Genomic DNA, 127,165 nt, shown 5'->3' with positions numbered 1-127,165 from the left:
CCCAATCAGGAGCACTTGAGGATTGGTGTGTATTCTTGCCCTCTCCACTGTCAGCCAAATGCTAGGAACAGGAGCTGGAAAGCCAGCAGTGGCCAGCGTGTGTTTGTAAACAGATTTCCTAGAAACAAATGACTTTTCTTTTGAACCATCTAAACTGATGAATGTGAAGTGCTTTGGTCTTCTCCCCTTGTGAACTTCAGTGTGTTCTGCCAGAGAGCCAGAGGGCAGGGCAGCAGCTCCTCTTCCTCTGGGAGGGGGGCAGGCAGAGCATACAGGGATGTGAGATTGGAGAGGAATCAGGATTTAAACAGCAAAATGGGGGAACAGTTACTTCCCAAAAGAGAGAGCTGCTGAGTGTGGGGAAAGGAGTGGAGCCTGAGGCTGTGTCCCTGCACCTGCAGCCTGTGCTCTCCTGGGTGGGAGCACTGTGGTTCCTGCTCCAGGAGAGCCAGTTTAAGGACATGCCCATGACATGCTGCCTGGGGGTTTCCACATGGGTTTCCAAGGTGTCCTGTCCCCATGGATGCCCTGGCAGGCACTGGGAGTCCTGCTGGGCTCTGCTCTGTGTTCCCACTGAGTGCTGGCAGCACCAGCTCATGGCTCTCCCCCTGGCCACTCTCCCTGCTGGCTGTTCTGGAACCACCTGCTCAGGCAGCCCTTGCAGCCCCTCATCTGTAGCTCCAGGCTGACTCCTGGATGTGGGAGCCCTTGGGAGCCCTGGGGTGTGTCCTGATGCTGCCAAAGGCAGGTTCTGCCCTCAGCCTCTGCCAGGCTATGTGGGTGTCTCAGGGCAATGCATGGTGATGTGATCCGTCCACAGCTCCTCAAATTCTCTTGGCATCTCTGCCACCAGTGTGGCTTCCCAGGAGCTGTCAGGAACAGTGAACATGCTGTCCATGACTGTGTGGTGACACAAGGAACACACTTGTTCCCCCTTCTGCATCACCCACATCCTTTGTCCAACCCTCCTGCTGCTGAGAAGGTTCTTGTGACTTGTCTGAAGCAGGAAGTTCCTTAAATTGAAAATAGAATCCACACCACTGAAGCCATTCAGTCCTGGAATAATACTTAGAGCAGTTTGTTTCTATATATTTTTTTAATAAGAGTTTAAGGAGTTTAAGCCTTCAGGTTTGGTGGGATATTTAACAGCTGAACCAATACGTATCAGCCAGGGAGCTGCAGGGGAGAAATTTATTGCAGTGTTAAGGACTAGCAACGGGTGAATTTGCTTTATTAAAATAAATGTTTAGTATGATAACCAGGATATTCACCAAAGAGTCAAATTCCTTTATCCCTCTCTGCACATCCAGTGTCAACATTAAGACTTAAATTGTAAGTGGCATGTCCTCTGACAGAAGTCGCCTTCTGGGCAAAGCAAAATTGTTTCTTGACAGCTGGAACAGAGGATCCAGAGCTGGGCTGTTTATTCCTGGCTCTCCACTGAGTTGCTAAATGACCCTGCACCCTTCCTTGCCCCACTTTCCCCCTCTGTGACACCCAGCCAGGTGGACTAAGTGCAATTTTGCCTTTTTATTGTTTCAAGCAAGCAGATCCTGCCAGAGTTTCTGTTTCACCTCCTTCCTTTGGGAGCCTGAGTTGGGGGACAGCAGATTGCCTCTAGCAGTAAACCAAAATATAATATTAATTTGAGTTGTTCTACTATATATAGATGGAGGATGAAGAGAATCGGTTAAACAAGCAGTGAGATTCTAGTCAGTGAAATTATTCAAACAGAAGAGAAATCTTTAATCCTTGGGGCTTCTGAGCCAGCTGGATCAAAGAGGAAAATGTGTACTTGGAGGTTGTTCAGTGACAGCCAGCACAGTGCTTTCAGCAGGGGGGAAGGAGGAACCTTTTAGGGATGGAAGGAGGAGGAATGTGCTTCTTGTGCCTTTTTTTGTAATCTGATAATTGTCTTTGCAGAGCAAGCAAGAATGTGCACACATCTATTACCCACTCCTTTCCCAAATATAGCTGTATTCCAATAAAATCCAGCACTTCACAGGACAAAAAGACTTCCAGTGCCTTCACTGGACACATTTAAAACTCCCTGATATTTGCAAGATAGAAAAAAACTAAATCAGCTCATCTTTTAGCCCCATAACTTAGGAATTCTTCAGTTGCTGGTGCCATTCCATTTATGTCAGGGAGTGTGAGTTGTTCCTGCTGCCTGTCCAAATTCTGCTCTGCCTCTTCCCAGTCTTGCTCCAAGCCTGTGGCATGACCAGGGCTCTGCAGAGGCCTTTGGTTATCTGATGCCTTGTGTGATTTGAAATGTGCACTTTGAAGCAAAAATGTAAAAATTGTGGTTCTGTGGGAAGCAAAACTGGGGAGCTGGTTAATGCCAGCTGGAGTTGGGAGGATTTAGAGTCTGCTGGATGTCAGCAGGAACCAGTTGTTGGCCCAGCTGAACCCAGAAGTCTCTTAGCAATACAGATAGATTCCTTAGAAGCAACTGGGAGCTGTGACAAGTTCCCGTGGGCCAGCAGTGCAATTGGGAATTTCCAGTTCTCAAAATCTTATTCCTGCCTGTGTTTCTTTTCCCTTGCCACTGTTTTTGAAATTCAAAGCAATCAAATTTTTCTCCTTTTCTCTTTTTCTCGTTGGCTGGGAGTCCTGTTCAGTTTTTACTGTGCCATCACCAACAATCATCCCCATAATCCAGCAGCAGCAAATTTCAGCTCTGGGTAATGAATCACATTGAAGTTGGGCAGGAGCATTTGGTGTCGCCGACAGCAAAACTGCGCCGCTGAAGGAAAAGTCTAACATTTGGCCCAGGGATAAGCCAGTTCAGCTGTACAAGATTTCCTGCCCACTACTTTTATGCCCTGCTTAGGGATTTATACCACAGAGAGCTTTAAAGTTTTTGACATCCCCCACATCATGTGATGAGCCAGCTTATTTTGGAGATTCCTGTTACTTGAACTGGAAGGACGAGCAGGGGAAGGGAGCAGAGGCTCAGCTCAGCCTCAGAAATGTCTGCCTGTTTTAAACCAAATACTTTTCAACACTAGCCATGACCTTGCACTCCACCAATGCTTTCCTCTGGAAATGTGAATAAAATTAATGTAAGTTCACACCTGTAAGTTTGTTTCTTCTGTGTGTGGGGCTGACCTCAGCAGTGCTCAGGGAGACGTGGGGCTGGCTGCCCTGGAGGGCTGGCACTGGGAAGGTTTGATCATCATATTGTTGTCCTTCCCCTAAACCTAAACCTGGCAGTCACAGCACAAGGCAGCATCTTCATTTTTCTCTCTTTTGCCTGTACCTGTTATCTCTGTACTTGAGCTCTCCTTGATGTGTTCACAGGACAGCACTGGCTGCTGCAGCTGTGCCTGGTCCCCAATTCCTTGCTCTTCTCTGCTGCTGACACGTTTTAATCATACAATCCTGGGATGGGTTGGGATGGAAGAGACCTTAAAGACCATCCAGAGATGGAGTAGCTACAGCTGCTCTGGGCAATCTGTGCCAGCCCCTCCCCATCCTCACAGGGAACAATTCCTGCCCAAGATCCCAGCCAGCCCTGCCCTCTGGCACTGGGAGCCATTCCCTGGGTCCTGTCCCTCCCTGCCTTGTCCCCAGTCCCTCCTGGTTCTCCCAGAGACACTGCAGGCACTGGAAGGCTCATGGTTTCCTCTTGAATCCCATAATCCCTCGTGGTTTCCTATCACAAACAATCCCAGAACTCTTCATCTTCTTAAAGCAGCTCCCAAAGTTGGGTTTTTAACTAAAACTACCAAGAACTTGTTCTCAGTATAAATCGTGTTAAAACTCTTCCTTTTGGGGGCCTGTTTTCCCTTTCCTTAATGGCCCCCTGAGCTTCTTCACTGTGTGTCCATAACCATAGTAATTAACTAACCTGTTTCTGCTCTAATCATAATTAGCTGATAAATTGCAGACCATTCTCTAATGTGCCCCTAAATGAGGCACTGAACTTTTCCTCCTGCTCCTCCCCAGGGAGGAGCTGCACCTGCAGCCAGTCGCCCGTCCAAGGGCAGGGGGCCAGGGCCACACTGGCAGCTGAGGTTTGCAAATCTTCTGAAACTAAAAATATTGGAGAGTTGGCTCCCAGCCATAATTTCTAAACTATCCCATCTTTGGGGTAAACATTTGCTCTCCTTGGTTTTTCCCTCCCAACGTTTTTGCTTCTATTTAAACCGTGGCTTGTTTGCTTTTGTTGCTGTGATCGGATTCCCGGTCTGGGGAGCTGGGCTGCTTGGAACAGCTCAGGAACATCAAATGCTGCTCTGTACTCTTGTTAGTTCCCTCGGGGCTCTGCTGGGTTGTGTGGCTGTGTCCTTGCACTTAGATGTGAGTTTCTCTGCAGCACTGATTTTTTTTCCCCCTCACAATTTTGATGGAGAAGTTTTAGCAGAGCAGGGAGCATCAATCACCCAAATGGCTGATTGCATTTGCAGATTATTCTGCTCAGGCAAACATGGAAATTTTTTGTCCCAAGTCATATTTCTCCTTGAGCAGGGAAAACTTGTGGTTGATCTTTTTGCCTGCTCAAGTTATTCTTTAAGCCCTGATCATGCTGTGTGGGACTGGTTTGTCCCTTGTGCCAAGACCCATTATATGATGCTCAGTGGGGTTTGCAAACTCACTGGAGGAACTGGAGGTGCCTCTCATTTTATCAGGTAACCTGCTGTTAGCTGGGGGTGTACAAGGAGTGGGGTACAGCTCTCACCTTCTCACGCTGGCTGGATACTGCACCATCCTGGTTTCCACAACAAACCTCATCTGACACCTGAAATTCTCAAATCCTACAGCTTTCTCAGGAGCAGGAGCTGTAAAGACAAACCACTACACTCCCCTGACAGCCCAACCCAGTGGAAGAAGGATGTGGGGATGGATGGAGAGGGAACCTGCTGCCTCCATCCTGCACTTTGCAGCTGATGGGCAAATTCCAGTTTCAGGAGAAAAGGAGAGTGGTGGCATTAGAGAAAAATGGAGTGTTGGAGGGGTTCAAGAGAGCTGCTGTGCTCTGCCCAGCCAGCTGCAGAAGTGCCAGGTCTTTCTCAAGTAACACTCCACTATTTATTGACTTGGCCTGTCACTTCCCCTAGTATTTTTTTTCTCCTTGCCACCACGTACAGCCTCAGCTTATTAATTGCCCCATGACAATTTCTCCTCTCTGCATTATTCACCATCCAGACACTTCTAATGTAAGCAAGATATTTTTTGGAGTCAGATACATTTGCTTCTGGAACATTTCCAAGCTGTTTCTTCATGAAATGTCCTGAAGGCCTTTGCAGAAGGGTATCAGTGCCAGAGCCCCCAGAAGTGCTGGCCTTCCTCCCAGAAACCCCTTCCCACCCACTCCCATGCTGGACCAGGGTGCCTTCAGTTGTGTGTTTTGTCCTCAAAAAAAGTTATGGCTTCACCATCATGCAACTGGTCCCCTCACATGTCATCAGCAGTGGGTCCTTCTGGCTCACAGAGTGGCTTTTTGCAGCAATTGAAGGAGCTTTTTAAACCAGGGCATTGTCTGTGTCCCTTTCAGCACTTGAGTTGACTCAAGTTCCCGGGTGTTCAGAAACCCTTGTTCCAAACTGAGCTGGTTTCATGGTTGGGGTTGTGGCTGTGCTGGAATCCAGCAGCTCTGTGGGTTGGGGCTGCTTTGTGCAGGCTCATAAATCTCCAGAGGATGTTCTGCTCCAGGCTCAGGTGCCCAGAGCCCGTGGCCCCGGGGTTTGTTATCCCTGGCAGGAGCAGAGCAGGGCTGTGCTATGTCTCTGCTGCTCAAAGTGGGACCACACAACTATTCAATGAGTCTCCAGATGGTTTTCACACTGTCTTGAACTCATCTCTCTCATGGGTGGAATTGAAAAAGGCCAGAGAAGAGCTGGGATATAAATTTCCTCATTCCCAAGCATGTCTGTGCTGCTGGTTGATGACTGGGGAAGATCTTGCTCTTCATTTCAGAAGAAACACAACAGGTAAAACATTGATTTTTGTTTCCTTCCCCACAAACTGGTGTTTTTCTCCTCCTTGCACTTTGCCTGCACACAACATGCTGAAGGAATTAATCAGATTAAATCTTCAGAGCTCAGTAGCACATTCTACCTTTTTCTCCCTGAGTTTTTTTCTTTTTGTCTCCCAGGCTGTGCCTGTGGGATTTCTCTTCCCTATGATATTCATTCCCCATCAATCACTTCTTCATGCAATCAGTTAATTCTGCCACTATCCCACCATCCTTTTAATAAATGCTCCACACACATGTGACCCCATGGGCATCCCCTTCTCTTTACCACCATCCCTCCTTCCCAACACCATCCACTCCTCAAATTCCTCTGACCTGTGTCCCTTGGGCCTAGCAGGGTAAAGGCAGATCCATGGATTTCCCTCCAGCTCCTCCAAATCCTGTCATAATACAGCAGGAAGATGATTTTGGGCAGCAGCATCTCAGCCTCCCTTGCTCCCACTGAGCCAGGCTGCAGACCCTTGCCATGGCAGAAAGCCCAGGGTAAAGCAGAGCAAGCAGCACTGGATCCCCCCAGGCCAGCTGGAGGCAGGAGCTCTGTGTGTCCCCAGCACCAGAGGCAGGGCAGCCCAAAGCCAGCAGGATCCCAGAGCCCCCAGAGGGGAGAGGCTGCAGGGATGGATGACACAGGGATCTGCTGGGGTCCAGGGCCCCCAGAGGGGAGAGGCTGCAGGGATGGATGACACAGGGATCTGCTGGATCCCAGGGCACCCACACTGCTCCCCAGGGAGATCAGGCTGGGCTGGGGGCAGAAAGAGCCTCGGAGCTGCAGCTGATGCTGACGGGAGCGATGCTGGTGATGCAGCACGAGCCACGCTGCTCATCTTGTTGCAGCAACAAGTGAGCAGCAAAGGCAGCTCTGGGAATGCTTTCACAAGGCATGGGAGGCCCCCTTCCCACTCGCCATAAATCAGCCAGCAGGGTTTCTGCATCTTCCTTGCTGCCTTCTCTGTTTCCCAGTATTCTGCAAAACTCTGGGCTGAGCAACCTATTTGGAAGGAAACTGCCCTAAACAACCCCTGAAACAGGCAGTTGATAAAGGAACTATTTACATTTCAAATAAATAAAGCCTTTTTGGCTTGGGATCAAAACCAAGTTGTGTTCAGTGTTACCAGTTTCAGTGAGTCATTTCTTTTTATACCCAGGCAGTTTCTTTTATAAAATGTGCATGAGGACTCATTGTAAGCAGGGCAGGAAGCAGACTGTGGGTTTTTTTACTATTGCACAAGGTTTCCCCAGGACAGAGCCACCAAAGCTTTTCTCTTGCCTTGAAGCTGATGCTTGTTTATGTCTGTTTACAAGCAAATTCCATTAAGAACCAAGAGCAATGCTGTGGATGGCTCTACTGTATGTTAGCATTGTATTTCCAGCTGGATGTTGTAAGTCCACTACAAATGGAAAACCTTTATAAACTTGAATTGGAGCTTCTGATCATGGAGCCAAGGAACTTTCTTGCAGGCAGGATAAAAATACAGGGTTTGCCCCTGAAACAAAGGAAAGGACTGGACATGACCACAGACAAAATAGCCCCATCCACTTGGAACCACTAAGAGCTTGTGGTGATAACCAGGAGGAGAATAATATGTTAATGTCCCCAAAAATCAATATCTAGCCCAGCTGGAGACTGGCCATGGCTCAACCATTTGCTTTGGCTCTCACCCACCCTCGAGAGATGCTCAAGTAGCACCAAAGACATCAGGGGTTCACAGTCTTTATAGAGAGGTGATGGAGGTCCTGGTCAGTGCTGCAGCTCAGGCCCTCCTCAGGAACATTCTAGCACCCATATGAAATGGATGTGATATTCCTGCATGAGCTTTGCCAGTGGGAAGAGCTGGGAATATGTTTAAGACCTTCTGCTTGTTAGAAAGCAGGTAATTCATCTTTGAAGAGGAATATGATGTATTAAAGTGAATTTTCCAAGTGCTGTTTGATTTAAATCCTAGAAAGCATCCAAAAGAGGCTACAAGGATGCCGAAGGGTCAGGAGGGGCCCACAAGGAGCAGCTGAGGGTACTTGGAGTGTTCAGCTGGAGCAGAGGAGACTGAGCCCAGAGCTCCCTGGGGGCTGCAGCTCCTCCCGAGGGGCAGCTCTGATCTCTGCTCCCTGGGACAGGGACAGACCCAGGGCAGGGCTGGAGCTGGGCCAGGGCAGCTCAGGCTGAGCTCAGGGAAAGGTTCTTCCCTCCCCCACAGGTGCTGGCACTGCCCAGGCTCCCCAGGGAATGGGCACTGCCAGAGCTCCAGGGATGGGCAGGGGGATTGCTGGGGTGCTGGGCAGGGGACAGGGGCTGGGCTGGATGATTCCTGTGGGTCCCTTCCAGCTCAGGACATTCTGGGATTCCATGACCTTCCAGGGTGCTCAGCCAGAGCAGTAGCATCTACATCCCTTTAAGATGTGTCTGCTCAAGATCACCCACCACTTCCCCTGAAACAAGATTTAAAATAGGAGACCTCCCCTTCCAAGAGTCAGCTTTGTTTTGCAGTAAAATTGATTAATTGCTGGCAGGGATAAAGAAAACAAAGTCTCCTGTTGATCCCACGGGGCCGGGCTCGCTCTGCCAGAGACACCCTGCGAACAGGGGGTGCCTTCACCTTCCCCTGCTCTTGCTTTGGCCCCGAGGGTCCCTCCCGCTGCTGCTTTGGGGGGGAGCATCGCCCAGGCGGCTGCGGGGATGCGGCAGCGGCCACGGGCAGTGTCAGGGCTCGGCACGAGGGCAAGCGAGGACAGCAGCTCCGGCTGCGCTCTCATCCCCCCTCCCTGCACGCGAGGGAGGGCTGGGAATGAGGCGGGACAGCCTGGATGTGATCTCCTGTGCGCCAGAGATGCTCTGGGCACCGTCAAAAGCCTGACTCGTCTCAAGGGGCTTCACCCCTCACAAACTGAAGGTTTTGTCTGAGGTACCTCAGCTCTGGCTCTGGGCACAGGAGGAATCATCATCTGATGAAATGAAGGAATCCCCTTCTCCTTACACAGCTCTTTTGGGATTAGATGTGTGGAAATGCTGACTTTCTCCCTTAACTCTCAGAAGAGCCCAGGGGATGGCTGAGGTCAGGCATGGTGAATTCCCTCAGACAGGATGTATGGAATGCTGTCTGTATTTATTGTGTGTTTTATTATAATAACACAGCGAGATTTTTCTCCTCTCTCCTCTTTCCTCATGGCTGCTTACCCAGGCTCTGAGCATGATTAACCTAGAAGAGCTCCTTGCAATGTTCAGCAAATGCTGGATAACTAAGAAAGCATCAGCTGGGAAGCATCCCCAGCCAAATGGATGCACACATCACTGTGTGTGGTGGAGCTCTGTCCTCACAGGACAGGGTCCCTTAATTCACTGCTGCTCAGGCAGCAGTTAAATTCACAGGTGGAAAAAAATCAGTAGTTATATATGAGACCATGAAATAGTCCCAAAAGAGGGAAAAAACCCACACCCTGATATTCCTATGGGAGCTCAGATTCATCAGGACTCATAAAATCACCACTTCAGCTGTGGCAGAGTGTTAATTATATTCTTGCCTATTACAGCCATGTGTATAATTGCTCCAGTCCCCATTAATAGGGTTAGCAAAGTGCTCTCCCAAATGGCACCTTCTTTTTTTTTCCGTGGATTTCATCTAGACACAGTCACTTGGAGACTGGATCCAATTCTTCTACTTAACATTTTGTCAAAAATCATTGCTCGGCAGACGATCCCCTTCCCCTGGGCCACTGATGCCAAAAGAGCTTGCACTGTTGCCTTGGGAGAACTCCAGGATTTGTGAGGTAATTCGTTTCTCTTTTCTCCAGAAAATCACCCCAAATTTCATATCATCTCTAAGAAGATTAAGCAGCATTCTAACAGCTGAGCTCCCTCTTGGTTCAGGATTCCCAGGAATTGCTTCCTTCTGGGTGAGATCCAAGGCCAGGGCTGTTCTTCAGTTGCTGTTTAATTAGTTTCTAAGTTCTTCTAGTGCCAGTGTAGATCTACATAAATTAGGTTCAATAATCTCTATAAGCACTTCTGTAAGGAACAGAGCTTTGGAAGGCCCCATGGCACTGTTTCTTCCCCTTTTTTACTCTGTTTTTAGCTCCAACTCCTTTTTTCATGCTCTGTCTGGGTCAGGATCTCCATCTAAACACCCCATGGCAAGAGGGCTGGGAATAAATGGGGTGGGTGGCTCAGGCCCCCAGGGGTGACTGGAACCCTGGTGGGTGGCTCAGACCTCTCAGGGTGGCTCTGCCACCACCCATCTGTGCTGAGCTCCACCAAGAGCCTCTGTGGAAAGGAAAATGGCTGCTTTTGTTTCCTCTGCAGCCCCCAGAGAGGCTTTAACTCCTAAGTTTGACTCCCTGACAGTGTTCAGCTGCTAATCACACCCAAAAGTGCCTGCAAATATAACCAGTGGCAAATGCACAGATCTGATCACGCCAGGGAAGGCGAGAGGTGCCATTTAGCAGCTCTAGAAGGAAAGTCAGCTTTCTTCAGACTATCGGTCCTTGGGGAACTATAGCACATGCAATATTCAGTGGGACATGGAAAGCAACACAGAAGGAGTCAGAAATATCCCCAGAAAAAAAATCTCACTGATGGAGATGAAGCTGAAGAAGATCAGAGGGCTGGAAAGCCTCTGCCAGAGCCACCATGTCTTGAGACATTCACTGACTCCCTCCAGCTCATGCTTAGGGAGAAACCCATGGCCTTTCCCCATTACATGATGGTGTTTTGCACATCAGGAGATTCCCACACCCTGGAATCTCTGTGGGGAGCAGAAGAGGATGGAGGGGAGTGGGCACATGGGGTAGCTTGTGCATGTTGCCCCTCTGCTCTCTGGAGGAGCCCAGTGCAGCCCCAATCTCATTAACAGCATTTTCCATAATACTACAACATGGACATAATTATTACAGGATTTTCCATTACCCAGTCTGTAATTGAAAACTTACTGCGACAAACAGTGTCAGGTTACCTAAATGAAAGTTATCCCTTTTGCTCCCAAACCCCCATCCCAGTTTCTTGTTATTTCTACTCATTCTCTCATGGGTCCCTTTGCTGGTGTCTCCTCCCTTGCTCAGTCCTTAGGTGGCCATAAAATGTCTCCATTTCTGCATTCAGTATGGCCTAATCCCCTCCAGAGGGATTATGAAGAGCATTTCTCATGGTTGCTGCTGCCTGTGCAGCTGTGACTATCCCACGACTGGCGCTGCCGGGACTCGCTGCCACTGTGGATGCGGAGTGTGGACCGGGACGGGCTGCGGGAGCTGCTGCTCCCGATGTGAAACTGAGCACAGTGTGGTACTGATGGACTTTCCCCTCCAGAATTCCAGCATCAGCCTCCTCAGCTCTGCCTCGTGCTGCCAGCGAGTCCCTTCCAGAGACCTGTTGGAGAGGAGGGCTGAAAACTCACCCGGTGCCAAGGAACTCCAGCCGAGGACTTCGAAGCTCGCTGAGGTTCAGGGGCGAGAAGCAGTCCTGCTCTGGAAAGGGCTGGGCTGTTTAATTGCAAACAGCATTCCTGGCTTCGCTCGTAAATGCCTGTGCGCTCAGGCACCCCCTCCGAACCTGTGCCGGGCCAGCAGCAGCTCACAGCGCCTGTCCCGGGCTCTGCAGTGGCGGCTTCGGGATGTTTCTGCAGGAGCCGAAGCACAGGACGGGGCAGGCCAAGGCTGAGCCATCCTCTGCCCATCGCGGCTCCTCCGGCACAAACTCACCCGGGCAGCGCTGGGAGCGCTCGGGGCTCGCCCGACTGTGGGGATGGCTGAGCAGCAGGAGGGGCGGGGGCTTCGGGGGAGCTGTGTGAGTGTATGTGTCTGTGTGCGTGTGTCTGTGTGTCTGTGTGTGTCTGTGTGTGTGTGTGTGTGTGTGTCTGTGTGTGTGTGTGTGTGTCTGTGTGTCTGTGTGTGTGTGTGTGTCTGTGTGTGTGTGTGTGTGTCTGTGTCTGTGTGTGTGTGTGTGTCTGTGTGTGTGTCTGTGTGTCTGTGTGTCTGTGTGTCTGTGTGTGTGTCTGTGTGTCTGTGTGTCTGTGTCTGTCTGTGTGTCTGTGTGACTGAGTGTCTGTGTCTGTGGGTCTGTGTGTGTGTGTGTGTGTGTCTGTGTGTCTGTGTGTGTGTGTGTGTCTGTGTGTCTGTGTGTGTCTGTGTCTGTGTGTGTGAGTGTCTGTGTGTCTGTGTGTGTCTGTCTGTGTGTCTGTGTGTCTGTGTGTGTGTGTGTGTCTGTCTGTCTGTCTGTCTGTCTGTGTGTTCACAGTGCTAACAGCTCCCCTTTCCAGCAGTAATCGCTGCCATACAGAGCACGGTGTGTAGGATGCTTGGCTGGCAGCAGGCACAGCCTGCTTCTCACGATCAGTTTGTGCTGCAGAATGTTCTTTGTCAGCCCCTTTTCCCTACAGAGGCGCCCCTGGGGGTCTTCACACAATTGGGGTGTTGCCGGTGGTGGGACATGAAACCTCTTGGTGCCGCTGGTTTTGTGCCCCATCCCCAGTGCCCAGGTGGTGCTGGGGACACCAGGATGTCTCTTGAGCACCTGTGGAGTATTTGCAACACAAGTCTGATGAGGAGTGGCTGAGGGAGCTGGGAAGGGGCTCAGCCTGGAGCAAAGGAGGCTCAGGGGCCCTTGTGGCTCTGCACAACTCCCTGACAGGAGGGGACAGCCGGGGGGGTCGGGCTCTGGGGACAGGGACAGGGACAGGAGCAGAGGGAACAGCTCAGGCTGGGCCAGGGGAGGCTCAGGGTGGATATGAGGAAGTATTTCTTCAGGAAAGGGTGATCCAGCCCTGACATGGGCTCCCCAGGGCAGTGGTGGATTCCCCATCCCAGGAAGGATTTAAGACGTGCAGATGTGTCACTTGGAGACATGGCCAGTGGTGGCCTTGGCAGTGCTGGGGAATGGTTTGGGTTAGGACTCAATGGTCTCAGAATTTTTCCAACCTGAATAATTCTGTGATTCCCCTGATTTAAGCCATCTCCCTAGATCACAGAATCTCAGAATTATTTGTCTTTGAAAAGAGCATAAAAGCTTCTCCCATTCCATCTCTGTGCTATGGGCAGGCTCATTCAACCTGTCCTTGAACCCTTCGAGGGGTGGGACAGCCACAACTTCTCTGGGCAACCTTTGCCAGGGTCTCACTACCCTCAGAGGGAAGGATTCCTTCCCAACGTTCCACCTGTGCCTGCTCTCTGGCAGTAGGAAGTCAGTCTCCCTTGTCTTGTGCCTCCAGGCCCTTGTACAAAGTCTCTCTTCAGCTCTCCTGGAGCCCCTTTCAGCCCTGGAAGGGACTCTCAAATCTCCTGGAGCCTTCCCTTCTCCAGGATGGACACCCTGGCTGGGGATCCTGCCCAGCACCACATGGACACCCCACCTCCCCATCTTGCTCTGTTTCCAAAACCTCTAAATGCCCACACAAGGAAAGACTCACAGTGTCAGCTCCAGAAGTGTCCTGCCTTATCCCCAAGATCATCCCTGTCCCCAGAGCCTCTGCCTCAGGCAGTTTCTCCTGGCTGAGCTCCAGCTGGCAGTTCCATTTATCTGGCTGCATTAAGTGCCTGGCAGGCTGCACTATTCTTTAAGTACGTGAGGCTTTTCCAAAACTCATCTTCTCCCAGTAGTTCCCACAGGCTGGCAGTGGGGAAATCTTGCAGCATCCCAGCCTGTGGTTCCCACTGACCTTCTCCAGCCAGTCACTTCCCCAGTCACTGTTGTGGGATGCTGGAACTACTACATCCTGCTTTTTCCTGATAAGTATGGAAAAGTGGGGCTACAGCTTAACCATTTGGGCTTATTTCTCATTTGCAGTCAGCTGAGGATCTGCTTATTTTCATCTAGAACATAATCCATTGCTATATATATATAAAATATCCATATATGTAACATATACCTGTAGTTATTTCAGTTGAGATCAAAGTACAGCCTCTCATTTCATCTGGGGGATAAGAGTTGCAATTAAAAATTATCTGTTCTGCCAATAGTAATTAAATAAGTCCATTTATTAACCAGGGCAACACACTTTTTGATTAGCATCAGCAGGATCCAGGGATGACAAGTAAGATGCTGCAATATCCTGCATTAGTGGCTCAGTATCCTGCTCTGGCACTTCTAGGATAAAAAACTGATATGTCCCAAAGATGTGTTACAGGCTGAGGGGAGGGAATGGAAACTGGAATATTCATATTCCAGAACACATAGGACATTAACAAAAGGAGCTGTGACCTGCTCCATGTACCCTCTGGGAGCCACAGCCAAATCCAGTCTGCTGTCAGCTCCCAGTGCTTGGAAATGGGGATCCCTGGCCCCAAGTTCATTGTTGTCCATCCCCTCGGCTCTGTCCCCTGTCCATCCCACTCCTGGTTCCAGCGCTCAGCATCCAGCTCACAGCCCAAGTGGGACCTTCCCCAGGGCAGGGGAGATGCCTCCAACTTTTCTGCATGGCAGGAGAAGACACTGAAGGCACCAAAACGCTGCCTCATCCGTGCCCTGCCTCAGCATCTCTCCCCCCTCCCAGTTTGCATCATGGAAAATGATGTCCATGGGCTGCTGGCTCAGCTCCACATGCCTGGGGCCAGCTGAGACACAAACACGAGCTCCTCTTCTGTCCTGGGAGGGGGCATTGGTTCTGTCCCTTCCTCCCCAGTCCTGCATCCCTTCCCCTATTCTAGAATAGTTACAGCTGCTCAGGAAACACCAGGCAAAGCCAGCAGAAGAAACTGCTGTGTTTCTCTCCTTTCTTCTTATCCACCACCCAGAACCAATTAAATTCATAGGAGCTCAGCTCTTCCCTCCTTCCCTTTTAATTTCAGACCCTCTGGTAAGAGGAGAATGATAAAATGTAAGATTAAATGTCTAATGCCTGGGATTTGGGATTACGGGAGCCAGGCTGGATGGCTGGAGGTAGAAGCATGTCTCTGGTTAGGGTGATATTCAGCTTGTGGTGCTTCTCCACATCTTGTCTCTCATCTAAGACATCAAAAGGGCAAGGAAGTATGAAAGCCCTGCACAGATGCAGCCCAGAGCTATTCCAAAGGGAAAGGCTTCTCTCCATGATGCTCAGGAGTGGCTTTGGGAGGGGATTTCTATTCAGGGCTGGGGGATGAGGTCCAAAATCCCCCCATGGCAGCAGGGTGAGGATCTGTGGGGCCAAGTCTCTTGGGTTGGTTTGTAAGAACATTGGATAACCCCTGTCATAAACCAAACATGCATCACCCTGTCTCCCACCTGCTCTTTGCTCCATACAGGAGAGTTTCAGGCTTTGATGGCTGGAAAGATGCTGCTGATTTATTCATGGCCACTTCCCACCCATTAGAGTTAATAGCTCTTCTTGCTCCCTGTCTATGGAGCCTCTCAGTGACCTGGGAAGGTCAAGCACACGGAGGTGCTGGAGCCCAAATAATTTCCTGGAAATAACTGGTGTGGTGAGTGCCCATCCTCATCATCCATCTTCCCAGCAGGGAAGGAGAAGGATGCCTGCAAATGTCCCCTCTCCGTTTCTTCTTCCTGTTGATCTTTTCACTTTAGAGACGAAATTGCAAAGATTAAATTGTGGAAGTCTCCACAGCCTTCCTCCCAGCTACTCCTGGCTGCACCATATGGCCAACAGGCTCAGCTCCAGCTTGCTTTAGGTAGGAAAGTGCCCTTTGGGTGGAGATGTGTCCTTTGGATGAATCCCAGCCCCATGGCTTTCAATGAGGTCACCACACCTCAATCCAGTGTACAGCCAGGAGGTTTCCAGGGGAGAGAAGACCATTTGTCCAAGATAAACCCCCATGTCTGAGCGGAGCAGAGGGAAATGAGTTCCCCAAAAGTTGCTGTTAAATGCCTGGGTGTTCCTGCCTTTTGGGTCCCACATCTCCAAACTCATCACACTCTCCCCTCTTTGCCCCTGCCCCCACAGGTTAATTTTGCTTAAACATGATCAGGGTGCATCTCCAGCCCTGCATCTGGACTGGGGAACAGGGGGGAAATGATCTGTGGGGGTCATGCTGGGGTTCTGGGGTTCTGGTGTAGGGCTGAGATCCCCCAAAAGTCTTAGGGGCAGCCCTGCTGGGAGGTTTGGGGGAGCATTCTGCATCTTCCCAGGCTCCAGAAAGTGGAATAAGCTCTTGTATGCACTGGCTCCATGTCTGTGAGGTGATGTGAGTGGGGGGAATCCAAATCTGTCAAGGAAAGGGCTGCAGAGGACGAGTTTGTATCCTGGCATGAAATAGAATATTCCAAACAAAAAAGCTTTGTGGCTGAGATTGGGCTGATCTCCCTTTCCAGGGGATCTTGCCCAGGTCCTCCCCCCTCCTGAAGTCTCAGCTCCCTGGATGTTATTTGAAACAGGGACATGGATAAATGCAATAATGTTCCAGAGATGCAGCTGATGGGCCAAAGAGCAGATAAATGTGTTCATGCTGAGGCACTGCACAGGCTCCTCCTGCTTCTGCCTGACCTCAGTAGCCAACTTGAAAGCACAAGAAAAAGCTGTGAATGTTGCACTAAGTGATGATTTTATTCTGATTTGGGTTTGGTTTTTTAAAATTTACTAATCCTTTGGCAGTTTGGTAGCAGAAGCAGAGCCTTCTCTGGCTGCTGGAAGAGCTGGGGCTCAGGCACAGCAGGAGACACCTTTTCAGTGAGGATATTCCCTGTATTTTGGCAACACTGGGCTCAGGTATCTGAATTGCCAATAATGGCCATTTAATGCTCTGATCCAATATGTGTCCTCAGCCTGTGAACTGAGGCAGATGAAGCACACTTTTGTCTTATGGGTGCCCAGGCACCCGAGTCATGCAGTTTTCCTTGTGTGATGGACTCAGCTCCTGCATCACCAAAATGGATACTAAAACATTTTGGGAAGAGCTTTTGTACAGGATGGCTCCGTGTCCCACTGCGGGAATGAGGAGCAGAGACACTGCCAGAACCTGTGGTTTACCTCCCTCAGTCTTGGAGCAGGTGACTGCACCTTTCCCCTGCAAGCTACTAATGAGGGCCTGGTGCTAATGAGGGTGTGATTTTAGGAGGAACAAGGAACAGAAGCCTTTGGGATGTGGATCCTGGCATGGCTCAGGGATGGATGGAGGACAGTGCTTCCCTGGTGTGCTCCATCCCCTCAGAGTGACAATGCCTTGAGGGCTTCTGCAGTGAGATGTCATCCCATCATCCCATCGACCACGTTCGTTAGCTGATGATGCTCTTTCCCCTCAATTGGAGTTTGCCCCTTTCTGAGCTTGCTCCTGAGCAGTGACAAGTTCAGCAATTTGATTAAACAGGGTCTAAAATGCATTTCCCTTGGCGAGTTCAGATTTGGCCCTGATGGGTTCATTGGATTCCCAGAGGATTTCTTGTGTAGGATGAGACATCAGGAGGATCCCTCCACCTCTGCCTCAAGCCACCAGGGTTTCACAGATGCTGCCAGTAAGAGCTCAGCCTGTCTCAAATCTTTCCCTGCCTTCTCTGGCAAGGCAAGAAAGGTTGAAAATCCAAATTACCTCCCCCCCAAGAGGAATGTGGAGCTGGAAATGTTATGGCTCATTTTGAAATGAAAAGGCAATCTCAGAATATTGTATTTCTATAAAATATCTCATCCCCTCAGTACTTTAGCTTTTACTTCTGTTGCTTCAACATTAGCAAGCATTAATGCTTAGTAATTTAGGATATAACTGAAATGACAAACCAAAACACTTTGATGCAAGGAACTCTCTGAAAGCTGGTGAAGAGATAGAAGGATGAGCCTTTTTGGTGCATTTTGGGATAATCCTTCAAGACAGTCCACTCTTCCCATCAGGATTTGTACCTTGATCAAAGGATGTGACCAAGAAGAGCAAGTGATGACCAGATGCAGCTGGTCCAGAGCAAAAGTCCCTCTCCTGAATGTTTCTGGCTGCTAAAAATTCCTGCTGGCTGCACTGACCCCAGCCTGAGCCACCCACTGAGTGCTGGATATTATGAGATTGAGCAGCTTCCCTGTAGCTCTCTGCTCACAGTGTGTGTTACAGACATAGGCTGACATTAAACCCACTTTAGTGCAGATCTCCTGCCTGGCCTGTGCTAACACTGCACTGTCCAAGCTGCAAATGCAATGGCCCAATATTTTCTGGCAAGTGCTGCCCCCAGGTCTGGAGTCTCTTGCTTCCTGCTCCTCCTCCTCCTTTTACTCCTCCTCCTCTTGCTCTTCCTCTCCCCAAGTGGCTGCTGGAGCATCAGGAATGTAAATACAGCAGGCAATGTCATCTTCCCAGATATTTTCAGTCAAGCATGGATGTGTTTCTGTGGACTTTCAGTTGCATAAAACTTCACAGAGCTGTGCTTTGGCTAGATGTGGTCGACTTGATGTTCCCTTCAATTGGGTTTTGTTTGGGTTTTGTTGTTTGGAAAGAAGAATTCGTTCCATGGAGCTCTGCACCCATGAGCCCAGTTAGGCAAAGAGGGATTGCTGTACATGGCAGTGGAGGACAGATCTGTAAATCAGATCCCATCTTATGGCCACTGGCTAGAAAATAAAACACAGCACCACAGGATGTGTCCAATATCAGAAGAGTTTGCAAAACACTTTCATAAATCCCTGGGCAGAGAAGAGGCATTTAACTTACAACTTTAGAACTCACTCATGTACATTCTATTAACTTGCATTAATATGTGAAAATATGCAGCCCTTCTTCTACATGGAGATGGATGACATTTCCAGAACTCAACTCTTTAGGCTTTTCCAAGTTCTTATTGAAAAGCTGGATATAATTACTTTTCCAGGGATGTACAGATAATGACTTCACATTTACAGAGCATGATTAATTACAAGTCTGTTTGTATTTACAGTCGTTTCACTTACCCCTGTAATGGGGCCACCTCTGAAGCAGCCTATGGAGCTTTTAGCCCACAGCACAAAGAATCTGGTGCTGTGGTTATTTCCAGGCATCATACAAAAACCATCTTTCTGAAGGCAATTTTGGGAAGGCACTGGCTCACCCTTCTGCTCCTAATGCCTTGCCCAAATCTCCTTCCCTGCCTGCCCTGGCTCCACTGGATGTGGGTGACTGTTTTTCCCCCTTATCCCTGTGGCAGCCTTGCAAATTCTGGGGAAGCTGATGCAGCATCTTCCACTGGATGGAAGTTGGATGGAAGCTGGATGGAAGCTCTGGTGCCCTACAAGCATCAGCTGCCATCAGGCCAGGAGGGATGACTCCTCAGACAGAAATCACTTCCAGACCCAACCCACCCCTCCCAGCACGAGGAGAGTGTGACCACGGGCCAAGGATCCCACGGGAGCTCTATCTCTGCAAGGAGATGGAGCCCTGTCTCTGCTCCATGCCTGGCTCCCCTGTCACTAGTTAAGGGGGGAATGTCTGCTTCATGCCTTATCCTTCACAGCTGTCCTGTCCAGCCCCATCCCAGCCCCACTGCTCTGACTGTCCTTTCCCAAGGCAGCATCATGGAGAGCAGAGGAGCCCCAAAACTCAGGAAGCACATCCCTCAGCCAGAGCAGCTCTCTCTGCTGAGCCCTCTCTGCTGCCCAAAATACCTCTCCAGGCCATGACCCTGCTTTAGCAGGCAGCATTCTCTGCCCATCACCTCCAGCACAGGTCGGCAGCTGTCTCTGCCAGGTTGGAGCCATCGTGGAGGCTCCTCTTTCCCCTCTCTGGCAATGGGGGAGGCTCCTCAGCCCCTGGAGCCAAATCCTGCTCCAACAGCTGTATGTTCTCCAGCATGAGTCATCCCCACCCCGAGCTTTCAGCCTCTCCACAACAACATTCCTTTTCTCTGATCTCAGATCCTGGCTGTGATCACTCTCTGCCTAGTCCTCCTTCCTTCATCCACATGGTCCCTGCTGCCCAGACTCAGTCCCCAGCCGAAGCAGCAGAGAGCAGAGGAGGCTTTGCCAGGATTACCAGAGCTTCAAACACGGATTCAGGTTCCCTCCCTCCTCTAAAATCAAGAGGAGGTGCCCAGTCACCATGAGATCTATTTTTTTCTCTCTTTAAAGAGAGACAATGATGTTGGTTCTTTCTCATATTGTTTTTTGTTGTTCTTCCCCATCCCAGATGTGTCTGTAAGAGCCACCACTGCCACCCTCTCCCAGAGCATAGGGAAAATGCTGTGAGCTTTTGGTCCTCCATGTCTCCTGCTCTCCCACAGGCTCTTCTCCAAAACATCCTCCCTGAGTCTGCTCTTCTCTCCCTGTGTCACTTTTGTCCCCAGTGGGTTCTTTTCTTCTTTTCACCCTTCTGTTCCTCTGGAGAGAGGTGGTCCCACTGTCTGCAAGGACACAGGAGGAACCCACATCCTCATCCCAGCAGCTTCCATCTCAGGAAGGGTGGAAAATTCAAGTTGAGCTCTTCCTGCCCTGCACAGTTCGACTTTAACCCCAAGGAATCATAGGCAGCTTCCCTCTCCACCAGTCCTGCCTCCCCACATTAACAGCTGACCCCTGGGGGAGACCAGCCCTCTCAGCTCATCACTGGGGACCTGTGACTAGAAAACTGCCATGGAGACAGAGCCTGTGCAGGGAGGGGCACTGTTGGAGCATGGTGGCCTCTGCCAGCCCCTTGCTGCCAGTCCCCTCTCTGTCCATGCTGCCAAACCACCAACCCCTGCTCCAAGACTTGCCAGCACTGAGCTCAGACCTCTTCCCTCTCCTGCTCTTTGGCCAGCACTGCCTGGCACTGGTACAGTCTCTGAATAGAAATCAAATTTTGCTCAAAAGCATTAATTTCATCTAGATCATGCCCAGATGGGTTCCAGTGGTGGCAAAGGGAGACCTTGAATGTGTTGCTTGAACAACATGAAAAGCCAAAGTCAAATACCATTCTTCCCTGTGCAGTGGTGTTCATTGAATGGAAGACTTGGATGAGTGAGGCATCACTCCATCCCAGGAATGCAGCTGGCACTTTGGATCCACAAGTCCCTTCCCTCAATAAACTCCAAAGATTCACGGAAGTTGCTTTAATTAAGCCCAGCAGGAGGCAAAGAACTGACCCTGTGCAGAATTCCCCCAGAACTGGGGATTTATTTCCCTCATCATCAACCCTCTGGATGATGCTCCCTGCCAGAGACAGATGAGAAATGTGGTGTCCTGCACCTCATTTTACATTTTATCCCTAAAAACCCTTCCCACGAAGTGCTCCCTGCTATAGAGACATCCAGCTGGATCCTGAATCTGCTTCTGGATTGTGGGATATCAGTGGCAAAGTCACAAAGAAACTTTCTGAGCTGTTTTGCAGCTTCTTGGAGGGAGCGGGGATCTGGGGCATGTGACCTTGGCACACTTTTAATTAAAGGCTGAGAAAGAGCCTCTGCCTGCAGAACATCTGGGGCTCTGGGTGCAATGGAGTCCTTGCAGCACCTACTGGAGTGTTGGGGTGTGGTGCTGGGGAGGAAATGTGCTGGTGATTGGATTGGCAGTTTCAGTGTGTTGGGATGTGCTCCTGGTTACGGCTGTGGGATTCTGCTCATTGCCCTGTGGGAATGGGGATGTGGGCACAGGGAGGAGGAAATTGGAGCGCGTGGGGATGGAGAAGAGAGATGAGGATGCAGGAATGGGGGTGCCATAATCTCTGGGGCTGATAGAGAGATCTTTGTGTCTTTGTCAAGTTTGTCAGAGGAGGGGAAACAGAGCCCTGCGCTCTGAGCAGCTCCTTGCAGAGGGTCCTTGCTCTGCGCCTGCCTGGAGGAGAAAGTGCCTCTGGAACCTGCGTTAGCACCGTCAGGGGGGCTGCAGCAAACGCCTCCAGCTGCCAGGACTGACGTGCGATAATGCTTCATCCCAACTGCTGAACTCCCTGCGCTGAAAGGGGGGATCCACTGCAGCCCCAGCCCCAGTGCAGGCTAGCCTGGCTTGGAGAATTGGGTTCTGCCGGTGAACTGCAGGCTGGGGGCTGGGGAGGGGCGGGGGGCTTCGCTGGAGGACTGGAGAAGGATCTCTGCGCTCTGAGTATTTCATAGCATCAGAAAATTATGGAATAGTTTGGCTGAGAAGGGTCCTTAAAGACCATTCAATTTCATCCCTCCCCCGGCGTGGGCACGGACACCTTGCACTGGAGCATCCCCCGGCGCGGCTCGGCCCATCCTGCGGGGGGGCCTGGGGTCGCTGCTGGGCGAGGGGACCCGGGAGCGAGGCGGGGGAAGGATCCCAACCCGGTTCCTTCCATCCCCCGCCGCTGCGGCCCCGCTCGGGGCCAGGGAAATCCCAAACCCCATCGATCCCGCACCGCGATCGCAACTTTCCCACGGACGGGCAGCGGCCGCGGGCCCCGCCGGGCTCCGGCCCGGAGCGGCACAGAGGGGTCCCGTCCCGTCCCGTCCCGTCCGCGTCCCCCCCGCCCGACCCCGCCGCGCTCCGCCCCCCGCGGGGCCGGGGCGGGACCCGGGGCCGGGCGGAACCCGCCGCCCCCCCGCCCGCGCCCAGACGTCCCGGCGGCGGCGAGCGGGGAGCGGGAGCGGGGATCCGAGAGCGGGGATCCCAGCGCCCCGCTGCCTCCTGCCGCTCCATGGCCCCGGCCGCGGCGGCGGAGCCCAGCGCCCGGGGCCCCGGCCCCGGCGGGAGGCGCACGGCTCGGCGGCCGCCGGTGAGTGCGGGGACGGGGGGGCGGCGGGGGGGATACGGCACGGGCGCGCGACACCGGCCGTACACATCCACATCCACGTCGGGCACACAGACCCCGGGCGGGATGCGCGCCGGGCACTGAGCACCCCGGGCACCCATGGGCAGACTCCGGGCACCCCCGGGCACCCATGGACATACACTGAGCACTCCCGGACACCCCATGCACAGACACTGAGCACCCCCGAGCAGCCACTGAGCACCCCGGGCACCCATGGGCAGACTCCGGGCACCCACGGGCACCCATGGACATACACTGAGCACTCCCGGACACCCCATGCACAGACACTGAGCACCCCGAGCAGCCACTGAGCACCCCGGGCACCCATGGGCAGACTCCGGGCACCCACGGGCACCCATGGACCCTGGGCACCCACAAGCACTGTGCACTGAGTGGCATCAGGCACGCAAGGACACGGTGTATCCACAGACAAAATCTGTTTCCACAGACAGCGAGCACATGCAGGGGCACCTGGACACACACACGGGCACACAGCACACGTTCACACTCGCATGCACACCCAGCTGTGCACAGATGTGCACACACAAGCCTGTGCAAGCCTGCACAGAGGCACACACATCTCCACACGGCCAAAACCCGGGAGCTGGGCACAACTGCCCAATCCCAGCACTTTTTGCAATTCCCGAGGCTCCTGGCAGAGGACTGGGGCAAGGAGTAGCACCGCAGCTCATCTCTGTGGAGGGCTTGATGTAGACACTCGAGAGACAAGAGGGTGAAAATTATCCTAGTAGATCCTGAAGTTTGGGATCAGGAGGACCTGTGTGCACAAGGGGCTCAGCTTTGTGGCATGGAGGGGTCAGTGACTGCAGCCAGACCCATGGCTCTGTTTCAGCCGTGGGTGGTTTTGGATCCTTGCTCATGAAATCAGTGAGATGTGTCTTGCGGGGTAAGGAGTAGGCAAGATGGGGTTAAAAAGCTGGAGGTAAAAGTGATGCCAGCTGGGAATACAGCTGGGAACTTCCTTGCTTGCAGGCCAAATGGGATGTGGGCCTGTGGAGCAGGAGATGGGATCTGTGTGTCTGTACCCCCTGGATAACTTGGGCCATGCCTGGTAGCAGGGAGGCAGCTCCTGGACTGCATCTCTCCCTCCCCTCCCTCCATGCTGGCAGGGATTTTTCAAAGGAGTAGCAGGGAAGGTGCCAAATTCAGAAAGTGTTTGGTCCTAATTCCCTGGATATCCCAGCCTACGGATTTTTATTTTGCTCCCCTTCCTTTTCTCTTGGCCACAAGGATTTACAAGGTGCTTGGCAGCAGCCTGCATTCTTGGGTGCCCTGCCACCTCACACCACTTCCCAGAGGCAGGAATTCACCCAGGAAATCTCCCTGAGCCCCTCACTCACAAGGGGAGCTCCTTCAAGTGAGCAAAGAGCTGCTGTTTGAGATCTGCTTTCCATTTAAATTTAGATGTCTGCATTATCTTGAATTTGGATTTATTAATTATTTGCATCTGGTTTCTATCAAAAAAGTTGAGCAATGCAGATGTCCTGATTTCGGGATTGGCTTGGGGGTGAAGCACCAAATTTGCGGATTTTCATTGTCTCCTTAAACAATGGCATGTCAGAAGCAGAATTACAATCCCCATCCCATCGCAGGGGTCTGACATGTCAGGGTTAAGCATCATCCAGGTTACGTGAGCTTCTCACCATGGGTGACTGTGGCTCATTTCCCAGCCGTGGAGATTAGTCTAATTAGCAGAGCAAATCTGGGTAAGGCAAGCTCTGATAATTAGTAATCAGTGGGATGTTTCCACACACTTTCTTTTGCCTGAGGGGTAGAGAGGTTTAGAGCATGGCCCCGTTTTTTAGGAGCAGGGAGGGGTTTGGAGAAGTCAAGGTGAATGGAGCTGGAACTACTGGTGGCACTGGTGGCTTTCACTCCTCATGTCCCATTTGCCCATCAGGATCCTCTTGCCTCAAGCACAGGATGGAAAGCACAGGGAGAGACACATGTGTCCCCAAATCACCCCAGCACCATCTTTCCCTGGATCATATTCCAAGTGACAGTAGTGGCCTTGGTGGCTCCTGACTGCTGTCTGGGATGTGTGACCTGATGATGAGAAGCTGGCATGGTGCTTCTCCACACCTGGGCCAGGTGTGGGCGTGATGCCCCTCTTGATAGGACCTTGGTGGAGGTGGTTTTGTGTTAACCCCTTCTCCAGCTGATCCTTCTCCTGCAAAAACCGAGGTGTCTGCTGCTGGGGAGAAGGGAATAAAGGGCACTCCTGAACTTTGGGTTGTCACTCCTGGGGTCTTCTGTGCTGCAGCAAAGGGGAAAATGTGTCACAATCCCAGTGAGACTCCCAGTCCAGGACCTGCTGGGAAGGGAATAATCCTTCCCATGCTGTGGTGATTAGTGTTACTGAGTTTGTGGAAGTTTCTATGAGGGAACTTAATTAATTGTGCTTGATTTATGGGTGTTCCCAGCTGAAGCTGGAGCCATGGATTTTGTCACTGCATTGGGAACATGCTTGTGTCAGTTTCACATAGGGAGGTTTCATTCCTTGGGAATGAGGCTGGGGGAGGACTGGGAGCTGCCAGTCGGTGCTGGGGTGAAGGCAGGGTTTGCTTCATCGGGGAGACCCCTGGAAATGTCTGGCAGATTTTTCTTGTGTTCCCTCTCTCTGGAAACCTTTATGTGTAGCCAAGGAGGGAACTTGAAGTGAATTCAGAAAACCAGGAAAGGAGGAGTGCACAGGTGGGGATATGAGGGCTCAGACCAGCCTGAGTCTCCAGCATGAGGGATGCACCGTGCACTGGGATCACTGCTGTTCCCCTGCTGGCCTTGCCTTCAGTCTCCTGCAGCCAGGGTGGGAGGTGGGATGGGGAAGGAGCTGGTGCCTAGGTACTGCTCCTGTGGTCCCCTCCTGCCCCGTGCTGGGGGCGGCATCGGAGGCTGGGCTGAAAAGGAGCTATTTTTAAGCATCACATCTCAGTGCAGTCTGTCATTCCCATTCTCTGTACCTTCCCGGGGGTGGGAGAGCTGGGGGGGGCTCCAGCATCTCCACACAGCCTCATACCCAGAAGGTCTTGGACGCCTGGGTCCCCTTTCTTTGTAGAGAGGGATTTAGGGTAGCTCAGCTATCACAGGCTTGGATATCACAGGCTCCCCAGGGCTTGGATGAGGCAGAGGGGTCTGGGCTGTACTTGCTGGTTTGGGGTCTCACCCATCTCTATGGCCTTTGGACACACTGCAGACTTTGCTGGCTGATTCAGCAGCAAGTTGCAAAACCAGTTTATTCCCAGAATCAGGAGAGCATCTTTAAAGTCAGAGTACTTTAGGAAAAGAAAAGGAAAACAGAAGTGTATTCTGTTTGTTAGGCATTTCTTGGGTGCTCATGACATCTGGGGCTACTACTGTGCCAGCTCTGGGGGTGATGCCCTGCACAGCAGCCACAAGATGGGATCCTGCATCCAGGTGGGATCCTGGGTACAGAATGGGATCAAGCCCCATGGTTGGGCAGTGCAGCCTGGATGGGACATGGCAGCAATGGCAACACTCTCCCTCGGGAGATGCTGGGTTTTAATTTCCTTCTGTGTAGAGGACTGTCCTGTAGTGAAGCCCTTTCCAGGTGTGAGCCAAGGAAAATTAAAAGCTCCTGGAAGGATAACAGACAAGAGGGTTAAACCTGCAAGGAAAAGGCTCTCAGAGCTGCCTGCACTTGGCCCTTTTCCAGGTGGCGTTTCTGCATCTCCAGCCCATCACTGAGCTGGGTGGCACCTCCTGTGGCACAGGACTGGAGTGGCACTCCCAGACATCAGTACAGCCCCTCATCCAGAGGGAGATTTGGAGGCCATTTCTGCTTTTTGATAGCCTTTGATGCTGCAGATTCAAGCTGGCAGTGTGGTCATGGCAGGGGCAAAGGATTCCAGGGACACCCAGGGGATGTGAGATTCGCAGTTCTGCATTACCTCCACCCAGCTCTGCTGCTGTCAGATGCATTGGGATTTAGTGTCAAATTTTAGGATCATCAGTCTGCGAAGGCGGCAGGAGAGGATTGAGGTGGGAGGGTGGAGCCAGCAATGTGCCTTCGTGATGGGGGGGATTAGAGAAATATTTGGGTTTATTTTAATGTCAAGCTTATTGCGGGGATTGGGAGCTTAACCTGGCAGCAGAGCAGTGCTCATCCCACTCCAGAATGACATTTACAGTTCCTCACTGTCATTCTATACTGTCATTCCTTCCCACCGGAATCGAAACCAGACATGGTCCTGGTGAGCCACAAACACCTCGGAGCTGGCCAGAGGTGGCCAGGAGTGCCAAGCCACTGGCTGTCCCCGTGCCCCAGCAGCACCCCAGGAGCCGTCCATTCCTGCACTGTGTCTGACCCCGCTGCTCTAATGTGGGAATTGATGGAATTGTGGAATGGATTAGTCCATTCGTGGGAGTGTCGGCGGCTGCGGGGTGCAGGAGGGGATGGCAGCGCTGGGTTTTGTATTTTTTTTTTTTATATTTCTTTTTTCTAAAAGGGTTATATAACCTTGGGGATTCTATTAATAAAAATAATGGTTTTGAACTCTGGGAACAACCAGCCCCAGCAATGAGAAGGGAATGCTCCAAATTCAGAACATGGCAGTGGGGAGATATGGGACAGGCGTTCTGGGCAGGAATAGTGGCTGGGGACACAGAGGGGATTCCCTCATCCAGATTGGTGGCATCTGCCTGTCCCTCCTTCCATCACCTCCATCCCTGTGTTTAGGGAAAAAGAAGGGAGGTGGGAAGGGGATTGTTTCAGCCCCAGTGTGGTCTGGACATGGGTGGACACCTTTCACCCTACTGCACCCATTCCCAAGCAGCCTGAGATGACCCCCAGATTGTATCCAGTGTAAAAGTGTGGCAAGAACAGCCTGGTGCAGCCCAGGTGAGCATCACCTGGACACAAAGTGTTGCCCTGGATGGGATCCATGGGATGTGCATGGTCCTCACAGGCAGGACCCCAGCTTGTTGTCCCCCTTCTTTGTCATCAGAGGTGGGACACCAGGGATGCTCCTGGTCCCTGTGGACGCTGGTCTTGATTCAACAGGGTGAGTTAGAGAGGTTAGAGGAACTGGGATTAAAGAGACCTGGCTCCAGAATAAAACAGAGGGTGCTTGGTGTGTGTTCAGAGTGAGTTTGGAGTCATGAGCTGTGGGAGTCATGGGAGTCTGACCAAGAGCTTTATCTTGCAGTGTAGGGGGCCATTTTTAATCCCTAAGTAGCCAGCAAGGCATTTAAAGGGTTTGCTATAAAAATTAAGAGAGCTTGAAGCTAAGATGGCAATTAGAGAAAATTTAGACATAACCTAAATCAGGGCATTTGGAGGCAAAAAACCCGCGGTCTGTGGGATGTGTTCAAGGGTCCAGTTGTTTCCCTTTAATACCAAAATATTTAAAGCCTCATTTTTCAGGATGAACATTACTTTGCGTTAATTATGTTTCTCCCTTTGCCATGTGGGATTATCAACTTATTTTTCAGAAAGCCTTAACACCCCACTTAGTAGTGGCCCGGGCTTTGGTCTGGTTTGTTTGGGACTTTATTTTTTCTTCCCTTTAAATCTCCCTTACTCGAGTTGTCACTTGACAGCCTTGTGCCAGGAACAAGCTGTCATCCTGGAACTCATATCTTTAATTCCTTCCCTCTGATGCTAATAACACCTTAAGATGATTAACTGGGGAAAAAAAAAAAAAAAAAAAAAGTGGTATTTTTCTGCTGTTTGAATGCTGGTCACTGGCTCTCAGCACTTCATTCATCTTGGGGAGTAAAATTGGAGTGTGGCCACTCCTCCTGCAGGGCTCTCCTTGGGTTTAGCTTCTATGATTCTGTGATGTCCAAATGCTTTTCTTGACAGTTTAAGATGTGGTGGGGTGACAAGCCCCCTCCCACTGCATCCCTTGGCTGGGGGCCACCCTGTAGCTCTCGCTGCTCCCATCCCCTTTGGGGTGCTCCTTTGGGAAGGCCTGGGCAGCATTCCCATGCTGGCAGTGCTGGGAGGCACAGAAGGGTGCACGGACACCTAATCCCACCCCAGCCCCACTGCCAGCACCGCGCTGCAGGGACACGGATTCTTGTCAGCATGAGCTTATTCATATTTTTGAAAGATGTTTTTGGTCTGGGACTTGTTCAAGGCCTGTTTTACTTCCCCGGGGTTCCACTTATCCCAGGCACAATGGTGCCAGCCCAGCAGATGCTTCCTGCCAGGCTGGTCACCCGCTGTTTTGGGTAGCTTCCACACCTTTATTGCTCATCTAGGAAATAAAGTTCTGGATAAAATAACATACCATGCACTCTAAATTCCTGTAAATCCCTAGATGTGCAGTTTTATGTTGGTGTGTGTGTGTAGGTAGGATCCTGAGGATGCACTGAGTAGGTCAGAGGAAATAGAAAACAGCAAAAAATTGAGAAAAACACCTATTTTAGCTGAAATTCTCCATGGATTGGTGGGTCCTGCTGTCTGATGAGTAGCTTGATGTTGGTTTAGGTTTTCAGGTCCTGCTTGGATTGTCACTCACAGGGCTCTGAGTGATGCAGCTGTGTCATACCTTTCATTTGGGTTTCCAGGTGCCTCAGTTTCCCCAGCAGATGAATAAATAGCCCCTTCCCTCACTGCTGTTGTGGCAGACCGGGGGTGGCACCTTCTCCCAGTGTCACAGGAGTGCCAGTGATGGCTCTGTGCTGGGTGTGGCACAGCAGGGTCCCATCTGTCCTCACTTCCTGCACAGCTCAGGGGTTTAGAGGGATGAGTCTGGGGCCTTTGGGAGTGTGGTTGGAAGGCACTCGTCTGCCCTTCACTGCCGAGTGGGGAGAGAGAAGTGACTTGAGGAAGGAGGGAGCAGTGGGGCAGAGCAAAGCTGTCCCTGCCTGCTGTAACCTGTGGGCTCGGTGTCCTTGTGCTCCTGGCATCCCCACGCTCCCAGTGTCCCCGCAGTGCCATCTCCAGCATCCCGGGCACAAGGACCCCCAGTGATGCCCTCTCACCTTTCCTTCTCCCATCGTGCAGGAATTGCGGCTGAGCCAGAGACGATGACTGCGGAGAGCGCCGAGCCCAGGGGGCCCATGCGGGAGCCGGAGCAGGGGGGGCCCAAGGCGGCGCCGCCCCCCGTCCCCCCGCGGCGCCGGGGCCGCCGCCTGCGGCGCAGCCCCCCGACGGAGCCCCCGCTGAAAGGGCAGCTCCGCATGCGCTCGCCGGCGGGAGCCTTCGTCGTGGTGGGCATCTCCGTGGTCCTGGTGGGCATGACCATTGCTGTGGTGGGCTACTGGCCTCACCGTGGACATGGGGGCGCCGGGGCCAGCGCGGGGAACGCCAGTGTGGTGGGGGACGTGAGGAGGGAGGTGGCAGCCGGGCACCACGTGCCCCACAGCGAGAAGCTGAAGCTGATCGGCCCTGTCATCATGGGCATTGGGCTCTTCATCTTCATCTGTGCCAACACAATGCTGTACGAGAACAGGGACATGGAGACCCGGCAGCTGATGCAGAAGGGGCTCTACGGCCTGACAGTGGGGCTGCCTGAGGGGACCGGCCCTGAGGACGGGCACTGCCAGCATGGGGACAGCCAGTCCTTCCCCAAGGCCAGTGCCGAGTGCGTGGAGGGGTGTTACCAGGTGGACCTGTCCTGCCAGCCCTGCCCCGGCCCCAGCAGCAAGTGGTCTGACTGCTACGGCCCCAACCGGCTGCAGACCATGGCCGAGTTCCTGCAGCACCCGGCAGCTTCCCCTGCGGCCTCTCTGCACAGCCTCCGCTCCACCGAGGCCAACCTGAGCCTCCCGCGCCGTGCTGGAGCCCAGTCCCTGCTGTCCTCGGCCGTGGGCGCCCTGGCACTGCCCATCATCAAGCTCAACAACTGCTTGCTGGACGGGGCAGCGCGGGGGGCTGCCAGGGGGGCAGGGAGGGCCCCTGCTGAGCATCCCCCTGGAACACCGCGGCTCTCCCGGGCTCCTCTTTCCATTGGTGCCGGCGCCGCGCCCTGCGGCCAGGATGGCGCTGCTGGGGACGGGGATGGCGGCCACGTTGTCATCAGCATGGATGACGTCTGTCCTGGCGCCGAGCTGCTGCTGGAGCTCAGCCCCGATGTGCACCTGCACACCCCGGGACACTCCAAATCCCTGGACCTTGGCCAGCCAGGGGTGCTGCTGCTGGCCCCCATCAAGGACCGTAAGAACCGGAGCTGGCCTCGGCTGGACCATGGCAGCCTTGTGGGCTGCGCCAAACTGGGAAGCGCTGGCGACTCCTCGGACCGGCTGCTGGAGCCCAGCGAGCCCCGACCCAGCTCCTGGGTGGTGGGGGTGGAGCAGGGCACGAGGGTCTGATGTCCCCTACACCTCTGGGGACTGTAACATCCCAGTCCCTCATCCTGGCCCCCACCACACACCAGTGACCCCAAAACCCCACATCCAGACAGGGGTTGGGGCAGCATTTTTTAGCCAATGCCAAGAGGAAGGTCTTGACCCTCCGCTCCCGGGGGACAACTCGTCTAGGTGGGATGTCCTGCCCAGTAGATGCCCTTGGCCTTACAAGCCCTTCTCCTGGTGGCTTTTCCAGAGGAGTTCTCACTTTGAGACCCCACACAAATTGTGGGATGGGGACATGGGGGCAGGTGAAGCCCCACCAGCCCCTATAGCACTTTATTCCGGCAGGGTTGGGGTGGGGAGATGCTTTGGAGGGTGGTGTCCGCTTGTCCAGCCTCAACCCACCAGAAAATTTGCTTGGCCAGAGCACGTAGGCCCAACAGGGCTATTAAATATTATCTGGATGCCATGTGGTCCTGCCTTGCCTCCTCCTATTGCCTGTGGGATGCTTGGGAGGGGCAGCACCTGCTGCACTCAATCCAGAGGGTCTCTGAGACCTTGTGCCCCCACCCAGGCTCCATTGGAGAAGGGGATGCTCCATAACCAGCTGCTCAACATTCACAGGATGAGGTGATAAGCGCAAGGTTTGGGATTTTTATGGAGAGAAGGGATGTAAAAGGTGCCCAGGGAGTTGCAGGCAGCAAGCAAGGTGGTGCTGCCCACCTGGAGTGAAGCAATTGAGAGCCTCTCTGTGGATCTGGGTTTGTTTGTGCTGGTTTTTGGTGAGATGAAGGATGCAGGTGGTGGGAGGAAGGATGTGCAGGGGCAGAGAGGTGAGGGAGCGTTGGTTTTGCGAGGTCCTGTTTGGTGCTGCTCTGGTACTTGGTGCCTGTTGAATGCAGAACCAGAGCTGTGTGGGGTGAGGCTAGAGAAGCAGCCTCAGCACTGGGGTGGATTCCTGGAGAAAAGGGAGCTGGGAGTTCATCCCATCCCTTCTTACTCCCTCCAGCTCTGTCTCAGGCTGGAGGAGCCCTGGGATGCCAGGGGCTGTGAAAGGATGGGTTGGAGCATTAGGATGAAGACAGCTCTGCTCCCCAGCAACTCAGGAGGCTGTGGCAGCCTAGATGGGATCTTTGCCTTTTGCCTTCCCAGGGACTTCTGGAATGGCTGATATCTCTTTTATCTGTATGAAGTGTTTGGGAGGGGGATTTATTCCTGTTTCTGCTTCTCCCTCTCTGGTCTGAAGTGTCAGTGTGTCAGACCTTGCAAACTTCGGTAACAACATCCTTCTCCAGATTAAAACATCCCAGCAAAATCATTGGAAAATTGCCTTTTCTACCCCTGCCCCCTCTTCTCCTAAAATGCAATCCCCCACATTGTTTTGGGGGGAGGGGGAGGTTCTGCTCTACAGAGAAAAGCTGTGTCTGTTTGCAATGCCAGTCCTCCCAGAGGGCTTGGGTACAGCTTCCCCCAGTGGAGGGAACAGAGGTGGGACTGACAGCTGTAGTTGGGGGCCAGTTGCATCCCAGAGGGTTCTCTGGGAGTGATACCAGCCCAAGCTCAGCTATTTATTTGGCTGCTTAATCTCAACATTATTTAGGCACTGATTCAATGCAAAAACAGCAACAAGAAAAAGTCACCATCGGGGTCTGCCCGGGAGCAGCATCCCAGGGGAAGTGCCAGAAGGTTGTTTATGTCCAAAAATAACTTTTTACTTGGGCTTGACCAGCTGCAGCCAGAGCTGATGCCAGGCCCTGGGCGTGCTTTGGGAACTGACAGCAAGAAATTGGAGTCCAAAATGCCACAAGGAGATGCACAAGAAGCTACTGGGGGAGATTGTTTTAATTTTTCCCCTTCATTTTCTGGCTGAGGCTCCATCTAACCGTGGGAAATGGCTGTATCACAGGGGAACCTGCCTGGACCATATGCCTGCCACCAGCATTGTCCTCCTGCCCCATCCTCCTTCCCAGCTCAGCAGCATCCTCCAGGAGAGGCATTTCTGAGTCACACAGGGATTATTTCAAAATGCAAAGCAGCTTGATTAATTAATTTGGCAGGGTATGAAACCCTGTGCCTTCTCCAGGGACAGCAGCATCCCTCATGTTCAGTTCCACCTGTGGACACTGTTCTCACCCTGTCTGTGGGATTTTAGCAGTGCTGGTTTCAGTGCATGGATGCCATGTATCCTGTCCTCAAGTGTCTGGGAATGAACTGGGCAGGGATGAGGCTGGGTTAGAAACAGAAACTAGAATGTAAATATATACACCCTGGATGGATTCCTCCATTGTCTGCTTGACTGTGAAGTAGAACAATCCTGGAAGCTCTGGAGAGCTCACACAGCACATCCTGTGGAGTGCAGTGTTTGGTACTTTCTGTCCTGCTCAGGAACAGTCTGGACTAAATATCCAGCTGTTGCCACCCTCCAGGGTATCCCTCCCCAGGAGGTGACCACTGAAAGGAGATTCCTACACAACAGAAGGGAGATTTCATCAAAAACACCAGCAAAGAAAATGGGGGGATTGTCCCCAATACCAGCATGTCCAGGCTGACAAGGATCCCTGGGGTCCCTTGGACCAAAGGATGGAGAGACCAGGGCCAATTGCAGTTACCCCCACCACCAAGTGACCTCCCACTCAGCTGGTGCATGGCTACAGGACAGCTCAGTTTGGGGCAAAAATGGATAAAATGGATAAAAAATCCAAAAATGGATTGAGGGAACCACTACCATAGGCTGTGTGCTAGGGATGTGCCCTGAGGAGGAGCAAACCCTGCCGGTGGCTGTAAGAGGGTCTCTCATGCCCGGGGACATCCCAGTAGTGCCAGCCAGTCTCCAGATTTGCTGCCGGGACACCTCTGTCTCCAGAGAGCACAACATCAGAGCTGGGGACAGTCTCTCCCGATGCTGCTCGGCCCTTGGCGGGTTTGCAGCTCTTGCTCCTGTTCTTGCTGTCCCCGCAGTGGGGCGGTCACTGTGCACTCTGCCAGTGCAGGTGTGTGGGAGGGCGGGGGCTCCGCACCCGCAGCCAGCCAGGAGCGGGGTCCCTGTCGCGGGGGTCCTGCCGGGGTGTGACCTGAGCGCGGCTTTTGCCTTCCAGGGCCGAGCAGGAGCGCTGTGAGGGCTGCGGGTGCTCCGTGGGTCTGAAACACCCTGCACGCTTCTGGCACAGGCTCATTTCTGTTGCTTTATGTAAAAAAAAAAAAAAAAAAAAAAAAAAAAAAAAAAAGCAAAGAGTGTGCTATAAAATAGCTCTTGCATTAATGGGCCAGCTAGAGCCAAAGGCACCCATCCTAGTGCTTCCCGGTAGCCAGGGGAGCTGGAATGGGGCTGGAGCTGGGGTGCCTTCGGGAGTAGTTGCTTAATTTTTTTTTTTTTCCTATGGTTTTGGGAGTGTCCTGTTCCCTGGCACCCAAGGCTCTGCACATTAATTCTACTATAGAAATGGGCTGAGCAGTGTGGGATGGATCCCCCTGGGGCTGGTCCTGGGTCAAAAGCCTGAGTTCTTTCAGTGTTGTCAGCATCCCGGAATGTGTCCTGATAGCCGAGTGCTGCATGGGGCTGGAGCCCAAATCTCTAAGGCTTTGGTGTGGGAGCCCATCAGGAACCACTGCCCGTGGTGGGGGCAAAAAGCAAAAGATGTCCATGGATCTGCAGCAGTCTGCAGTGGAGCTTCCCTGGGTGGTTGGGGATGGAGGAGGGATGAATCCAGGGCCGTTGACTGAGCTGCTACAGGACCTGAGGCGATTCCCCACCTGGTTCTGGCTTTTCTTTTGTGCCTCAGTTTTCTCAGTGATGGATCTCAGAACTGAGCTCAGTGTGTCCAATCTGGCCCATTGCCAACATAATTCCTCCCTTTCGACCCTGTTTATCTCAGACTCTGGGTTGAACAACCCTGGGCTCTCCCAGCTGGAAATGATGGAGTTGCACCACTACTGCCCAGCTGCCACAGCAATTCTCCCTGGAGCCCTGAGACCAGCCCTGATACTCCAGCAACTCTCTGCAGAGCCCCAAAAACGGGAGGAACAGCCTAAAAATAGCCCGGGCTGGAACGAGCTGGAGACTGAATGGGAACTTGCTCCTCCTGATGTGATGCCTGCTCCTCCAGTTCTGGGGTTGAGTTCTGGGATGGAGACATGGGGAAGCAACAGGGATGGGTGATGAAGGGAAGACACTTTAGTGGCTTCTTCCCAAAGGATGGGACCTCCAAGACAGAGTCATTGCCTTTGGTGTGGGATCTGGGGGCTGGGGTGGGTACAGGACCACCCAGGAGCACAGACTCAGCCTGCCAGGAGCTGCTGCCTCTTGTGCAGCTGGGACAAGGGGTTGGGGTTTTATTGATTTGCATCTGGATTGCCATCATGTTTGTTTGCCTAATATTTTCCCTTGCTTGTAGCCATGCAAAATACAACATTACCACACACCCTCCTGCTCTGGCTTTGAGGTGTATAAAGGCATCCAGAGGGGCTGGAATGGGGGAATTTTTAAGGAAAAGCCTTTCCAGACTCTTGGGATGGCCCCAGACAGTGCTGAGCATTAAGGTGGGTATTTCCTGTTCCTGCCCTTGTACCCTGGGGCAATGAGCTGAGGACTTCTCCCCTGGGCATTTTGGATGGGGTTCCAGTGTCCCCTTTGCTGGGGTGTTGTTTGAGTAGCAATGGCAGCACTCCTGCCCAGGAACACACCATGGTTTTGGTGGATGGGCAATGTGGGACCATATTCCTGGTGCCACTGATGTCCCTGCAGTGAGTCCAGGACAGGGACGTGCCAGAAGCCCCTTGAGAACCATTAGCCCCGTGTCTCCTCCCTGTGGCAGTCCCAAGGCTGATGATGGTGTTTCTGCCAGGACACAGTGGTGCAGTCCAGCATAATCCCCTACTGTTGGAGGTGGCAGCTGTGGGACAGACTGGGACCCACAGGAGCCTGGCAGAGCTTGGAGCTGCTCCCCAGGTAATGTTCAAGAGGGCCAAGAGTGGGAGCAGGTGATGATGTTTTGGCTGCTGAGCAGGGGACTGACACCTCGAAGTGCAGCAGAGCAATGGCCATTCCTTGGGTGGTTGTCCCCAGCTGTGATGTTTCTGGGGCTGTGGTTCATGCCCAGCCATGACCCCTCATACCAGTGCATTGTCCAAAGGTGTTGGGACCTCCCCCAGCCCCAGCCCCCAGAACAGGGCTGTTTGTGGCTTGGGGAGGGTAGGAGCCTGGCAGGTAACAGGACACAGCTCTGCTGCAGAGCTGAGCATGAGTCACACTGCTGGGACACTTACGGGAAAGCAGCTCCAGTGGTGGCAGTTTCCCAACTCTCCAGGGTCAGTTTCTGAGGCTCCTTGGTAATTTTGGCTTTACAGGACAGAGATTTAGTACTTGGAAGCAAACTGTCCAGTGGAAGAGGTGAGGGCTGTGTCTGGAGCAATTTTTAGCAGTACATGCCACATGCCACCCTTCTCTTTCTGCCTATTAGGGGAAACTGAGGCACAGGGAGGTACCACAGTCAGCCCCTGGTCTGCCCCTGCCCCCAGGGAAGCTCTTTCCAGCCAATTTCCAGTCTTCAGCTGCCCTAACTGGGCCATCTGGCTCTTGTTCTCTGTCAGGCCTGCAGCCAAGATGCCCTGTCAGCTTTTTGTGCCTTATTTCTGTCCTGCCTAAAGCTGCTGCAGCCAGAAAAAAAATGAGATAGGACCAAAGTATCAGTGTATTTGACATTTCCCCCAACTTGAGTCACACTCATTTAGGGAGCACCTGCCAAGCACAGACCTCACCATAAATTCTGCAGGTAAAAGGAAGGTTTAATACCAAGTGATGTTTCTTTGGGGCAAACTTGAACTCTGGGAATTGCTTCTGGCCCTTTTGGGGGCTTTGGTCCCACCTATCACCACACTAGGAACTGTTCAAAGAGTCTAAAGGCAGCAAGAGCCCAGGAAAATGCACCCAAGGCACAAGACTGGGAGAGCTTTGGCACCATCATAGCTACATTTGGGGGCTCTGGTTTAGTCTGATAAAACCAAGTCACCACAAAGCCAGGCTAAGTAGAGAGACCTGGAGGAAGGTGAGAAGAAGGAAGAGAATTCAGCACCAGGGAGAGAGTTTTGTTTGAAAATTTATTGAAAAATGCAATACAAGAAGCAGTACTGAACACTTAGGTGTGCCTAATCGCTATGGCAACTTTCCCTTTGATTCACTATGAAAATCCAAAATAACAGCTCCCATCACTAGTTGATCTAGAAAGTTTTGCGTACTTTAAAAGTTCCTATTTTTATAAAGTGTAAACGCCTAACCTAGACAATTCACAATCACCTTAAAAAAATTTTACAAAGTCCTTCATCTTCTCAACTAGATTATTTTTTTAGTTTTTTACAAGTTTCATCTCTAAGGCTGGGACACTACCACCTCTTACGGTAATTGTACAATTAGGAAAATCAGCAAACCACAGTTTATTAAAACCAGAAATCAGTCAGTCCTCTGCTAACACATCTCTTGGTCAGGGATTGCTACTGGGCAACCAGAGCAGCCATTCCAGTTTAATGGAGGAGAACAGGAGCTCCTTGCTTTCCTTTCTATAAAAACATTCATATATAAATAGCTTCCATATAATGTGTATTATACAATCAAGACAGTCTCTGGGTGAATCTGTGGAGTGGGAAGAGCTGGGAACATTCATATAAATAGACCTTACTTAGCTGGCTTGTCCCTTGAGCTGACACAGCATGGTCAGAAGCAAGGATTTTAAATCCCACCAGAGGTGGAAGGGGAGTGAGTAGCCCCACCACGGTCTTGGCTGAGGGTGAGAGAAGCTTCTTCTGCTTTTAACTTGTATCTTCTTCCCAGGCTCCTGTCCAGCTCCTGACTCGAGCACTGTGCTGGCAGGAGCAGGGCTGGGAACCCCTGAGGTCAGACAGGTGATAGCAAAGGGCACATGAAGCCAAGACTTGTATAAATTACTCCAGGAGAAGCAAGAACTCAGCAGGGGGAAGTGTGAAAATGGACAACCTGCCACCCAAAATGTAGGGAAAAAAGAAAAACAGGGTTAGACTAGTCTATGGGGACATCTGCAGCCAAAGTGAGCAAATCTTTTGGAAAGGAGACACCCCTCCTGACAGCAGGTTTCTCACCCCAGAAATGCCCTGCTTGGTGTGCTTTGTCCCACTCATCATGCTCAGGGCATGGGACACCCCAAGGGAACACCCAGGGACCACATTCCCCTAAATTCTCCTGATAGCCAAGTGCCTTTAAGTCCTACGGACAAACTTAATTTATGACAGTGGCTCTGCCTAGTAAATCCCAGAAATCCTCTCAGCCACTGCTCCACATGCCCCTTCCCTCCTCAGGGGGCTGTTGCAAGTGAGAAGAAAGGACTGAGTGGCAAAGATCTCAATTCCCAGAGAAAGGACATTGCCAGAGGGTGCTCAGCACGTTGGGTGTTTAAGGCAAGCATTGCCCAACTGAGGACAGCAGAGACACAGACCCAGGGCCTGTGTGGCAGAGTCAGGAAGGACAGCAATTTTCAGACATGGATAGGGAGACTTAATCTCTGCACTACAGCCCAGGACTCCCTAAATCCCCAGAGCATGATGCCCTGAGGAAGGTGAGAGCCCCAGGAGGGGACCCTGCACCAGAGCAGCCCAGAGGCAGCTGCCAGCAGAGGAAGGCTGAGCAGGACTCAGGGCCAGCAAGGCTCAAAGAGAGCCAAAATCCAGCAGCTCCAGCAGAGTCTCCAATCAATACTGACAGCTTAATTAAAATTGCACCTGAGGCTGAGAAGCTGCACCAGCCCCAGTGTAGTTCCAGAGCTGTTTGCAGCTAAACAGTGGAGTCATTGCAGCCTGAGCTAAATCCAGTGACTTCTGAAATACATTATTCAAATTGAAAACTGGAGAGTTTTTATCTTTATTGCCATTTTCTTCCCATCCTCACTTGAGGAGCAGAGCACTCCCTGCCCTCAGCTACCACTGTGCCACATTATACATATATGTATATGTATACATAAAAAAAACCCAAAATCACAACCTCAAGTGGACTGAAGTGTTCACAAATGTCTGGGCAGACTCTTTACAGAGCTTGGTTAATTTTCTGCTTCTTGAATCTTGAATTTAAATGGTGGAAAGACAAACCAACCAGTCAGGAACATTCCCATGAAGCTGAGAGAGCAGTGGGAGCACATCCAACCCCTGAAATAATGTTTTTTGCATCACCCCCTCTGTGCTGGAGATGGCCCTGGGGGTCTGTAAGTTCAGCCTCAAGATTCAGACAAGCATCCTGATATTTCATTCCAGCAAAGGGGTCATGAAGCCAAATCCAGACTCTCAGGCCAGCATGGAAGAGTCAATGTCAACACTTCCCATGTGGTTGGCTCTATCACAACCAGCAACACCTGACACCTCCTGAAATTCCTTGTTCAGCCTCTGCAAATACAGCTTGCAGGCCTAGGAAGGATTGTTTAAAGGATAGTGGGATACATGCTCTGGAAATGGGTAACATATTCACCTTTAAATAGCAGTGTAAGGGGAGGAAAAACACCCAACCCATGACTTAGCAAAAAAAAAAAAAAAAAACCAAAAAAACAAAACCCTCCCTAATTTAAAAATCATGAACACAAACAAGTGAAAAACTATGACACCAAAAAGCTCAGTTCCTGTGAATGCTGCACAAGCCTACCTTAATAGCATCCCGAGTCCAAACACCTTAAATACACACTTCTAAGGGCTTTTTAATTTAATGGCATCTAGGAAACACAAACAGGTGGGGAGCACTCGGTAGAGACACACGGGAAGAAGGTGAGATGCTATCACAGTCCTCTTAAAGCTCTAAAATTCACAGTATAAGATATTTGAAGCGACTTCCAGTATTCCTTAAATCTAGTCAACTATTCAGATGTGTGCATAGGTAACACCACAAAACCCTACTGTGATCACACCTCAGGGCTGGAGCCCAGAGGGAAGGGAGCTCGGAGCAGCCCAGGGGGTGCAGTGGGACTGGAGCTCCCCAGAGCTACAGAAATCATCAGGAAGCAATTGGAAATGCTGCACAAAGTCCAACTCTTGAAACTGACTCTCCTGGAAGAAGGACCCATGGCTTTGTGAAGGCACATTCCTGCATGGAATATGCACGGGTCCAGCTCCATTATCCCTGATGAGGCAGAGGGAATACAAGTTAAAACAGGGAGCCCTGGAGCCCTGCAAGGTGGGATTCTGTGTCTGAAGAGGCTTTGCGTGAGAAGGAATGCAAAATTGAAAACCTGTAAAAAATATTCAGTACAGTTAGAAATATGGCATATTTCTGTCACAATAGATATATATATATTAAAAAAAAAAAATAACCCAACCAAAAAAACAACAACAAAAACAAAACCCTATGTCCAATAGGATCCAGTGGAAAAATCCCAAGTAAAATGTCAAAGCGCAACTCTTAATAAATGATATGAATGTCTCTGAGTGTCAAGTTCGAAATCTGAGGTCTTTGTGCTCCAGGTGGTTTCATGGTACTTTTGCTGGGTTTCTTTTTCCTGGTGGTGTCACGGGCACGAATGTTTCCTAGCAAGAAAGGAAGAGGATAAGTTACAGCTACCAACAGCAGCACACTGGAAGAGACAGGAATCTGCCTCTCTGAAGTGATGGGAACTGAATTCAGCAGAGCTCCCACCAGTGGCAGGTCAGAAGTGCCTAAAGAGGCTCCAGGAGAACTGGGGAGGGACTTTGCAGAAGAGCCTGGAGCAATAGGACAAGGATGCCAGAGAGCAGGGTTAGATGGGATATTGGGTAGGAATTGTTCCCTCTTGAAGGTGGTGAGACCAGGCACAGGGTGATCAGAGGAGCTGTGGCTGCCCCTGGACCCCTGGAAATGTCCAAGGCCAGGCTGGATAGGGCTTGGAGCAACCTGGGTCAGTGGAAGGTGTCCCTGCTCATAGCAGGGATGGGACTGGATAAGCTTTATGGTCCCGTCCAACCCAAACCATTCCAGGATTCTGTGATCAGTGCCATGGGGCAGGATGGGCTTTAAAGCACTGAGGCACAGACAGCTCCTGGATTCCTTTAGCAGATTCTTCCCAAACTAATAAAAAATGCAGAAAATGGGATTTCCAGGCAGCCTTGGGGTCCAGCTCAGGGGTTACTAGGCACTGATCTGGGCAGGGCACCTACAGCAGCATCGTGTGCTCCCAGCACATCATGGATGTTTGGGAAGGCAAAATAGCCTCATGGAAGGAGCTGTGTAGCTTTTAACCCATTTGGGCTTATTTCCACAGGATTAGTCTGTCTAATTAGTGACTGCCTCATCAGCCTCCATGGATCTGACAGGAACAGCCTGAGCAGAACTCAGCAGAGAACAATGATCATTTTACTTCAACTCCGACCCTGTTTACCCAAATCTGCTGCGCACAAAGATCAGTCAGCCCCCACTCCCACCCAAGGAGGTCTCTACTCACACAGCCCAGCTATTCCTCTGCAATCTCTGTCTCCTGGTGCACAACCACTTTGGTCACCGACATGTCTGGGTGCTGCTCCTTGGCAGCCTTGATTGCCTGTGCCAGGACCTGTGGGACAGCACAGGAGAGCAGGGGTTAGAGCAAGTCACAGTGTGTCAGAGCATGGCACCCACCATACCCAAGGGCACAAGGAACTCCAGAAAAGTAGATGCACTTGATAAAATTACAGAAGATCCCAAATTGGAGGAGACCCACATGGATGATCCAGTCCAGTCCAGCTCCTGTCCCTGCCCTGCCCCCAGCAATCCCCCTGCCCATCCCTGGAGCTCTGGCAGTGCCCATTCCCTGGGGAGCCTGGGCAGTGCCAGCACCTCTGGGGGAGGGAAGAACCTTTCCCTGAGCTCCAGCCTAAACTTCCTCTATCACAGCAAGCAGAGATTGGAGCTGTCCCTCAGGAGGAGCTGCAGCCCCTGCTGAGCTCTGCCCTCAGTTTCCTCTGCTTCAGCTGAACACACTGAGTGCCCTCAGCCCCCCCCGTATGGCCCCTCTTGACCCTTCACTGTGTCCCCAGCCTCCTTTGGAATCTCTCTAATTGTTTTAGGTCTTAAACTATGGTGCCCAACATTGCCTCCAGGACTTCAGCCACACACTTTGGTGACTTCTGGTACTATTATATTATCTCTGAAAGGAAAAGCACTATTTGAGGAATAACCCCTATCTCACCATGCCCCATGGCAGAAGATGGATGAGAGCAATTAAGCTTAACCTGCTTATTCTTCCAGCAAGTGTGATAGGCACATTTCAAACATCTCAGACATCTTCTGTTGGAGTTAACAAACTAGATCTTGTCATAAGAGTATTTTCCACCCCCACAATACTTGTGACTAAATTTAAATTAAAAGTATAATTCTCTGATGACAAAATCATCACTTCCAACACATGCAAGAGGCCAATGAGGCTGAGTCATGAGAAAGGTTTCATATAAAGCTAAAGAGATGTAACACAGGTGCTGAGCACTCTGAAATGACTTCTGGCACTACAGAGTAGCAATAGTGCTTCAGAGTTATGGGAAAATGAATGCAGATCAGCCAGATGTCAAGGAAAACTTTTATTTCACCTTTTTATGGATTTTTTTTTTAAAGCCTACAACCATCCAAAACAATTCTGGAATCAAAACTTTGCTGCCAACATCAGTTTCAGAATACAATTCAGCTTTTCTCGCTCAGATGCATAATGCCAAAAAGGAATTTATTACTGATATAGAATCATGGAATTGCTTGGTTGGAAATGGACCTAAAACCTTATCCCATTCCACCCCCTGCCATAGGCAGGGACACCTGCTACTAGACCAGGTTGCTTTAAGTCCTGTCAAACCTGGCCTAGAACATTTACAGAGATGGAGAAACCACAGCTTATAAAAATATTAAGTTTTATTTCTACCCCAGTAAAATTTATCCAGGTCATTTTTTGGTGACACTGAACAAACAGCCTGACTGATTTTTGCCAGCTCTGGGAAACTCTTTTGGATCATATCCACACTCCTACCTGGTCATGGTCTACATCTGCATCTCCTGTGATGACAATCCTCTTCTCAATCCGTGTCTCTGAAATGCCACCTTTCACAGTCTAGAACAGAAGGAAAAACTGCTGTTAGTGTAGAAGTACAGAGGAGTTTGAGCTCACTGGGGCTGCCTATCTAAAGATGGCACCCAAAAATAGTGTCACCAACTAGTGCTGTTATACTCAGCATTAGTCACATGGAAAACTGCTGCTGCTCAAGAAAAAACTGTCAAAGAGTTATTTTTTATAGCTGAGCCAGGGAGGAGCTTTTTTCTCAGAGTGCAGTTCTTCCTGCTGTCAGCCAGAGTCAGTATCCAGACTGTGCTGCAATTAATGCATAATCCACAGATTTGACACAGGCAAAACTGAACACCTCGTGCTTTGTTCCAGGTACTAATCATCTATTTTAAAGGACCTTCCAAAAACTTTGTTTCCCTCTCATTCATCCCTGCCCATCTCTCTGTCAGGCTGTTGTTTGAACCAGTGTTTTGTGGTGCTCCCTGGTGTTACCTTGGTGATCTGGGTGGTGGTGGTGCTGCTGGTGGTTTCTGAAGTGATGGTCTGGGCAGTCAGCAGGATGCCAGGGTCTAAATCCCCATTGCCACCATCTGTCTGTGGGATACAAGAACAGGCCATCAGTCCCTGACAGTGGGGACAGAAGCAGGGGCTCCACACCACCAGAGCCAGACAGAGGACTCTGAGGACAGAAGCTCCATCATGGACCACAAGACACAAGTCAACCTGTGCCCAGGTGCACATGAGCTGGGCAGGTCTCTGAAAGCTCAAAGTCCCTGAGCTTTAAGGCTGGAAAAGCACAGAGCCTTCAGGGAGGACCTGTGACACCCCTCAGACTGGGAGAGCTGGGATGTACCCAAATCTGAGCATGCTGCTGGCCCTGCAGTGCTGGTCATACCATCCACACCTGAACCACGACTGGAGACCAACAAAGATACCAATCCCAAATTGCACCTGCCTGCACCCATGGAGATCAACAAAGCCAAGAGCACAATCTGATTCAGAAGGTACTTGTCACCCTTCCTCCCTCCTGACAACCCTGCATATTCCTTACTTTATGCTCTGCAGGAGCAAAGAACATGCACACATTCGCTGAAACAGTAGTAACTTTTAGAGCTGGTTCTTGGATCTCATCGTGTCTGACTTGACCACTCAAGATCTGTCAAAAATCCCAAACTAAGTCATCCTGGCCAGCTCATCCTGGCTGTGCTGTCCATGGGCAGCATCCTCACTCAGCACTGGGACAGTATCTGGAATTACCACAAGGTGGGACCATTTTCCACAGTCTGGAAGAGATCTCATGGCACATCACACCGTGTGCACACATGGCCACCCTGGAGATCCCTTTTCCTTCTCATTTACCAGTTAAGAGCAAAACTCTTCCATTCACCTACACACCTGCTGAAAGCCAGGGCAATGCTCACCACCATGATTGCCCTGATGCTGCAGCTGGGAGGCTGCTGAGCAGCCACAGCATTCCTTAGGAATCATGAGACTCCTGCACCCATAACAACATCCTACAGTCACTTCACTGCTACAGCAGAGGACGTGCTGCTGCTGACAGCCACAGTGATGGCAAAGCCAAGCTGACACAGGCTCCACAACCTCAAATACATAAAGAGAGGCTGGGAGGGATGGGGATGTTCAGCCTGGAGAAGAGAAGGCTCTGGGAGACCGCAGAGCTCTTTCAGGGCTTAAAGGGGCTTCAGGAGAGCTGCAGAGGGACTGGGGACAAGGGATGGAGAGACAGGACACAGGGAATGGCTTCCCACTGCCAGAGGGCAGGAATAGGTGGGATATTGGGAAGGAATTGTTCCCTGTCAGGGTGGGGATGCCCTGGCACAGAGTGCTCAGAAAAGCTGTGGCTGCCCCTGGATCCCTGCCTGGCAGTGTCCAAGGCTGAACTGGGCTTGGAGCAGTCTGGGATAGTGGAAGGTGTCCCTGCCCATGGCAGGGGACTAGAACTGGGTGAGCCATAGGTTCCTTCCATCCCAAACCATCCTGTGATTGTGTGATTAAAACCTGTTTTAGACTGAGGATTAATTTTAACCTCAGCAATGAACCCATAGCTGCAATATTCTCTGCTTCATAACATTAGTCCACTAAGATTTTTACTTTCCAGTCGCTACATACCCACTGAGGTTACATTTTATATAAAACATTTGGTGTTTAACAACCATTTCAGTCTTGAAACCTAGGGATGGCCAAGTAATTTATAGACCAAGTTCTGAAGAGGCATAAACAGCCTCTTTGGGGGAGCTGGGAAAACAAGACAAAGCATCTATTGCAGAAAATGGTCAACTCAGGTTAACTTTCTACAGAGAGATCCACACCCTGAAGCCACCAGTGGCTGAAGATAAATTCTGTTTGCAAGCACATATTGAAAAAGTAATTACTCTTCAAGGACAGCAAAACCACTGCTCCTCTACAAATACCAGATGCAGCTGGAAATAGTGTCCACAGCATCAGTTAATGCCTGTGCTGCATTCAGATGTGCAGAGACAGGCAGGTGCTGCTGTTTCATCCTGAGGATTTGAAACAATACATTTACTTGTGTTTAATTAAGCCCCTAGGAAAGTTATCAGAACACACCTTACCTGTGCAGCTTCGTAGGTGATGGTCTTTGTCTCTGTGTGGACAATAGGGACTTCTTTTGTGGGTATTTCACTTTTGATGGCGCTGGACACATCAGAGATGGTGACAGTCTGTGTCTTCACTAGTGGGGGCTGTGAGACAGGGTTAAAAACACCTTGTAAACACCCAGTTCCCATCTCCACATCCTGACCGGGCTGCTGTTCTGCTGGGAAAGTGTTCTGACACTGATCTGATAAAAGCACTGTGGGAACCAAGGTCAGCCTGGAAATCTTTGGGTTTAAGTCTCTGGAACAACACACTGCTCCCAAGGGCAGAGATCAGGCATGAGGATTAGATAGGCAGAAAAATCCTCCAGGCCCTCCCCACACCATGGCCTCTGGTCAGCCCAAACCAGGCATTAAGGGTTTAATGGGTGTGCCACAACAGCCCACATGCTGTCTCCACTGATTCTTAACTTTCTAATTACCAGCAGCTCATTGCCAGCTGCCAGGAGAAGACCCTCATCTGCTAATGCCAGTGTCAGGATTAATGCCAACCCTGGGCAAAGACTTGATCACAGTTGAGCACCTTTATCCTGACCTCAAGAGCAACACTGTGTTATTAAAAATCCTCATCAGATCTTTAACTTTTATTAAATCAATGTCAGATAAAACAGAAAGAAAAGTAATGGTGGAGAGAAATCAGTTGTTCCACCACCTGATGATCATCCAGAAGAAGACAGAGTGAGTTCAGCACCAGCACTTTCCCAGAGGGCTGTTTCTGCCACCATCCCCAATCCTGCTAGATGTCACCATGATCATTAGGGGGGGAGAGGCATCTATTGAACCAAAAGCAACATCAACACTGGAGCAGGCAAAAATCCCTCCCACTGTCTGGAGCACAAAGGCACACACTGGACAGCACCTCAAATTTGCTGTGCTGTGCTGAGGGTCAGCCACCAGTGCAGCCAGAGCCAGCAAAATTTTTAGGGAGCTAAAATTACATGGTTTTTGAGCCTAAATATTGCTTTTTTGTGGGAACATCACAGGATGCTTCAATCCAAGAAGAGCAAAAGGCATTGCACTGTGGTGATTGTATTTCATACAAAGATAAATTGAGAGGGACTCACATTTAAGGCACAGACAAATTGACAGTGGCTCATATTTAATTCAAAGATAAATTGAGAGGGGCTTATAGCACTGACTGAGAGAGATGCAGCAGCTCCAAGCACGGGTCCAAGCCAAGCAAACCCACGTCCTCTGCAGCTCTGTGGTGCCTGCTTGCTGCAGTGTTTGTGTTCCCACTCCACAGGCAGCCAGGGCACGGGGAGCAGGAGCTGGGCTCACACCTGGGAACAGCGAATGAGCTCCGGCAGCCTGGGAGGAGCCTCTGCCTCGGGACACTCGCCATGTGGCTTTCTAAAGGCAAAGCTGTCTTCAGCATCCTCTGCCACCTCCTCCTCCTCTCCTGCCCCGGGCTGCCAGGGAAGTGTGGCAGGGCTGGGGCAGGGCTCCAGCTCGCAGAGCTCCCAGGCGTCCTCCACATGCACACAAACCCCCTTTCCACACGTTAGGTCCTCCTCGCTGGGAACCGCCTCCTCCTGCTCCTCCTCCTCTTTCTCCTCCTCCTCGCTGCTTAGGGAGGAAGCACCAAAGTGCCAGCTGGGAGAAGGCTGTGACGAGGGTGCCACTGGAGTCTCACTAAAAACTACCGACTGCTTTGAGCCCTCCCACGCAAAGCCAGAGTTAAAACTGTTCCACTCTGCCACAGCAGCCACATCCTCTTGGGAGATAAAGTCACTCATTTTCTAAAAAGAAATGGATACACAAAAAAGGCCAGGGAGAGAGAGAGAAAAAGAGAGCAGGGAGTTAAGGAGAACAGGAGGTCAGAAGGCATCAAGGCAAACATCAGGTTATCATATATCACATCTCCAGTAACACATGCAACAGTGGGGCTGGACAATGGAAGACCTCTGTGCTGAACACAGTGCATTTACTGACACAGCCTTCCTGGTAATTGATAATCCACTCTCCCAAAATTTTAAGGAATTCATATGAAAACAACTCTCTGCACCTAGAGCAACAGACACCACTAAGTACTTTTTGATCAGTTTAGAATAATTTCAGTGTATCCAGTGGGGACTTGTGCACATCCAGAACTTCCACGGGCAATAAAATCCACCCACTACTTGAAAACCATCTCCTGATTCTGCTTTTAACTCCTTGAAACTGCTGCCTCACTTCCTGACAAGATTCTTTGGGTAATCAAAAAAACTATAATTTGCACTTAAAATGTGAGACCTGAACCCTGTGGGTTATTTGGTATGATCCATTTTTTATACCCCAGAAGCCTTCACTTTAACTGACCTCCTCTCATGGCACAGCTCAATGGTAGGATAACAGCAGGAGCTGCTTTATGTAGGAACATATATATGCCTTTTTTAGCTTAATTTCAAATTACTCTTCCCCCATTTTTTATGGGCATTTTTCTCAGTTCTCTGCTTCTTCATGTTGCAGACAGGTTAGGTGTAAGATTTCTATTTATTAGAATTTCTAGCCTCTTGTGCTTCTCTTAAGTTGTTGGGATATTGCTTAGCAAAATGCATTTAATAGAAGTGGAGGGAGAGCAAGCAGCACTGAGATGGGCACAGACTTTGCTCACAGAGAAAGGTTATTTCTGATCCAAACCCACTTCCACATGTTTCTCCAAAGGCATATTTAAGGGGAGACCTCAATGCAATTTGCAGCTTCCTCCTGAGGGGCAGCTCCAATCTCTGCTCCCAGGGACAGGGACAGACCCAGGGCAGGGCTGGAGCTGGGCTAGGGCAGCTCAGGCTGAGCTCAGGGAAAGGTTCTTCCCTCCCCCAGAGGTGCTGGCACTGCCCAGGCTCCCCAGGGAATGGGCACTGCCAGAGCTCCAGGGATGGGCAGGGGGATTGCTGGGGGCAGGGCAGGGACAGAGCTGGACTGGATGATCCCTGTGGGTCCCTCCCCCATCAGGATATTCTATGATAACATATCCAGATTCCACTCTCATTTCCTAACACAAGGCTCTACACCACAATATTCCACAAAACAGAACATGAATGGGGTTATCAGCTGTGTACAGCCAAGTATTCTTGATATAAAACCTGAATTTATATACTGCCAACATCCTGACCTTCCCTTAATTATAAATGCTAAACCTTGCAAATTAGTCATGGGACCTTGAGAAGACACAATTCATCTTCTGGGGTTTAATGGAACATGCCTTAGGAGTGAGATTTCCTTATGTAAGAGCTGGAACACTACTCAGCCAAGAGAAGAATCACAGATAAAACAAAGAAGATTAAGCAATTACACAAACACTGATGTATTTAAGAGGCAAAAATCTGTATACAGTCAAAACAACCTCCCAGTTCCCTTTCACAGACAGATAGAATAATTTGCATTTTGGAAGCATCTCATATGACAGATGCATAAAGGAAGGGAGAGCTGGAATGGAGCCTGTGCCGTGCGTATTCTGGTCACCAGCTGAGCAAGGGCAGCAGCAAACATGAAAGCTGGAAAGACAGAATGAAATCCCGATAAGATCAACTGATCAGAAGCACTTCTTGCCTTGCCTTCCTATTCCACTCAAAGATAAACTAATGGGAAGATATTTGTTTCTAGACAAAGTTATCTATGTCAAACTCCCCTTTAGGAATTTCAGCATCTGTTACAAATTCTGATCTTATCAAGATCTGTTTTAAATTGCAAATGCCAAAGCATCCCTATGTTTAGGGCTCAGATTTGCAGAGTTCCAAGCTCACCTTGAGACCCAGGAAACCTGAGAGGTGCCTGGATTGCCAAACCACTCATTTCCAGGGACATGCCCCAAACCACTGAGGCCTGAATCAAGCATGAAGCAGTCAAACACAGAGTAAATTAAATACAAGACAGGATGCAATGTCCCAGAACAAACAAACTGACCCAGACATGAACGCAACTAAAGCACCACCCCTGAAATACAAATCTTTGTGTCCCTGAAGACACAGCTGAAGCATTGCAATGAAGTGACACACAATAATTCAGACTGGGGATAAATTAATAACAGGCTTAATTTCATGTTTGATAGCAGTGGCCAAAAGGATTTATTTTTCTCAGAAAGTGGTTTTGTATAAATTGGTTTGCCTGCAATTTTTCAAGATGCTGCTGTTTTGGATCAGGATCTATTTGTATAACCCAACTGCCCTGTGCTGTCAGAGTAGATGTTTTTTTAATGCTGCTGCCTCTGTTGAATATTCCATTATTCCCACCCCAAATCAGACTACTATCCTGCAGAAAACTTAAGGAGTTCTAAAATTATGTCAACTGCCAGTTACTATTTAATAAAATTACTAAAACCATGAAGTTATAGCACACAGTAACTCCCTACAACCACCACAGCAAACGCTGGGAATCCCAGCTGGCTAATACTTCCCAGTCCTGTTCTTTCCCAGCATGGCAATAGAATTGGTAACTGTTATTAGGTTATCCCCAAACAAGGATCCACAGAAGCTCACAGGCTCAGAGTGAATGTCTAGGGATGCACAAGGAGATGATGTTGCTTTGCAGCAAACCACACTCACCAGAGAGCGCTCCCAGATCAACTGATGCTCAACCTCACAGCTGGCAAAGCACTTGGGTAAAAAGTATTATAAAGCAGAAAACAAGAGATCCTTATTTTACAGTACCCACCACTGCTTTACAGAACTGCTTTGCCTTAAGGTAAAAATTAAAAATGTTTAGAAACTGTTCAAAGCACCCTGACATTGAAAAGCATGGACATTACCTATGCATTTGTGGTTTTCAGTGCATTTTTTTCACTGCCATTGATCTGATCACAACCTCCTGACCAGTCTACTCAGACAACAGATGGATAAAAGAGATTTTGACCAAAATTAAAAGTAATGCTGGAAAACACAATGTGTCCAAACCTTTGAAAGACTAAATTCTGTCATGAACAAGGATCCAATGTATTATATAACACACAGCAACCACCTCCTATCATTGCATCGATGACTTGGCAACACAAATCAACCACAAGATCAATACTTCAATTATCAAAACAAGGTTGTTGGACAATAAGATTCCTCTGCTCACTCCCACTGGTCTCCTTCCTATCCCTTTTGAGAGACAGGTACTCTTGCATGAAGGGCTTTTTATTCCAAAATGCCTCGGCAGAGAACAAAGTAGTGGCATTGCAAGAGCTGCCTTAGTGCAGCAGCAGCAGGTGAAAAGGGAATAAAATCAGGGTTTATAAATGCCATCAATTTTGTGCTGCTCATTCCACTTCCTTCACTCCATAAATGAAGTTACAGCTCTGCCTTGATTCCAGGCTCATCTCGGGAACCAGCACTATGAGCAGCCAGATCTGCCTTCCTGTAATCTCACAAAACCAGGGATTTAAAACTGACTCTTGTCATAGCCATAAAACACAACCTGAGCTTCAACCAGAAAAAAATCCACCAGAAGCTCATGTTGTATCACTGAGCTGAGGAACAGTGGTTCATTAGGAATGTGGTTTCTTCACATACAAAACCCAAAAGGGGCATTTTTGTCCCACCAGGTGGGAAAGAGTCTCTTGTAGCTGAGCTGTGCAGGAGCTGCCTCACTTTTGCTCTCAGAACAGCTTTCTGCAATTCATTTTCCCTACCATACAGTCTACAAAGTGAAGAGGGAGAAGGTGTTAAGAGTGACATTAAACATTTGGTAGAGGACTCCTGTAAACAAAGCCTGTCTTAAACCAAGCTGCATTTAATCCTCAGCCTGAACTATTCTGGTCAGTTTGACAACTTAGTGCTGCAGCCTTGTGTACTCCCTCTCCCCAGGAGCACCCAACCCACACTCAAGAGTGTCCAGCAGACCCTACACTGTGAATGCCATCAGCAATGATTGAGGGTCTGATAACTCCTGCTTTGAGAAAGAAAGGGTTAGTCCAAGAAAGTCATTAACACAGATCATATATAGCTTTTTTGGTTAATAAGCAGTGAAAAGAAAGATGTGATTTGCAATAACATTTATTAATGGATAAATATACATATTTACAAAGAAAAAATCTGAGAAAAAATACAAAACCAAAGAAGTGTTCCAAAAGAGAGCATTTTAGGTAAAAAAGAAAGTGTTTCTAGTCCCCACAGACTGATCCAACAAGAATGTCTACCATTGCTAAAAGATCCCAAACGGGCCCAAACCAAGGCCAGTCCTTCCCTCCAACCACACAAACCACAACAGATGCAAACAGAGACATAACAAGAACCACCTCTGTCAGGTTCTCCAGTGTCATCCACTATTAAGTACAGACCAAGGAGTTTCTGCATTAATCTTTTTTTGAATTTATCCAGAAAGCTTCCTCCCTCATCCTGTAAGTCAGAACAGGTACCATCAACTCATGACAAGGAAAAAAGAAAATCCAATAAACCAGTGGAACAATTCTTGGAGGGACAAATTACTGACACTGATGTGAAGTGAAAGACTTTGCCCATAACCATTAGGATCTGTATTTGATGATCCTTCTGGGTCTCTTCCAACACAGGGATTTCATGATTCTATAACAGCCTTCCTAGGAGCTGTTGGTACAGCCAAGTCTCATCCCTCCAAACACAAACTACTTCCCTTGGTGCTGAGGAAATCCACCTCCCCTGATTATTTCAGGATAGGAGGGAGATATGGAATGGCTACTCTTTAGGGTCTTCACTAGTTACTCAACACACCACAAGAGAGGGGAGCCAGTCTTGGCTGAATACTGGACTGAGCTGCCCATGGAGAGCCCTCAAGCTCACTTTCCATCACTCCCTGAGTGAGGCAGGGTGTGGGAGGAGATGCAGCCAATACCCTCATTTATCAACTCCCTTTTAGCAGTTGAAAAAGAAAAAGGGATGTTGTTTTACTGCAATGAAGACCTCAAGTATCACAGACTCAGAGCTGAATTGGAGTTCCAAGCTATTGGCTCTGGCACATCTGCTGCTTCAAAATACCAATGTCCATCTCTTCCTAAAGCAAGAAAGCACAAGAAACTCCTGTGTGTCTTAGGTGATGTTCAGAAGAGCTGGAATCCAGGTAAGGAGATTCAGGAAGTGAGTGTGGATCCAACCGTCCCAATCATGCTGGGAAGCACTGAACCCTCAACAGCTCCCAATGGGATCCTACACATGAGCATCAAAGAGTGAGTGACCACACCACAGCATACCAGGCAGAACTGTTGGCAGACTACTCCTGCCTATGTCACCAGAGTGCCAGTCACCAAAATGCCATTTCCTGCAGCAGGTCACACTGAAAAAACAGGATTTCTCAAGCCAACCTGGATGAGGTTACATGCTGCAGAAATTCCCAGCTTCCCTGCAGGAGGGATAACTCAGGTCTTGATCACTCACAGCCTGGCACTGCACCAGCCAGTCTGAACAGGGTGTGTGAATCTCCGTGTCAACGGGTGCTGGTGTCGGGGCAGGCAGTCAGGAGCTGCTGGTGCTCCCAGCAAATTTGTTCCTGAGGAAAATAGGAGCAAAATACTTGTATTGGTTCCTTTACAGATCCCCTGAGACCTCAGCCCTTAAAAAGCACTAGAGCAAACCAGTTCTCCCTGTGCACAGGGATGACAGCAGGACTCAAAAATTCTCCTCTCGGTGCTACAACCTGTGCTGACATCACAGGAAAAGGGGGAAACCACAGCACCAAGGTATAAAAGATATGGAATGTGCACAAACAGGATACAGAATGTGCAGGAATGAGACCTTATTTGGATTGCCATGGACTGTCACTCCCTTTGCACCACAAGCAAACAGGGAAAAAAGCAGAGGAGCGACTGGGAAAGGGGCTGTAGTCCAGCAGGAACATCCCTAGGGTGCTGGACAGATGAGGTTTCTGTTCCTGGTACATTACAGTTTCCTCTGTCAGGAGGGATCATATTTTCCTGGATGAATATGGATAACTCTCCTATAAACTGCCAGAGAAATATAAAGCATTTGTTCATCTTCTTTATACTCTGTAGTGATAATTGGTATATAAATCCCAAAAATGTTCCTGAGCATTGTCAGAGTGTAAAGTTTCCAAGGTTTTTTGCTGATGACAACCAGCCTTACCTCAAGATTAAAAAAGAGAGAAAGAGACCATTTGAATTAAAGAGTTACAGAAATTGAGCAGAGGTGACAGAACCCATCTCTTATCCCACTGGGATGAGACATCCTGAGCACTCCCATAGATCTAAGGTGGCTCTGGGCAAAAGACTTCAGGTACTTTGTAAATGGGTGACAGATTTACAGAAACCACAGCTTTCCCAAAGCCACCAGTGTGGTTTCCAGGTTCTTGTCACTGGATTAGAAATGGAGTCAACTCAGCAGTGCTCACTGCAGCATCCCAAGCAGTGATCCCGAGGAATGGCTTTGGGAAGGAAACATCTATGAGTTCAACCTCCAGGAAATATGGACAGAAAACTGACAAAGAGATCCAAACAACCCCTGTTTCTTCCCTCTCCATGCCAGGTTGGGGAGAACAATCCCTGCTCTTCATCACAACTGTTAACAACATTTTGGGAAGGAGATGCAGGCAGGGAATTCCAGCCACAAGTATCTCCTGATTCTCCCATCCTGCATTTTCTGCACAGCACATGGCACCCCAGCATCCTGAACCACTTCTGCTCTCCAGGGCCTGCCTCTGTCTTCCTAAACTCCACACCAAATCTGCTGGAGTCCAAGTGCATTCCAAAGGATGCTCCCAAGGATTCAGGGCCACAGCCTGCCAAGACCCTCCTTCACACCAGACTATGTCTGGATAACAACCCTCAGACTTCTACACTTCCTAGTGCCAAAGGAGGAAGACTGTGTATTAAAGGCAGTGTATTAAAAAGGGAAGAATATGAAAAATCAGCATCCTCACAAAACAAAGTCCTAAAGGCACAAACTGGTGAACTAATTGGAGCAGGTTACAAGAGGAACTGGAAAGATTCCTGTGGGATTAAAACAAAGGGTTTCACTAGCAACCTAAGTTTCTGAGACAGCATTTAGAACCTCAACCTGCACTTGAGGTGACTTGAGTGGTCCATGATACCCCACAGACCCTCAGATCAGACAGCACATGCCATGTTTGCCTTATTCCTTCAAGCTTATCTGCTAGTTTCCTAAATAACAGTGTTCACACAGACAGAGATCTAGAAAGGGTTATAAATACAGGTATTTATATATATTCACACATTTTCATCCACATAATAAAGGCCTGCTCCCTTCTCCTTCATGCTGCTGGAGCAGCTGCCACCACTGGTGACAGTGGGGAGTGTTCTCAGAGTGACTGTGTCCAGCCCAGTCCTCCAGTGGACACAGGAGAACACGGATTAGTGCTGAAAGGAGAAATGGGGAGCTCAGCTCAGCCCTGTCATTTACTATTTACAGAAAAGAAACCCCTTAGACACAAAGTCCCACCTTCCCTCCAGCTTACAAACCAGCTCTGCTCAATCCAGCTGGGCTGGAGCCTACACACTTCAGCCAGGATAACTTGGCTAAATGGGAGCATCATCCAAACACTTACATTGTGGGCAATAAACAACGACCAGCATGCAATGGTTTGGTTAAAGAAGTCAAAAACAATCGAGGGGTCTAACATTAGAAGTGTGTCCTGATATGGCCAAGCCAACATGCCAACAGAGGGAAAGGTCAAAGAGCAGGTAACTCCATCCCTATGATCTGAGCAAACATGCATGAGTTAGTTCCACACAAATTAAACACATCCCAAGTGCACCAAGACCATCAGATTAAAAAAAAATATTAATCTATGTTTACAATAAATATCTCCTTGCAATGGGTTTTCTCCTACAACACTATGTATTTTCTTGGATGTGAGAACAGGGGTGGAGAGAGAAGCTGGGATACTTTGTCAAAGGTGAAAAGCTGACCTTGTCCCTAAATTATTACCAAGAGCAGCAGTAAGAACCAGCACTTTTAATTTAAATGCCAAACTGAGTTTCCTAGAAATTGAGTGGTTATGGATTAGATTCCATTGTTCTTCCTAGAGAGTCAACCATTGCTGCCCACAAAGGCTGTGGACTCCCATGCCTGGAAGTGTCCAAGGCCAGGTTGGATGGGACCTGCAATAACCTGGTCCAGGGGAAGGTTCCCTGACCATAGCAGAGGTCAGGCAATGACCTGAATGATCAAGATGATCTTTATGGGCCCTTCCAATCCCCAAACCATTCCAGGATTCTGTGATTCAGCAGATTCCTGTAAAGCCCCTTTTACATCAGTGTCAAATGTTCTTCAGCTTGTGAATACCTTACATTTAAAACAAGCTTAAAAGCAACTCTCCAGCAATTCCTATGGGAAGTCTTCCAGGGGTTTGGGAAACCAGACTCTCCTCCCGTGATTTCCTCCCCACATCTGCCCTCCCACAGCAGTTGAGAACACAGTTCAAAAATTTGCTTTTCACCACAGGAAACTTCAGAACGGACCTGGGAATCCACGACTACTCCTGCCAGGTCCCATCATAGCCACACAAGGACACAGAGCAGGATTAGCACACAGTCACGGGGTGTCCCTCCTTGGGACAGCAAACTATGGAGATCAAAGACCAGGACAAGGAAGATGCAGCAGAGACTACAGCCAAGAAATTCAGGAGCTTTGGTCTTGAGGTTTCAACATGACCCTGTTGCCACTCAGAGGAAGAGCAGCCACCAAACAGTCAGTGCTATGACCACGAGAAAGGACATCATAAAGGGAATACGTGGAGAAGGAAAAAGGCTAGAGTACAGCTGACACTTTTTGAGTGATTTCTGCTCTTCAGGGATTGCAATAGAAACCTTTGGAAGAGTTGCTTCACTTGCTGGCCGGGGAATGGCTGTCTCAGTAGGTATCTCCTGCTTTTTTAGTTTGTCTTCATCCTGTACTAACAGAGGCCGTTCCCGTGTCTGCTTTCGTGGTAGAAGATCAAGAAAGACAGAGAGAGATGAACAAAAATGACAGATGGAAAGTGCCCAAAATGACACTTGGAGATGTGCAAAGCGTTAGGGCAACTCTTCTCAACATAAAATAAACTGCCCTGGGGAGCAGAGCCACTGGTGGCCTGGGTGACACCAGCCCTGGAGCTACAGAACCATGATCTCTCTGCAGAGCTCATCAGCATCTGCATCAGGATCATGTGTGTTTGGTGCCTGCCCTCCCAGAAATGTGTATGCCCAAAATCTTCCAGGGTGTTTTGGAATTGGAATGGTGAGAAAAATCTTGAGGCATTTGAAACAGGAATGGTGCAGTACAAAATGTGGTCTTTGACAGCTTCCTAATCTACAGTGCCCTTAAAACCCAGCATCTGGAAACTCCCTTGGAACGGCCAGACTGCAGAGCAGATACAAAATGTTTTTCCAAAGTTCTGACCAGAGTATCAAAATTTTGATTGGTTTGAAAATTCTGCTGAACAAGTGAAAAACTGTAAATCTTAGAAATCTCACGGAACAAGCAGGGTGGCATTAGGAGCAGTGCAAACTCCTGGAATTTTGCTCTGTGTTTTAGCATTTTTGTTTCTGGAGTCTAAAGAATGATAAAACCCCAGAATTGACTGAATCAGCACACAGGACCATGCAAGGGCTTCAGCACTTCTGCTTAAGAAAGGAAAGATTGTGGGAATGTTGCTGTTCAGTAGCTCTGTCTCCCTTTAGTTTGCCAGCCCTGGTCAAACCCCAGTGTACTTAGGAGAGGAAAAACTTGGCTCTAAGCTCCCTCAGCTGAGCCAACCTCCGCTGGTCAGTGCGGTATTTTAGGACTGGTTCTTTGCACACCCCTAAGTGGTGAGAATTTGGGAGAAAGTAGCTGGGAGACTGGGCAGCAAAAAAAACAGAAAATGCAAGAGTAACATGATCATTAAAACAACAACAACAACAAAAAAAAATAAACAGGAAGAAAGACAACATAAAAAGAACAGGGAACAGTTAAATTTTCAGAATTGCTTTTGTCTCCGAATACACGGTTATATCGGTCATGCAGCTTTTTCAAACCAGCCATGCACCAAAATAAGCAAAAATTGAAATCTGCAAAAGCTGCAGCAGTGCCAAAGTCCTCTGGGTGTGAGTTATTAAACTACTTCACATAGCCCAAAAAAAAAAATGTTATCCAGCAGCTGCTGTTGAGTTTTGCTTGGTGCTATTGCAATAGCAAGACTGGTTCAGAAGCACAGATCAGAGCAGCAGCTTTACCTCAAGCCCACCAACCTGTCTCTCAGAAGATGGGACAGTGACTTTCTTGACCTGGACACACAAAGCGTGTTAAGGTTCAGTTGTCTCATAATAAAATATAGAGGAACAGCAGAAAAGGGCCCTGTCAAAAGACCCTTTGGCCACTAAGGCAGGGTGAAGGTACCATTATGAACAGGAGCAATGGCTTTGCACCATGATTTGCCATCCTTAATTACCACCTGATTTATGATCCTTCAACACACGCACGTGAGGGAAAACTTTCTCCCCAGTCAGTGCCTGGGAAGTTCACAGTTTCTGGAAGTTCACAGCAGGATATAGCCACCTCAGAGTGAGATCACTTCCAAGAGGACCAGAGTAAGAAGGAACTTCCAGAAATGCAAATCTAGGGCTGATACCAATACTGCGGTGCTGCAGACCCACTGCAGCCTTATGTGGGACAGGACCACACCATCCAGTTATGGTGACCAGCAGCCCTCCAAGGTCTCAGTGTGGCCTTGCAAGAAATTGCAAGACATTCTTCATAAAAACCAAGAATAACATTCATTAACTGCAGTTGTGGAGCTTGAGAGCCTCTGCTCTGTCCCACTCACACTCCAAAATCCACTGGGTATGGTGTGCAGAGCTGTGCTGCCCACATTCCTAGGGCATCTACACTGAGGCTCAGCCACAGAGGCCAAAGTCTGTCCTTGTGTTAAACAGGGTAATCCCAATGACAGGCTGCCCACAAAAGCTGTGGCTGCCCCTGGCAGTGTCCAAGGCCAGGCTAGATCAGGCTTGGAGGAACCTGAGACAGTGGAAGGTACTCCTGCTCATGGCAGAGGTGGAAATCCAAACCATTCTGAGATTCTGTAACAACCAACCCTGATTAAGTTCATTTTGGGGACCTCATGTTTCTAGCAGACAAAAAAAATCCTGGCTTTACTCCGAGCTTTGAGGAGCCCATAGTAAACTTGGTGTTGAACTCCTTGCACATGTTACAATAACCCTCCATCCACTGCAAAATTATTCCCTGATTAATAAGTATCTGCTTTGTTGAAACATGAAATACTAGTTCATATGCAGGGCTGTGGGAAGGAAGGGGAAAAACTGGGCTTTCAACCAGGAGAGTCTTCAATTGCCACTACTTGCAGTCAGGATGCAATTTTTCTGTTGCAATAAAAAATTGCATTTACTACTTAAATGATTAGCACAGGCACTAACTACAGTTTTACTCACATGCTCCAAATCTGAAGCCAGTATGACACAGAGGTGTCTCTTAGCCAAGAAGAAACCAGTTGGTAACTGGTTTTTCCTTGAAAAATTACCTTTTAAAGGAAATTAGCAGAGAAACTGTGAGTGCATGTGATTACTAACACACAGTTCCTGGAAGGAGAGAGATTCCCATCATGTTTGAACAGCCCTGCTGTGGTCAACCAAGGAGTCTTCTAGAAGCCTCCACAGCAGATCAGCACCTGCAGTTACTAATGCAAGTTTAAACCCAATGACATGCCAGATTAATTGGAGAATAAAGTGATTTTGGAAAAATCATTCCATCCCAATGCTTCTCCACTTGGTTATCTGCAATATTATCTCTGAAGTAATAATTTACGTCTTTGGATTTTGGGTTTGTCAGGGATTTTTCCACATTTTGGGGAGATCCAGGAATGAGCCAGTCCCTAAACCAGCCATGGGAAGTGCTCTCTAGCATCACACTGACAGCAACACTAGGAAAAGCAACATTAATACGAGTTAAGGAATTCTTACATCCTTCTCTACCAAAAACCCCACATTTTTACGATTCTACGACTAAAGCTTTGCTTGTCTCAGAGAACATTCTACAAGTGAACAGTAACTATTAAAAGTGCACATAAGCAGCAGCTAAGGGGAGCAAATCCCACAGGGCCCGTGCCCAGGTACTCACTCCATCAGCCCCCGAGGGAACCTGCCCGTTGGCGTTGAGGCTGCGGAACGGGGAGTGGCCGGACAGGCGCTTGTCCCACTCGCTCGGCCGCGGCTCGGGCACCGACTCCATGAAGTTCTTCTTCAGCTCACTGATGTTGGCGTGGTGCTTCTTGATCTCTTCCTGCGTCTTATCTAGATCCTATCAGCAAAAGGACAGGGGAAGTGAAGGACACACAGAGACCTGGGACTGCCTAAGCTGTGCTTAGCAAAGCTGCACTCAGCAGAGCTGCTGACAACTTCCCAAACTGTGTTCGCACTACAGACACACAAAGGGAGCGTCCTCTCTCCTCCTCTGTGATTAACTGGGATAAACTGCAATCCCTGAACGGGGTCTCCTCCAGCAGCAGGACATGCCATTGGCTCATCTCAAGCTACACCAAACCAGGTGACAGCTGAGCTGGAATACCATGGATTTTCCCCAAACGGGGTTTTTTAAAGTTGCAAGACTATGTTTCTTTGAGTTATTTAATTTAACATCTTCAAATTTTATGGGTTTGCTTTCTTTTCCCTCTGCTAGCCTGAGTATTTCTAGGGATTATTACAATTGATGGTAAAGAAAATGTTTTCCCTATTTTATTTACTCTCTTCATACGTGTTTCTCTTTTATCCTAGCAGAAATTATCTTTACTTCCAGACTATCCCCCTTACCATTTTTCCCCTCCCTTTCATCTCATCCCTCCAGGAGCTATCATAGGAGGTTTAAGACATTACAAACAAAGATGAGATTATTTTTTTGGAAAAAAAATCAGACTGAAATTTTATTTTATCCTGGATCAACTAAGAAACTCCTGTTAAAATTTTTCATCTGGAAAAAGCCAGATTTTTAGTCTGTGATGCCAGTTTACAGCATATACACACAGATTTCAAGGCAAATCAACTTGTTAAAAATAGTTCTTCCTTGCAAGCAAACCAGAGGCAGTAGAAAAGAAACAAACAAACAACTTTCCAGGACAGGGCCAAAAAGTAGAAAGAAAGGGGAAAATCAAGGTCAGTAAAAGCATCACCAGGAAATTTCACTATTTTTGTGCTTTTAGTTGTAACTCAGCCCATTGACTTTATAAAATGGGACAGCAAATGCATCCCTAAAGGAGGGCCCTCATAAAAATCTCCATTCCTGCAGCTCACCCAGGACACACCACCCTCCCTCCACAGCACTAAACCCCAAATGCCTTTTTAACAGTATTTACTCTTTTTGGCACAGCTCAGGGACAATTTTGACTTCTATCCTAGATGAAAGTATAAGGCAAGTGCCTGCTAGGTACAAAAACAATGTAGAAATGAGTCTGCCATGGACTCTGGGGCAAATCCCTGCCTGGTCCAAGAATCCTACAGTTGCTCCTGGTCCAGAGAAGAGAGAAGGACCATCTTGGCTTTCCAGCACTGCACAGGAGCAGGGCCTGGGAGGGCTGGCAGAGGAGCTAAAGCCACGAGGAGCTACATGGAGCCGGGTCTGGGAAGCACCTTGAGGAACCAGCTTGCTCAGCACCACCCTTTTCTTCCTGTTTTGCTCTTTCAGCAAACCCAGTGCATGTGGAGCATTAAAAGGCTTTCAGTAAAATCAACAGGCAGCTTCAGGAGGGTGAGGTCTGCCAAGAAAATATCTCATCTGCCAAGTGCATGAATTAAAAAAATAAAGGGAATAAAAGGGGTGAGCTGCTGGGTCAGCCCTGTTGTAGGGGAGGGCTGAAGCACCTGCAACAGAACTGTGGGAAGGGGAGTGGGGAGGGAAAGGGCTTGGAGGCAAGTACTGCACTGACAGGAAAAAGGAGGTTAGAAGCAAAGAAAAAGTTTTGTTTGGGGTTGGGGAACTGGAGCTGTTTGAGCTGGGTGAAAAAACAACAGGCACAGTCTTCAGAGTGATGGCCAAACTCTGCCTGTCATGTGCAGACCCTTCACTTGTGACTCAAAGCTCTACATTGCAGCAGTCAAAAAAAACCCAAAAAACCCCAACCAACCAACCAAAAAAAACAAGGACAAAAAAACCCCCAAAAACAAAGAAACCCAGAGAGAAGCTGCAAAACTTTGAACATTCTGATGAGGAGAAGGCAGTTAGTACACTCCACTTTCAAGAGATACCACCAGGGAAATCCTGGGAGCTGCTGGTGCTGCAAGTTTGAGTAGAAACATGTAACACAGGGCCAGAGTATCAGAAGCCACAAAACATCTCCCATGACAGAGTGTATTAAAGAAAATAAAATATATGATTGGCAGGGTCTGTTCTGAGACTGAGCTTAGGTGAAACCAAGTGGAAAGGGCTCCCAAATCCAAGGGGAAGAGCTGTAATGTGGAAGGATGAGCTACCCATGACCACTGAGCCTCTCTATCAGACCCAGAGGGACCTGCACTGAGGAAGGATGGGGCCCAGGGGTGGTGAGGTGCTGCAAAGCCAGGAAGGGCTGGGAGAAGGATGGAAAAGCTGCAAACACCAAACACCAATGCAGCATCCAAAAGGATCCCTCCTGCCTGAAGCACCTTCCACTATCCCAGGTTGCTCCAAACTCTGTCCAACCTGGCCTTGAGACACTTACAGGGATTCCGGGCAGCCACAGCTGCTCTAAGCAATCTGGCCCAATTTAACCAGCAGCTTATCCTTAATTTTGTATTTTCACAGACTGGCTTTTCCCCCAGGAAAATAATTGTTTCAAGCAGTGAAAAACTGGTCAACGAGCCCAGCACTACAATCCATGACACCCCCAGCAGTCAGTGGGTCCCAGAGCAGATCTGAGCACTGCCAATCATGTATTTTGGGGAGGTATGAGAGAATGAAAGTCAGAAGAGGAAGAAGGAAGAAGGCCTGCACATCATCATGTTTACTGTCACCATGCAGAAGCATAATTAAAAAATCAAACCAAATCAAAAGGTCTTTCATGCAAGAGCATGCAAAAACAAAGGCAGCAGCAGAAGAGGAAGAAGTTCAGCACAGATGCAGGTTTAGCAAATGCAACTCAAAAAAAGCTTCAAGTTCATACAAACCTCCAACATTAAATTGCTATGCCTGATATAAATGTTTTCACCATCTAGCCTCTTTGATCTCTTCTGTGAAAATGAAAGAAAAGGGGGAAACAAAACAAAACAAAACAAAAGCACAAAAAATTAAAACGTTGGTCTTGCGGGATTGATAAATAGGCAAATTAAAAAGTTAACTGAGGGCTGGGGGTGCAGTGCTGTGGCAGCATGGGGTGGGAACTCCCACTGGGAATGGGCATCTGGCTCATGGAGAATGGGAGATGCAATGAGTCCTTTAAAGAGACAGCTCCCAGAGGGCCTTGGCTCTAGCCACAGAGAGACAATTCCTGGTTTTCTGTGAAAGCCTGACACAGTCCCACACCACATTCCTGAGAGATGCAGGTCCACCCCTGAGCTCGAGGCTGCACTGCCTGGGGGGACTTCCAGGAGGTCCCAATGTGCACACTAACTGCACTTTAACCACTTTCCCATCTTGGATGTTTCCCTGCTACTTAATACCAAAAAAGCTTTTTCTGGACTTTAGTTCTGCATTTCCTACAATGCAGGCTACATTTAGTTTCTAACTAAATTTGTCATAGAGAAGAAATTTCATAAATCAAACCAAGTGTGTTTCTTTTTAACATTCAACATGCATAATTTCAGTAATCAGGTTGTCTATGAGACAAAAAGCTACTAACTTCCAAATCATGTATTTCATAGTTTAAAGAAAATCATCACCCCAACCCTAAGCCCATGAAGAAATTGGAGCACTGTCTTTTTAAACAGGTTACAGATGCATGAATGATATGGCAAATTTGGCTGGTGAAAGGGTATAAAATGGCTAACCTTCCTCATTCTTATCAGCTCTTCCTCTTTTTCTGCAGGCTGCTGCTGTTGGGTAGTGATAAAAAAAAAAAAAAAAAAAAAAAAAAAGAAAAAAAAGAGTTGTTGGTTCATTTAACTATGTTGAACCTTGAAAAAAAAAAAACCAACTGTGAGCAACCTAAACTGAATTATTAGCACAAACCTGGGGCTGGGCACCATTCATGGTGGGGACTGTGACCTCAATGTGTGTTTTCCTTACCTACATTTAAGAAATAAATTGGTAAAAACATTTCTTGTTAGTAGATTTGTTCCAAGAAACCATTTAGTTTCCAAACACAGCTGCATAAAGTTGGTTTTGAAGTGGTGAGGGAACATGCAAAAACCAACATGCAGCCCTGGGCAGGGGTTAATGACACGGCAGCTCCCCAGCACTCTGTTAGTCAACAGCGTGTTAAATAATTCCTCCAGCTTGAGAATTATTTGTATTTGAAACCAGTGCTCCCCAGTGCTTCTGAAGCCCTGCAGAAGGGCTTCCCACTTGCATTAGCTTGGTCAGGCAATGTTTTCAAATAGCATTTGCAGCTGGATGTCCCAGTGAAAATCCAAACAAAGCAACATGCTCAAATTAACACAGACCTTCCCCAACCAGAAATTATTGGTTGTATCACAAGTATATTGGCAAAGGCAGTAAGAAGAGGCATAGCTACAAAACCAAGTCTAACATCACAAATTAGGTTCTTTCCTGTCTGTAAGTAGAGAGCCAATATTGCCTTAACACTCTAAGAGAAGTATTTCAGGGAAATTGGATTGTCAAGTCCACTGAAGGCAAAACCCATCCGTGGGTTAAAAGAAGTAATGCAGCTCCATTGGAGAAGCAGTAAATTTGGTATGTTCAAATTCACATTTTCCTCCCACATCTGTATTTAAAGGGGGAAAAAATCCAATGTTTAAGCATTTAGGGAAAAACTTTTAATAAGTAAGATGGGATAAATAAAATTTCCTTGCTCTCAGTGTAACATGAGGGAGGGGGAGCAGCTGGGCAGGAACAGCAGCATCTCTGTGCTCTCTGTGCACCCCACAGTGCCAGCCTGAAACTTCCTTCAGTAGTTTTGTTTAAAAATTACTGTTCACGCAGGCCATGGAATTTTTTTAAGCATCTGCCCATTCTCCAACCTCCCTCTCAAACTGTAATTAACAGGAATCTTCCCTGGAGATGCTCACACAGGACCTACTGCATGGTATGTTTTGAATTATATGGCCTCAGCAATGCTGAAAATAGCTAAATTTTGGAGCAATGTGAAAATTGTGTCTCAAGGCAAACACTTCTGCTGCATCACTGCAAAATTTCAGTAAGTCAGTAAGAGTTGCTGAATATTAAGGACACTGTAATATCAACAATAATTTTGCACATTATTCTGACTTATTAGAACACACATATCAACCACAACAAAGAACTCAGACATCTGTAGGAAGATCAAATAATGGTGAACGAATTTAACTAAATTAATTTAAACAATAAACTCCCCAAGGTCTCACCAGTGCTATTTTCAACTGAAGTTTTAGTCTAGTTTGCAGCACTGTATTACCAGCTCTCCCAGCAAAAGCCTATCAAGGTGAAAAACATTCAGGCGCTGGGCTGCACACCAGATCCATTATCACTTATTTCACTGGAATTCCCTCCTGCTGTCATACCAGGAATCAGAGGCACAGCCTGGCCACGTGGGAGCTCTGAACTCTAGTTCCATGATCACATGCAGCTCTTGCCAGTGCTTTTAACCATCTATCAGCAGGATGCATTTGCTTTGACTACAACCACCAAAACCCAGCTGTCCTTGAGCTCCTTCCAGGGCTGGCATTTCCCTGGCACCCAGACCCCTGTGCTGCTCCCACCTGCCACTGGGGACAGGGATAAACCCCCCACGTCCCAGGAGAGAGTTGCTGCTTTGGGCTGATTTCTTGAGTGGTGCTCCAGCCCAGCTCCTCCCCAGAGACTCTGCTCTGACCTACCCTTGAGACATCCACTGGCTCCTTGGGTTTCTCTGGAAATTCTTCACATCGCACATCAGATTTCGCTGGTTCCTTCCCTACTTTAGAAGTGGCCAGGTCCTTCAGGTCGGGCTTAGCTGAGCCTGGCTCTGCAGCGTGGCTCTGGGCGATGGCTGGGGCTGAGGTGGGCCGGGGACTCCGCTCCGGGGTTATCACAGCCACTGCTGAGGGCGAGGGACAGACAAAGACAAGGCTCAGAGCACGCCACTTTCCAAAGGATTAGGCAAAGTCTTTCCAAATTACAGTGCTGTCATTCAAAAAGAAAAGGAGGAGGAGGAAGAGGATGAAAGAAAAGGGAAAAGAAACAAAGATGTTGAGCAAAGCAGCTTGTGCATTTAGTATGGGAGAGTGGAAATTATTTTCCTTATGGTTTAAAATAAAATCAAATAAAACCCACACCAGATGGTTTACAAAAAGCAAGCTTGCACTCTGCAGAGAAGCCACACCACAAAGGCAAATCTGTTTTTGACATTGTGCCATGGATTTCTGGGTCTTTCACACACAACTGACACAGACTCCACTCCAGTGCAACTAGAAAAGACACAGCTTGAGGAGTTCTGTACTCATGGGCATCTTCTCAAGCAGAAACAGATGGCTTCTGGAAGAGAAACACAGGCTTCCCACCCTCCCCTCCCCCCCCCCCCCCCCACCAAAAAAAAGAAAAAGAAAAAATCAACAAGCATAGCTCTAGAAAACTTCTCAGCAACTTGTTGGTGGCTTTCAAGGCAGGCTGGGGCTGCTTGTCCAAACTGGGTATCTTCAAGGCAGCACAGTGGGAAGATACTCAGCACCTCCAGACCAGTGACAGTGCAGAAATGAACAGCATGCTGCCAAAAATAATCTTTTCAGAGGATGACAGTCATAAATACAAGCACTAGGTCCACACAAAATCAACTGCCTACTCCTTTCCTTCAACTCCTGATTTACCAGGTAGTTGTCTGATCCCAAGGAAACATTCAAGCCAAAACTGTGTGACAAAGCAAGCCCAAATTAATTTCCTATGTGTACCTAGGGCTACAATAAGCTATTTGGTCCTCCTGATATTGGTTTTTAGGGATGTTTCACAAGAGATACATAAATAATATCTTTGATGTGGTCTCATATTCCCAAAATCACAGCTTGCAGCAGGATCATACTGTGTATTCTATTCTAGCCAACATGAGGTCACTCATGTCTAGCCAGTCAGCCATAGAAAATCTGTTGTTAAATAAAAATTGTAATTTCAAGCAACTCCTTAGTAAGAATTACCATTGTACTGAAAAGGTAACATCTCATCTGTGTCTTAATAAAACATAGACAGAATAAGGTATTCATGTAGCCAAAAACTTACAAGGTTGAGGCAAAAAAAAAAAAGAACTTTTTTCAATTTTTGAGTTTCCAGAGATTGGAATTGACAAACTCCTGGACACCACATCCTGTTGTAAACAATCCTAAACCCCACCCTACCACTGCCAGTTGCACTCTCTCCCTGCTCCTCAGCACAGCAGCTCATTTCTGTGACCCAGACTCTCTGTCCTCCTCCAAGGACAGTGGGCACTGTGCCCCAGTGTGCTCGTGTCACAGCTGCAGTGACAGCTGCTGGGGAAGGCTGTAAGAGGTGACATGGCAGGGATGGCCGGGATGAGGAGGATGCTGGGAGTGCAAAGCTGTCATTGCAGTGGTACCTGACTCCTTCGGCAACGGCTCTAGTTCTCTCACCACCATCATTCTCTCTTCTTCCTCCTCCTCCTCCTCCTCCTCCTCCTCTTCAATTGGGCTTATCTCAATACTGCCAAGATCACGTTTGGCTAAAAAAGGATGTGTTAAAATGCCACCTTAAAGAGGAAGCAGCAAAGGAAATATTGCCACCAGTAAATCCACAGGGCTTTCTCTCTTGCTGCTCTCCCAGAGCATCAAGACATGCAGAAAAAATGGCAGCAGACACCAAGCTTCTCCTGTGCCATCCAACAACGAGTTCTGTGTTGTCAGAACTGTAAATTAGCTACATTTTCCTGATTAAGTGCCTTTGGCTATTTTAACACATGATTTAAACACAGTAAAAAGCACTGAGATATAAAACACAGATTGGAACTGGATGATTTTTAACATCCCTTCCAAACCATTCCAGAATTCTATGACTGATCACCATCACCATGGCCATCACCTCACCAAGTCTCTAGTGGGAACAGAAAAGCCAGGATGAGGAAAAGTGCAAGAGGTGGATGAGAAGGGGCAGCTACAGCAGGAGAGACCTGGATGTGCTCGGGTCTGAGACCAGTTGATGTCCAATCTGCTGCCACACATCCTCTGGAATGCAGAATCACAGAATCTGCTGAACTGGAAGAGTCTCACAGGGATCATCGAGTCCAATTCCTGGTCCTGCACAGGGCACCCCAACAATCCCACCCAGTGCATGAAAGCACTGTGCAACTGTTCCTGGAGCTCTGGCAGCCTTGGGGCCATGACCGTCTTCCAGTGGTTTTCATACCAACCAAGGAAACATGAGATGTTCCTAGTTACCTCCCTCTATAGCTTTAATCTCCTCTTCCTGCAACAAACACTCTACTTTTAATTATGATTAATAGGAATCTATCTGCAGCTGCGATGTTGCTGTGACATCCTTCCCCAGCTAGGCAAGAGGCAGCTCCCTAGTGAAGAAATAAAGTGGAATACAGGTGACCTCCAGCAGTCCTAGATCTCATAACCCGATTTGCAGGCACTGCACACACCTGCAGCTCAGGGGAACAAACCTCACATGAATGGACAGTACGGGAGGAGATTTAAGAGGCCACTGCACACTCATTTCCACACACAGCCAGGGCATGGCACCCCCTCACTGCACCCAGAGCACACCTGAAAAGCAGCACACAGCAAAGCCGGGGTGATTTTAGTGCCAACAAATACCACCACAACCAGTGTAACCTCAGTCCTACAGCACTGCACCACTTCACCCAGCAGGAGCCACTGCCACCACACACACTGCGGCTGTACCTGACCGTGGCTGCACCAGCTTCGCTGACTGGGGCCAGGCAACAGGAACCTTAACCACCTCTACCTTCTCCTCTTCCTCCTCTGCAATGCGTTTCATTTCAAAAGTTTCAAGAGTGTGTTTGGCTAAAAAGAGGTTTGCAGGTGTTAATGGGGTTGGGAACCCTCACAGATACCATGGTCCTCCTCAGTAGCTGGGAACAGCAAGGAGGTTTGCAGGCAGCTCAGTAGTAATTTTTCACCATGGAGCTGTATGTCAGTCTTTCTAGTGCTGTCAGACCCAACAGTGTATTGGATTAGAGGAGGAAAGAACACAAACATAAGCTTTATGGGCTCTTTGCCCAGGAAAGGAGATGTGGGACACATGAACAGCTCTCAAAAGAAGAACTAGGAACGGCTCTGCCTGCAAAGGCTGGAGGGAGGCAGGTGCTGACTGGAAAATCCAAGAAAAACATATCCATACAAAAACCTATCTAGAACCCAGCAGCTTTAATTAAACACACTTGAGTGATCAACTTCAAATCTACCCTGGTGTCTGAAATTCCCTACCACCTGCTTTTACAGCATTGGGCTCCCCCCACCAGGAGATGCTGATTAGCAAGGATTCAAGGAATGCCCATGGAGGGGAAGTTTGCCTCACTTCACAAAACTTGATCTAGATACTAGGAAAGCAGTAATGGAGTCAAAAGCACACTGTAAAAATTCTGGCTGGCTGGAGGGTACCCAAAGCATTTGCATGTCAATTATCTCCAGCCCTAACACACCACAGGTGGGTCACTATCCAAGTGATGAAGACTGAAAATATTTGCAAGATTGCTGCTGTGATACATTTACAAGTATTCAAATGTGCTCTTGTAACTACATACCTCTTATGGATATTCATATTTATTAATAGTAACTATCCTAAGAGAAACATAAGCTCCACACAGTAAAATTTTCTCAAACACCAAAAAAACCAACCCAAAATGGCAAGGAGCTCCTGGGATGAAGAATTTCAGAAGCTTCATAATAAGTTTTAAGATAAAACTTTTAAGTTTTCAAATCCATATATGCAAAATTACCCAGATGAAACAAGAGCACAGCCAGCACATCCTAATCTTTTCCCCACCTCCCCACAAGATTTGCAGTCTAATGAGGTGCAAGGTGGAAATTTAAGGAGTCTCCCAGGGCTGGGCTGGGCCTCCTATCACTGCGAAATTCTTGCAAAGAAGTGAAAAGAGAAAGTCACCAGATTTGTGAAAATTGGAGATCGTCAGGAACAAGCATGTAGAGGATAGGAAAGGCACTGCATAGAGTTTTAGCCACCACCACAGCTATACCTGGCTTCTCTCGGATCTGATCCGCAGGTTTTGGTTCAGGAACCTCAACCACCACCACCTCCTTCTGCTTCTCCTCCTCTAGGGTTCTGAACTCACCCTTTTGAGTCGCACGTTTAGCTGAAGAAACGGGCACACGTTAGCGAGCGCCCGCACGGCAAAGGCGCGAGCGTCACATCCCCAGGCTGCTCTGTTCCAAGCTCTGACATCCAGGAGCAGCACTGCAGCTGCCACTTCTCTACTCATCTGGGGTCATATCATGGTCAATGGGCAACCAGCACCACTGGTCCCCTCACTGCTGTGCACAGTGCCTGAGGAGCCTCACTGCCCAGACTGCAGGGAAGCTGGGATTTGCCTTTGCTGCTGTATGGAGCTTGGCCCATCCCTTCCCTCCAGCTCCATGACACAAAACCCAGGCACAGCATGTCACTGAGCCCAGGAGCAGGGACAGCCTGGCTGCTGCTGGCCACGGGGTGCTGGGAAGCCCTGGTCCCCCCAGGCTGCAATACAAACTCAGGGCTCAAAGCAACAAGGTCCCTGCTCCATCAGGTGTCCATGGTACACAGGGATGATTCTCTTCTCCTGGATCTTAATACCCTGTGATACAGATTACGTGGACCAAACTTATGCACTCTCTTTTCCATGCCTCACTCCCTCTGCTGGTATCTATTTCGTCTAAAAAATCTCAGGGATGAGCTCATCTGACTGACAAAACTCAAATCCAATCTGAGCATCACTTTAAGAGACGCTGAAAAAAGTTTCTATTGCGGCAAAAAAATCTTCTCATGTAAAACTCATGCAAAATTTAAGAAATTATATTTAACTAAACAAACAGAATGGCTTAATTCCTGATTTTCTAAAGAAAATGCTTTGAGATCAAATGAAGAAATATCTTTACAGGCAGAACTTTGCCATAAGCCTTCAGCACCCACCTACATTCTTCTTGTCATTAAGGCAGTTCTCCTGGGACCACCCTTGGTTTGCATTTTTGTATTGGGTCTGGCTGAGATGGAGTTCATTTACCCATAACAGCCCTCACAGTGCTGTGATATTGAGATAAGCATAAAAACTGGGAGAGGTAATGGGCAAAAGTACTGAGCAGTGTTAGAGAGCAGAATGATCATGGGGAATTCCTGTAATTGTGGTGAAGGCAAAAGGGGTAGATTAGGTGTAAATTGCCCAGTTTTGTTCTGTGCTCTGACGATGCCGTTTTGGTTTTTGTAGGGGGAATTTTTGGTTTGGTTGGGTGGTTTTGTTGATGTGAATGAAGGCTGTGTGATTAATCAGAATTTTCTGAATTGGAAGGAACCCACAAGGATCACTGAGCCCAACTCAGAATCAGAGAAATGCAAAACACTTTGAATTGGAAGGGATCCATGAGGATCACAGAGTCCAACTCTTGTTGGAATTGCCTATATGGAGAACAAACCCATCCTCATGGTGTTATCAGCACCCTGCTCTAAGCAACTGAGCACCAATTCAGTCTCACTACAGGCACACAACTCCTAAACACGTAAGGGGCAGGAACAAGGTCTTGTACTATAGTGACAAGTTACGTCTGTGTTTTTGTACAGCAGGGAATCTCCTCAAGGAGCACTTCAGCACCCTGGTGATGCCAGAAGGGAGAGAGAAGGCAGCAGGGACTGACTCACCTCCATCGAGGCTCCTGGACGCTCTCTTGCTGGCCGTGCGCTCGAACTGGGGCGCGGGCCGGTCAATGAGCGCGCTCGCCTGCCGCGTCTGCGCCTGCGTCCGGCCGCTGTAGCGGAACTTGGAGCCCAGCGCCAGGAACCTGCTCTTCGGGATGGCCTCGGTGGAAGTCAGCCTGAAAGGCACACACACCTTCAAAAATGACACCTCCACAGCCAGGAAGGGGCACGTGAAAAGGAATTAAAATAGAAATCAAAGGAGTCTCTTGCATCCACTTGGCCAAGGAAATGCACATACTAATGATGTCTTGCATCTACATGACCCAAAGATCTCTGTCTTATGGGTATTAGAGAGCAGAACTTACTTAAAGATTTACTGCAAAATAAATACCTACCGACCCTGAAACAGTATCTCTCCCATTCTTCTAAAATGCTATGGAACAATGCTCATATTCAAAAGTTAAATGCAAGCACTAAGTTACTCAGGTTGAGGCTACTGTTCAGAAAACCCACCTGAAGAAGGTGTGATGTTCAACACATACTTTCCACAGCTTCTTTGCTGCCCGGTAACTTGGTAGCTTGAAGCCAATTGTACTTTCATACTGTTCTTGCTGTGGAAAACATAAGTTATTTAAGTAGAGCAGGAAATAAATGTGGCAGCAGCCCAGTCCCCAGCCCACTACCCTGGTGTGCTGTGGCACAAACTGCTAAACTTGCCCCACAGTGTGCAGCAGGACCTTAAGTCAGAGGGAAGAGAGGGCTTGGCCAGGATCCCTCAGGATGCACTGGGATTTGCAGAGTAACGTGTCATGGGTTTTGAAGCCAGTCAGATCATTCATCCCCCCACCATGATACTGCCCAGCTGTGGGTTGAGGTCAAACACTGACCTCCCTGCAAGCCTGGGTGATGGCAGTGAAAGCAGGAGGAGGAGGAAGATGAAAGAGGTGGATCCCCATTGTAGCCTCTCTCCCTGATGTAAGCAGGCTGCTCCAGAGATTTCCCCATTCATGAGAGGCAGCACCAATGCATTTATTCCCTGCTTCCTGTACTTAGGTGAAAAACTAATTCTAATTTTGAATTATTTTTGTTGAATAAAAGTAAGAAAAAGAGCCATTGTCTGCCCAGTTTCCAAAAAATGAGTTAGTGCTGCCCCAATTTCATCTGCAAACCTCGCAGGCCTTTCCCTGGATGCTGGAAATACCCAGTGATGCCAGGAGGTGGTGCTGGATAACATTGTTAGACTGTCAGCAGCAGGCTTGGAGCTTCAGCAGCGATCAGAAACCCATGACAAACACTCACGCACACAAGAGCCTGACCCCAGCCCGCCCCGTTCCAGGGACACACACAAGGCCACATCCCCAGCAAACACAAATGACAGGAGCCCACAACAGCCAGTACCTCCCCTGGCCGAATCTTTATGAAAAAGCTGCTGCGTTTATAGGAAATCTTCAGGACTTTGGGCCACGGGAAGCGGTTGATTCTCAGTTTATCTTTGTAAACAAGAAGGCCACTGGAACAGACTCCCAGAGTGATATCCACACCTTCCAAGTCCTGGGAATGCAGACGAGGATTTAAGCAGTGTCAGGTTTATGAGTTTCATGTCATGACAGCTGCCTTCCAAATTATGCCCCTGGTCTTCCCAGAAATTCAACTCCCACCACCAGGACTCTAGCTCCCAGCTCCACAGCCACCCTTCCTTTTCTTTAGTGCTTTTCCTGACAACCTCCTCCCCCTTCCTGCTGCTCTCTCCTGTTCTGCTAGCTGCCCAAAGGGCTCATCGAGAGCCCCTCCTGCATTTCCAGGAGCACAGAGACTCATGTGGCAAGGAACACATATTGTATTCTAAGTTACTCCAAGCAAGGACCTTTCTATATGAGGAGCTTTGGAAAGTTCCCTGTGACATATAAATAACAAACAACCACAAAAGAACCACTTCTCTTGCAGGAATGCTTGAGACATTCCTGTTCTATGTCTGTATTTCCACACCTTCTCTCTTTCCAAAGGAGCTTCCCAAAACAGGTAAACTTGCTCCACAAGGGAAGGATAATCAAATTACAAAATCCACAGATAGGTGCACACATGCTGGCTCTCACCTTGGCTTGGTGGAGGTCAACTCCATACATGGAAAGCTTTTTTGCATTCTCAAGAAATTCCAGGTCTGCTTGGGCTGGAGTCATGGATCTGCAGAAAAAGAAAGGACTTGGTATTATTCTCAAACTGTTGCTTTTAAGAGGAGACAGATGAGACTTCATGAAATCCATTAGATTTTCTTTTGCTTCCAATACAAAAAAATCTGTGCCCAGTTGATGAATTATGAAATCACTCTTATTGCCCAAATTCGTGCTTTGAGACATCCCAATAAAGTGGCTGCACTTTATTCTGTGAAGCTGTACAGGCACTAGGGAAGGAAGTGAAAAAGAGCAGTGAGGGGACAAAACTTGATTCAGCAGAAGAAACCCAACTGAGCAAAAGGTGATAGGTCCTGTCCCCCTCAGATCAGCTGCCTCCAGACCTCCCCAGACCCAGCTATTGTTCTCCAACCAAACACACAGACAACTGAAATCACTCAGCAGAGATTCCAACCAGGGGACCAGATGAATGAGGGGTTTTCTGGGAACAGATGGTGCCCTGTCTGCAGGGGGGGCACAATTTAACAAAGACATCCTGATAATAGAGGCCATTATCAACGTTATTGAAGTGTCCCTGTTAATACATTTCTGGAGTAAGAGGTACATTAACAGCTCTGCTGGGAGAGAATTCAGCTGCATACATTTCATTTTCTACCCTCCTTTACCGAGGGCTCTCATACATCTTTGTATGTGATGTAAATAGAGGTTTGAGTGGTGGGAGACAGGGCAAAGTCCACCATAAGGACAATCATGCAGGAAAATCCCAGGAGCAGTCATCATCTTGATATGTGCCCTGTGCTTTGCAAACACAGCAGCAAGAGCTGGAGCCTGGCTTAGCAGAGATTCCCCTGGAAACCTCCAAAGAACACATGGATGTTACACTTGGAGACAGAGTTTAATGGTGAGCTTAGCAGGGCTAGGTTAATGGTCTTCAAGGTCTTTTACAACCTAAACAATTCCATGATTTTGTGATTCCCACTGAAAACCCTCTGAAATTTAATGTTCACAGAATATGGACCAGAAATTAAATGGGGATGTGTTGCTTTCTCCTGCACATGCAGACAGATGAAATATAACTACAGCTTATACCTTGAAGTCTCCTTCTGATGAAGCCATGCATAATTCAGCACTGTGATCCACCACTTCTAGCACAGTGAATGGCCTTTGACTCCAAGTCATGAAGCTTGTCAGAGGCCCAGTACTTATTTTACCTCATTTCCTCTCCTCTTAGTGTAATGGAGGGGGATCAATTTCAAATATTGATTTGCAGGCTTGAGTGAGGTGTTGAGTGGTCACAGCCAGGGCCCACATCCACCCTTCCCACTGTGTTCCAGTTTTTTGTTCTCATCTGCCTGTGACAAAGTCTTGTCTTTGCTCCATCTTTTCCTTTCTGGGAAGATACACCCAAAATAAGATGAGGAAGAGGTTTAGTTACTGTCACCCTTGAATCTGATAGAGGGAGACTCCCAGGAGTCATTCAACCCTACTGAAACAGACACACCTGCCCAGGCCATGGCTGCACTAGGAAACACTTAACTCCAGGTTTGTAATTCCTGGATCACCTGGAATCCTAACACTTTAGGCAATGAATGTTACTCACTACACGTGGTAGCAGAATGCCACAAACAGGCTGCAGGCTACAGTGTGTAAACAGAGAGACTAGATCAAACTACAAAATTACATATATCCTGAAGAAATACATTAAAAAAGGGCAAAGGACAAGGTTAAAACAAGTAAATTTTGTACCTGCACATGAACTAAACCCCACTTGCATGGCTATTCTGTGAGGGGAAAAAAGCACTTGTTAACAAATAATTGCAAGACTTCACATCTGCTTTCTAGAAATGTAGTTTCTTCTTCATTCGGCAAAAAAGAATTCCTGCTCCTAGAAAGATTTTGTCCCAAGTATTAGATATTTTGTTAAAAGCTAATGTTCACAGAATCATCATAAAATCACAGAATGTTCTGGATATTGGAAGAGACCTCAAAGATCATCTCGTTCTGCCCCTTGCCATTGGCAGGGACACCTTCCACTCTCCCAGCTTGCTTCAAGCCCTGTGCAACTTGGCCTTGAATACTGCCAGGGATGGGACATCACAGGTTTTCTGTATCTCACAGAGATGGGGAAACCACCAGAAAATCCCATTATTTCCCTTATTTCATGTTGCTGTGTACAAACAAGTCCTCCAGCTGCTGCACCTTACCTGTATGTTTTATGAAGTTCCACAACCTTTTCTTCAAGCTCTTTTGTCTGGTTTGGGGCCAGTTTGAAGTCAGTGATGTAATCTGGGCCATGGAGATCAGGATCATAGTCTCCCAGCTCTGACTGGACCGTGTAGGAACCCAGCAGAGCCAAGGTGGCAAAGGAGCAGGGCAGCCGCCCTGTAAGGATGTCCTGTCTAAGCTGCAGACACAGGTAATACCTGGGGACAGAAAGGAAAATACTATTCACAGAGAACAAAGAGACATGTACTAATTTGAGGATCAGAGGATCTTTTTTTATGCCACTGATGAACACATGACAATGCTTGTTTCCAATTTTTACTTATTTCCAAGGTAAACAGCGTGGAAGACAGGGGGATTCAAGGTCACCTCCACTCTGCAAAGGGAATAAAGGTCATTTTGACCAGAAAATCTGGGCTTTAGGAAAGAATTTACTTTTCTATACAAACATGCACATAGCAGAGTTATAAATGACACTGCTTTACACATGGCCTCCAAAGGAGACTGGGAGCATCCTCACATCCACCAGAAGCAAACCAAACCCCCTCCAAACAGTGAAGGCATCTGGTCTCCTTGCTGAAGGAAGGAAAAACACCCAGATATGAAACATTTCTATTCTATATTCAGGAGACCATGGCAGTAGGATTCCCAGTTAACTCACCTGGTGATGTCCTCTGTTAGCTGGGCAGGATCTGGTGGATAAAACTTGACATTGAAGGTAAAATCCCAGGGGCTTCCTGCAATGACAAGTGAGAGCGTGAGAAAAATAAACACACTGGGACAGCTTAGTGATGGTCAGTTGATATAAAAAAAAGCTGGGAATATCCAATCTGATCTTCAGAATTTAGCAGATGCAACACTGATTTGATACTGCTTGCTCTCACAGCTGGCTGCAGCTTAACACCTGTGCAAGATAGGATTTCATTTACAGCAGGTAAGAAAAGCAGGAGAATAAAAAGCAAGGCAGAGCAAATTACCTGGATTAACCAAAATTTGTGGCAAAAATTAAATTCATTGTTAAAAGCTCAATGACTGATGTGGTTTTTTTTTTCATTGACTGAAAAGGGATTCATGAAGACAGGTCAGATACAGGCTATAAATGAATAAATTAGGATTGGTCTATTGCTTAATCCACATTTCAAAGTTCAAGGAGGGCTGTGCTAAGTCACTCCTCAGCTTAATGCACCAGGATCAGGTGGTCAGACACAGCTTAAACTTAGCTCAACACAAGCATCAACCTCTGGATGAAGACAGAAAGCACCAGGATAGGATGCGTTTTTCAAGCCCAGACCTAATTGCTTTAATACAGCTTGTTGCAAACCTTGTATAGCATCATTACAGACACTAACTGAGCTAGAATCCACACAACACACACAGAATTGGAATTTTATGTGGCATGGACAGCCCAGATGACACAACTGAAGAGGTAACTCTCTCTTTTCCTTGAAAAGAATCCCATTTCCCAGTAGAAGATAGTCCTGACTGAGTGATTTTCATAGTTGTATCTCCCCCTGCTGTGCCCTTTAACACTAGTTCAAAATAAGATTTATTCCAGAAAGAAATCTACCCCTGCACTTAACTCATTTAGAGGTTTATCCTAATCTCACACAGGGCACAGGGGGAATGGAGCATTCCTTGATTTACTTCTTATACCATACCATAACTGGGATTAAACACATGGCATGTTGTTTTCATCACACACAGTTCAAAACAAGTGATTCCAAGGTGACAATGAAAGGAGCAGAGTTATCTAAACCACCACACACTGGAGCCCACACATTCATATGTACATGCAAAAGACCTTCACTTCAAGTAAAATAAAGTAATTTGCCATTTAACCCATCCCCAGGGGACCAGATTTCACAGCAGGCTGCTGTTCATTACACCCAGTAGGTGAATTTTATGGATGGAGCAGCTCCTGCCCTTCACATGCACCCTACTACTGATTCCAAGAGAAGCTGCAAAGACCAGGAGCTTCCCTTACTCCACACCCCCAATCTGAATTTAATGACACTCTTCATCCTGGGCATCCCACCAAAAGCATCTGAAAAACAGTATTTTCCTTCCCAAAACTTCCAAAACAGTCAGATTTGCTCCCCAGAGAAAACAAAAGCCTCTAAAACATATTAAATTTTGACACTGCCTTCATCTTGAACTAATTCAGTGCTAGCAGACCTTAAAACACAACTTGGGAGAGAGAATCAGTTATTTGAGATGGTATTTCTCAAGCCATTTATCATTCCAGTACCCCTACTTGGATCCCAAATTAGCTTCAGGGTCCATAAAACCTTGTTCCACCATAAAATTCTGCTTGGGATCTCTGAAACTCTTTGGGGATTTTAGTGGTTCCTACTGACAGCCCTTTTCCCATCCTCCAGCAAGGAGCACATTCCCATTTCAGCACTGCACTGACACTGTGGCTTTGCTTCAGGCAAACACACCCCAAGTTTTCTTACCAAGAAAATGACATTTTTTCCTAAATCTAGAGCATACCTAAGTCCTTAAAGACAGACAGAAAGGATGCACAGACTGCTTGAACTTGTGCAGATCCCTGCCAGCCACCCTCACTTGACCTCTCCCCACCCCTAGGCCCCCTGGATGGCTCACCAAAGCCACACTGGGAGAAACCACACCCCCATACACATGATAAATTCAATCTACTTACCATGAACCTGCTTTTTTATTTCTTTGGCAGGATCCAGCCATGTCTGTAAGAGGATAAAAACATTAACAGTTTACCAGACATTCCAGAAACACCACAGACAGCTGAAAATTGCTAAAAATACAGGGGGAAAAAAAAGGACAATATTTGATTCAAAGGCAACCATGGAAACTGGAGAGATGGTGCATTTTTCACTACTTTTACTCCAGGCTGTGGTCTCAGTGGGTGTATTTTCAGCCATTTACCTACCAGGGACTCATAAGGCAGGCAGGAGTAACAAGAGAGAAAAAAAAAAAAAAAAAAGCAAATTATTAGGGCTGCAGAACAGAGAAGAACTGAAGAACAGAGCAACAGGAATGGCCACAGCTACCAGACACACCTTTTTTATTCTCCAAAACTTTTAATAATAAGTAAATAGGATGGATACATTAATTCTAAGCACCCTGTCTCTTTACTTACTTTAATCTGATCAAAGATCACCAAGACTTCCTATTATTAGCTATAATAATACGTTTTCAATTACCTAATTGCTGAAATACAAGTAAAAACACCCAATTCCTGTGTAAGGCTGGAATTTTTTACAGGAGTGTGACATAAACTTAATTTCTTTTAACTATGACTCAAGTTTCTAGTAATTATCTATGCTACAAATTTAGAAATGTATCTTTTCCCCCCTCCTCTGTAATTTGGGGTTTTGTGGGATGGTGGTGCAATTTAAGCCTCAAAACACAATTCCTACTTTTTCCATGGTCTGAGCTTTTCCCTTTGCAGGAGCCAGGGCCTGTCCTGCTGCAGGTGCTGGCACTGGGCTACCAACCCTCCTGGAGAGGTTACATTTAACCACCTCTTCATTTTCACCAGCTCTGAATAGGATTTGGATGTGCAGGTCTCCTGAGGTGAAGGAATTAACTCATTGAATCCCCCAAGCTAATCTGTCCTGACCAGAAGGACACGTAACTTCATGGCAGGGGGACAGCAATACTTAAATTTAATCTCCTCTTTTTATATGCCTGCTCCTCTAACATATAAAAGTGGGCACACAAAATCCATTTGAAAGGAAGATTTGCTGCCTTTTTAGGGCCACAGCTTGAAGCAGAGCTGGTGCCACAGCTCCATGGCCGAGCTGGTGCCACAACTGCTTGTTACTGGGGCGAGCCCAGGGTGCAGTCATGCATCCCACCCTGCCTGATCCAGCAGACAATGATGGGAACAGCAATTAACAGCACTTTTATCCCACTAGGTCATGAATCAGTGGGAAACAATCCTCCCTTTCAGGGCAATGAGCTCCTTGCTGCTCTGTGGTGCCCAGCTGCTCCAGCCACTGTCACAACTTCCTAATCCCACTGTCACCCTCTGCTATGCCCACATGGGTAACCACTGGTCCTTAGAAAGTTCATTCCCTAAATATCAAGGTGGAAAGTGTCACATACAACCTTTCCCTATCCAGGTGTACACACAGGTATCTCCACACAGCTGCAGGTGAGGTGCAGGAGTTCATCCTTGGATCCTATTAATACCATTTTACCTGTGAATCAGTAACTCTGGGGAGGTCTTGTTTGAAGTTACAGCAGGACAGAGATGAAGCTTCAGATTTTGAAGTTCAGTGAAACATAACCAGAAAGATTAAAAAAAAAAAAAAAAAAAAAAAAAAAAAAGGTGTTTTCACCCATCAGAGCAAACCAAACCAGCTTGCTCCACACTGCAGCTGAACAACCCATGGACAGTGGCCTCACCTGCCCCACCTTCCAGCTCTGGGACATAGATCTGACAAAACAATCTGTTTTCAGTCCCTAAAGTTAAAAAGCTGAACAACCTCTCAGCTCTTTTTGGCTGGGAGAGAAGGTAAATGCTTCTGCTTCCAGAAGAATCAACACCAAAAGTTGGACACAAGAAGAGCAAGTCCGAGGGTCTTGGAGACCACAGAATCATTCAGGAAAAGCCCTCTAAGATTATCAAGTCAAATCATGACTCCAGCACTGCCAAGGCTAGCACTATGCAGTGTCTGCAAGTGTCACATCTATATGTTTTTTGGTCACTTCCAGGGACAGTGATTCCACTACTTCCTTGGGCAGCCTGTGCCAAGGGCTTGACAATTCCTTCCAGGAAAAAAATTTTCCTAATACCCAAATGCAGCAGTAAGCTACCCACAGCACATGCAGAAGAAGCTGAGCCACTCCAGCTACACACTTGTTGCTCTTAACTGTATCTAAAAGTACACCTACCCCTCCCTCTGCAAGAACAAACTCTGATAAAAAATATTCATGTTATATACATGGAAAGACATTTCACATCCAAGAAAACCAGAAGACACCAGAGACTGTAAAACAAAGTAGGAGTTCTGCCTGCCTCAAACACTGCATTTTTTGGCTGTTATTTTATCTATGTATAAAACAATATAAAGTATCTAATGACAGACATCTGTCAGTCAGTAACCTGGCCACAGTAACTTGGGATTGCTGCAGGTGAAGCAGAGGAAGAGTCAGAATACGGACCAACATAACTGGCCTAAAGGACATAGAATTGGACCCTTTATTTCAATTATTTCACTTCTGGTTTATGAAATAGAGCTTGAGTAATTCTGGAGTTAAAGAATAACCAAGGTTCTAAAAGATAAGACACTGCTTGAGTCAAATCAAACAAATCAAACAAAGACCTTAAATTGAAACCATGAGTAGGAGCTTTGGTATAGAGCCACATCTGTTCTTCTGTAGGACAAAGGGTCAACTCCAAAGGGTCTGGGTGGCTCCAACCAAACTTTCCCAGTGCTGACACCACTGCCAGGGCTGCCTGACTCCTTCAGCTTTATAACTTAATGACATCATTTTGCAGTAAACTACTAAAGTTACTTTTTTCCAGGTGAACACCCAAGTTCACTGGGACTCATTCTATGACTCACATAGCTTTCTGACTAAAAGCCACACTCCTGTAATCATTTATTCACCATTTCTTCCTGTGTGATGACCCGCGGTCCATGTTTAGGGAGGACACCAAAATGAGTTTGAAGAGGAGCTTCTGCCTCACTTCCTGCCCTGGGGAAATGATGCAGGAAGAGCTGAATCCCCCCAGGGCCAGCAGCTGCTTACCCTGGAGATTGGTGTGTCCCATATGGCCAAACCAAAGTAGTCCTCTTCCAGCAGATTGAGGTGGTCACAGACTTTTTTAAGTAGATCCTGTCCCTTGGCGTGTTTCTGCAAATAGACAAAGAAATCCTGTAGGACAGGGTTGGGTTTTGCCTGTCTTTGTTCACAGGAGAGGGGAGGAAGTGAACAGGATCAAACCACACGGTGCACTATCAGTAAAGGGAAAAAGGGTCCTGCGTAGCTCCAAATCTATCTGCTGGCTGTTTCAGAGCAAGGATTCCTTACAGGAAAAGGTACAAGACATAAAAATTCCAAGGAGGCACACTGGGTCTCTCTCCATGTCTGAAAATCCCCCAAAGCTGGACTTCCCAACACAGCTCAAGAGACACAAAGGATCTGTACAGGTTTCCCTCCCAAGGCACATCTACAGTGCTGGTATCTCCCAGCTCCAGGCTAACAGACAATCGGGTGTGGATCAAGAGATGAAACTGCTGCTGTGCCTATTCATTTCAGGGGCATCCTGACTTTCCTTTGGTTCAGAAAAAAAGACAGCAGCACATAACCAAAGCCCATGATTTCCATGGCTTTTCCATCACCCTGCTCCGCTGATGAAAACCAGCTTCTCCCAACTGCCTCATGTGCCCAAAGCCGCTCAGCACACAGCTTCCTGCCTCTATAAATACACTCTGAGCACTCCAATGTCCTCTTTCTGTTTCCCCCATATCCTGCAGAAGTGAATTGACCCAAGAACCAGATACCCCTTTAGTCCAAAAACATGAAGGAAAACATCCCTGAGGCATAAAACTGTGGCAACCAGAAGCAGCTTATTGCACTGGGGGCTGTGCTTGAAGGAAGTGCAGTTCCAGTGATGCAAAATGAGCTTCACTAACGCCTGCAGCTCCCCTGTCAGCCATCTCTGCAAGGCAACTGCTCCAAGACCCCTGCCTCATTTTATTCCTTGGCTTTGTTCCAGCTTTTCAGCTGTCTGGTCCTTTGTGCACACGTTGTGACTCTATAGGTAACACAGTGTCTGTGTTAGCCTGGGCATTCCTCAAGGAACTGGCACTGATATAGGAACGAAAAAGCTTCAGGGCTGTCAGTCAGAAAGGATTCCCCAAAACACTAATTTTCCTTGGATAAAGGCATTTGTGCTGCTCTTTGCCTACACCTTTGCAATTCCTTCCCTATTAAATCTTACTAAATTCCCAAAACACCAGAGCAGAATTATACTGGCACTAAAGACAAGGATGCTTCTCAAGTTAAGAGGGGTTACTGACACAGCAGCCCCCCTAATCTCTGCAGTGCCCACCATGACACTCTGGACCTATAGAGAGACAGTTCTCATGTCCTGCTCAAATCAAGACCCCACATGGCTCTCCCTCCAACAGTGTCCATAATGGTATTCAAAGGCACAGCTGCAGCAAACCAAGACACAAAGCCACAGCTTTCACTGGGATCTGGGAAGGAGCCTCCTTGGGGCTGTGCACAATATCCCTGGCCAAGGGGAAGGTGATGGGGCCAGTGATACTTTGAGCTGATCCCAGATAGTACCAGCAGCTCCATCGTTACACAAACACTCAGCACTGACCTACTTGCCCAGGATCACCCAAGGTGATTGTTCCCACAAGGAGCCCTGTGCCCAGATACCCTCTCCTGGCTCATTTACCAGCAGGACTGAGGGAAAACAAGCTGGTGGAAGTATGCTCCAATGGTAAGTACCAGATTATTAATATTCTGGACAAGTACTTCAATATTAAAATAGGGATTTCTGTTCTCTTTTTATTGCCCTGACAGCACCACAGCCCTGTGAGAGAATGCATAAAACAAAGGAGAAAAAAAGCTCTCAGATGAAGGGGGTTGCAGTGCTCTTAGTCAATATAATTTTAAATTGTTTACTGGAAATATATTCAACTGCAGGCTAAACACTGTGGTTTTTTTTACAACCAAGCGCCAGGAGGTAAGTTAACCAGCAGCCTGAGAGGTAAAGGCACCTTGAGAGACTAGAAAAGCACGAATCTATTTTATACAACCCATTTTATTGAAAGCCAAGGAGGCAAAAGTTACTCAGACAATTGCAACCTACCCCAAAAACCTAAACTCTTGCTGGGATACACATGAGAGATCATGAACAACAAGTAATACAAAATTTGAGTTTGGGCTTTTTTTTAAACTTCCCCCCACCTTTACAAAGTAAGGCACCCTGGAATAGTAGAACAATAAAAAATAAAGATTCCTAGTACCCAGAGGTTTCTACAACACACTAAATAAGTTGTTAAAGCTTACAGCAGGCTTGTTCTGCAGTAAAACCTGCCATGTAATTCCCTGGCAGCACATTAGGCCCTACTAAATCATGTTCGTGGTGATTTTTCAAGAGAAGCAGAAGGGAGAGGGAAGAGAAGAAAAGAGAAGGAGAACCAAACCCCCAAAGTACTTACATCCACAGAACACTCAAAAATGGTGTCATCCAGCAAGACGACTTTGCAGTACATGTTTCTGTGTCTTTTCACTGTTTTTTGGGCAGCTTTCAAATCCTTGTCTGCTTTAGTCTCCAGAGCCTCTGGTTTCGGTTCTGGCTTGGCACCCTCCTCCTTTGCTTCCCCTTCTTCTCCGTCCTCGAGGTCTCTTCCCTCTGGCTCCTGGTAGTCCCTCCTCTCCTCCTGAGCAGGCTGAAATCCCCAATTTAGAGGTGTCAAATAAACAAAGCATCCCATGGAACAAGCATTGCAGGGTTGGGATCTCAGTCAGAATTCATTATCCCATTTTAACCTGTAACCTAGGACCTGGAGCAGCAGCTGGGGTGACCAAGGGAATGGTACTAATTTTTAAAACTCTTCCAAGTACTTTTCAAGTTTTCATTTTGTAAAGATGCAATAAGAAACAAGTAAGGGTTGATTAGACGAATCAGGGCAGATTACATCATGCATTCATGGTGTTAGTGACAGCACCTCTGGACCGGGAAGGTTTTTTCCCTCCCAGGCAGGACTCCCACTGCTCTCACTGCCACTCTGACATAGCTGTTGCACCAGTGCACTGGCCCTTGGCATAGTATGGAGGAATTGTTTTAAACTGACAGAGGCTAGATGGAATATAGGGAAGAAATTCTTCCTGTGAGGGTGGGCAGGCCCTGGCACAAGTTGCCCAGAGCAGCTGTGGCTGCCCCTGGATCCCTGGCAGTGTCCAAGGCCAGGCTGGACATTGGGGGTGGGAGCAGCCTGGGACAGTGGGAGGTGTCCCTGCCACGGCAGAGGGTGGGATAAGATGGGTTTTAAGGTACCTTCCAACACAAACCATTGTGGGATTTTATGGTAACAGTGGCACTAAAAGGAGGGTCAGGGCTGAGGTTTCATGGCCATCGGAGCTGACCAAGCAGCTCTCTGCCACCAAAAAGGGAAGGCAGCCTGCACACCACTGTTCCTTTGCCTGTGGAAGCACTTTGCAAGCCAGTTTAATCCACCAAATAGCAGAAAGAGATGCAGTTTGGGGACAGGAGAAGAAAGGAAGGAAGCGATTTTTTTCTTTTTTTTCCTTTGCCACCTCAGCAGGTTAAATGAGTTCACAGCAGGGTGTGACGACGCCAGAAGGGGCTGGATGCAGCAGGAGTGCAGAGCAGCAGAGAAAGAGCAAAACCTTGTCTGTTCAGCCCATCACATCTCATGAAATCACACCCAGGCACAAGTGCACAGAGGTATTTAAAAACTAAATAATGTCCACAAGCTGCTGACTTCTGTTCCAGTAGAACTGGGACAATTGGAAGCAGGGAATCAGTCAAAGCTCCTAATGCCTGTCGGTCAGCATTTATCAAACTGCAGCACCTCGCAAATGCTTTCACAGCAGAAATATCTGCCGAGTGTCACAGTTCAGAAAGCCACTGACAGTGATCTAAAATAAGTACTAAAAAAAAAAAAAAAAAAAAAAAAAAAAAAAAAAAGACCCAAATGCATCGTCCAAAATGAAAAGCCCATGAAGAAAAGCTGGGGTTCAAATTCACATGGGCTCAGGACCAGCAAATCAGAAATAAATAAAGAAATCATGTACTAAAAAAACAGAATGGTTTGGGTTGGAAGGACCTTAAAGCCCATCTGACCTTCCACTAGATCATCTTGCTCCAAGACCCATTCAACCTTAAACACTTCTAAGAACAAGTTCCCCTTGAAAATACAATTTCTGGGCTGAAATTGCCTGAAGATCTCCACCTCTTCCCCATCCTGCTAATCCCAACCCTCAGAGGTACAAAACATGAGCAGAGATCATCCCATGCTCTTCAGAGGCTCAGAAATTTGAGAAAAGAAAGAAAAAGCTGTTACCTACTATACTCTCTACAACTTCATAATTTTAAGGAGGTGGGTTTACAATTATTGCCTACTGGCAATGCTTGAATCTATAAAGTATTGCTCCAAAATTGAGCATTTGTGGGTATCTGGAGCCACTCTGAACTTATGGCAGTGGGTAAGAAATCCAGATTTCACCCTGTCTGGCTCCAGCAATACACACAGGTTGGTTGTGATGTCAAAAATTCCCAGCCAAGGAGAAGGAATACCCACCTTTTTCCACTCCAGGCTCATGTAACAGTACAGCTGTAACCACCCAAGAAGAAGAAAGGACACCCAGCACCCCCAAATCAATAACCAACCACAGCTCAGTGAATGATCTCTGGGGGTGTCTCTGCTTCAATTTCTACTTTCAATTTTTAAACTTTAAATTTTGCATGAAAAATGACCCTGGCTGGAAAGAGCAGACATCAGACATCCCAGGAGCTGGGCTCAGCCCCTGTGCCATGCAGAAATCCCTGTCTATATGATGCATAAGCAGAAAATATTTATATGTGGCAAGCTCAGCTTTAGCCCAGACCAAGCAGATGATCATGTCCTAAAATGCCATGCGTGTGCCCCTTGAAGAAACCCGTTCCCAAAGCCATGTACTCTTACAATCTCCACCTTGGGCCACTGACCTGACTTGGTCCCACTCACACCAAAGACATCCTGACAATCAGCCCTGGTTTTGGACTCAATGAATGTGAACCCTCTGTGTTCTGATGTGACATCCCACACCCCAGCAGAGCAATGATTCAGTAGAGGGCATTTTAAATTATGTGTGACCCTAATTCCTGGAGAGGGTATTTTGCAGGTCTGATGCAGGGATGCAAAAGTGGGAAGCACACAATCAAACACAGGGAGCTGACAAGAACCTTTCTGACATCTCACAACCTTTTCTGGTCAAGCTCACCAGCCTGGGATACGAAGTTGCTACAGATATGGCTACAGTTCTGGCTACAAAGACACATTTTAAAGCAGCAAGTCTCACAGAATGGGGTGCTTTACCTGTGTTTCTGCACTGCTCAAGGAATGGAGATCAAGCGACGGGTCAGTTCTGAGCTCAGGCTCAGGAGCTGCAATCGGGGCTTTCACCAGGATGTCTTCATCAGGGCTGGCTCCTAATCCTGTGTCTTTCTGGTTACCTCCCGCCTCTTTAGGAGCATCAGTGTCTTTGTCCTCTTCAGATACCTGAGACTTGGGCCTCCTGAGGAAGGAGGAGAAGAGGCGGGAGAGCCCCCGGCCCTCAGAGGTGCGACGTTCCTTCTTGCTCTGCTCGTCGTGCGTCGGGGTGTCTCCGTTGGAGGCCTTCTGCCTCTGGGGCTGTCTCTCTGGCTGAGCCCCCTCCTCCAGGGAAGCCTCTTGCTTCTGTGTTTCAGCAGCTCCTTCCTCCTCCTTGGCTTGCTGCTGCTCCGAGCGGTCAGTGTCAGCTGCTGGGCTCTTTTCTGTTGTCATGATGGCGCTGTACGAGAGGAGCAAACCGGCTCAATCAAGAGGAGTTCAAAACCCAAGTGTGACTGAGCTATTCAAACCAGCCACAAACACAGACACTCCATGTTCACCAGTCACACCACCCTGTCACAGAACCACAGTAGAAGGGATCCACAGGGATTATACCAAGTCCAGCTCTCAAGTGAATGGCCTGTAAGGGGATGGAAACCTGGCTGACTCCAGTCTATAAAGTCAACAAAGTCATTCCTTTTGCTACAGTTTGCTTTGAATATAGTCTCTAAGGTCCCTTCCAATCTAAACCCTTCTAGGAATCTATGATCTAAAACACACCAAACCACACTGCTGGGGACAGGACCCATCAGTGTTGAGCAATCACATCATTCTGGACCACAAGAATCCAGTGGAGCCCAGCAGTTTTGGGATTCATAGGATATTTGCACTGCACACTGGAAAAACGTCAAATGAAAAGGTTTACAAACAACATCCATAATGGAGAGCAGATTTCCTTCAGAGCTTGTGTTATTACACTGATGCAATGTTTATTTCAAATTTAGCTTGGGCTGTTGACACAAAAAGATGGAAATCACATGAGAAGAATATCTATATAAGGTATAAAGAGGACCCAAAATAATCATGCTTTAGAGGGGATAGAACTAATCTTTGCGCACCACATCACATGTATCTGCAGAAATAAATTGCCACTGCTTACACTGAGCAAATAGAACATAATCCAATACACCTCAATTCCCCAGCCTGAGCCTCAGTGTATACATATTTGTTCAAAATACACTTAAAATTAAAAAACATTCCAAGATGTCATCCTCCTACATATTATCACATTCATCAACTTTAACTCATCCTGACTGCTAAAAGAACCAGAGTGCTTGAAGTAGAAAAATCCTCCCAGCTCTTCAAACGACTTTCCCCATGCGTTTAATGCAAACATTTCACATTATTTCTAATGCCATGGTTAAATCAGCACAGCATCACAGACCTTCCCTGAATTTGTTTCTGCAGCAACACAAATTTCCTGAGGTTACAGGGTTTGATTTGGGATTTTTATTGGGTTTTTTTCACTTGGGAGTCAGCCCCACCAGCCAGCCTTGGGGACAATCTGCAGGGCACAGTTAGCATGGTCTCCTGCAGAAGCAGAAGACAGAATTACTCTCCACTCACCATTTCACCTCTGCCAGCTGCTCTGGGTATTTCCAATCCAATGGAGTGGCAGAGGCCACTGAAACAGAAGCTTCCAACCTGCACTGAAAAAACAGGCACCCAAGCAGAGAACCTGCATCATGAGCACCTGATGGACCAGGGATGCTACAAGGCAAAGAGAGTGCCCAAACATGTCTGTGGTCAGTTTGCTGATGGCAGCATCTTACATCCTTGCAGCTCTTATGTCTGCTCCCCTTTCTCCTGCAATCCCTTGCCACAAATGCTGCTGGCCCCATTAGCAACCCATGGTTCCTACTGCAGAGAATCCTAGCCACCACACAGCCAGTTTCTGTTCTCATCAACTCTCCAAGAATTCCTGGAGATGCCACAAGGCAGTGAAGAGACCAAGGACTCTGTTCAGAAAACACCTATCACCCCAAACCCACTATGCCAATGCCCAGGGCAAAGCTCCCAATGCTCCAGCACACAGGGAATGAAAGGGATGTTCTGCAAGCCTGTCCCACCATAATCACACACCAGCAGCCAGCTCCCTCTGGCACCAGCTGTTGGAGTAGCCTGCTTTGTAGTTGCTTCCCACTGTGTTTATTTTGAATAAATACATTTGTAGGAGTCGTTATCAAAACACACAATATTGGACGAGTTGTTCTTCAAAAAGGCAGAGCCAAAGCTGTGGAGCTGACGTCGGTAGGAAGGACACAGCTAAGGAGCAGCTCTTATCAGCTGCAGGAAGCCCCAGGGACACTCCACAAAAGAAAGTTTCCTCTGGATGTACTTTTCTATCTATAAACACCAACAACTTGGAACAAGATTTGTTGACTTGTTTACATTTCAAAGCAGCCATGGACGTTTCCTGATGTAGGAAGATGGGTCTGGCTGGAGATGAGCAAACACATCCTGGTCTTTCCTCCATCCCCTGAGAACCACATTGCAGCTCAGCCAGAACCCCTCGGCAGCACTGGGGATGCAGAGATGGGCACCTAGGAGCCCTTCTCTTCCCAAAAAACATTTCATAGCTGCCAGCACCAATAAATCACTGGGTACAACAAACATCTTTCTGTGAGACCCGAGTTCACTGCTCCAAAGCATGGGCTCCTGGCTGGCTCCCTCCCTTGGAAGTTTATGCTCAGAAATTATTTCCCCTACATTCATACAGTCTGTGATTCTGTGATTCTACAAGAAAAGGACTTTTCCTGCAAGGAGATGGGTGCCAAGTGGTATTTTGTTTTCAACTCAGCCCACAGCAGAGCAGACACATAGAGCAAGGTTGCTGCTCCAATGGTCTTCAACCCATCCCTTGGGGAAAGCACTGCCCACAGCTAAACCACAAGCAGGTTTTTTTTTTTTTTAAATTAAATTTTCCTCCCTTGCTATTCCATAAGGTGATTCTGCTGAGCCTGCAGGTATCTCAGGAGATCCCTGGATGCTGGAGGAAGATGCTCTGACATTGTATGAGCACTCAAGCAGTGCTGTTAATGTTCTGCTCTGAACTGCCACACTGTAAATACTTCATTTGGGGGGGCTTTCTTTGGTAGAGGCTGAGGGTTTGATGCTTGTAAAAGGTTGTCTCTTCTGTAAAAGGCAGGCTCTTCACAAGTCTGGAGTGGGGAAGGTATTAAACACTATGGAAATAAGCAAACTACAACAAAACTCAGATATGATCCCAGCAAGAGATTTCAGAGTAACAATCTCATCAGGAAAGAGTACAAATACATACTTAGATCTAACATTTTTAAGCTGAAGAACATCCTGCAGATAAAAAGGCTTTGGCAACAGGAAGCAACCTGAAGAGAAAGGTATTAAATATTTCCACAGCAGTTAAATACCTCCTGTGCCCTGCTGAGGACACCTGCACCACGGGGTGATTTCCCACCACCACCTTTCCACCTCATCTGAACCAGAGCAGCCCCCAAGGGAGAACCTGGACCTCCTCAGGAATGTCAGTGCTTTGGTGATGAAGAAGGAGCTCCACAGATCTTCTCTCAAGGCATCAGCAACTCTGAACACCAAATCTCAAAGCAAACCAGTGCAGAGGCAGCCCCTGAACCTGATGTACCTGCAAAGACCCTACATCCCTCCAGCACTCAAGCCTCTCATCCTCAATGCTTATCCTTCTTTCTGGCCAAGGGCACAACTGTAGAGAACACACAATATCACTGTGGGCTTGGTGTAATTCATACACACTCATCCCTCTTTCCTGCATCAAAATCCAGGAAATAAAACAGACTTAAAAGAAGTGCAAGTGTTCATTGCTCACCCCGTTTCCAACAGTTCATTCATGGAATGATTTGAGTTGAAGGGACCTTAAACTCATCTCATTCCAACCCACTGGCATTCACAGAGACACCTTCCACTAGACCAGGTTGCTCCAAGCCCCATCCACCCTGCACTAATTATCCGGTGAGCAGATGATGGCTAAACTCAGTTTCATCCCCACACAGCTCCATAGGTACTGCTCTTGTAGACATCAGAACACAATCCCAATCTAAACCAAATCATCCTCATTTTCCAGCCTGCACAGACTCACAGAGATTTATCTAAAAGATTTTAGAGTAGCTCAACACACCACAACAGCTCCCGGTTGAAAAAGCCTTCAATCCTCATGAGAAAGATAAATCCCTTCCTTATGGCACCTGAGCACTGGAAGGCCCTCATTAAGTGATGGCACCTGAGATCCCTGGAAATGACAGTGCTGCTCACTCGGGCTGTTCCATGATGAGTTACAGAGGCTCAATAAAACAGGCATGTTTAAATACCTGTCTGTCATCCTTTCCTACCTATCAGCCCACTTCAGGCTCTCTTACTTAGGCACCCAGTAAGTTTAGTGATAGCAAACTGAACCTATGCTGACAGAAGGAAGGGTTAATTAGAAATCAGAAAGAAATTCCTGCCCATAAGGGTGGGGAGGTCCTGGCACAGGCTGCCCAAAGAAGAAGTGACTGCCCCTGGATCCCTGGCAGTGTCCAAGGCCAGGCTGGATGGGGCTTGGAGCAACCTGGGATAGTGGAAGGCATCCCTACCCATGGCAGGGGGTGGGATGGGATGGGCTTTAATGTTCCAACTCAAACCAGTCTGTGAAAAATCTAACTCATCCTTGTTTCCAAGCTTAGAAAAATGATTTATGGCTTATGTCATAACTTACTTAATTCCCAGTGGCTTAGTCTTTCAGAGAGAGAAGAAAAAGGATTATCCATTCAGTTCTTGGAAACACAAACTGTCTTGCAAAGATGCCCAATACCAGATAACGGGTGGGACAAACTGTCTTGACCTTTCTACACAAAAATGTGTGGCTTCACTGAACACTGCTGCTCCAGCAAGAGCTGGAGACAATGATAAGACACAAACTTCTGCTAAAAATAGGCAAAAATTAAATCGTTTCAGCAACAGTGTGGTGGGTTTTTTTTCAAAATGCGTTCCTCCCCATTTCATAATGTGTGTGAAAAGCACATAATTCACCAGGGAAACTACAAAGAATGCTGCTTGAAATAGAGAGCACAGCCTGAAGAAACAGTTTTGTCTAGACCTGGTGCAGGTGCAATAAACCTGCGGGTGGGAGAGCAGGAAACTGTAGCTGCCACAACTCACTCCACATGTGTGTTATGTGTCCTACATGTGATTTTTACTACAGTAAAGAAAACACTGGACTGAGCTTGAAGTAGCCTTGTCTAATGGAAGGTGTCCCTGGGCCATGGCATGTGACAGACCTTAAGGTCTCTGCCAACCCAAACTAGTCTGGGATTCTATGACCATAGGACAGAGGTGTTTGCCTGGGGGTTTCAAACAAAGCAAGAAATTCAAATGCAATAAAATAAGGCTCACAACAGAAATTCAAACAACTTTAAAATATTCTAAAGACTCAGAAGCTTTCAGAATTTATTTAATACACTTTATTAGAGGAATAATTAATGCTGACATTTTATAACCCCACTTAGAATAAACATTCCTCATCTTTCTGTGCTGGTACTTTGGATCCTGAAGAAAAAGGATGCTGTCACTCAGCCTGACCTGGAGGGAAACAGGAGTCTTCAGGAGCCTCATTGAAACGGGGAAAATAAACCACCCAATACAACACAGATGGCACATTACAACTGTCCGGATTTAATTCTCACCAGGCCAGCCCTGGTAATCTACTGCATGTCGGCAGCACCGTGCTCCTCTCCCATCCCCTGCTATCGTACAGCTTTCCCAGTTAAATGAGGGCAAAAATAGTAGCTCACCATCTGCTGAAAGCAAATCATTTATGTCAAATTGAAGACTGGGCTTATAAAATGACCTGACTAAATGGAGCAGTAAGTGCATTACAACCAAAGGGAGCCGAGAGCTCCTCCTCCGTATCCTCAAAAATCCTCCTGGATGCTACAGAATTCCTTACATGGAAATTCATGGGCTTTGCTCATTGGTGAGGTGCTGAAATTTAAATGAAAACATGTACTTGTCACTGGGGTCTTGTCTACAGCAATGGGTTTGGAAAGACTGCCTATGTGGGAGCTGTCTGGAAAACTCACTTGAACTTGGAGCAGCTGGACCCAGAACAGAGACTCGGAGAAGGCACATGTACCAGACTGCAAGCAAAACCAAGCTGCTCATAGACTATCCCTCCTCCCATTGCAAGGCAGTAGTTGGCTACAAAGACTAACAAAAGCATCAGTTTAATACAAGTGCTGTTTCCCCTTCAGTAGCATGCAGTAACTCTAGGAGCTCCCTTCCCTGCAGACACCAGAGCAGAAACAACACGCTGGGTCTCAAGCGCGGTGCCTGACGGAAGGAGTTGATTCTGCAGAAACACCAAACCTCCCAGAGGACACGGGCTCAGCCTGCCAGGCAGCAGTCACTCCAAAACCCTCCTTTGCCGAAAGACCCACTATCTGCCCAACCCTGCAGAGGGAGGGAGGGATCCATCCAAGCCCATCCCCACCCTAGGAGCAGCTCAGACCCTGCATGGTGCAGATAACATCCCGGGGCTTCTACCTGCACCAGCCTCCCACGGAAACGGGGAGCACAGGCACCCGGCAGGCGCCAGAAATCTGTGCAAAGAAAAGGAGCGGGAACGGTGCTCCAAAAGCACCATGAGAGAGCCACTGCACCTCGGGGAGGCAATGGCAAGGACAGGCTCTGTCCCAGCAGGTCGGTCACTCCATGACAGCCACTCCTGACTCTGCACTGATGCAATACCCATGGTGCTGATGACAGCACAGCAGAGATGACAATGCCACCGCTGCGTGTGATGATGGCTCTCCCTGCAGCAGCATTCTACTTGTTAAAGCAACAGTTCCACAGAAATAAGCAATAGCTCTTCATCAGCTGAACAGGAGGATTTTTGCCATGAATTATTCATAAGGTATTTTTTTCCTGCCTGAACACAGATGTGTTTACTTACACTGTGCCTCATTTACACTCAAGGTTTAACATAACAGGACTCATATTCTTTCCTTACAGTTTCCCAAGAATGGGAGTAAAGCACATTTTGCTTTTGCTGCTCTCGTTTTGGTTGCTTCCAAACCAAAGCTATAATTAGAAGCCCAGAGGGCCCTGCACACTCCTTTGATAAAGAGCTGCTTGCTAGATAAACACCACCCCTGCTCACACACACACACACACACAGGCACCTGCCAGGATGAACCGCTGCTTAATGCTAAACCCTCTTAACAGGCTCCATCACTGATGGCCCCAGTTCACACATTTGGGCTGTTCCTCCCTGGCATGCCAGGGACACTGCACTTAAGGGCTTCATTTGTTACTTCACGGTTGTAATGCCATTTGCATTCACCCAACTGCCTCAAATACATCTACTGCACCCTGGTACAACGCCCAGAATTCATTAAAAATAACCATAATCACACAGTTATTCGGATGTTATTAGCACACAAGAAATGCACAATATTTAAGCTATCTGAGGGAGCCACTTACAGGAAGGGCTGGGAGAACAAGTGCTAGGCTTATTCTCAGCTGAGCCCTCACGAAAGCTGGCTGAAGAGCTGGATGCAAACATCCCCAACCCTGCCTTTCCGCTGGGCTTACTGCTCCAAAATTGCCATCAATTATTACAGAATCCTAGAACGGTTTGGGTGGGAAAGCATATCTCATTACACCCCCTGCCACAGGCAGGGACAGCTTCCACTGTCCCAGAATGCCCCAAGCCCCATCCAGTCTGGCCTTGGACACTGCCAGGGATCCAGGGGCAGCTTCTCTGGGACCCTGTGCCAGGGTCTCCCCACCCTCCCAGGGAAGAATTTCTCCCCACTATCCCACTTAATCCTGCTGTCTATCGTTTGAGGTCATTCTTTGTTCTCACATTATCTGCCTGTGTAAAAAAGTCACTCTCCCTCTGATTTATAAGCACCTTTAGGCACTGGAAGGGGCTCTAAGGTCTCCCTAGAGATTTCTCAAGGCTGAACACCTATAACCCCCTCAGCTTGTTAAGGACACTTAAGTTAGCACTCAACTACCCTAAGTTGATTCCAAGACCTTTTCTCCTGACAGCAACATTCCAAACGTATTTAAAGGAGGAAACATCATTCTCGCTCTCAAGAGCCTGTAATTTGCAGAAATCCCAGGACATGGTGGCTAACCCAGTGGTGCCTGGGTCTGCCCAGGGGTGCAGCAAATGTGGTTTTGTGCTGTTTTCATGAGTTTTAAGAAGTTGTACAGCTACCAGGCTGAGTTGATTTACCTGGTTTGCTCTCATATGCTCACTGCAACCATCGAGCAGTGAAACGAGGGCTGCAAGGTAACTAAAATTACCTTTACAGTAATTATCAGCCTGAACTTTTAAATATTAATGACCCTTACCTATGAGTGCAGGAAGGCATTGGCCAGCTGCAAATTATCTACTAAATTTCTCAATTCTTGGTTTTTTGGCTAAGCCCCAGTCACTTACACCTGCAGAGCAGCACAGGGGTGAAGAAGCTGGAGATCCCCTCAGCAACCACCAGCATGGAACTAGCCAGATCCAGCACAGACAGGGATGCCAGCTCTGGAGACACAACTGGGACAGCCAGAGCTCTGAGAAGCCCTAGGGAATGAGACAGCGAGCAGGGGGTTTGTGAAGCTGAGTTTCACTGGGTGGATACAAACACTGCAGGTATCAGACACAGCAGCCTGTGCTGCTCCTGAGCTGGGATAGGCTTTGTTTAGGAAAGCCGACCCCTTTCTGAAGTCTCCTCTTCTTTAAGAGTTCAGCATCCCATGCAACAGCACAGAGGAGAAGAAATCCATTCCCACCACAAACCTTGAGCTGCAAACTCCCAGTATCACAGAAAGAACCCAACCTTCAACAACAACTTGAAAACTCTCAAGACCAGTCAGCTTGGTTTTAGAGCCCACTAAGAGCTAATTGAGGCCCTCCATGAAAAGCAGCAGAGCCCACTCCAAGCTGGCTAAAGCTCCCCAAGGCACAAAGCAATGGGGAATGCAAACTGGGATGCTGCTGACCTTGCCTTAAGACTGGGAGCAGTAAAGCATCTTCTGTGGGCACTGTGCACAGGAGGGAGGTGAGGAGACACCTCTTCCAGAAAGCTCCCCTCTTTTTTTTTCTCCTTTTCAAAACAATATTGCAGGTGATGGTTAAACTGCACCACTCGTCCCAAAAAAAACCCCATGGGAATGATCCTAAACGATCCTACTGCACATCTGCAGGCTCCAGTCTATGCCCAAGGACAGCAGGCAAACATCCAAAACCTGGGCATAACCATGTTTCAAACAGAGCTGGTCCACAGGCAACAGGCAGAAAAACAGCCACTCAGCTGTTCCCCCAAACACGCAGAGCCAGGAGTCAGAATCGGTTTGTAAAGCCTCAAGGTAGTGACTCTGTTTGACTGGGACAAACTCCAGTGCCACCAGGGCCCCAGAAGGATGTTGTCCAATAAATGCAGCACTGCATTTCCCAGGAACATGCTCATACACTTCATACCACCTCCATAGGCACAGTTTTCTTCCCAGCTTTCCTGCTCATGATGCTCAGTGACCACTTTGATCCTGGAGTGGCTCCACGAGCCAGGTAGCAAAGAAGATGATTCCTGGAAAATCAAGGTGGGTTTTGCAACACCTCCCACTCAGAGGATGTTCTCCAGAATCCCTCCAGGGATTCTGCCCCACAGTGCAGGTGACACTCATCCAGAGTAAAAAAAGCAATGGAATATCAGTGCTTGGATTAAGGGACATCCTTGCTGGCAGTTCCCAGCTCATAACAAAGTCATTCTCCTCTTCGAAAGGCTAAGGAAAAGCCCTCAGTGAGCACAGCTTCCTAATATCTCCATTGCACAATGTTCTTTGTCCTCTAGTTGCACAATTTGGCCTGTTTCATGCATGCAAAAAGCACCTCAGGGATGCCTGGAGGTTCTGCCCTGTGTCCTCACACACATCTTGCTTCTGCTTCTACACAACAAGATCCCACAGTACTATCCAGAACAGCCAAAGAGTTGGGGATGGTTACTGAGATGATGGAAGACACCAGGACACCAAACTGACATGGGGTGACACACCTGTCACCTTCTCAAGGTTGCAGCCCAGCACAGCTGGCAGGGATGAAAATTCTCCCATCTCCACCAGAAACAGGAACCAAACAAAAGGGGAATATGAAGCAGCAATTAAATACCATCATGTGCAGTCAACAGTCAGTTACGGGCATGTAGCAGAGCAGCTAAGTCCTGTCACCTCCCAGAGCTGCTCTCCTGAGCCAACAGACTGCAGCAGAACCCCTCCCACCTCCCCAAGACTCGGCCTCTAGCCATTTCCACCAGTCTGTTTTTTCCATCCAGCAGTGAAATCAGGCAGCTTGAGTTTTTAATCCCCTTAATTAGGGGTGTGCAGCAGTTTTCATTCCCTAATTACATCTATTGACACATCTCATGCAACACATTTACAAACAACCATTTTCACTGAAGATGGCTTTGAATCAAAACTGCTTGTGAATTCCCACACTGGCTGTGCAGTGTCACCAATGGGGAGAAGACATAACATGGTGTTCTGGATGCTTTAACACACAGCTTGGAAATGCTATTTTCATTAAATAATCCCCTGTTTCTTTGGCAAGATTCAGATGACTCCAGAGCAGAGAAACCACTGACAATCTGAGACTTCAGAATGGGAGGGCATTTCTCAGAAGTTTACAGCAAAAAAGTGACCATTTCAGGCAATCCTCTCAATCCTGTACTGACCCACATGATGGAGAGATGGCACTTCAGTGCCTATCCTGATGATTTTGGTTCACTGCCATTCAGTAGCTCAGTTAAAGGCAGACAATGGGAATGCTTCATTTCAGCTGCTCAGTTATCAGGAATCCCTTTGATCCTCTGGGACAGCAAACACCCAGTGAGGACTTTATCACCCCCACGTCTGCTGCAGAACTAAACTAATGATGGTGACACCTTCTGCCTGCCCACAGAGCCATGGCAGTGTTATCCCACAGGGAGCCTGCTTTGAATTACTGCCCCAGATCCCATCCTGATGCACTAATGGCTCACCAGGGCACAGCAGCTGAGCTCCAGCCAGCAGCCTGGCTGTAAGAAGAAGGAAATAGTGAACAGGATATTAAACACCATCATGGGGGGAAGGGAGAGCAGTGATTTAGAGAATGGGATGGAAGAAAAGATGGTATTGTGAGGGTATTTTCACCACTGGAGACCCAAGTAAGGATCCATGCTGGTTCCTGCAGCACCCGCTGCTCAGCTCAGGCATCAGCCCAGGGTCGCTGCAATTATTTGCATGGAGGAAATGTACGCAAACATCGCTTTCTTCAGACTACAGAAAGGAAAAGGAAGTTGTGTTCACCCTCAATACAGCAGGGAGGGGTCAGAAATACATTTTGCACCCACATTCAGGGGCTGTTTGCTCATATTTTTGGTTGCCGCCCTCCTCTCGGCGCTGGATGGGTTGGTGTGGGAGGCTGTCGAGGGCTGTGATTTCACTGAACAAACACACCAGCACAGCCACATTCCACCAGCTCTCAAGAGGTATTTTCTACCTCTTCAACACTCACCTTTGCCACACAGCACATCACAGCAGGGTTAGTGCTGAGTACCACACTGCTACTCCTGGATGGCCTTTGTGTTTCTGAACAAAACACTGCAGCACCTTCCCCTCCAGCCACATTTAATCCTGCTGATCAACCACTGCTCCACCCAGGAGCTCCACAGACAACAAGCACTAAAAGGATCACTCCTACCCTCCTGTCTGGCTGCACCAGACCTACTCTTTCTTCTGTTACCCTTGCTTTCTTCCACCCACACCCCCCCTGCTTCCCTCCAACCTTCTCCCCACTTCCAGGGGCTGCCCAGGACCCCCTCTCCCACCAACTCACACCTTTCTCCCCAGGCCTCTCCCTTTTATCCTGTATTACACACCACACTGCGAGAAGTTTAACATCCCCAAGGGCATTAAAGGGAGCTTGGGCATGAAGTCAGGTGGGCATGTGCACTGGGGAAACTGGGGTAGCACTTGGAAGTTGCAAACCAGCTCTCTCCATACCCTCCTGTGTCAATGCAACCTGCCATGGCAGAGCCAGAACACTGCTGGCCACCAACCAGCTGAGAAGACAACAATAAACAGCTTCCAGTTGTTTTAACACTGCAATATTTTTAAATAAATGAAGAGCCAGTAAAGACAAATATATTTTCTTTAGCAGAAAACAACAGCTGGTTTAAGTTTTTCCCTATTAAAATAAATTGTACATGGGGCTAGTGGTGCTTTCTGGATAAGCTACTGGCCTTATATACACAATTTAGCATTCCATTGATACCTATTTTATGAGTTAGGTTTCAAAATAATCCTTATTCTATTCGAAGTGTGTGCTTGTGTGTATACACACAAACTCTCAACAATATAGTGGTGGTAGGAACAACCACCATGTTTTATTTGAAGAAGTTTTGCTTATTTTCCTCTTTTTCATACTTAAATCCTAATTGTGCAACTGCTTCATGCACAGCTGAAGATGCACTGAGTCCAAGAGTGCTTCATCTAGCTGAAAGCTCCACAGACTCACAGAGACTCAGGTAGCTCAGGTATTTATCAAGTATTAAAAGCAACAGCAAATTAATAATGAGCCATATTATTCTCAGTATTTTTGACCCAAAATTAATTGGTCTTGCTCAGTACTGGGGACTAAATAGAGAGCCCCAGTCAAAATTATGCTGTTAAAGGGCTGCGAGTCCCACAGTCACAATTCCAGACAAGTGAGCCACTCTTTTCACTGTGCTGCTGACAGCAGGAGCCACACAACAATATTGCTGAAATCCACATTCATGTAGCACAAGGGAATAAAATGCCACATAAATCCTCTTTTCTGCAGGCTCTGGTAATATCATTGTTCTGGTTAAAACTGCCATGAGAAGACCCTTCAAATGAGGCCAGGGTGAAAGAGTGGAGCGAGCAAAAAGCATCGGTGACCTCACTCAGGTGCCCCAGCCAAGCGGCTCCTGCCAAACCTGCTCTTTGCTCCTCCAACAAATACATTCTTAAATCACCTACCTCCTCTGCACATCCTTCATCAGGTTCTCTTTCTATACACACAGTCTGAAGGTAAATAGCCGCCTCTTCCTCTCTAAGATGAAAATAATGAACATACAAATGAGGTCTGAGCAGGCTGAGCTAGCTGGGAGGCACTTCCGCACCAGAGTAAGCTGTGAGCAGGGCAATACAGGAAATAAAAGTAGAGAAATGGGATCCCTCGCAGTGGCAAGAAGTGTAGTTTAAGAGTAAAAAGCAAAAACAAGATATAAACAAATATAATGGGCTGGTCTCTGGTTAGGACACCACTGCACAGCCTGAGCTCACCCCAGCTGCCCAGCTAAACAAGTTGCAAAAACTCTTTAGAAGTGAACTATAACTCCACAGCATGTACATTTAATTCTCTTATTCCTAACTGTGGGAGATGTTTAAAAAGTATCTGCCTCACCAGGCTGTGTCCCCATTTCAGCACCCAGGGAAGGAGATGAGGACCTGCCCTGCAGGCTTTGGTTCACTGCCTGGACTGCACAGACCTCGCTGGCGTCACTGCCATGTGGATTTATTTGCTGCTTCCCAGGTGTTTTACCTGCTGACACTATGACTGAAAGCCTGTTTGCTTTATTTTATTAAACCATGCTCCTACTCTTAAGCTACCATCCAATTACTGCTCCCAATTACTCAGCGCTCAAGAGCCGACATTAATTACAGATCCCTGTGAATGAGGCTGCTGTCTGCACAGAGCTGGAGCATCCAGGACCAGTCTCTCCTCTGGTAGAAGAAACAGATTCCTTGTCTTAGTGGTGGATTAACAGTCCTGAGCATGAAGGGCAGATCTAGTGAAGCAGACTATGAGCATCACAGCCTCAATGCCCAGATTTCAGCAGCCCTTTGGATCCCCCAAGTTACCACAGCAATAAATATCCATTTTTCCCTATGGGATTCAACAAAACATAGCACCAGTTCAAATCTGGGATGTTAACCCAGAAATCTCTGGGATTAAGCACACACAGTAGCAACAGCAGCCAGTGCTGTATAAATGCCCATGAGCTTTAAGCGCCTTTAGCAAAGCACACAAAACCAGGAGGATGAAAACCTCAAACTCTATGGGAGAGATGCCTGAACACTGCAGCCATTCAAGCACAGGTGACTTCATACCACGAACTGAGCTCTTCAGTCATTAACAACAGACCTCTGAGGTTAAGATCCAAAACAATCCCCTGAGCAGAGCCCAGGACACAGGAGTACAGCGTGAGCCTTCTGGAAGGGCACAGAACGCCCATTTGCCTTCACACAGTGGCCTCTGCAGACAGCAGCGTAACAAGTTATTTTGCAACTCATATTGCAAGATTTAATAATGCCCCTAGTGCAAGACATCCTTCTGTTGGATTTGGAGAAAGATCCCATTAACTCTCGCCTCTTTTTTTCCTTTCTAGAAATAGATCTTTATTGCACAATGTACTGATGCAGTGCCACTTGCATGAAACAGTAATATGCCAGAAGGAAACAGCATTTCACCATGACTATCTATTCATTTTTTAGTTTAATATTGGATTTTTTATCTCAAAAATGTGTTTCTCTTTGCATGGTGCCGTGCACTTTTAAAGTGTTTCACCAACAGCACTGCAGAATTCAGTCTTGACAATAGCAGAGAAGATCAGTGCTTCTGAATACAAGAGGAAAAATAAAAAGGTGAATAACTCTTCTCTGTGCTTCACTTCTGTTCCCAGACCTTGCCAAACACAGCTTTTGAGAAAAAGCCATGTTGTAGCACTGGGGCGGGGAACACCATGGTGGCTTGAGCTGCTCACAGCAGGGACATGCCTGCATGGGGACAGAGGGAACACATCCCTCATCTGGGACAGTGGCAGAACATGCTTCTATAACCCAGAATATATTTCACATTAAGAGCAGCAATTAAATCAATTAGTGGTCACCCAGCGAGCTGCTACTTTACCCAAGTTCATTTTAAGCAGCAAAACCAACCTTCCAGCATGGTTTAAAATAAGAAGGTGCCACACAAGCATACACACGTGCTCGTGCCATTGGGAATGGCTGCACAGGCTTCTGCTGCAGGTGGTTTTTATCAAACACTTCATTAGTACCAGATGGGTGGATCTCATATTCCAAATGAAAAACACACAACCCCATTTACAGTGACTCAACACAAAAAATCCTCCAACTAAAATGCAAGTGCCACATTCATTTTTCTCTGCAGTAAGTGCAGATCACATATATGATCACTGCAAAAGGCAGAAGGGGCTGTGCTGGGTATCACAGTGGCTAATTACTCATGTGACAAATTATCAGCTTAAAAATCACATATCTGCTCTGCTTCAAACTCAAATTTTTTTCCCAATTTGCATTAAAAAATATATATATATAATTTACTACTTGGAGCAGCAAAAACACCTTTTTTTTTTTTTTTTTTTTAAACACAGCAACAAATTTCAAGTCTCAAATTTCCCAATGCACCATCAAAGAGCTCATCACTTCTGATACCAAGAGGTCTAGGTCTTTTTGTGTCTGGCAATCAACTCTTAATTTTAAGTTTTCACAAAGCCTGTTTTCTTGTTTTTGAGAAACTTGTCCCATCCTGAGCTCTAGTGACTCATCCCCAGACGTCTCTGACTTGCAGCATCTGAACTGCACCCACTAAACACCTTATGACTAGGCAAAACCACAGTCCATGGGTGGGAAAGCAGGGCAAGAAGATTAACTTGAAAAAACAGACAAGAGCTGCACGTTCCCCAGTTTCTTCTAGAGATGTGGAACTGAACAACTGCTGGGCTTGGCTGACATAGAGATGTTGAGATGATGCTCAATCTTGTGAGGTCCAGCTGGCTGAATATCTGCCCTGTTTTCCTAAATCCCAAACACTCTTGCTTCAACAGCAAAGCTCTGACAACATTTCACAACAGAGAGGCTTGTGCTTGTCTGTCTCCAGTCATTTTTTGTTTTAAAGAAATGTCTCAAAATATTTTCTCAGAGACTGCTTCTGTTGAAGGGAATTGGGGAAAAACTCAAGCAGATACTTGAGGTAGACAGGAACCTCTCACTTACAAACCTCCTGTTTCAGAGGTGCACAGCTGCAGCTCCAGTTGATGTTCTCTTCCCCCCAGTCTAGAAAATTTATTAGAACAAGTGTTTCAGTAAAAAAAACAAGTTCTTCACCAATCCTATAGTGTTTTCCTAGTGGTAAAGCTGAACTGCTATGAAAGTTACAATTATTTAAACCTCAGTTTCAGTATCACTGCTTGGTTTTCTGCCACAGTCGGAAGTTTCAGAAGGTTAACCTGCTTCCAAAACAAGCAGAAACTACCCATAAATTTTCAGCTGATTCTGTAGTTACATCAAAAGGGCAGAGCTCTTTGTTTCCTTACATTTGTGTTTTCAAAAGCCAGGCAGGAGGTGGTACCTCTGCACAGGGCTGAGAGCTTTCTGCATCTGCTCGTACCACAGGAACGATTTACAACTGTTTGTGCTGAGAAATCACGAGAAATGGTTAACATACAACCACCTCCCCCAACAGCATAAACCCAGGAAATAGAGGCAACCCTGCAACCAGGTTAGCACCTCACTGAGGCACCAATGAGCTCCATGCACACCTTCCAACCTCCTGAACCTGTGTGTGATGGAGCTGCAGGCACAGGGCACTGGCACCTCTCCTTCACCGGTATCTGCAGACAACCTATCACTGGCACAGATCCAGCTGTGCATCTACCCCAAAAAAGGAGAAAAAAAGTTTAATTCCACTGCATTTTCATATGCTGTGCATAATGTATTTGCATTCCCAGATGACCAGCCTTTGCTGTGATTAGCACTGTGCAGACCAAACCCACCAGCGCAATCATCAAGCAATGCTCATGCCGGAGAGTCCAGCTCAATTACAAAAAGAAATAAACCTGCAAGAAAGGCATCACAGTGAAATACCAAATTCCTCTGTAATTGCAAGCCTCCTTGCTATGTGAATTCATCCCTCATGTCCATTATCTACTCCCATTCTTGCCTCTGGAGGCACACAGGCAAGTAGCACTAATAGATTCAGTTTCCCCGAGCGCTCCCTCTTGATTCATCATGCAACAGGGACTCTGTTTTTAATAACCATATCTTTGCAAAAGGAGTATCTCCATACACCATCATCAGGGTAGATGAAGAGAGTCAATCATCATTTTTAAATAAGCCAAGAGCAGCAGCTGCAAAACATGAAGCCACTAACACTGTCTGTGTGACTGCTGATTTCCCCACCGGCATCTGATGGGTGTTTGGGGGTGGGAGGAAGAGCACCTGAACCAAGAAAAGTAATGTTTTCTGCATTGGTGCTCCAAAAGCGAGGGGATGGGAGATACCAGCTACACAAAGCATCTTGCTCAGAACAAAACAAAATAAAAAAGCTTGCTTCAGTGTGTAAACAGAGGAAAAAAGGCCATTTTTTGAGACAAAAATGCTTGTACACCACAAGTCCCTTGGGTTCTCATGATCAAGGGGATGAAGCATCCCAAACCTCACTGAAGAGATGGGCAGGGATGGGGTGGGTCCTGCACCAGGATGGGCACAACAGCTACTCTGACCTCATCAACCAATCCCAGCTTTATTCCACCATTTCCTGGAGGAGTGAAGGAAAGAGCAGCGACAGGTGGGAGCAAGCAAACTGATACTGCCACCCACAAACAAAGGAAGTGTTTTTTGAAGGCAGCATCTAGGTAGACCTGATGGAAATAACAGAAGCAGCAGTTACAACAACAACAACAAACTCCTCCAGAAGTCTGAAGAAACTATGGCACTCACTAGAAGCAGTATCAGAGGGATTCAGCATGTGGCCATTTTCCCCCACTGCTACCAGCATACCCTTCCCATGTTGATGCAGTTGCTCCCACTGGAGATAAAACTCCCTTCTCCAGGGCCATCCTGACAATACTGAATTTTTCAGAAAGCCCTAAAGAATGAAACCAGCTCATCTGTGTGAGTCAGCAAACTCACATGTCTGCAAGACCCCTTTTCCATCATGTCTAAACACCTTGGGCGGGGGGGGGGAGGACTGGCTGCACATGAAAATTCATGGAAAAGCAATATATATGTACCCTATATTCTTCACCTTCCAAAACAGTTTCTCTTTCTAGTTGTTCCCCCTCTTTGAGAAACTGTGGGGGTCCTTAAAACCTTTTGACTAGAACAGTTGAAAACTCACATTTTCTCTGCACCTGAACTCCTCTTCAGGCCCCAAAAGCTTCCAGTTTTTCCTTGATGAAAGTTACCCCCGCAACTGGACCACGCGGCCCGCACTGAGTTTATCATGTTGCTACTTCATGTGCACATTCACCAAGGTTCTCACTAGCTTCTCACCACACACACTCAACTTTCAAGTTGGCAGTTGGAGATAAAAAAGCAGGGATATCAGCATCAGCCACCAGCACCAATCCTAGGAGGAATGGAGGGACACAGTAGTGCTGGTACTTCCCAGGAGGAGGAATGGAGGTACACCAGGAAGTGCCTGGTACTGATCCCACGTGGTTTCTCCCTGATCTAATTGTAATGCATGCTACTAAGGGTCCTAAAAGTGCTCTTTTCTTGCATGGAATGTGACCTCTTCCTTCTACGAACTATAGGGGTCTGCCTTCTGTCTATGTTAGGGTATGTTTACATGATAAACAGCCTTTCTACTGCCACTATACACTTACACAGACTCATGCAGGAGAAACAGGGATGCTGGTTAGGTGACTTCTGACTTCAGACCAACAATTTAAACACACAACTTCCATCTTGCCTGTCAATTCACTGCCAAATAACAGCTCTAAGACAGGTATTTAAGCCAGAAAACTTTGGCCTAATGCTGGATTTCAAGATTTTTCAGACCAAATGAGCACCTGAGTTTTCATGGTACATGAAAGACAGGAGGACTCACTTGTACCATGAGGGTTACAGCTCACCACTGCTCTTCTCCAAGGGGCTGCATCCCTGGAGGGTCCTATTGACTTGTGTCTGATGTGCATGTCAAGGTGACACTGCCATGATATGTGTCTTTGCCAACAGGACTAAAACACTATGCACACACAGAATCCAATATCTAAAGGACAGACAAGCAGTTTTTGTTTGGGGATTTAAGTGAGTTTTTTCTAGGTCTGCAAAATGTCACCCTGAGCTACCTCTGCACCAACTAAAATTTGCATTTTCCCTTAAAGTCCCAGGGCATCCTGCTGTCCTTTGGCCCTTATATTAAGGGGGGAAATCAGAGATATATACATTTAGGTGAGACATCAGCAAAAGTTTCTTTACCTGGAGGATGGCTAGGCACTGATCAGACTCCCCAGGGAATGGCCAGAGCCCTGAGGCTGCCAGAACTCTACAAGTGTTTGGACAATGGATAACCCTCTCAAGGATGCACGGGGTAGGATTGTTGGGGTGTCCTGTGCAGGGCCAGGAGTTGGACTTGATGATCCTTGTGGGTCCCTTCCAACTAAGTAGATTCTATGACATTGGTTATAGGGCCCTCTTAACCATTGGCTCAGGAACTGGAAAGCAGCATGCAAGGCAGGGCTGCAGAAGGAAAAATATTTGCTGGCTAGGGCAGCTGAAGCTGGACTTGAAAGATTTTTATCCTTCTATGAACCAGCCCCTGCCCAATGACAAACGATTCCTAAAACTCCCCAGGAATGGTTACCAGCTGCATGCTTCTCATTTTCTAAGTGCCTGGCTCAAGGCACCACAGGCAGCTCACAAGAGGCAAAAACCAGCCTTCACATCTTCCTGGAGCACCCAGGCCATTTCATGAGTGAATTGCAGGGACAAACTCATGCTTTTGATTCATTTGCACACAGGCATTGTAGATGAATTTGGGTGGGAATTGTTAATCCTGTCTTCCGAGCAGAGTTTGAATAACAGGGAATAGATCCAGCCTGGAGCTCTGGACACAATGGGATGGGACTGCTCCCCTCATGTTCATTGACACCCAGGCCCTAGGGGAGAAGTCCATGTGCAACTATGCTCCAAGGCCACACCAGCATGGGAAGGCGAGGAGATGCTGTGGGACCAGCAGCAGCCCATGCCATCTTCCACCTCCAAGGGTTTGGCTCTGCAATTCTACTACAAAGGTGCATGAGAAGCTTAATTATTTATTTCACTAAAAGCTTTTAATTATCTGTCTCACACACACACATTCCATGGGGCGGAGAAGGAGCAGAATAATCAGCCTACAACCAGTGACCAGGGGGTCCAAAGGAATTGTGGTTTTCATAGAAATACCTAACTGGCCCAATTCTTCTTCCACTGCTTTCAAAGTGTACTCCCATTCCCAGGCTCCAGCCACAGCATACTTTGCTGTGGTTACATCCCAGGCTGAGCTGATTCCTATAAGAAGGACTCAATTTTGACAGAGCAAAGGAGCCTCCAGAGGTCTGGGCTGCAGGTCATGAGGTGGCCATGGAGGGTTACTCCCCGGTGTGACCCCGAAAGCCAGGCTGACATCCCATGGCACTCACCCTCACCAGCAGATGGACTGGGCTGCTCCCCAAAAATACACATCTGGGAGGGAAGCACCCAACACTGTGGCTGCAGCCACACAACCAGGCAGCCACAGAGCTCTCCCACAGCTTGCTAGAAGAAACACTCCCCTGAGCTGCTCATCTTCCTACATCTTTTAGGTTCCACACTGAGATCAGAGAGATACAAAATTCTCAGTCCCCTCCAAAAGCACCAGAGTTCAAGTGCTGTGAGACTTTATAAATTATAAATTACAAACCACTGCTGTCGACATTTGCTCTGAGCACAGCAGCTAAAGCAAGCTGGCATGGAGATTTGTTTAAAAATCCCAGATCAGAATTGCAGCAGGGTCTGGAGGAGCATGGCCTGGAAGAGTACAATTGCTTGAATACACCCCCAAGCCCACACAATTTCCCTCTCTGTGGACCTGCTTCATTTAAAAAAGGGAAAAAAAAAAAAAAAAGAAAAAAAGAGAGAGACAATCTACATGGACAAATTAAAAGCACTGGCTTTTAATACACAATGTGAGTGGCATTACACAAGCAAAAACTCACATAAACAGAAAACAAGCGTAAACAACTGACTGAACGTAAAGAAACTAATAATATTAATCTGGATTAAGTACAAGCCATAAACATGCCTACCTAATCCATCAGATGGACAAAGATAAATCCCTGCTATGCCGCATCCTACAGTTCTTTGCAACTTAAGAAACCACAACACTCATCAAAACAGTAGTAGATAAGACATACACAGGGAAATCTTTATGCATCGTTGCCTGCTTAATCTACACAAGATTACAGCAAAAGCCAAGCACCAAGAAAGCAGAATAATCATTGCAAAAGATCCCCAGGCCCAGACTGCAATTTCTACTCCTGATGCAAAGCTTTATTTTGAACTTCCACAGAGAAATACACAACAGCAACAAACACAGCTCCAAGCCTGAACAACCTGAGTATCTGTTACTCCTTAATGTGCTAAGAAAACTACACAAAAGTTAAAGGGAAACCAACAGATCTGTAGTGTAGTTTAAAAGTACAAAGTAGGTTTATGATAGGAAATCATTTGCATCCATAGGATTGCTGCAAGGACCCCCACACTGTCCTACTAAAGCCCTTAGATTCATCTTAGCTTATTCTCAGGAATGTAAAAGCAGCCCCAGCAAGTTCAGACACTAACCCAGTGTGGCACACCAGTACAGCTCAGCTCTTCCTCCCCAGTGCAGCCCCACCCACACATGCCTCCATCCACAGAGGAGTGGGAAGCTCCCACTAGGAGCAGGGATCCCTGGCCTGGATACCTGGGGAGCCCAGAGCTTTCTCACCCAGCATGGACACAAGATTTCTGAGCATCATTTCTAGGGCTAAGAAATAGGTGAAATATGGCAGTAGGGGGCTGAAGAAAAATTCACCTGGCACTGACACAGGTACTGTCACGCTTGCCCCAAATTAGGAGGCTCTCAGCACACACCCCTCATTTCAGAACATAAGGAAAGATGTTTGAGGAGAAACTCCTAGTCAGATTCTGTGGATACTCAGCCAACAGGTCTACTGAACATCCAAGGATGGAAGGCCTGAGGTTCACCTGCTGACCCCAAAAATCCAAGATTCCTTTGAGATGCCAAATAACTGCTGGTGAAAAGCTAGTACAGAGACACTGCCCTCCATCAGCATCCCTTCTGTACACACAACTTTATTCCAGCATGTTACATGCCACATTCACAACAACATCATCATCATCCACCTGTCAATGTATCAAAGCTCATGGAGCATCCCAGCATCCCTGCAAGCTACTCCAGCAGAGCAACAGTTTGATCTCTAATGAATGAATTTGTGGAGGTGGTTGCTCACTAAATAAGCCACATCCTCGCCAGCCTATGTCCCATCCATCAAATATCTGCTCAACAAGCAGTAAATGGGGCAGTAGGAGAAACATCGTTTTACTGTTTTCTGAAAATCAAATGCTGTCAAATGAAAAACACCACGGATGCTCATGCAGAGCACACAGGCACTTGGCAGGGAGATTCTGCAGCCCGGAGCTGTAGGTTTGGAGTATCACTGCCTGAAGCATTTGTAGGCTTTAGGAACGTACAGTGTTTGGAGACAGTCTGAGAGGAGTCCTTACTCCTTAGGATTGCTGCTTTCCCATGAAATGCTTTGCTTCAGATAAGATTATTTAACTTGCATTTGTGAGATCAGACGAAAACACAGGTAATTCTAAACTGATACAGGAAATAATGAATGTGTTTATATTGGGGAAAAAATTAAAAAGAAATCATCCTTCTCTGTTTCATAAGGCTCTAATTGAGTTTTCAAGGTAAGGAGCATAGACTGTTTATCCTGATATTTACCTTCCGCAGCAGATTATCTTTGTCCACGGGAATCCTAGAAAATCCTCACCTTCTTTATTAAGGCCATGACAGCAGAGATATGCAAAGGACCCTACTGCCTTTTAAATCCCACCCAATGCTCAAAATTGCCCCAGAAGTGCAAGTGAAGATGCAAGATTATGTAAAATATGAACATCAAGAGTATCAGCATCACTGATGTGCGACACACAACCCTTAACAACCACTACAATGCCGCAGGAAAACCTTCAAACGATTAAAAATATAGCTGGACCAGCCATTAAAAAAAAAAAAAAAATCTCCTTTGGATCTCCACAAAGCAACCTTTGAAGCAAAGGGAGCAGATCCTGGGCCAGCGACACGACTTAGCTAATTGTGAAAGGAACTGCATTTCACAGCACCACAGCAGTAACAGCAGTCAGGGCAGAGCCCCTCCGCATCCCTCATCCAGACACAGCATATTCTCTGCCCCACGAGACTTTACAGGGATTATATTTACATATCACAACTGTGAGTAACAATCACTAATTCAAAGACCATCCCTCCAAACCTAGCAAACTAAGGCAAGCCAAAATCCAGTGTGTTTGTAAAGCCTTCAAATCCTAAACTGAAAGAGCAATGCAAGACAAAAATGGAGTTTGTGGTACTGTTCAGAAATAAGATTTTCATGGAATCGTTTGGATTGGATAATTTTGCTTTGTTTCTCCAGTATCTTAATTAAATTAACACACAGAACTGTAACTAAACCAGCATAGCACGAACCCCAAAATTCTCTAAGAAATTTTCTCTCCACCACCAAACATGCAATTAACTCTCGAATTATCATTTACACAGCCACAGAGGGAAGAGCTGCCAGACTCTGCCCAAAAGCAGCTTCTCCAAACCAGTGCACAGAGAGTGAAGAAGTTCTTTTTTTCCAAAAAACACGGAAGTGAAGACTTAGGACACTTGCAGCTGCGGTACTCAGAAGTGAGGTAGATTTTAACTCGTTCCAGACCTTCTGGAGTCATTTTCATTACAAATAGTGCCTCGTTGGAAATAGGAAATAAAAATACACTTTGGTGGAAAATCCAGTAAGAGCATCACTTCTCAGCGGGCCAAGGTGTTTTCTTGAGCTACAATTCAGGGGAAAGCAGGGTGCATGGACAGGAAAGAGCCCTTGCCTGATTGATGCCGGACCACAGCACCCACATTTGTCCCCATGTGTGGGTGAGCAGCCATCTGTCTGTGGAGACCGAAGCACTTCCCCGCCGTATCTCCCTCCTCGTCCTCCTGCACAACGGACTCCGGGCAGAGCTGGGGATCCCTCGGCCACGGCAGCCCAGGCAACCCCGCCCCAGCAAAGGGGGACGCTGGGTGCCAGCTCCCCCGACCTGTGTGTCCCCATCCTGCTATCCCCATTTCTTGCCTCCTGCACCATCTGTCTCGGACTGAGCCTCAGCCTTTTGACTTCCAGTACTCCATGTCACACACAGCCCCACGGAGCGCTCGCACACGAGCCGCGCACAAACACACACTGTGCACACACGGACACTCCGTGCAGGCACAGCGCACACACAGACATGCTGCACACACGCGCACAGTATGGACAGACACATGGTGTACACAGGAACACCACGCGCATTCATTCACCTGGTGGGCACAGACACACGGCGCGCACACACGCACAGCTTGCACACGCACTGCGTATACACGCGGCGCTCACGCGCAGAGCTCACAGCAGTCACACCACACTCCCCCGAGAGCACACACAGGCTGCTTGTGCAGACCACGCGTGCATACTCCAACACCTCACGTACCCTTTACACGCACAGGCACGCTGACCGCACGCACCCGCTGTGCAGATGCACCTTGCGCAGATGAGCACACGCATACACACACAGCGCACAGCCACACGCGCACATGCACGTGCCCACTCGCACAGAGACCGCGGGCACGCACCGAGCCGCCGTTTGTGGGCACAGGGACATAAGGACACGGACGCGGGGATACGCACCCGCCGCGCAAAGGCCGTGCGCACTCCCCCGCGCCGCGCACACGCTACCGCGCTCTTACCCGGCCGCCCCCGCGCGCGCGGCGCCCGCCGGCCTCACACCGGGCCCCGCAGAGCCCCCGCAGCGGTGCGGCACCCCGGGGCTGTGCCGTACTGTGCCGTCCCCAGCCAGTCGCTCTGTCTCCGTTCCTCTCTGTTCCGCGCCCGCCGCTCCGCGCCCGCTGCCGCCCGCCCGCGGCTCTGCCACCCCGGCCCCGCCTCCTCCCCCCACAACACTGTAGTAAGTTCTCATTGGCCGAGGGCGAGGGGCGGGACGCCAGCGCCGCCTCGCCATTGGCTACGGGGAAACCGCGGCAGGCGGCGCGGGCGGGGGAGCGTGCGCCCCCTCCTGGCTCCCCCCATCCCGCTCGCTCGCGTTTCCCTCCCGCGGGCGGCCCGGAGGGAGCGCCCGGAGCGCCTTCCTGAGCCCGCCACAACACCTCGGCAGCGAGAGGCTGAAATAACGGGATTACTGCCTGCTCCTACCCCCCTCTCCCCGCCTTCGCTAAGGTGATGGTGGCGGAGGAGCGATAATTTGGCGCTGCACGGCCCCGGTAGGAAGGGGACAGGAAGGGCCCTGCCCGCCGGTACCGCGGGCGGCAGCGCCGCTCCCACTCCCTCCGTGACCTAGATTTTAAACACCGCTCGCTGCCTCCCAGAGAAAAGTCGTGGCCCAGCTCTGAAGGGAAACCCGGGGTGAAGAAGCAAGGAGCAGTGTATGAAAAAAGGTAGGGGGAGGCGTTGGGGTTTTCTTTATGCTATTATTATATTCTTCATTTTTCTAAGCATAAGACTATTGGTAATCGGACAGATACTGCCTCAGTCTGTGGCAAACCAAAAAAAGACAATTGAGGTGGCGAGCGCTTGGTCAACAAGGACCTCTCCCAGAAGCCCAGCACAGCCCCACTGTGCCCTACCCCTGCTCTGGAATCCTGCACCTCCAGCATGGACTGGATTTTCATCATTTACAACCGGATTAGAATCAATCAAGCAGAGCTGTCCAGCTCTCCCTGCTATGTACATCAGAGCAAAACACGCTGCCCAGTGCCTCTTGAGCACTTGCAAAGGCTCCAGCAAGGCTGAGGTCAGCCTGCCCAGCTCAGGAACCAAATCCCCCTCATATATTTCCACAATTCCAAAATACACCTGGCACCAAGGCATCTCCGTTTGTCTCCCAAAGAGAATTAAGGTCTCAGGCACATTATTCTTCTTAGATTAAGAGCAACCGCCCTGCCTTTCCATCAGCAGATAATACCCGAGGTTGATGGATACCCTGGCTGGGATGGCTCCATCACCATGCTGAGCCCTTACTGGTACCAACCTAAAAAAAGGCCACTCACATACTGAGGGTATTTGTGCTATATGGGAGCTAAAAATACCCAGATTTTTAGAAAAATTAACATGCTTCTCTCAGCTATTTACCCCTTCTCCTTTAGGTGTCTATGACACTCAGTTCTGCCAAGAACAGGGTAGCTCCCCCCCTCTGTCCCTCTGTGTTGAGACCACTTGAAAAAAGCTCCTTAATGAGAGGGAACACAGATATTTCTGCCTTAAATCTGGACTACTTGGTGGTTTCCTTGGACTTAGATGAGCACATCTAATTAAAAAAAGACAGTCTGGGAAAGGTCTGGCGGCTCTAAGTCACTGTTCCTACATTAGGGACAGGTAGTTCCTTTAAAATATGCCCTGAGGCTCTGACTTCAGTCCCCAGTGCAATAAATTAACACATTTTAATAGCACAGGCAATGCATGGAGGAGCATCAGATGTTCAGTGGTGACCCACCACAACTGCTACCTTTGCTACTGCTCACCCACGGGTGGGATTAAAATACTGCCAGAAGAGAAATACCAGTCCAACAGGCTTTGAGGAGAAAACTATGGAGCAAATAAACCATAATTTTTGGTTAGCAACAGCTTCTTGCAACTAAGAAAAACAAGCAAACAAATCCACACTGCTTCATGGTATACCACACACAGAAGATTACACAGAGTAAAGACCAGGGCAACAAAAACTTTGCATCCAAGCAGTGATTTAACACCACACAGCACATCATCCACTGTGCTCAGATCACCAGATGATCCCCAACTCCATCTGCCAGCAGCTGAGAACAGAGAGGAGCAGCGCCTGCATTTTGTATTCCCTGGTGAAGTATTTATCCACAGGGAGCACTAGTGCAAGCTGCCAACATGCTGTGTGCAAGGGCAAAGGATGCTGTCACCTCTTCAGACCCCAAACAAATGGCTGAGAGCTTGACTGGCTTCAAAGCTAAAGGAAGAGAAACTAAAAAGTTGAGTTATCAGATACAAAACAATACTTATGGTCTATGCCACGAGAGTCTGAAACATTCTTTGGGGGCAAGGGGACCTGAGCATACACCAAAGCAATTTTTTATAGGGAGCAGAAAACTTCTCTGCTTTTCTTTTTCTGGAAAAAAGAAACCTAAAACCACTGCTCTTGTGCACATGGAAATATACCCATCACCACCACACTTCCACTGGAAGTCACTGGCTTAGCTTCTAACTTTTTCCTTCCTACATAGCCCCAAACTGACCTCCAAAATCCCATAGGAAGTAATGGAAATTTCTTAAATTCTTCACTATAAGAACTATATTTGCCCTGTGCCAAGCCTGCTTTGCAACTATTTAAAGAACTCTTCCAGTTACAGCTGGTTTAAGTCACTTTATGGGAGTAATTTAGAGACAGAGAATTATTTTAATAAGTCAGGATTTCTTGGTATTCGCCTGCTGGATATAGGAATAAGGGCAGGAATTACATTCATTTTAGGCATGTGTTTGGGGTCGCTAAGGCAGAGGTTGTTGCTCACAAGGTGAAAGGCCACTGGGAATGCTCAGATCCTGATGGATTTGGTCAGTGCAAACCAACTGAGCCATGGAGGACAATGCCAAACCCTGCCCTGCCTGGCAATGTGCAGGCACTTGCAAGAGCTCAGCAGGACACACTACAGCATCCTAGGAGCATCCACATAGTAGATTACATCCAGCTCAAGTTAAGTTCTTCATAGAACAGATCTTTGTAAGGTGATCCAGCACTCTGTAGGCACCACAAGATACACTCCTGGTGGGATTTGTTGTAAAACAAAGCTCTCAGTTTATAGCAGTGCTGGGGAACACTGCCCAGAGCATTACTGGCACAACAACAAAAGGCACAGAGCTCCCCTCTTCGCCCTGAGGAGCTTCTCCAGTGAGGAATTCCCAATCTAAACAAAGCAATTGTGCATTACACTGGTGATGTCCTCCCCTCCCCAAAGCAAGCAGGATTTAAAGTGACGAGAAATACTCGGGATTACACCAAGTTCTAGGAAAACAAAAAAATTAAACTTGATGAATCTTGTATCCATCCTGCTCTAAATGAGCTGTATTATTATGCACATGTATGTGAACAGACAACAGGCACACTCTGTTTCTGTGCCACACACACACTTTGCAAACAAGTGACAGTCTCCATTGCAGCAGCCATTTCACAAGAGCAAACAAGGCGGGAAGAGAGCAGGTGGCTCAGTTTTGCCAGCTCCTGGCCCTTTGCCCTTGGCTCCTCTTCCAGCTTTGCTGCCACCATCAGCAGTGCTGATTTGGCAGTGAGCAGAAGACAAGAATAAGGAGGAAAGGAAACCACCCTTTTGACTTCTCAAGCTTTGTGTTCCTGTAAAATGGTGATCTAGAATTAAGATATTGCAGGTAAATTATTCACCTGGAAGGAAAGGATGCTGCAACTACGGCTGCATTTCTCCCCTGTCCACCCCTCTCTCCAGCACAGAATTGTCTGCTGAAAAAGTCTCTGACAGGCTGAACTGCAAATTCTGTGAATTTTCACTGAGGTCTACAACACTGCATTGCTTCAACTGATGGTGTGCACAGTGAAGGCAACCTGGAAGATCTACACTCACCTGGCTCTGTATGAAGTATCTAACCGAAGATTAAATCTAGTCCAGCCCATCATAATGCTCTCCAAAACCAACCACTGATTCATTGCTGGGATAGTTATTGAAGGGCCAAGGAGTACTCTTCATAGCTAAAGAGACTGAGTGATTTAAGTATTGAAATCACACTTGGCATCAGGGCAGTTCACTTGCAATTTTGCTAAATCCAAACTGCTTCTCCCATTATTTTCTTTCTGGTTTCCTTCAGGAGAGTTTTCTTTTGTTGGATGCAATTTGTAGCCTTTAAAGGCTGCTGTTGCTAAACTAAAACCATTCTTCTTTCCCGTGGGCAGAAGAATCCCATTTTTTAGCCATTAGATCTTTTTGGTACTAGGCTGGCTCATATGGATCCCTTTTGGGCAGATAGGGAAAGCAGAGGGGGTGGCTGGGAACTAAATCTGTATATCCAGGAATTCCCATCCCACCTGCAATCTGGTTAATTGATACAAAAAGCTCCTATCATGGGTTTCATTGATTTGTATGAAGCTAATGTTGAGTCAGTGTCTTGCAGCACAGCAGACAAGCTCCAAGTAGAAAGAGGAATAAAATACAAGAGGAGCTTCAGTTGTCTCCAGGCTGTGTGCCAACACAGGGAAGAACAGCTTCTGGAGAGTCAGCTTTGTTTAGACTTAAGGCTTAGAGTCAGCGTGTAAAGCACATTTCTGCCAAGATGCACTAGTACAGATAAGAGGAGGTTAGCTGCAGCCTGCAGGATCGAGTGTTCATACAATGAATGTTTCTACATTAACAGAGAAAAACTTTTCCTCTCAAGTATGAGTAGGAAGTATTAAACACACGAGTGGCTGCACTGAAAGGATCTATAACAAGCTTTAACAAATCCTGGAGAATAGACTACAAGTGATGCTGTGAATACAAGCAGTGCAGGCTCAGGAAAAGGCAGAGTCAGTGTGGCATGAGTCTGAGCTCCAGAAACAACCTAAGAAACTGACTGAATCATGGAAAGAACCATCACAGAAGCCTCAGACTGTCCCACAGCACACTCATCTCCATCACCTCAAGAGCTCACCTTCCTTCCAAGCATTTACCAGGATTTCATTTCCCAGCAGGCTCAGTAAAAAACTAAAACCAAAGGAGTGTGCTCACAGACAGCACTCGACTCCCTATCCCTCTTTAAGGAATGTTGGTGGAAACTCCTATGTTTGGGCAGCAAGAAGAAGTTCAAGCCCTTGTGTCAGCCTCCTAAGCCAAACAGGACCAGCTAGCCTGGTGAGAGAGGCAGCTGTCCCTTCAGCAGGGAACAAGCTCAGCTATGCAACCTTTCTTGAAATGCACCCAAAAATAACAATAAGTGCCACCTAGAGACCAGCACTTCAGCCTGGAGACAGTCAAGCTGCACTACAAACAAAAGATGCTAGGGGCTGATTTACTCCTTGCATGGATGAGGAGTCAAACTAGCCAAGAGAGGCTCTGGCTTCTTTAAATAACAACAGATAGGTGTGTTTTCAACTGCAGCTTCTCCCCAGAAAGGCACCAATTCAGTGAAGGAGATTTGACTGTTATGCTCTTTTTGGGCAAAGAGCACCCCTTGGCTTCAAAATGCTTAAAGCTCTTTAGTTTAGGGAAGAATAGTTTCAAAATCAGGGTTTATTTAAGACTAGTGTGTATGTAGCAGTAAGTTGGAGGCAGATACTTGACAGAGAGCATTCAGGTCTGCACTAAAATCCAAAGGCCAGGCAGAAAATTCATGCAAGCCATGAACCCAGCACCAGTCAACAGACAGCAATTGGTAACTGAGGGCTAGACCTCTGCATCAGTGAGGGACACCTGGCAAAACCTAACATTTATTTAAACTAAACTTTACCTGTAGAGAACAAATACAACTTCTAACCATTATTTTTTCTCTGAACAAGGACCACCTTGTTCAGAGCTGCATCCCCTGCCTGACACATCCTTGGACCTCACAGGGTTTGTCCTGAGCTACTAAACTGGATGAGACTCATCACTCTGAGTCCTGCCTATGGTTGTTCCCAGAACCTAATAGAGCACAGCCAACATCTGCCCAGAGGCATTTCTGCAGGTGCACCATGATTAATTGGTACATGTCTCCATATCACAAATTAAAAATACCTTAATTTGCTTTAAATGAAGTATATTAACCTCTGAAACTGGCAGTCATGGATACCAGCTTCAAAAAGATTAATATCAATAAGACAGAATCCCAGAGGACAGCATCCCACTGCTGCCAGGTTTTCTGGATCTCAAAATAAGGCATTTTGAGGCTTTTTTAAGGTAGTAACTCCCCATGCTTATTTTATTGAGAGGCCAAAGTGGTTCATATTTATGGACAGAATTCAAGAAATTGAGGAGGGCGAGGGGCACAAGGCTCCCAAGGAAAGCTGTGGGCATGGATGGAGAGACAGGGAACTGAGGGCAGGAAGCATACTGCCATTGTCACAGTTAATTGGCAAGAGCCCGAAAAGGTTTGTTACTAAAATAAATAAAAACTCTCTTAGTTCAGAGCGTTCTGCAGGTCCATGGAGGCTGCACAGTAACAGTGCACACAGTAAATCTCTGGAGCAGGAGGAGATGCAGCAGCAGCTTAGAGATGCCAATCTCATCCTGCACTCACTGCAGGCTGTGTCAGAAAAGCTAATAATCATTAAGCTGCCATCTTTTATTTTTAATTATTTGTCCCCACAGCAGGGTTTCTCCAACCATCAAGCAAAAGGGAAGCAAGTTTCAAAGGCCTAACTGTTTTGAAGTGGGCTCACAGCTGCCACGGCATGAATGGCTCTCCAAGAACAGTAGCAACTGCTCTGCACAGCCCGTGGAGTTGGGAGGGAAAGCATCTCTGTTTAGGCTGCTTTTCAATGTCGGTTTTTAGGTCAACTAAAACAGCTTTTCTAATGCAACAGAACTCGCACTTGCTTTGAAGTTTTTGCTTTCATTTAATTAGATGGTAATTCAGAGAGCAGCACTGCTGTTCTAACACCACAATGAGAACTGTTTTCACTGCTTTACAAAGCAACAAAGTGAAAACATTGAGCTAAGCCAGCCCTAGAACTTGACACCATGTTGGAGACCACGTCTCCTCTGACTGGGTGGGACAAGTGAAAGAGATACCCTGCTGTCACATTTCTGTAGAATCATGGAATCATTTAGGTCGGAAAAGCCCTTCAAGATCAAAGAGTCTAACCATGAACCCACCACTGCCAAGCCCACCACTAACCCATGGTCCTAAGTGCCATATCCACATGGATTTTAAACGGGGACTCCATCATTGCCTGGGCAGTCTGTGCCAGTGCTTGATAAACTTTTCCATGAGGAAGTTTTTCCCTAATATCCAACTTAAACCTTCCCTGGTACAGCTTGAGGCCCTTTTCTCTTGTCCTGTCCCTTGTTCCCTGACGAATCCTGTGGAAAGACAAAAGGTCCCCTGTGAATCTCCTTTTCTCCATGCTGAGCCACCCCAGCTCCTCCAGTTGCATCTGTTGCTCCAGCCCCTTCTCCAGCTCTGTTCCTTTTCCTGGACACACTCCAGTCCCTCCATGTCTTTTTGTGTTGTGAGGGGCCCAAACTGACCCCAGGATTCAAGGTTTGGCCTCACCAGTGACCATACAGGGGGACTGTCCTGGTCCTGCTGGCCATACTAGTTCTGGTACAGGCCGTGTGTCATTTGCCTTCTTGCCACATGGACTCATGTTCAGGCACTGCTGACCAACAAGAGAGGTTAAAGAAGAAAATCTCACTGAAATGTGCTGGAAACCTCATTTGTTCTTCCTCTTTGGGCTATGCGTAACCACGAAATAAGGGGAGACCCAAATTCACAACGCAACAAGCTGTTCAAGGGCTCTGCAAAGCAGTGCCTTCCAGGTCACCTGTGAATTCTGGGATGGAAAGAAATGACATGTAGATAAAGCATGTGGCTTCCAGCATCACCAGTGCCACCATATGGAAAGACAGAGCCCAAATGCAGCCCATGAATGGACACTCTGCACTTACCACCACAGACACAGCCCTGAACAATTTTTCAGCAATGACCTCACCTTGGATTTCTTGATAGGCTTTAAATAATGGCAGCTTAGGTGAATCTCAGCTTGACAGTCAAGAGCAAAACCCCCAACAGAGGCTCCCCTTGCATTTTCAGCATTTTCCTTCACAGTTTCTACCCCACAGCTACTCCCAACTTCCCTCCATGGAAGCTGCTGGTGTTCTACTCTTAGGACTGATGCCCAACACTTACCAAGGCTTAAAGATGGAGAGGCAATCTGAGCCCACTGTTTTCTCTGCTGAGTGAGGGTCAGGGCTATCCCAGTGAATCTGTACCACACCCCCTTTATCCTTGCTATCCTTAACAAGGTACCACGTGGCTTTCTTGTTTGCTGGCAAAGACTGGCACCAATTATTCAGCAAGCAGCAAATTTCATCTCATATCAGGATCAAAACCTCCAAAGCCTGTAACAGGCAGGACCACCAAAATGCAGTTCTCTCCCTTCTGTGCAGTACATTCAAGAAAACAGGCAAAAGTAACATGGAAACTGCTCTGGCGAGAGCAAACCAGGGATTGTCCAGGTTATCAGTGTTTCCCAAGGGAGAAATTCAGCCTTGACCAGAGACTTGTCATACAGAGATAGTCAGATGGGTAACTGTCCTGAGGGTCTGCTCAAGCACTGATCAGGAAGACTCTCTGGCCAAAGACCTGCTCCAGGCTACCCTGGCACAGCTGCAGCTGCTGTGCTGGTACAGCTTTGCCTCTCACTAACCCAATCCAACTGTCATACAAGTGAGCACTTGTATCTTGCTCTACATCCAAGCTCACAGCAGCTTCCAACTGTACCTTCCACGTGGAGGAGTTTTATTCTGCATTCAAATGGCTGCTGGGTGTTTGGTGGGGTTAGAGCTTAGCACTTCTGACCAAGGCAAGTTTTCTAGTTAATTAACAATCCTGCTTTTGGAGATTTGGTTGCAAAGCTCATTCAGATCAGGAGGCAGCTGGTCATCTTCCAAATAAAGTGCTCACTGCTGAGTAAGAACAACAGGTTTATGCTTGGATTTGATTCATCTCTCCTGCCCTGCCATGAGGTTTAAGAATAAAGCAATCTGTTCCCAGCACCTTCCTCTGCTTTCCTTTCAAGTCTTTCATCAATGACTGGCAGCACATGGAATACTCAGGCATGGAGCAGAGATGCTCTAAATATGCTCAGTTCTTTCCCTTAACTGGGAGAGGAGAGGGTGTTACTGGGGAAGAGGAGTGATGGAGAAGAGAGGGGAAAGCTTAACAGGAGGACAGTTTGAATTTAAAAAAATAAAAAGGTAAATTTAAACGTACTGAAGTTTCCAGAGAACGCAACCTTGATGAAAAGGCACCTCTGCATCCAGAGATACAGCCTCTGGATCCCTTCCTTCCCTCCATCCTGTGCACACACACCTTGTCCTTAGAGACTTTAATATACAAGCACCACCTCACAACCAAGTTCATGGCAGGCACCAAACCTCTGCAGGGAAACCATCAGAATCCAACGGCCAAGGGCAATTTTTCCCCAAGCAAAGCAAGCTTTCCATGAACACCACCTGAAAACATCAGTGCCTGATGCCCTTCTCCGAGCTCAACATGCATTTCTCCTTGTCTCCTGACAGAATGGCCTCAGGCTCCTCTCTGTACCCTGCAAAGCCCCAAACACCCATGGTTTGCAAGGGGCAAGGTGGTCCATCAGTGCCATCAGAGAGTCCCTTCCACAACTACAGCGCTGACTTGTCACCAACAGATGTCAGAAGACATCCTGGGAAGAACAGGAAACATTGCTTTACATTTGCAAAAATATTTTCCCCTCCATTTGCTCACTTGCTGGCACTTCGTGTGTTTTTATCCCCAGGTCAGTGCCCCACAGCTTAGGCTGGTAGGAAAAACTACTACTGGGGGCTTCTTCATATTATAAAATATAGCAGTTTCCAAGCCAACTAAGTGCTTTTCAATATCCAAAATCTTCACATATACATGGACAATAAATCATAACAACCAATGTTTCAGAGTTTAAGACAGAATAAACAGGTCAGTTCATTATTTAAATAGGTCCCATCATTAAGTAAAAGCAACTTGCTTCAACCATTTCTGCCCACTTATCTAATGAAGCAGGTACTTACCCAGAGATGAGAGAGCCAGGCCACCCACACAGGTGAGGCACCAAAATCCATCATGGGGCAATGGATAGAAGAGAAAAGGAGAAGAGACACTGGTTAAAAAGCAGTTCCAGCTAAAAACAAAAACCCCATGCACCCACCAGAAAAACGCCTCAAGCCAAAAAGGGAAGTGCTCACACTTCATACCCACATAAGCAAGGCAAACAGAGCAAACTCCAGTATCTGACTCTTCCACAACTGAAGGTGGAACCGGATGTTCACGGTCAGCCACTTCTTAGAAATGTAAACACCAAGCAGGGAAGGAAAAAAAAAAACCTCCAAAAATATCAGCTCAGCATTACCTAACACTGATAATAAAGTGAGCAGTGACGCAGGCAGCCCATGCCGGCCAGCCTCACGTAAGTGTCACCTCCCGTGAGTACAGCCTCTGCTGAGTGCCACCTACCGGTGAGTGCCACCTCCGGTGAGCACAGCCTCCCGGTGAGCACAGCCTCCGGTGAGTGCCGCCTCCCGGTGAGCACAGCCTCCGGTGAGCACAGCCTCCCGGTGAGCACAGCCTCCCGGTGAGCGCCGCCTCCCGGTGAGCGCCGCCTCCCGGTGAGGACAGCCTCTGGTGAGCGCCGCCGCCACGCAGGGGCCAGGCTCTGCCGAGCTCCAGGCACAGCGGGCCGCAGCAGCCGCCGGCTCCGTGGGGGCCGCAGGCCGGCCCCTTGCACCCCTTTGTCTCCTCTGCACTTACACAACTTCTCGTGCAAACTTCTGGAGGCTGGACACAGCCCCAGCGCCACCGGTCCCGGCTCCACAGGGCTCCAACTGAGCCCTCTACTGGGCTTCAAAAATTCCACAAAACACCAAGAGCCTTAATTTAATTAAAACTCGGCCAGAGGCCTCTAAACCCTAATCCTCTCAACAAAAGGATCATTAACTAAATGAAGAGATTGAAGAGAGCAGCAGTGCTCCCAGCCGCTGCAAGGCTGGCTGCGTGCTCTGGCGGGCACACACCAGGGCCCGAAATTCAGCCAGATCTGCAGATACAACAGCCCCACTGGGGGCACAGGGACCTGCCTCACAGGAGCAGCTGAGCATTTGTGGGACAAGGCCGGCGTGATGCCACACTCAACAGTCGCCCTGCCATGCCAGAGAAGCACAGAATCATGGAATGGTTTATGCTGGAAGGGACCTTAAAGCACATCTTATTCCAACCCACTGCCATGGGCAGGGACATCTTCCACTAGACCAGGTGGAGAGATGGGCCCAAGCCTATACCCATCCTTTGGGATGCACCATGATGCCAACAGTGCCGGTGCCATCATCTCCATCGAGACTGAAAAACCAAACTACTGAACCAGGAGAGGAGCTGGATCACTATTTGTTTTTTTAAGTGTTATTATGCAGCCTGGATGCAGGTAGAGAGTAGCTTTCCTTTGAAGAGGTAGCCTCAGTCTCCTAGCTGAAGGCTGGGAAAAAACCTCCATCTTGCCCAGCCCTGCCCGCATGAACAGCCAGAAGGCTCTCCTCACCAAGGAGCTAGGGTGTGCCTTGGCAGAAGAATTCACACAGCATGTTGTCAGGGAAAAGCCTTCACAGTCAAAGGTTCCCAGCCCACGTACCCCACCCCAATGTGACACGGAGATCTTGCCCTTTGCAGGTGGCTCTCTTGGAAAGTCACCTGCAGCTTCAGAGACACACAGAGGCTCCAGAGCAGCTGTGAGGTGCACCTCCATGAGGCAGCTCAGTAATGTGGTGAACAGGAGCAGAGGAGCTTAATTACAGGGCAGAAATTATTCCCTCTGGGTTTGGATGCCAGCAGCAGCCTCAGCAGGGCTGTGCTGCCCCACAGGACAGGTGTTCCTCAAAAGCGCCCGCTGCCAATGTCCTCTCTGCCCATGGTGAGCAGGATCCCAGCTGGGGCTGTAAATGGTCTACAGAACCTCAGGCTCTAAATGTGAGAAAACAAAATGAGGAAAAATTCAGGTGTCCCTTGCAGAAAAAACTTCTCTGCCAGCAGCAGCAAGCACAGGTCTGAAGATGCTAGTGCAACTCACCTATAAGCACTGGTCCCCTGATTTTGGTGCTGTATGTGAGCACCACAGTCTCCAAAGCAGCTTTTGAGGCTCCAATCGAGTAGTTCACCAGGACAGAGACAGCAGTGGCTGCCACAGCCTGGGCAGGGTTTTTCAGATGGCCAGGAGATGCTTTAGTGTACCATCTCTCCTCAGACCAACACAGCCTTCCCTGGAACCTCAGCCCCCTAAGGTGTCAGTCAAACTGGTCACAGACCCTCCATGTTTGGGACTGAATGCTGGACAGCATTCACAGAGGTTTCCATTTTTAGTCTTTGCCCCTATCTCCTCCCTGCATTTCCTTGGGATGTGCATCCAGGACAGCTGACGCCTCCATGCCTCTTTGCCCAAAGATGGAGGAACAACTGCTCCCAGAACTAATGAGGCTGTCCTCCTCTGACCTAGGGCAGTTTTCAGCATACATAGAATAAGCAGTTCTCTCTATGTTCACCTCCTGGGAAAATCCAAAGACCTCCCCTCTCCCCAGCCTGGGAAAGAACACAGATGGTCACGGAGATTAAAGCATACAGAATTAACCACGCTATGCAAATGAGCTTCTTCATCCAGCCCAGAGCTGCCACGTGGTTTGAGGTCCAGCACTTGGATGTGATCATCATGGCTTGCTGAGCTCTGATAACAGTCTCATATTGACCAGGACAGCAACCAGAAAGCTGAGCAGGATGAAGACAGTTTGTAGGGAAGGCAGGATGCAAACTGCCGGAGCCAGGCAGCTGCTGAAATCATATTCACCTCATGTTACAGCAGAAGAAAAAGCAGCAGCACCAGAAACAACCCTGGTCAGCAGCACAAATCTTGGATATCTTGTATGTTCCCACTCAAAGGCAGCTCGGATGGAGCAAGTAGCGCTGCAACAATGTGAGCCATTTGTGACTCTGGATGCTGCTCGCACAGCACCAGGCACTCACAGGATGGCAGAAGAAAACCCATACCAGCTCCTGCTGCCTTTCCTAGAAGGCTGAGGTCTTGGCACCCAGCTGAGGCATGGGATCTGTCAGCACAGCACACTGGGATGGGGCCACATAACATTCCCAAGAAAGGCAGAGTCTCTTCAGGCTACCTCCAAGGGAGGAGCTGCACCTCAAACCTACCAGCAATAAGTTTAAGTCTTACTTAATTTTTACTCAAAACCATTTTACTTTACTTTAACAATTAAAAATATTCCAGCAGGCACAGAAATCTTGCTCAGCTAGTGCCCAGCTGCCAGTGGATTCTTAGGGCCAAGTTTCAGGCCATGCCATGATTCAAATGACTGCATTTGCTATTAAAAGCCTCCACTCTGCACCCGAGGAAATTCTCAAGCAATGCTGACCCTGTCTGCCAGCCTGTGAGCCTCTGAGCAGCTACAGATTGGCCAAGGCCAATCCCGGCCATATGGGAGAGGTTCACCTCCACGTCAGACACGGCACCTCCAGCACAACATCAACACAGACACAAAGTCACGTTACAGCTCAACGTGGCTCTGTGCCGGGCTAACATCTGCCCTCCCTCACTCCCACACTCAGTGTCTGAGTTCACCTGGGAGCAGGGAGGCAACTTGTGCTGTCCTGTCCAATACATACTCTCAGCACAGACAAAGAGTTCCCCTCAATTTCTGAAGTGCCCACAAGCAGCTTACCCCATATCTCAAGAGGTTTTGGAGCATGGATGTAAAAATACAAGCCCTTGGATTGCAGGTACTATCCAGTGAGCGTCTAATCACCTCAACAATCAGAAGGATCAGGTCACAGAGGTCACATACAGGATGATACACAGCTGCCTTAACATCCTGGTGATGCTTCAAGGCATCAGTCCATCCCACTCCCCTGCCACAAAGCTGAGGTAAGCACCAACATCGAGTTTTCCAGGCCATACGGCTCAGAGCTTCCCCTAGCTGCCCTGCACTCCCTTGTTAGCAACACCTACCAGATTGCTGAAATGCCACTGCAGTCAACTCTGAAGGCTCCCAGCACACACCAAGCCTCACATCCCCTCCTTAAATCCAGCTCTGGTCAACTGTGGCCAGATGTAATTACCCACATGAAAGGTACTCAAAGCCGCCTCTACTAAGTGGATGTATTCATGATATTAGGCTGGGGTTCCTCTTCTTCTGCTGCTTTCCAGGACTCAAAAAATTGCCTCACGTTAAGTGAACCAGCAAGTTCCTTGTTACAAAACCTGCCTTTCCCAGGAATGGAAGGAAAAGTCAGGTTTCTCAGTCATCTATCCACAAACGAGCAGAGAACATTTTAACAGGATTTGTTGATTTAATTGAATAGCACACGGGGGCTATATTTGTGTTGGCAAAGGGCTTTGGGGTGAGCAAATGGAGGAACAAGGGTAGGTCCAATGCCCCCAAACACTTCTCATGGGCCAGGAAACATGTTCAGGTTGAGCTCGCAGTCGTACACAGGCTGGGATGAGCCTGGGGTGGCTCCCGCAGCCTCAGCACCCTCCCAGGGGGATTCCCAGCTGCCCCAAATCACCAGGAAGTCACCACCAGGGTTGACACAGCACAACAAGACACCCCAAGTTCCCATTAAGTCTTTTCTCCTAAAATCTGCCAATGAGCAGCAGTTTTGGAGTCTACCTGGAGCCTCAGAGTCCAACTTGAGGGGGTTGAGACAGCAAAAAGCTGTTCTAACACAGCACTTGTGTCCCAACACAGACTGGGAGCTGGGAGCCCAGACAGCGGCTGTGTCAGCCCTGCCCACAGTGCCCCGTCCTCATCTGGTAGTCCAGGATTTTCTCGGGGGGCATCAGGAGGGGACTAGACACAAACCATACTAATTGGATAGACAGTCCTGCAGCCTTACAAAGCCACAAGCAGCTGCTCAGAACCTCTTGTGAACTACAAAGATAGTTTGATCTACAGAGCATATATTAAATGCCACAATCACCCTTTTCTTCCCTCTATGCAAAGTGTGTTTTCCCCCCACTGTGATCCCAAAACAAAATCCAGCCCTGCAGATCAAACCAGGAAATTTAGCAAACTTTGAGCATGAACAATAGCAGGAGGATTTTCCAGACCTTCAAGCTTGTTTGGCAAGTCCCAGATTATGTAAAGCGCTGCTCTGCCATTGTCAGGGAAGCCATGCCCTGTGCCAGAGCCAGCTGGCACCACACTGCCCACCCAGCAGTGCCTGCACCCAGCAAACGCAGCGGGGCTTGTGCAACACCACAAACTCCCTCCCAGGCACTTCCACTGCAGCAGCCACTGCCTTCCATTTTACACATTGTTTTGTGATTAATCATCTTCCCAGGGTCCCAGTTTTCCTGCCCATCCTACTCAGGTGTTTGGTGGCCTAGACAAAGAGTCTCCTTTGTGTCTACAAGGTGGCTTTACCACGGCTGTGCCCAGAGGTGAAGGATCCCTTCCATGGCTTAACTAATCCTTGGCTTTTCTGCCAGTTGGGCCATGCCAGAGGGCTGAAGCGCTTATTGCTGTGCACATATCCTCTGGGAAAACAATACGAGTGTCTGAACTCATTCCACATTCAGCACTCAGCTGGAAAAACCCCTTAGGC

At 48.0% G+C, this 127,165-nt stretch overlaps 2 protein-coding genes and 2 long non-coding RNA genes across 8 annotated transcripts; 2 read left to right on the top strand and 2 right to left on the bottom strand.

Annotated features, from left to right (window-relative positions):
- Positions 1 to 1,657: 1,657 nt before the first annotated feature.
- Positions 1,658 to 3,334, bottom strand: LOC306811825. Its single transcript, XR_013776751.1, has 2 exons — positions 3,166 to 3,334; positions 1,658 to 3,114 (listed from the first exon to the last, which is right to left on the bottom strand). It is a non-coding gene; the product is annotated as an uncharacterized lncRNA (long non-coding RNA).
- A 5,794-nt stretch (positions 3,335 to 9,128) lies between these two features.
- LOC306811861 lies at positions 9,129 to 10,954 on the top strand. The gene is made up of 2 exons (XR_013776754.1): positions 9,129 to 9,868; positions 10,275 to 10,954. It is a non-coding gene; the product is annotated as an uncharacterized lncRNA (long non-coding RNA).
- Positions 10,955 to 29,539: 18,585 nt separating this feature from the next.
- Positions 29,540 to 30,855, top strand: TMEM200B (transmembrane protein 200B; the record flags this gene model as incomplete). The annotated part of the gene is made up of 1 exon (XM_079325901.1): positions 29,540 to 30,855. One exon carries the CDS (start codon positions 29,540 to 29,542, stop codon positions 30,821 to 30,823), a length of 1,284 nt encoding a protein of 427 aa, XP_079182027.1. The 3' UTR covers positions 30,824 to 30,855.
- Positions 30,856 to 37,055: 6,200 nt separating this feature from the next.
- On the bottom strand, positions 37,056 to 111,739 carry EPB41 (erythrocyte membrane protein band 4.1). Of its 5 annotated transcripts, XM_079325788.1 has the most exons (24): positions 111,565 to 111,739; positions 86,631 to 87,084; positions 83,748 to 83,978; positions 81,316 to 81,420; positions 78,236 to 78,278; positions 76,232 to 76,307; positions 75,552 to 75,770; positions 73,312 to 73,399; positions 72,617 to 72,769; positions 71,732 to 71,829; positions 71,222 to 71,394; positions 69,573 to 69,689; positions 68,257 to 68,379; positions 66,951 to 67,073; positions 65,248 to 65,450; positions 63,443 to 63,499; positions 63,262 to 63,309; positions 62,443 to 62,505; positions 59,429 to 59,608; positions 45,387 to 45,515; positions 43,285 to 43,386; positions 42,760 to 42,840; positions 41,215 to 41,322; positions 37,056 to 40,324 (listed from the first exon to the last, which is right to left on the bottom strand). In XM_079325788.1, exons 2-23 carry the CDS (start codon positions 87,075 to 87,077, stop codon positions 41,224 to 41,226), a joined length of 2,958 nt encoding a protein of 985 aa, XP_079181914.1. In that variant the 5' UTR covers positions 87,078 to 87,084; positions 111,565 to 111,739; the 3' UTR covers positions 37,056 to 40,324; positions 41,215 to 41,223. The 5 variants fall into 5 exon arrangements, with proteins under 5 accessions (XP_079181914.1, XP_079181915.1, XP_079181917.1 ...); XM_079325789.1 differs by lacking the exons at positions 66,951 to 67,073; positions 68,257 to 68,379 and having other exon boundaries at positions 63,262 to 63,306; XM_079325791.1 differs by lacking the exons at positions 66,951 to 67,073; positions 68,257 to 68,379; positions 69,573 to 69,689 and having other exon boundaries at positions 63,262 to 63,306.
- Positions 111,740 to 127,165: the final 15,426 nt, after the last annotated feature.

This window comes from Erithacus rubecula (assembly GCF_903797595.1).
Source record: "Erithacus rubecula genome assembly, chromosome: 23".
Taxonomy (NCBI): domain Eukaryota; kingdom Metazoa; phylum Chordata; class Aves; order Passeriformes; family Muscicapidae; genus Erithacus; species Erithacus rubecula.
The sequence above is the reverse complement of the archived record's forward strand: the minus strand, read 5'-3'. Positions and strand labels throughout refer to the sequence as shown.

Bases quoted from the DNA above. Each gene is read 5' to 3' on its own strand.
- EPB41 (XM_079325788.1), bottom strand. From the start codon at position 87,077: ATGACAACAGAAAAGAGCCCAGCAGCTGACACTGACCGCTCGGAGCAG. The intron at 71,395-71,731 runs GTGGGTTTTCTG...TGTGCCTTTCAG, and splicing joins GAACATCACACCTTCTTCAG to GCTGACTTCCACCGAGGCCA. The intron at 68,380-69,572 runs GTATAGCTGTGG...ACCTCTTTTTAG, and splicing joins TCAGATCCGAGAGAAGCCAG to CCAAACACACTCTTGAAACT.